Raw genomic sequence first — 114,199 nt, 5'->3', positions numbered from 1 at the left:
GTTACCACCCTTACTACCGCTGCAATTCACCGGAATACACCCCTTCAACTCCTCGATACAAGTACTCCTCACCGTCTTATTCACCGGAGTACACCCCCTCGACTCGTTATTCATTGATTTCATCGCCTAATTACTCACCCGAATACAAACCCAAGTACACCCCGTTGTCGAGATTATCGACGACAACTTAAATGCCGGAAAACCCAGCAAATCAATCGCAACAATTCATCCTCTTGAGAATGTTTGGACTTTTTGGTTCGATAATCTTACTGCTAACTCGAAACAAGCTGCTTGGGGGTAGCTCTATTCGACCCATTTCCACTTTCTCTACTGTTGAAGAATTCTGGAGTTTCTAATTTCATCTTTGTTTGAATTTATTGAATTTGGTTTGTTTGAATCTTTTTGTGATGTGGGTGATTGAATTTCCAGTGTTACTTGTTCGATTTCAATCTGTAAAATTGATATTATATAGTATGTTAATTAAATCAAAGTGCTTCATCTAAACAAACGAAGGAATGTCAATGTTGCTAATATAATACTTGTTGCTTAAATGTGCAGGAAGGTGAGCAAATGTTTGGGAATCTCACCAGGTTGTCTTATGTTTTCATGTACACTACAGATGGAGGATGGACGAATAGTGCCTTTAGTGCAATATATTGCTTCTCTTGCACTTACAGAAGCTATTAAAGATCTTTGTTTTGACAATGACCTGCCTCAGTTGGGTGTTAAAATTAAGTGGCCTAATGACCTTTACGTAAATGGCTTAAAGGTTGGTGGGGTACTCTGCAGTCTGCACATCCACTTATAAATCGAAGAAATTCAATATCAGTGTGGGTAAATGCCGGCAAACCTTTTTTTTTTTCCCTCTTTCAATGGTTATTATAACTTCCTATTGCCATCCTGTTGTAGTTTGATGCAAATGATCTGTTGTATTACTTGTATAACTTACTTCAAGATCATTGTTTTCTCTTTCAGGGATTGGCTTAAATGTAGATAATAAACAACCAATGACTTGTTTGAATGCAAGGTTGCAACAAATAGCCTTTATGTCCGACCAATTTTTAAGTCAAGGTAAACCAAGTTTTCTCTTTTCAATCTATTTGTAGTTAGCTTTTAGCTCTATTTAGTTTCCTGCCCACTGTCTGTTTAATGTTTAGACTTTACCCCTGCTTGTCTGAAGGAGTATATGTGAATTGCTTCAAATTGGATAAAAGACTTATTACATAGAAATACTTCTTGATTTCAATCTATTAAATTGATGAAATGTGGCTTGAATTTGATTTCATTTCGTCCATATTAGGTTTATTTAATCAATTCGTATATGACTGAGTGATCAAATCCATGAAATTCTTTGTATTTGGTTTAAAATTACTGTTGATATGGAACTGGAAGATCTTTTGAAAATATATGACCAAGAGAAGATCCACTATTTGTCATCATGTATTGGTCAGGTTTGATCAAATTACCATGAACTCAGCATTTTTCTTTGCTTAAGCTTAGATTATTGGTTTTAATTCTTGAAGCTATGAAAAATTATAATGAACGATTTTTGTTAAGATCTTATTATGTTACTATTCTTAAGCAAGAAGAATTTATTGTGGTTTTAAGAGCTTGATATTGAAATAATTGTGTTATGAGTTTCTTGAAACAATAAAAATATGGGTTTGAAAAATAAACTATACTTAAAATAGAAACGTGTTATAAAGTGTACATATCGGGTTATGTCAAGGAGCTGATAATATTTGAGGGATGAAAAGAGGGTTGAAATGAACAAACATCATGCAACATATAATATTGGGTTAATCAGTTCAATTTTTTTAGTTATATTGATTATAATATTGTACTCCCTCCGTCCCTAAATGATAGTCCCTTATGACATATTTTTAGTCTCAAATTGATAGTCCCATTTGCTTTTTTCAAGTACCATTAATATCAATTTTTTTATGAAAATTCCCTCCAATTACAACAATATTGTGCAAATTTAACTTTCCCATGTAAATTTTGTTTTTCAATATACTTTTATTACTTTCTCTCTCTACTATTTTACATACTAAATTTATCTTTTCAATGTAATTTTACTACTTTTATTTAAGTTTCTTAATTCCCGTGATTTTTGCCCATAAGAGACTATCATTTGGGGACAGAGGGAGTATTTGATTATACAAAGGTCACTTATTTTGAGCGGGATTTATTTTCATGTAAAAATCCAATTATGATTGTTTTTTCAGATGGTTTTTGTTTTGTTCGTGAAAAGAATAACCAGGGAAGATGGGAAGTAAATGGAAACCGAGGTGAAAAGGTTCAGAGATGAAGTGAAAAGGCTAACAGCCAGAGAAAGAGCAGCATTAAGCGATTTTCTTGTTCTTCAGGCCTTCAGTTTTCGGTATCCTTGAATACTTTGAGAGGTATCTTACTTTGTTTATTTATGTTTAGTCCATTAATAATGTTTTTTTTTGGTATTTATTTTGGTGACTTTGAATTTTGAGATTTGGGTATTGTTAATTTATGCACTTAGACTGAAATTTTTTCCCTGAACCGATGCATTTAATATTTAATGTAAATTCAGCTCAATTTCCATTCAAGGGGTTTCCATTTCATGGAGAGGCGAGGAACGATGGACTACGATTACTAAAAATGTTAAAACCATTAAATAGTACGAGTATTTTTAGTTTATTTATGCACTTAGACTGAAATTTACTCCATGAACCGGTGCATTTAATATTTAATGTGAATTTAGCTCAATTTCCATGCCATACAAGGGGTTTTCATTTCATTGTGTGTGGGATAGGACTATGAGTACAAAAAAAATGTTAAAACCATTTAAGAGTGTGACAGAGATAGAGAGCGGGCGAGAGAGGGGAGGAGAGAAGAATAAGGATCAAGAGAAACTAGAAAGGGAGAGAATGAGAAAGGAATAAGGAAGAGAGCAAAAAAAAAAAAAGGTGACTATGTGATGGCTAAGATGTTAAAGAAAGATCGAGGTCCTCAAGGATACTAGGGAGAGAAAACTCGTGACAATTACAACTTTTTTAGAAGACTGTTATACAACATAATATCTTTTTAATGACATGACAAAAATATAAATTATAAAAGTGAATATCTTAATAACCATATAAGATAAATAAGGGGAGCGATGAGGAAGGATGAGAGAGCGATTAAGACGAACTTTAATAACCATGACATATAAGATAAATGAGAGGAGGGGTGAAAAAAAGGTGCGAGAAAGGGTGAGGGAGCAATTAGGACGAACTGAATTATCAAGACCACAATAGAAGAGTGAAAAAAGAGAGAAGAATAGGAAGCAAGAGGAGGTAAGGGAGTAGCTGATGATGAGGGAACAAAAGGACTAGAGGGAGATATGGCTCAATATGTGACAGTAACAATGTGAGAGAAAGAAGACAAAGAGATAAGGAGCACTTGAGGAGGTCAATTATATAACCAGGAAGCAATAAACAAAAGTATTAAAAGACTTAAATTTGCAACACCATAAAGACTTGAGTGATAGAAAGAGTACGAGGAAAGAGAAGTAAAGATGGTAGGGAGAGCAAGTGATATGGACTGTATAAGTGTTCTCTGTGTGTGTTAGATGAAAGTGGTAGTAACATATAACTTTCTCAAAATCAAGTGATATGGGCGTAGGACTATGATTACAAAAAAAATGTTAAAACCATTTAAGAGTGTGACAGAGATAAAGAGCGGGCGAGAGAGAGGGGGGGGGGGGGGGGAGAAGAATAAGGATCAAGAGAAACAAGAAAGGGAGAGAGTGAGAAAGGAATAAGGAAGAGAGCAAAAAAAAAAAAGGTGACTATGTGATGGCTGAGATGTTAAAGAAAGATCGAGGTCGTCGCAGAGAATTAAATGTCGTAACAATTACAGCTTTTTTAGGAGACTGTTATACAATATAATATCTTTTTAATGACATGACAAAAATATAAATTATAAAAGTGAATATCTTAATAACAATATAAGATAAATAAGAGGAGCGATGAGGAAGGATAAGGGAGCAATTAGGACGAACTTTAATAACCACGACATATAAGATAAATGAGAAGAGGGATGAAAAAAAGGTGCGAGAAAGGGTGAGGGAGCAATTAGGACGAACTCAATTATCAAGACCACAATAGAAGAGAGAAGTTTAGGAAGCAAGAGGAGGTAAGGGAGGAGCTAATGATGAGGGAACAAAAGGAGTAGAGGGAGATAGGGCCTAATATGTGACAATGACAATGTGAGAGAAAGAAGACAAAGAGATAAGGTGCACTTCAGGAGGTCAGTTATATAACTAGGAAGCAATAAACAAAAGTATTAAAAGACTTAAAATTTGCTACACCATAAAGACTTGAGTGATAGAAAGAGTAGGGGGAAATAGAAGTATAGTTGGTAGGGAGAGCAAGTGATATGGAGTGTATAAGTGTTCTCTGTGTGTTAGATGAAAGTGGTAGTAACATATAACTTTCTCAAATCAGTTTTATGGATTCGACACTAATCATACTCACACAGTAAGTAGCAAAGGTCTAAAAATTACCCGTCATCAAATATATATGAAGGTCATCAAATTACCCAATTTTATTCTTTGCTCTCATCTTAGTGGAAGATTATGATGCTATGCTGTTCACTAATGATGAGCCTAACCCTATACAGACTACAGAACTCTCATTAAGCATAATGTTTATGTAAGCAGTTGTTGTGAATTATCAATTTGTCATCAAACATAACGCCTCACGCGACCCAATTTTAGTTTAGATACTCCTGGTTGTAAATATGTGCTCTATAAAAAAAAATAAAAATAAATAATGGTAGTCAAATTGTTTTGTGAATAATGTCCATTCTAATTTTTTTGTCAATACCGGTTATACTTTTTTTTCTCAAATCCTAGCTTTAGCAAGTACTTAATCTTGCTATTGACACGATTTATAAACAATGTGGTTTTGTTCCGAATGATTGGTCCTGTTAATAACTTGTGTATCCTGTTGAATTCAACGTTTTTTTCTCTTCAAGCGCGTATTTTTACTACCAAAGTTCCCACCTATAATTTGTCTCGCAATTGTTGCTTATTATAACAAGATGAAATTGAGAAAGAAAGGAAGCAAAGCAGGTAATCCCTTTGCTTTTCCTATAAGAAAAGTTTTTGATGGCCTCATTATTGTCATGAGTTATGATTGTTAGAACTAGAATTCTAAAAAAGGAATGATTTAGCGTAGGCACTGTGTTTTGGGGCAATTTTTGGTGATTTACTCACCTTGTTTAATTTTGGCCCAGGTCATATTCGTTTTTCATAAGTAGATTATTATGATTGGTCATCAATGATATACTTACTCATTTTTAGCTCAAGTAGGGTCAATTTTTGTTCGAGCCATGTCATTTTGGATATTGTTTGAGATTGGTTCAAATAATTCGATAGGGGTCATTGTTTGGAGCTATTAAAAATTGATCTTTGACAACCAATTCATTGTGTTGTATTTGTTTGTGGTTGCAGTATCATGAGGAGCAGAATTTACAGGCAGAGTAGGGCATAGGAAGAAGATAAGCTATGAACAATGAGGAGTCGTTATAGCTGCACCCTTTAGATTAGACTCAATTTAAAGAGGAACCAGAGTCCGGTAATAGTATTTAGTAGTAACTAGCCTTTTGACCCGTTCGATGCACGGGTTGTTACTTAGGTTGTTTTTCTTGAAAAGTGTTAGTGTTGTTGTGGAATTTTGTTATATATATATATATATTGTAGGGCATGAAATGACACATTAGTTTAAGTTATATTTAAGTTTAGGAGATGAAAAGACTATTTTATTGTTAATGTAATGAACACAAATTAGTTTAACTTTAATTTATCATATTGAATATGAAACACTTAATTTTCTTACTTAAATTTGTAAGTTTTAGAAGCATAAAGATTAAAAGACTCAAACATTATTTATACATTTTGTTTTTATATTAAAATGAAAATTTAAAAAGAAAGGATTAAGAGAGGTGACATGTGGCTTAGAATAGATTTTGTGGTTTGTGTTTTCAAATACTAAGTATAGATTATGTAATCTGATCCTCATAGATCAATAAATAAGTAATTATAAAGCAATTACAGCATTGTAAATATATTAATAGCTAATAGACAAAGTTGTACTAGAGATTGTGCTGCACTTAATTTTCCTATTGTTGGGAGTCGAATATCTATTCTTTTAGTTTGCTTTTGGAGCCAACTCAATGTACCATGATTAACCAAGGCACATGAACTTACTAACATGTGCATATGCCTTATGTAAGCCTTCTAATAATCCCCACTCTAACTTCTATACCTACATATTATATACTATAACTAAACTGATCAATAGGCAAATTAACTTACATTAATAAATACACTACGACTAATTACACACTAATTACCTAAACAAAATCACGTTGGGGGACCGCGCGCGTAGCGTGCCGGCCAACAACTAGTGTGTGAAAAAAGAAGACATTTCGTCCCCTGATGTACACAAATATAATAATAATAATAATTAGACATTTCGACCATTCAGTGAATTAAAAATCAGTGGATTAAGTCGTTGCATTAGCGTGTTGCATTAGCGTAAATAATGCAACGATTTAGTGTACCTAATGCAACAATCCTTTATCTTCTTCAAGGGCTATTGCATTAGCCTAACAACTTGTCTTATCAATTTGTAGCGCGTGCCCAAATTTACATGACCTATTGTCTAATTTTCAAAACTGGAAGAGTATAGCCCTGTTCTTTTGTACTTATTTTTTAGGATTTCTGTCCAATTCAATTCATATTGTTTCAATAATAATACGGAGCAATAAAAGACTTGTCTGTAATCAGAGGAATTATAACATTACCAGATTAAGAAACTTGAACATTAAGGTAATTACTAATTGCATTGTTATGATCTATTACATCCCAATTTTCCCTAACAACACGTAACTTACACAAGTACTTTACAATAGCTTGCATACTTGGTAGGCGCTGAAAATTTTCAAGACATCGCATTGTGAGGCGAGTTAATTTCAAACCATCAGCACTATCGTACTTAGGATCATTCATCAATTCTCTATGCACTAATGGTTCCTCAGATTTACATAAGGAGGAAGTAATACGTCTCTCAGTGTACTCCAACATCGCCCATCGATCTAACGTCTCACATTCTGATGTATGGCGTTTACCATTGGGGCATCGATGATCTCTTTTGGATATTAACGCGAAAAGAGTTAGTCCATAATTTTCAACTGTCCAACAACAAAATGATAGGGTCATTATTTAAGCAAAATTACAAAAATATGACTAATGTTGAACATTGTAAAGCATAAAAAAAAGGGAAATTATCAATAGTACACCCGTAGTTTTGACTTTTATCAATGATACACTCGTGTTTTTAATAATTATCAGAGATGCACCTGTGGTTTCGACTTTGTCTCACTCATACACCTCTTCCGTTAATTCCGTTAAAAAAGTGTTAATTTTTTTTTTTTTAAGGGAAAAGCTTTTATAACAATTTAAGATTAATAAAAAATTATTATAAAAACTTTAAAAAAAAAAAAAAAAAACCTAGCCACCCTCTCCCCACCCTACTGCCACCCGTCCCCCACCCCTGCTCCCCGTCGCCACCAGTCCCTCCTCCCCCACCCAGCCGGCGGCCAGCGCCCAGAGCCGACGACCCCACCCACACCCCCCTTTCCCCCACCAAGGCAACCCACCACCCTCTTTTTCCCCCTTTTTGTTTCCCGAACCCCATCCCAAAACCACCCCTAAACGCCGTCCTCCCCTCGAAACCGCCCCCCTCCTCTTCACCTCCCCCCGGAAACCGCCCCTCCCCCGGAAACCCCCGCTTAATCGACCCCTTAAGGACTCTAACGCCCTAACCCTCCCTTAATTCGCCGGCGGTTTTAGGGTTTCAATAAGGTGGTGGTTTAGGGTTAGGACCCATAGGGGGTCAATTAAGGGAGGGGGAAAGGTGAGGGGAGGTTTCCGGGGGAGGGGGGAGAGGAAGGGGGCGTTTTCGACGGGAGAACGGTGGTTAGGGGTGGTTTTGGGATTGGGGTCGGGAAACGAAAAGGGGGAAATGGAGGGTGGTAGGCTGCCTTAATGGGGGAAAGGGGGGCGTAGGTGGGGTGGCCGGCGCCGGGCGACCCTCTAGGCGTCGGCCGCTGGCTGGGGGGGAGGGGGACCGATGGTGACGGGGAGGAGGGGGTGGCAATGGGGTGGGGAGGGAGGCTGGGTTATTTTTTTTTTTTAAAGATTTTAGAATAATTTAGATTTAAAAAAAAAAATTAAAATTTTTAACGGTTTTTTAACTTTTCAAACGGAATAGGTGTATTAGTGAGAAAAGTCCAAACAACAGGTGTACCGTTGATAAATAATAAAAACACATGTGTATCATTGATAAAAGTCAATACCACGGGTGTACCATTGATAATATCCCTAAAAAAAAAACAGGTTATACAAGCATACCATCATAGTCAATCATGGTACGATCAAATGATTTTCCAATACTGTAGTCATACATGTCTTCTTTTGCAAAACGACCGGATTTCCGATTGAAATCGAATAATACGGGCATATAATTCTGCAAAGTTAAATTTATAAAGACAATCTATCATATAAAGCATATAAGAAATATTCCACATTATTTTGTGATTTAAATATTTTCATTGTGACTATTTAACAAAAGAATCAAAACAATTAATTAAATGTAATCAATTCCACAAAGACAAAATCCATATTTTATTCTCTTAAAATCAGTTCTAACAATGTTCTAGAATTTGAAATACATAGGCACAATAATTATTAGCATGCCTGACTCAAATCCAAATTGAAGCAAACCTAAACAACCTGATCCAATGACCAGTTAAAAGAATCATGTCATCAGGGCAAGCAAGTGGCTTAAGAAGTCTATCACAGATAGATAGAAATTTCAAGAGGTTTGCTTGCTCGTCTTTTTCCTAAGAAGATGACTTGATATGTGCTCCAAACAAGCATGATACAAAAATTAGTAAATCATGAAGAACATATATATACAGTATATAAGAAATAAAAAAACAAGAACGAAAAATGAGATAGGCAAAGGAAAGCAAACCTCGTCTATAATTACAGAAGAAGGACTAATTCTTGGGGTTACAGAAGGGAAATCTCCATGTTTCTTATGCATATATTCCATAATGCACGCCAGGATCAACGCCACCTCGATTCTATGCAACCATGTGAAGCTATCTAGTAGTCCAAAAACCCATTATCAGTCTAGGATTGGGAGTATTGTTGTATTTATTACTACATAATACATTAAGGAATTAAAAGACGCATATTATCTAGGTAAAACAAAATACTCTTTACTAAGCTAATAGAATTTGCTCATATGTTTGGCAGCAGGGAAAACTATAAAGTTCAAGAAATGGACTAAACTTGTATAGTTGTATATATTCAGCTTTTGTCTATTTCCAAATAATATGGTAAATTTAAAGCTCAATGGCATTGACAATTACCTTTAGGAATGAGGTTTTCCAAGTGATCCAGGGGATTAAAATCATAGATCATTCCAAGTCGCTCATTGCTATCTTCTACACAATAACCAAGCAGGCTCATGAAGTTTGGATGACATGTAAAATTTGGATGCTTTAATAACTTCAATTCTTCCTGAAATACAAATTCAAATTAGAAAACTCTTGAGGATGGTCTGATAGAATACGGGAAAAGGAAAAAAAAAATGGACAATATGGTCTACAATTTACATACACGAAAACAAAGCATCGCGTACTCCTTGTGTTCATTGTATGGATTCTCTGCTGGTATAACCCATTTCTTCACAACAACATTCTTAGCTGGTGAATCAGATTCATACAGTTTTCCACGATACACCTTAAAATCCTCAGTTCTTGCTAATAAGTTCTCATTACTGAAGTAATTGGTGCAGAGCTTTAAATCATCAAAGCACATCTTCTGAGGGAGCATCCTTCGTTGCAGTTGCGTTGAAGAACAATCCTTTTCTTCTACATATCAAAAAAGTAGCACAATATAAGTAAGCATAGTGTAAAATCTATACATGTGTAGTGAGGTGGAATGTGCTCTGTTACAGATTCAGGGGATATAAGAAAAATAATACAAGTGATGGGATAACAATAATAACCTGAGGAGAAGCTGGTACGATGAGAACAATGGGGGTATGCAGAAATTTTTAGTTCACAAGTCCTCGAAACCATTGGAATTTTCATCAAATCATCTCTGAACCTTAGATCGTGCCTTGAATTAGCTGGGAGTAGCTCAACCAGGAAAGTACTCAGTGTCTCTCCATGCCTTAGTAAATAACTTATGAGTTCAAATTCTGCTCGATTAGACTCGCAATCCAACACTTCAACCTGACGAAGGCTTGACAACAAACAGGCAGGCACATTGCTAGGTTGAACCCATGTTGAATCCTTACTGAATTTAGAATCTTTGCCCTTGAAATCCTGAATTTAGTAGTACAATTAGACATGATAAACAAAGAATTTTTGTGAAAAAGAAGCTTAAACACATATAACATGGAACAGAAACTACCATCAATCATATTAGATGATTAGCTAAAGCACAACTGCAAGCGAACTAAAGATAAAAAACGAGTAAGGTTAAAATACTCGCGACCACAACTGATGCTGAGTGCCTGCAACAGAAAACCAACAATCATATTAGATGATTAGCTAAAGCCTCTTTTTTTTAAAAAAAAAAAAAAAAAGTTGCTTTAAAACTCACATTCATTGTATGAGCTTTCAAATTCAAGGAATTGACATGGGAGATCCACGCAAGAGCTTGCAAACCCATTTAATATAAGGATGTAGCCGTTGTATTTTTCTAATGAAGGGAGGTCCGATGTCAAGTTTTACATTGACAAGGTGATTACTTTTTATGATATAGTGTTGGAATGTTTCATCCACAATGACAAGCTCCTCCAAGAATGGTGCATTTATGTAAAATTTGTTCAATGCATTTATTGATCTGAATTTCATACACAGTTTCTGTAAGAATATTTCCCTTCCTTTCCATTGCTTAGCATTGTTCAATATACGTAGTATACAAAGTACCTAGGGAATGATTGTGCAATCATAGTAAATACAGCACATTTACATAGGCTAATACACCCCCGCAGTCGTAGCGGGAGGTAATCGAACGCTAAGGCTGGAACGGAAGTCTTCGAAGAGTAGCTGCGGCAGCCCCTTTGTGAAGATATCTGCTATTTGGTAGCGTGAGGGTACGTGGAGGACTCGGACTTGGCCGCGGCTGACTTTTTCCCTAACGAAATGGATGTCCATTTCTATGTGTTTGGTTCTTTGATGTTGGACAGGATTTTCAGAGAGATACACCGCACTGACGTTGTCGCAGTACACTATCGTAGCCTTCTTGATAGGACAGCGAAGCTCAAGTAACAGGTTCCTTAGCCAGCATGATTCGGCCACCACATTGGCCACGCCGGGGTACTCTGCTTCGGCAGAAGAGCGGGAAAGGGTGGGCTGTCGCTTTGCCGACCAAGAGATGAGATTATCACCGAGGAACACACAATAGCCGGAGGTCGAACGCCGTGTGTCGGGGCAGCCACCCCAGTCGGCGTCGGTGTATGAAATTAGGCTCGAAATTGAAGAGGGATAAAGATGGAGGCCGAGCTTTTGTGTTCCTTGTAGATATCGTATAATCCGACGGAGAGCGTGCATATGTTCTTGACGGGGATCATGCATAAACAAGCAAATTTGTTGTACGGCATAGGAGATGTCGGGCCTCGTGAATGTGAGGTATTGGAGAGCTCCGGCAAGGCTGCGGTAGAGGGTCGGGTCGGGGACAGGGGGACCCGAATTGACACTTAATTTGGCCTTGGAATCGACCGGAGTGGTGGAAGGCTTGCATGATGACATGTTAGCTCTGGCAATTATATCTTCTGCATATGATTTTTGAGACAAGAAAAGCCCATTTGGGTGGTGTGTCACCGAAATACCAAGAAATGAATTTAGGAGCCCGAGATCTTTCATAGCAAATTCGGCTTTGAGCTTGTTCATGATTGATATCCGAAGTGCCTTCGATGATGCGGTGAGGATGATGTCATCGACGTATAGCAAAATATAAGCCACCTCCTTCCCATGACAGTATATAAAAAGTGAGTGGTCACATTTGCTATGGAGAAAACCAATAGTGGAGACAAACTTGGCAAACCGATCTCCCACGTCTTATTTTTAATTAGAGCATCGAATTCGTCAACCATGGCTACCTTCCAATTCGGGTCGGTTAGGGCGGAGATAGGGTTGCGGGGAAGAGGTGATGGGGAAGAGGCAGTGTGTAGATTAAAGAATTTCTTAGGTTTGAAAATACCATGTGAGCTCCGTGTTTGCATTTGAGGGGAAATGCGTGGGCTGCAGATTTGAGAAGGGTGGGCTGCTGTGTCGCTAATGGGCCGTGAAGAGGGGTCGGCCTGCAAGGAGGTAGTTGGAGGAGAAGTGGGCTGGGCCACTGGAGTTGGAGGAGAAGAGTGATGAGTGGGTGATGTGAGAGGGGAGTTGAGCTGGTCGTGACTGGGGTGAGGGGCCCAGTTTGAATGGGTGAGGGAGGAAGGAGGCGGGTTTGGGCTGTTTGGGAGTGAGGGGGGTTTGGGCCTGATTGGTTGGATCAGATTGGGCTGGGGAGGATATGTTGCGCCAATGCTGCAGGAGGGAGGGAGATATGCCGTGATCCAAAAAATCATAGGGGTGAGCAGTAGGTGTGTGAATTTTGGCAAAAGGGAATTGTGATTCATCGAATATCACATGTCGGGAAATGAAAATTTTGTGATTTGACATGTCATAGCATTTGTACCCTCGATGATTTGGTGGATAGCCTAAGAAGACACAAGGGGTGGAGCGGGCTTGGAGTTTGTTGATTGTGGTGGATGGGAAAAGGGGGTAACAAAGGCAACCAAAAATTCTAAGAGAGTATGAGGGGTCTTTGTGGTATAAGATTTTTTGTCGGGGATTGGAATGCTTTGGTTTTGGAGGGAATGATGTTGTGGATGTATGTGGCCATTTGTAGAGCGTGGTGCCAAAATGAGGGAGGCATGGAAGAGTGGGCTAAGAGTGTACGAACCATGTTGTTGATAGTGCGGATTTTTCTTTCCGCCTTACCGTTTTGAGATGAGGTGTGGGGGCATGAAAAACGAAATAACATTCCATTTTGTTCAAAAAAGTTACGAAATGGTTCATTATCGTATTCTTTCCCATTATCACATTGAAAGCATTTTATTTCTCTCTCAAATTGAGTTTTAGCATAGGCACGAAATTGAAGAAAATATGAGTGAACTTGGGATTTTTTGCATATAGGAAAAGTCCACAAAAAATTACTAAAATCATCCAAGAACAAAACATAATAAAGATGGCCCGCGGTACTCACTTTAGGTGATGTCCAAAGGTCACTATGGACAATGTCAAAAGGCATACATGTACTAGAGTAAGAATAAAAAAATGGCAATCTAACAAGTTTGCCTAGGGGACATGATGAGCAAATAGAGGAGTTCACAATGTTTTTACAATCAACAAAATTGTTCTTTTTAAGAGAACTTAAAACATTGCTTCCGGGGTGACCGAGGCGTGCGTGCCAAAGGGAGGAGGAAAGGGCAGCAAGAGCGGATGGTGCGGAGGCTTGTTTTGTGGCGGTGGAGATGGGGTAGAGGTCACCGGAGCTATCACATCGCATAAGAGTTGTTCCCGTCGAGAGGTCCTTCACGGAAAAACCAAACGGGTCAAACTCAATGGAAACCCAATTATCACAAGTGAATTTTCTAACCGAAATCAGATTTTTAATTGACTTAGGAGCATGGAGAACATCATTTAGGGAGAAGGGAGGGATAGATGTGAAACCGACGCCATGAATTGGAATGGTATGCCCGTTACCAACAATAATGTTACGTTGATTGCTCAAATTAAAATAAGACGAGAGAGTACCTGAGTTGGCGGTCATGCGGTGATGATGGATTTTGATGAATGGTGAAGATGATAATTGAAGCAGCCAAATTCGAAGAAGAGAGTCTGGTTGTGTTTTTGTGGGAATTGATTTTGGTTTATTTTCTTTTTATTTTTATTTCTTTCTTTTCTTTTTCCCTTTTTTCTTATTTCTTTCTTTTATTTTTATATATTAGTTTTCTTATTTTACTTTTCCTTTTTAATTTAATTTATTTTCTTTTCTTTTCTTTTTCTATTTTTCCTAGCTTAGTATTTATACCCCTTTTTTGGGGTAATTGGAGGAGAATTCAATTACTATCTATTCCACTCTCTAATTAGTTTTAGGAGAGCTTCTCTCTCTAGGTTTAGGTTAGAATTAGGATAGTTTAGAGAGAGAAAGTGAGGGTTTCACCATTGTTGAGTTTGGATATTGAAGAAGAAGATTGACTATCTTGTTTGTAGATTTCCACATTCAATCAATGAGAATCTCTAACTCTCTCTCCTCTATTTTTATTTGCTTTATTTTGATTATTATTTTAGTTGTTGGTATTGCTTGTTAATCATGTTTATCCTTGATTGTTTGTTAATTAATCTTGATATTAGCATGATTAGTGAGTAATTTCCCCATTAAGGGGATGGTTGTGGTGTAGTTGGATCTTGAGCATGTTCTAGGGTTTAGAATCGATTTTTTTGTGATTAAAGTCTTTATATGCTTGATATTCTTTAATCTTCTTGCAAGTGCACATTGTTGGTTGATTAAAGGTGAATCTTTGCTAACAAGAAACGGAAGTTGACTTAGTTAAGGTTCATTACTACCGATTGTTATTTAATAGTACCTCCTAGTATATGGTTCTAATGTGGAAACATAGAGGCTATGTTAGGAGAAGCCAATTGACCCCGGAAGGCGGCTAGATTGGATCCTTTATTTCGATATTCGAGCATGTTTAGTTCATAATTAATTCAATTTCTATGCCTTTGTTTATGTTCAAGTGAATGCTATACCTAAACCATTTCCCTTAGTGTTTTATTTCTTGTTTTAGCATATTTAGACATTAGTTTATTTATCTCCTATTCCGGACTAGCTTAATTGTCGATAACATTTGGTGGTGTTTATCCGTTCTCTGTGGTTCGACCCCTATGCTTGCTTTATACTCGTATTTGGTTTGTTTAGGTTGTATAAATTGTATTTGATCTAGGGATAGACAATTGACGACGCGTTTATTCCCTTGTCAAATTGGCGCCGTTGCCGGGGAACGGCTTCCATTACCGTTGTGTTATCCTATTGAGACTAGTCCATTGTGTATAATTTTCTTTTGGTTTGTTTTTCTTCTTGTTTTTGTTTTTGTTTGTGTATATTCTTGAGCTTTCTTGTTTGGTTGCTTGTTGTTTGTCTTCATTGAGTCATGGATCAATTTGTCCAAAATGAGATGTCTTGTTCCTCTTTGCCTCAATTTGAATATGAACCCTTTTGGGTCTACTTTAATAGGTTTGAAGACTTCTCTAATTTCCATGGTTGTTCCTTATGGGAGGCCTGTGAAGTTATTTATTGGGGTTTGAATGAGTATACTAGAGGGGTGATTGAAAACATGTGTAATGGTCAATTTCGAGCCAAATCTTTAGATGAGGCTTGGGATTTCTATTTGTGGTTTGCTAAGGATAGTTATGAGCAAGAGAATAATGCTAATTCTTATGATTTTTCTAGCTCTTGCATGCACTCTAATGATGATTCCAATGCTCCCCATGATGCAAATCCCCCCACCCACCCCCCCTTGTATGCTAATTGTGATGAGATGTATCCCAATGTTGATAATGTTCATGCTTTTTCTCAATGTTCTTCAAATGTGTGCATGGATGTCAATGATGCTCCCCATACCCCTAATCCTCACTTGCATGATCTTCCCTTTACCTCTTCTTATTCCAACATGATTCCAAATGTGTTTTCCCATGTACCTAATGAACATTTTCGTGAGGGTGATTCAATGGGACATAGAGAGGAAGGAGAGTTGATGGAGAAGCTCAACGAGATGATGGAGAAGGTTAATGAGATGAGGGAAAAGAAAAAAGAATATAACAAGGAGATGAAAGCTAGGCTAGAGGCACTTGAGAGCCAAATTTCCCACCTAGCTCAATCCCAAACAAATGCCCTTCCTTCTTCTCCCCCCTCCCATATGGTTGAACCTAATTGGGCTTTTGAGTGCATGGTTGAGGATGATTATGATGATGATGTTGAAAGCGAAAGAGGGTGTATGGAAGATAATTCATTTGATGAAATTTTGAAAACCACCCCCTTTATCCAACTTGAACCTCAACACTCTTTGCAAACCATTGAAGATCCCATTTCGGTGGACCTAAAAACTAATTTGAGGTTGTTAAGAGAAAAGATGGGTTGTGGTGATGATGAGATACTCATGTTTGATCATGTTAAGTTGGGGAATGTTGAGAATGAAAACCATTCTCTTGTTGAGAGTGAAGAATCTCAATTGGTGGTTGAGGACATTTTCAAACTCTTTGAGGGTAGTGAAGATGTGTTAGAAGGGAATTCTTTGGAGGAAAAGGCTTGTGTTTCAATGCAAGGTGGTGTGATTGAAGTTGTGAGTGAGGTACCCATTCCAATTCTTTCAATCCCCACCCCCTTTTTAAGAAAGCTTACCAACATTCCCTCTTGCCCTATCTCACTTCCATATATTCTCAAAGTTCCTGTTATAGACTGGATTCTACTGATTTAATTAAGCACAATTAATATTAAGTTAATGCTGAAAGCATGAACATTTGATTGATTAATGGTTGGATTGCATAAGGATAGCCATAACTTGAGGTTATGAGTCTCTCAGTAGCTTGAGGCTACAAATCTCCTAGCAACTTAAGGTTGCAACTCTCCAATTTTTCCTCACTAATTTCTGCCTACCTTTCCACTAACACTACCCTACTACTTATACTAAGTTGGTAAGATGACCTTAAGGCTTCACATGTGAAACTTAGCTAATTTAGACAAACATAAATTAACATCATAGGACTAAGGTAGCTTCTTTTCCTTCTCTTCTTCTTTATTGATTTTGTCTTCTACCTAATTGGAGTCTTGAGGCCTTGAAATGCTCCCTGTTGCTGCTGCCCTTTTCTGTTGCTCTTGTTGCTTGTTGACTGTCCTCCTATCATAGACCCGCATAGGTTGTGGTTGACCCGTATTACCAAATTACCCCCTCTAAAGCCGGTCTATTACAGTTCCACCGATTGAGAGGCCCCTAATCTCTTTAGTTCCCCATTACCCTTCTTTTGAACTCAATGATGGAATTTCACCTTCCAAAAAGCAACAAAATGAGTTTGTTCCTTCCTTTTCTTTTCCTAGTTCTAGTTTTGATTTTTTTAATTCTTATTTTATTGATTTTTCTTTTGATTATTTTACTTTTTCTTTTCCCCCTTCTCTCAAGCATAAAGTCTCCTTATACTTTATGTTTGCTTGTCATATGAGCATCGCGCATGCTCTATTTCTTGATATGTTTGTCGGTGCATATGACAAGCTTTTGCGTTCTTTGTCGGGTTATTTACTAGATTGGTCATGCTTGGACGTTAAGCAAGCCTTTGCGGGAAGTAACCCGTGTTTTATTGCTTTCATTTTCTTTTCTTTTTAGATTAGATTTTCTCTCATGGACGTGTTTGTGTTCCTTACTAGGTACACAACTTGATATACTCCTGCGCATTGGTGATGATCAAGAATCAAGGAAATGTGCCTCAACTTACCTATCATGTGGAATTCAAGCCTTATTTGTAGAGATTGTGGCTCATATGAGGTTATTTCGGGTTTTTTGTGTGATTTTGCATTTATCCCATATCCGGTAATATCCTTCTTTTCCCTCTCTCTCTTACTTATTGTGACTTGAAGATCATGTGTTGGTAATGTTGGATTAATTTTTCCTTGTTTTCCCCTCCTTGGTTTCATTGTTTATGATTTGAGAGTATTCTATCATGTTTGGTGGGATATTGATTCATATATGACATGCACGTGAGTATATGCAATTCCATGTTTTTCATGCTTTTGGAAAATCCAAAAAGATTTTTGTTTACTTCAAAGGCAAGTTTAGCAAAATTGTGTTTTGTTTGTTCTTAATTGGACATTATATCTTTTGGATTTGTTTACTCTTGAATGCATTTCTTCCTAAGTGGTTAATGTGTGCACGATTTGAGAGTGTCATTGGTTGACTCTAGGATATTACATGCTAACGTAGCCGGGTTAAGAACTTTTAGGAATCCATGAAGCCCTAGTTCACGGGTATGTGGTAAGATGGTGTTGCTCTCTATAGTGGATTTGGCACCCTTAGTTGGTATTTGCTTAGTTTTAATCCCATGTGAGGTAACATTGTTCTAGCCTTCATCACTTTGTTGTGTGGCGCATTTGGATCCTTAGCTATGCATGTCTTGATCCTTGTTTTGACTTATAGCTCCCAAGATCGTGACCGAAGCACTCTAGGGGAGGAAAAGGGCACTTCTTTCTCATTTTTCTTTATCTTCTTTTTGTTTTGTTACAAATTTGATTTTATATTTTGCATAAACCAACTTGCTAACCAATTTGAGCTTATGTTTCCCGCTTTTGTTTAAACCATGTTACAAACCTAATGGCCTATGTTTACCAACCCTTTTAGTTAGTGAAGCATTGGCATGTGAGGTTTGAGTTTTGAGTTATTGATCATAAACAAGAAGCACTTTGTGATTTGGTTAGAGTTGAGCTTGTGATGAATGATGCAATTCATGAAAATCAAATGAAGTTTCAAGAAAAAGCCGTCCAAAATTAAAAAAAGGCAAGGACAATGAATAAAGTTTAAAAAAAATTGGAAAAGAAGCAAAACAACAAAAATATTTTTGATGGTTTCGTTTTCTTCCCTAGTTTAAGCATTGAGGACAATGCTTTGTTCAAGCTTGGGGGGGTTCGTTCCTTTATTTTGTATATATTGTGTGTTGATGTTGAATAAGCTTGGGGGAATGGCATTAGCGGTATTTTTGCTTGATATTTAGTGAATTCTTGAGTTATTTTTGATTGTCGGCTGCACTTTTTGCTTCACTTAGGAAATATCACCAAATTTTAAATTTTTACCCCGCCTTAACCCTTAGCCTCACGTTACAACCAATAAAAAGACCCTTAAACTCTAGTGGGTTAGGGCAAAAGAACGGTGGAGGGAGATAGATTTCAAACCTATGGAAAGAGTATGCATAGTTGAGACGTCGGGATTACCTTCTCAAAGTTTTTCATTTCTTTATCTTTTTCCGGTTCCTTCGTGGAATCTTGAGAAGCTAGCTTAAGGGTTGATTTGAAGCTAGTGGAGAGAACGTGGCCCGATTGGTTGGGGCTAGGGTGTATTGAGTCCTAAGTAGTTCTCTATGCTTAGCATGTGTTATGTTTCAATCAACCATTGACATCTTGGAACGTGCATACATTTGTCCATTTAGAAAGGTTTGCATTCATTAGTACTTGTCCTTATCTCTTGTCCATATATGAACTTGTGTTTTGCTCTTTCTTTTCATGTTTCTTTTTCCTTTTCTTTTTGTTGCCTTGCCTTGGTTTTTCTCAAGAGTTGTGGGGTAAGCTCTTAGGAAACCCTCACGAGACCTCACTCATCCTCATAGGCGGCTTTGGGGTTTTAAGGGCTTGTTGTAGCTAAAAACAACCGTGATTCCTACGACAGTGAGTTAGTGTACATTCTTTCTCCTTGTTTCTATTTTGTTTCTTTTGCTTTCAATAATTCCATCTTGTTCTCTTTTGTCTTAGCTTTGCTCGAGGACGAGCAAAGGTTTAGCTTGGGGGAATTTGATAAGTGACATTTATGTCACTCCTAGGGGTAGTGTTTAGGTTATTTTCGTGTTTATTTTCCCTTATTTTTCCTTTTATTCTCTTGTTTTCTCTTTAATAAAGTTTCTAGTTTATTTTTGTAATTTTGGAGTGTTTTGGTTTAGTTTCTTTATTTTATTAGTTTTAGTCTATTTTCGTATTTTATTTTATTTTATTTGCTTGCGTAGTTTTAATTATTTTTAGTTTAGTTTTATGTCTCTTATTTTCTATTTTATTTTATTTATTTCTATTTTATTTATTTTATTTTATTTGTCTTGGTTTTGTTTTATTTCGTCCTTTATTTATTTTTATTGTATTTTATTCTTTTTCTTTGTCCCAATCATTTCTCGGTTTTGTGTGTAGGAGTTTGGGTTTCAATTTGAGTCAAACGCCAAGCCCCATTTCATGAGCATGCTGCCAGCTCCCTGCCGCAAGAACCAACCTGCTGCCCCTTATCCTTCACCACACTCTTTCTCTCTATTCCCCTTATCCTCCACCACAACAGCACCTCACTCCCCTGCTCCCTCACGCACACAGCAGCCCACCGTTCCCACAAACCAACAACAACCATACCTCCAGCCTGCAACCCAGCAAACACCACACACACCAGCACCTAGGGGTGAGCATGGATCGGATATCCGATCCGAAGTTGGATTTCGGATCGGATATCCGTATCCGAAAATGCAAATATTTGATATCCGTATCCGATCCGAAATCTTCAGATATCCGAAGATCTGGATATCCGAAAATTTCGGATCAGATAGTTCGGATATAGGATATCCGAACCTTTTAATGATTTGGTTTTTTTTACACGAATAATTATGTTAAAATAATAATTTATCGTCAAAATTAATTTGTTTTTAAAGTCAATTCATGACTGCAAAGTGCAAATTCAAACTCATAATTACAAGCTACAATTCTTCATATAATTTGAGTTTAATAATTCTACAAATTTTAAAATATAACAATCCACAAATTTCAAAATCTAAAATCAAAGATTAACAGTAACACATACCAATAGAAAGCAGAAAAAAAAAAGAAAAAAAAAACCCAAATAACAAAAAACCAAAATTAATTCACTGTCAAAATGGAATAAAAATTAAAAAAAAAACTCTTGTAATTATGTACATTATACAAGACAAATAAAAAAAACCAAATTAAATGAAAAAAATGTAGATCTTGAGTGAGGACGACTAAGACGACGAGAGTTGAGACTTGTGAAAGGCAAGCTTCTGGTTGTGACTTGTGAGGACGACGAAGACGCGAAGGTTTGTAGATCTAAGAGGTTGAAATTGAGAGGCTAGGGGTCTGAATTGTTGAGGGATTTTGAGGAAATGTTTAAGGATTTTGAGGAATTGTTGAGGGATTTTGAGGAAATGTATAGTGAAGCAGCCATGTACTCATGAAGAGGAAGGAGGAGATCTGAATTTTGGGAGAGTAAGGAGGAGAGAGAAAGAGAGGACAGAGAGAGAGAGGAAGGAGGAAACGGCTGAATGAGAGAGGAGAGAGAAATAATTAGATTATTAGGGTTTGGTACTTGGGCCTTTGGGGAAATGGGGAGTTTCTAAAAAGTAAAAACTGATGGATATTAGGAGGTGTTGATTTTTTTCGGATATTCGGATATCCGAAATCGAAATTTTCGATATCCGATATCCGATCCGATATCCGAAATATTCAGATCGGATATCTGATCCGAAAATCTTTTCGGATCGGTTATCCTAAATTTTCGGATCGGAATTTCGGATTATCAGATAGTTTTGCTCAACCCTACCAGCACCAACCACCGCCAAAACCGCCAGCTCCTCCAATCACAGCCACCACAACCCCCTGTTCTCACGCACACCACAAACCAAAACCCCCTGCTCCAATTCACTCACCTGCTGCCACCCTCACCAACACCCCGTAACAGCCACCATCACAATCCCCTGCTCCTTCACTAGGGATGTCAGTGGGGCGGGTCAAGTAGGAGACCCGCCCCATCCCCGCCCCAGTGGGGCGGGGATGGGTCTTGGTTTGGTGGGTGGTGGGGCGGGGATGGGGATGAAAACGATACCCGCCATGGGTGATGGGGCGGGGGTGGATTTTAAGTTGTACCCGCCCCACCCGCCCCACTTCGTACCCGCCCCATCCCCACCTCATACCCACATATACTTTTATATTATTTTATAAAAATAATTACGTGAAATAAATATTAATTATAATATTTTGTACTACACTTATGTTATAAACAAAAATGTGTGTAATATTAAGAATATTTTTTTTTAATATTATAATCCGTATTAATTATGTAGGATTGTGTATTTGAGACACGGAAATTTGGTGGGTCTTGGGTGGGGATTAGGCGGGTATTTGGTGGGGATTAGGCGGGGATGGATATCCAAGTGGGGGGTGGGGCGGGGATGGTTTTGGAGTTGTACCCGCCGGGGCGGGGATGGGGATGAATATTAGACCCGCCGCGGGGATGGGGATGGGGATGGGGATGAAAATGATAGGTGGGGATGGGGATGGGAAGGCCAACATCCGCCCCGCCCCGCCCCATTGACATCCCTATCCTTCACCACCACAATCAACCACAGCAGCCACCAATCACCCCCGTAACAATCACCAACTCACCTGCGAACAGCCGCACCACCATTCTCACGCACCTAAACCAGCAATCAACCGCACCTGCACCACAACCAGCAACAATTAAGCAACCAATCCACCCAAAAATCAGAGCAAATCACAAATAGATCGGGTTCGAGCAAACCGTTTGAGGGTTCGGTCGAAGTACGAGTCAGAGACTTTCAAAGTTCTGTAAATTGAAGAGGTGTGGTCGAACACACCCATGGTTCGACCGAACCAATTCACGAGCCTCGCACATGATATTTAATGAGGATCGAACGATTGAAGCTTGGTGATGGTCGTTGATTTTTGATTTGCGATGATGATGTGCGGTGATGATGGATTTTGATGAATGGTGAAGATGATAATTGAAGCAGCCAAATTCGAAGAAGAGAGTATGGTTGTGTTTTTGTGGGAATTGATTTTGGTTTATTTTCTTTTTATTTTTATTTCTTTCTTTTCTTTTTCCCTTTTTTCTTATTTCTTTCTTTTATTTTTATATATTAGTTTTCTTATTTTACTTTTCCTTTTTAATTTAATTTATTTTCTTTTCTTTTCTTTTTCTATTTTTCCTAGCTTAGTATTTATACCCATTTTTTGGGGTAATTGGAGGAGAATTCAATTACTATCTATTCCACTCTCTAATTAGTTTTAGGAGAGCTTCTCTCTCTAGGTTTAGGTTAGAATTAGGATAGTTTAGAGAGAGAAAGTGAGGGTTTCACCATTGTTGAGTTTGGATATTGAAGAAGAAGATTGACTATCTTGTTTGTAGATTTCCACATTCAATCAATGAGAATCTCTAACTCTCTCTCCTCTATTTTTATTTGCTTTATTTTGATTATTATTTTAGTTGTTGGTATTGCTTGTTAATCATGTTTATCCTTGATTGTTTGTTAATTAATCTTGATATTAGCATGATTAGTGAGTAATTTCCCCATTAAGGGGATGGTTGTGGTGTAGTTGGATCTTGAGCATGTTCTAGGGTTTAGAATCGATTTATTTGTGATTAAAGTCTTTATATGCTTGATATTCTTTAATCTTCTTGAAAGTGCACATTGTTGGTTGATTAAAGGTGAATCTTTGCTAACAAGAAACGGAAGTTGACTTAGTTAAGGTTCATTACTATCAATTGTTATTTAATAGTACCTCCTAGTATATGGTTCTAATGTGGAAACATAGAGGCTACATTAGGAGAAGCCAATTGACCCCGGAAGGCGGCTAGATTGGATCCTTTATTTCGATATTCGAGCATGTTTAGTTCATAATTAATTCAATTTCTATGCCTTTGTTTATGTTCAAGTGAATGCTATACCTAAACCATTTCCCTTAGTGTTTTATTTCTTGTTTTAGCATATTTAGACTTTAGTTTATTTATCTCCTATTTCGGACTAGCTTAATTGTCGATAACATTTGGTGGTGTTTATCCGTTCTCTATGGTTCGACCCCTATGCTTGCCTTATACTCGTATTAGGTTTGTTTAGGTTGTATAAATTGTATTTGATCTAGGGATAGACAATTGACGACGCGTTTATTCCCTTGTCAACCACCATTGTCATAGCTCGGCGAGAACGAGGATTGAGGCCCCGGAATCGATAAATTCATAATCAAATTTGAAATGGGGGCAGCTTGATTATGATCATAAGGGTAATACGGAGGTTAGCAACAGTTTACTAATTCAAACGAGATGAAAAGCCAAAAATTGAATGAGAAATTATCAAATTCATCAATAAATCACTGAAAATCAATCTACCAAAGCACAAATATATATATATATATATATATATATATATATATATATATATATATATATATATATATATATATATATATATATATATATATATATATATAGGGGAGGGATCCGGTAAGAACCCCTCCTTATGTAAGAACCCTAGTTATATAAGAACCAATCTCATCCGTAGGATTAGATTAGGATGAGCGGTCAAGATTAAAACAAAAAAAAAACTCCCCTAAAACCCTCCCCCAAACGTTCATACTTTTCTCTCTCCTCAAACTTTCAATCCTCTTTACTTTCTCTCTCCTCAAATCTCAAAATCTAGCCCAAATTGCTGCAAAACAACCTAAATTGCTCAAATCAGGTACTTTTTCTTTGATTTTGTTCTAATTTTATGAATTTCACATGATATTCAAGTCGATTTTGTGCTTTCAATCGCATGATGTTTGCAAATTGGCGATTTTGATTTTTGCGATTTGATTTTCATGAATTTTGCATGAGTTAAAGCCGATTTTGTATGTTTTTCTTTTCAATTTTTTTGAGTTCAATTTTTGAAAATTTATGGCTCGAATTTTGTTCGATTTTTGAGTTCGATTTTTGCTCGATTTTAGTTCGAATTTTGCTTGATTTTAGTTCGATTTTGCTAATATTTTGATTTTTGTTCGATTTTGTTCGATTTAATTAGTTCAATTTATGTTCGAATTATTTTGTTCGATTTTTGTTGTTTGTTTTCTGTCAATTTCGAAAAGGCTTGTATAATGTTCGATTTCTGTTTTTCTTTTTTTTTGTTCGATTTTATATTTTTTTTGTTCGATTAACAGAGTACTGTATACCACTGGTATACATGGAATGCGGCTATTAATTTTTATTGTGTAGTGATTAGTATAAATCAGTGGCGAATGGGAAAGATTTAATCAAGAATTTCTGGGTTTGTTGAAGTTTGAAATCGAGACAATTTGTCGTTCCTTTTCAAGAAATTACTTGATGTATTTTGAGGAATTGGAAGTATTTTTTGTGTGCATTTGTTGTTGTGCTAATGCTTATACTGTGCGTTATTGATGATTGTGATTTGTGAAGCTGTTTGAGCGTGCTTCATTGTTTGTTCTGTGTTAACGCGCAGTTTTACTGTGACTTTACTATTTGAATGTGGATGAATGTGTTGTGCTTGAAAGCTCAAAGCCAATAGTTTCTGGCTGTGGTATGTTTGATTTGCATTTGGGCCTATGTTGATTAATGAATCTTTCACTCTGTGTTTCTTTGCCTGTTTGAATAAATTGGCCTGGTTGATTATCGATGTGTTTTGTTTTTCCACTTTGGTTGGCTGTGCACTTTTGCCAATATTCTTGCTAATGCAATTGTCTGGTAGAAATTGTGATTTGTGGAATTGTGAATATTTTTAGTACTCCACATCATTTTTACTTCATTCTTATGTTTACACTGGCATATTATTGTTTTCATTGTGCAGTTTTGTTGTTTTGTGTGTGCCTGCCTTGATTTGATATCATATGGAACATTGATATAATTTTAAGTTATTTTTATTATGTTCTAAAGTTTTCCCATATTTTTTAAAGTATTTCTATTATGTTCTAAAGTTTTCAATTATGTTCTAAAGTTTTCTATTATGTTCTATTATATTTTTCCCTTATGATCTAAAGTTTTCCCCTATGTTCTAAAGTGTTTCTATTATGTTCTATTATTTTTTTTCTTTATGTTCAAAAGTTTTCCCATATGTCCTAAAGTATTTCTATTATGTTCTAAAGTTTTCTATTATGTTATATTATATTTTTTCCTTATGTTCTAAAGTTTTCCCTTATGTTTTAAAGTATTTCTATTATGTTCTAACATTTTCTATCCATATGTTCTAAAGTATTTCTATTATGTTCTAAAGTTTTCCCTTATGTTCTAAAGTTTTCTCATATGTTCTAAAATTTTCCATTATGTTCTAAAGTATTTTTATTATGTTCGAAAGTTTTCCCTTATGTTCTAAAGTATTTCTATTATGTTCTATGATTTTCTATTATGTTTGAAATTATTTATATTACATGTCAATCTTTTAAAGTATTTTAAATTATATATATATGTTATAATTTACATATCAATGTTCTAAAATAATTGTAATTAAGTTCTAAATTCCATGTCAATGTTCTAAAATAATTGTAATTGAGTTCTAAATTCCATGTCAATGTTCTAATTATATTATTAATTTTTTAGTTGGAAGCATTTGGTGAATTTTATGAAGAAGTTGATAAGAAGAGTGCAATTATTTCCACTTATGAAACAAGAAATGTTGAGATGAGATGGAAAAGCAACCAGAATAAACATGATTGTGGAGTATTTCTGTTGAAGCACATGGAATCCTATGAAGGCCAATGTCAAAAACAATGGAATTCAGGATTAGAGAAGGATAATGTAAGTACAAAACATATATGATTAGGTTCTAATTACGTGTCAATGTTTTAAAGTAATTCTTATTATGTTCTAAATTACATGTATATGTTCTAAAGTCATTTTTTTTTTGTGCAGTTTGAGCAAATGAAAAGGTTACGAGTGGAGTATTGTGGGAAGATTATAACATCAGAAGTAAATGAAGAACGGAAAAGAGTGTTGAAGATGGCTAGAGAGTGGTCAAAGATCAACAAATTTTGATATTTGATTGTGTAAATCTCAAGTATATATAATAGTAATTTTTTGTACAAATATATGATTATGGACATAACTGTTTTGAACATGTGTATATTTTGAAACATTAATATCATTTGGAACATTAACCTAATTTCAAGTTATTTTGATTGTGTTCTAATGTATATAAAGTAATTCTTAATATGTTCTAAGTTGCATGTGTATGTTATAAAGTAATTCTTATTATGTTCTAATTTATTATTATAATGTTTTAAAGTATTTAAGTTGTTACTTGCAAAATTTGCGCAAAATAAATGGTTCACATTAGTTGAAAAATATTATGTTATCTCATACTCATCCAACCCCATTCTCATATTATAATATTGCCAAAAATTATGTTAATAAAAGAATAAGAGTTATAATATAATCATGTTATATTATAATTGTAAACATAAGAATATAGAGAATAATTGGACAAAAAATAATATGCATTATGTTCTCAAAATAATAAAAAAAATGTATAAAAGAAAAATTTACACAAAATTTTTTCCATGTGCTATTTCCTAAAAATAAAAAGTCTCATGCGGTTGTACGAATAGCATAATCAACCTGAAAAAAAAATTAATAATTAGAACATAAACACATTATAAATTTCCTAGAAGTAAACCCAGCGGCATTTGCATATGCTTTATAAAAACTAAGACCCTCTTCGGGATCTTTGAATATCATCCCCAAACGAGGTTTTAACTCTTCGGGAACACTTGGAATCCATTCCTTAGTGGTACCACCAGGGCTAAACGATCCAACAACCTCAGGAGTACGATAAATAACACCAACTGCATTAGAACATAAAGAGAAAGAGAAACATACATAGAAAACTTTAGAACATAATGAAAAAAGTTTAGAACATTAAGAATAAACTTTAAAACATAGTAAATTACTTTATAACATACATAATAAAATTTAGAATAAAGTGAAAAAATTTAGAAAATAAAGAATTACTTTAGAACATAACTAGAATTTTTTTTGAATATTAAACAAATTTTGAACATAATCAACAAATTTACAAAATTACTTTAAAATATACAACTAAGTAAAGTTTAGAACATGTAAGTAAATTGAAATTAAAGTATTAAAACAATGAAAATTACCTGAATGAGTAACAACGGAAGAAGGAGAATTATCTTGAACATCATCTAAATCCATGAATATGCCAAAACCTAATTATCATAAATACAAATTGTAGTAAAAAACCAATCTAAAATTACTTATAGAAGAAAAAGGTAATTAAAGTTTATGTTCAAAAGTTTTCTATTATGTTCTATTATATTTTTCCCCTTATGTTCTAAAGTTTTCCCTTATGTTCTAAAGTATTTATATTATGTTCTAAAGTTTTCCCATACGTTCTAAAGTTTTCTACTATGTTCTAAAGTTTTCCCTTATTATGTTTTAAAGTTTTCTATTATGTTTTAAAGTTTTCTATTATGTTATAATGTTTCTATTATGTTCTAAAGTTTTTCCCTTATGTTCTAAAGTATTTTATTATGTTCTAAAGTTTTCTATTATGTTCTATTATATTTTCCCCTTATGTTCTAAAATATTCCCTTATGTTCTAAAGTTTTCTATTATGTTCTATTATATTTTCCCCTTATGTTCTAAAGTTTTCCCTTATGTTCTAAAGTTTTCCCATATGTTCTAAAGTTTTCTACTATGTTCTAAAGTTTTCCCTTATTATGTTCTAAAGTTTTCCCTTATGTTCTAAAGTATTTATATTATGTTCTAAAGTTTTCCCATATGTTCTAAAGTTTTCTACTATGTTCTAAAGTTTTCCCTTATTATGTTTTAAAGTTTTCTATTATGTTATAATGTTTCTATTATGTTCTAAAGTTTTCCCATATGTTCTAAAGTATTTTATTATGTTCTAAAGTTTTCCCATATGTTCTAAAGTTTTCTATTATGTTTTATTATATTTTTTACTTATGTTCTAAAGTTTTCCCTTATGTTCAAAAGTATTTCTATTATGTTCTAACATTTTCTATCTATATGTTCTAAAGTTTTTCCCTTATGTTCTAAAGTTTTCCCTTATGTTCTAAAGTTTTCTATTATAGTAAAAAAAAACAATTTGAAATTAAAATCCATAATAGAAAAACTCAAGCAAGAAAAAAAAATTTGGAAAAAAAAATTGAAAATGAAAACTAGAAACTTAAAAAAAAAAAAAAAAAAAAGCGAAAAAAATTAGGGAAAAAACGAGGAAAAAAAACGAAATAAAAATAAAAAATTGAAATCGAAAAAAAAACTGGAAAAAAAAACGAAAAAATAAAATAAAAAACTTGAAAATAAAAATCGAAAAAAAAAATGGAAAATGGACAATAAAAAAAAAAAAAAAAAAAAAAAAAAACTGGAAAATATAAATAACAAAATGGAAAATCGAAAAAAAAAATTGAAAAATAAAAACAGAGGAAAAAAAAAACGAATTAAAATTAAAAAATTGAAATCGAAAATAAAAAAAACTTGAAAATAAAAATCGAAAAAAAAAATGGAAAATGGACAAAAAAAAAAAAAAACTGGAAAATATAAAAAACAAAATGGAAAATCGAAAAAAAATGGAAAATCCACAAAAAAAACAAAAAAAAAAAAAAAAAAAAAAAACTGGAAAATAGAAAAAAAAAATCGTAAAAAAAAAATTGAAAATAAGAAATCGAAAAAAAAAAAGGAAAATCGACAAAAAAAAAAAAAAAAACTGGAAAAAAAAACTGAAAAATAGAATAAAAAAATGGAAAATCGAAAAAAAAAATTGAAAATAAGAAATCGAAAAAAAAATGGAAAATCGACAAAAAAAAAACTGGAAAATAAAAAAAAAAACTGGAAAATCGTAAAAAAGAATCGAAAAAACAACTTGAAAATAAAAAATCGAAAAAAAAACTGGAAATTAAAAAAATATATTATTAAAAATCGAAAAAAATAAAAAACCAAAAAAATAAACTTTAAATCGCCAAAAAAAAAAAAATTCAACAAAATCGAACCAAATATAAAAACAATTGAACTTAAAATGGCAAAAAAAAAACGCAAAATAAAATAAAATAAATAAACTTACCAAGTTCCTTGAGGTAGAGGAGAGAGAACAGAGAAAATGTTGAGGAGAGAGAAAATGCTAAGGAGAGAGATTTAGGGTTTTCTTTTATTTAAAGATTGAAAAAGAGTTATTAAAATTACAAAAATGCCATTACTAAAGAGGGATTTTAGATGGTTAGATCAAAATCATTGAAGGGTTGAGATGGATTCTTATATAAGATTGGATTCTTATATAGAGGAGGGTTCTTATATGAGCCTTCCTCTCCCTCTCTCTCTCTCTCTCTCTCTCTCTCTCTCTCTATATATATATATATATATATATATTTTGAACTAAATGTGCATTTATTTTGAACTAAATGTGCATAAATTTTCTACTAAATGTGCATATTTGATTTTGGACCTGATACTTTTTTTGCAAATTCTGGAAAAACGAGAACTTATGCACATTATGTGCAAAAAATATGCACATTCAATTTCGGTCAATTTTTTTTTTTTTTTTTGCACATTTTATTCAAAAAGTATGCACATTTAGTATAAATTTTATGCACATAAAATCCTTCTCATCATAAGAAACTTCTCATTTGACCCTAAATCTCTCTATATATATATGAACTTAGCTCCACCCTCCTTGAAACCCTTCACAACAACGGCAATTTCATATAGTTTCAGCAGCAATTCCAGGGGAAAAAAAACTAAAACAAAACAAACCACATCAAAACATGTGCAAGTCCAATTTAATCAGAGGGCATAAGCATATAAGAGAATAACACCGAACTAACTTGCATTTTTCAACTACAAATTCCACTAAATTGCATCTATTTATAGGATCATACACTTTCATCAAAGATAAGCAAATTTAATCAACACAAAGTCAAACCAACCAAAATTCCCTGATCCAACCAATTTAAATTGAATGAACATCATTATCAAAACCTAGAAAACCAAAGTAAATCAACTGCAAGAAGATTGGTATCTCCTACAAACCTGTCATTCATTCCCCATAGGCTCTAATTAACATTTAAGTCACTCTAATTAGTCTCATATGCCTTTGCAATGTGTGCAATAAAAAGTACACCCCAGCAGAATTGCAGTAAAAAGTATTTCCCATGGTTGCTAATCATACACAGCAGAGCAAACACAAGTCACTAATGATGTCCAGTGGATACTGGAGAGTTGGAGACTAAAAGAATTGCAGAATCATGTATTATTATCATAAAGTTAGAATCTCACATTGAATATTTGATGGCAGCAATCACATCTACAGCTGGCAGAAAATCATTCACTGCAGCTCTCTTATTCTCGTTCTTCTTATCTATAATTTCTGTGAAGGCAACCTTATATGGAAGTAGAAGAGAAATAAAAGGTCCTAAAATGAGACCAATAACCTATAAAGGTCTAAAATGCCAAGCAAAGGATACATACAGTCTTCAAAAAACCAGCAGATTTCAGCAAGGCGGTGAGGAGGGAGTTCATTGAGCTCCGTGTAGTGATGGAAATCAGGATCATCGGCACACATTGCTATAATCTTTCCATCTTTCACACCCTGAAACACATAATATGATAATATATTAAGCTTATTAAATATCAGAAACCTAATTCCTGACATTCCAGTTTATGGCGGGACCAAATAATTGTAGGATGCTGCAGATTACTAAAGCAAGAAAGGTGAAGGAGGGGAAAAGAGGATCACCTGATCAATCATAGGCATGAGTCCAATAGACCGAGCTCAAAGGAGGGGAAAAGAGAATCACCTGCATCAGCAAAAGCATGTCCATAGGATCACTGTCCTCGCAAAGGGTACACGGGATAAAACCATAATTATTTGGGTAAACAACTGATGAGTAATGAACACAATCAACCTACAAGTAATGATCCACAGCTTGTACTTGTTCAATGCATAGAAAAGATTAGGCCATGCAGCCATAGCCATGGGAAATGAGAAAGCAAGAGAAAATGAGTGATAGCGAGCAAATTCGGGAAAGCAAGGCCAGGAGGAAGTGACAAGAAAAATGAGGATGATATAAAAACAACAGCAACAATCAACTCAATTAACAGCAATTAGAGTTGTGCTCAAACCTAATTAACGCCAATCCGCCATTAATCTACTACACTATCTCAGCACCATCCCAATTTGCATAAGCATGATTTAAATACAATACCTAAAACTAACTCATTAACATCAATTTAAAATTCTCAAAGAGTATTAATATTAACAACAATTTATATCCAAAAAAAAGAAGTATCCACTTACTTTTTCTATCATCCATCTCAAATGATGCCATCTTTGCCGATTCCAAAGGTCAAATCTGCGATATCCGGAAAGAATTATACACGAAATCAAAAGGAAAACAGCAAAATCAAAAGCAGAAGATAATAATTACGACCCATCACAATTTACTAAGCCAGGATTCTTGCAGTAACAAGCAACAATATACTAATCAAATACCAATTACAGATATACCCTACTTTATCACTACTCATAGCCAGAACGCACTTGCTTGGCAGACTAAAACAGCAAAGTAACTATCACTGTATCAAGCCACATTCCCTGCAAAAGGTACAAAACAAGAAATTATTAAAGATTTATCAAAAGTATATTAAAAGGGTTAAAATGGGATACTCCAAATTCTCACAGACAAAGTTATCAGAATCGGGATTCTACTTTGAATCGGTGAGTGGGGTAGAATTGAATCGGTAAAATCGAATCGTAGAATCGTACGATTCTACCAAAATGTAAAATTGGGCTTCAAAATGTAACAAATGACTACATAATTTTATAGCAATGAGAATGATAATAATATATGTTGTTTATAACATAATATTTACATACAAACACAAAATAGTTTTTCAAGTAATTTCGCACGCGCATAACTCAAACAATACACTATAAACCATAAAGTCGGATTATTGGTACACATTCTTAACCATGAGAGTACACGACAGTTGTTAAATTATGAAAAAAATAACGTTGTTGACTCGTAAAGTTGTTTTCCCTAGACCCATGCATAATAATAAAAAAAAAAAATCCAATAATGATAGAAAACTAAGTGTCAAGTTAGTTCATTTAACGAGATAACTAAAGAATGACAACTACAACAAACTCATGTTATAAAACTGTTTTTTATATGCCCAAAGTTGAGTGCATGAGACTCATGAATACATTCTTATGCCCACAAAATTTAAATGGTTGGATAGAATCTTAAAAGTTATTTAAATTGATGTTTCATAAGCTTTATTATGATTTAGATTGAATAATATGTAAGTCATTGACTAAAGTTAGGTTTAACTACGACACCCCTACACTCTTTAGTCTATAACTTAAAATATATAAATGATATAGATACGAAACTAATTCTATAGAAAGTAGACTTCAAGAGCTTTTCAATGATATATTATAAGCCTAATTCCGACTTCGGAATCAAAGGTTATGGGTTTCGAAAAATCAGGTTTTTTACAGGAGTAGAATCGGTATAGAATCGTAGAATCGGTACCGATTCTAACCGATTTTACCGATTCTATGAGCGATTTTACAGCATAACGATTCTACCAGCGATCTACATTAACCAGCATAACGATTTTACAGCACCATTAAAAAACTCAATCAAATTACTGTAAAGATCCTATCAATTAAATACCCTACACCCTGTAATCGAATCGTGTGCATCTACATTTATGTCCTAAGACCACTCAGTAGTATTAAATAAAACCCTAAATAAAGTTCAAAAACACATAGCATTATGAGAATACAGGTCAAATTAAGGCAAAAAAAATAATAATAATAAAAATAAATAAATAAATAAACAGCAAAAAATTTATATGAAAATTAGAAGATCAACCCACAAATTGTAACCAAAACCACATTTTTCATGATTCAAAGAAATAAAGCTTAACAGAAAAGAATGAATGAAAAATAAACCCAAAATTAAAGAAACCTACAATGCTCAAACCATGTGATTTAAAAGAAAAACAGGGAAAAAGAGAGAGAGAGAGAGAGAGAGAGAGAGAGAGAGAGAGAGAGAGAGAAGAGTTGAGAATGTACCAAATGAGAGCTTGGTGAGTTAATTAGATATAGTTCAGAGTGAATGTTATATAGGAAGAGAAAGGGGTAAAAGGAGGGAGCGGTTGGTTATATTGGAAAACTTCCAGTGCGATCTATATGATTTAAGGGGTAAAAAGGTCCTTTACTTAGTCCTAAAGCTACTATATATATATAAATAAAAAGGACCGTTAATTTGCTCACCTGACAAAACTGCAATAGAACCTAACTGCTAACAAGATAAGTGTAAGCTCCTGTGACATATACGAGAGTTCTGCAAATCATCCAAAGTGAAAAAAGTTCACTCAAAAATCAGATAAAATAGTTTCAGCTACATACAAATGAGTGCAGCTTAAACAAAGTATACAAAATTATAAAGACACCTAAGCTTGTTACTGTAGTTTCAAAAAAGGTTACAATTCATCTTTGTCTTCCACAAAGATGCATAAACCTAAGCTTGTTAAATGTAGTGCATTCACACAACAAATTCTAGACATTATACTTAATTCTCCTTTCATGTGTATACTCCTATGATCCTATCACCTTTTGATATATTCAGTTCCATATGTAATTATTCTATCTAAAACATTTGTTTTCCGAGAGAGTTATCAAAATAAATTTAGTCACTGTTTCCCTAACATATTTTGTCTATTATTTACTTAATATTCTTTATATATATGATGATTTTCAACAAATCTAATGACTGCCTGACTGGTAGGGAACAAATTATAAAGTAAGCTACAATAAAGATCCAAATTACAGGACTTTAAAGATATGTGTCTAAATTTTTGGGCACGGAAGAAACTAGTTACAGTCATCAATACATATCAACAAAACTCTCAATAGGATTACAGCTATAACAGAAAACTTACTATCTAAATCGCGCACAATATTTACTGCATTAAGCTGCATCTTGTCCAGCTGCAACCCTTGCAGAATCAACTTCTGAATCATGCTGCCATGGCTTTCTAACATGTTCCTACACATAGATTGTAATAGACTAGGACTGATTGTAATATTGTTATACTAAATTGATTCAATTAATGGAAGGGGGACAGATTTTCATATGATTAATCATAGGTTACAAGGGATAGTTTAGTAGCTTGAGGCTACAAGTCTTTAAGCCACTTTAGGTAGCCACTCTCTTGTGTTTGCCTTAGAAATTTCTGGATGTCCTCCCAATTACACATAACTATCTACTTATACTAAGATTACTAATGGTCAAGGTGACCTTCATTCTAAACATGTGACTACTTAACATAAATAGGAAAACCAAAGAAAACATGATAGAAGTGAGTTGCATTTCTTTCCTTGGTCTTCTCTTAATTAAACTTGTCCTCTTGCTCGTTGGAGTATTGATACCTTGGGAACCACTCTTGCTGCTGGTTGACTTCTTAGAGCCCTATTGCTTGTTCTTCCTCCTAGCGTAGACCTTCAAGGGTGGTGGCTGACCCGGGTCCATCACATTACTCCCCCCCAAAAGTTTCACCTTGTCCTCAAGGTGGAAATTAGGGAAACAATCACGAATTGCCTCATACTCTTCCCACGTGGCCTCGAATTCCGGCAGACCTGCCCATTAAATCAAAACCTCTAAGGTTGCCCTTTGGCCAAAACGGCGCTTCCGAATATCGAGCAGGACCTCTGGAGTGACTACTAACTCCAAGTCTGGAGAAAGTTGAGGTGGAATCGGTGTACTAACCGCACCCAGACCTATAACCTTCTTTAATTGTGACACATGAAAGACCGGGTGGATTCTACGAGGTCGAGCTGGTAAGCTACCTTCCCCGCCTTTTGTAAAATACGAAACGGACTATAGAACCACGCTGCTAGCTTCTCAAACGGACGGCGAGCCAAAGATTGTTGACGGTAAGGCTGTAGTTTTAAGAATACCTCATTACCGACATCAAATTTTTCGTCCCTTCGCTTTTTATCCGTATACCCCTTCATGATACCAAATTCAGTCTCAATTCGTCGAGCATAAAGTCCCGCTCTTGCAACTGTTCTTCCACAGAGCCCACCGTAGTTTGCCCATGTCCTACCCGCCATAAACGAGGCGGGTCCCTGTCGTATGGGGTGAAACGTTGTAAGAATATTCTGCCCACGGAAGCCACCTTGCCCAAGTCTTGGGTTGAGAATATGCGAAGCAGCGCAAGTACACTTCGAGGCCCTTGTTCACTATTTCCGACTGCCCGTCGGTTTGGGGGTGATAGGCGGTGTTGCGCCAGAGCTGTGTTCCTTGCAATCTGAATAGCTCCTTCCAAAACCCACTCATGAATACTCGATCGCGATCTGAAACAATGGTTGCCGGAAACCCATGTAATCGTACCACCTCCCTGACGTCCGCTACTTTAAGGGCATTGAAAGGGTGTTTTAAACCCAGGAAATGGCCGTACTTAGAGAACCGGTCGACTACCACCAAAATCGAGTCTACCCTGTTGATAATGGCAACCCCTCGATGAAATCCATCGAAATATCCTCCCACACCGCCACCGGAATCGGCAAGGGCTGGAGTAATCCGGCCGGACTCCGCTGTGAGGCTTTGTTCCAATCACCCACCATCTTCCGCATCCCCGGCCATAACCACTCTGCAGCCACCCTAAGGAATGTTTTGACCTCCCCTTCGTGCCCACCCATGGGAGAATCGTGATATTCACGAAGTAACAAGGGAATGATGGTGGCTTTCTTGGGCAGCACTAATCTGCCTTTATAAATAACTTGTCATCCACTAAGGAAAACCCACTCGGCCCTTTTTTGTTTGACTTCACTTGCTCTTTAATTTCGGCAATCCATTTGTCACGCTTGAGCTCTTGTTCCAGATTAGCCCAATTGATTTGTTGTGAGTACAACATAGCTCCCAACTGTTTATCAGTAGCATTCTTTCGGGAAAGAGCATTTGCCACTCTATTCGAAGCCCGGGACGATATTGAACCTCGAAATTAAATCCCACTATTTTGCGCATTCACCGTTGATATTCGTTTCCAACTGCTCGTTGTTGTGTAATATAACGCAAACTTTGTTGATCGGTTCGTACTACAAACCTTCTTCCTAACAAATAATGCCTTCACTTCTCGATGGCAAGACAAATAGCCATTAGCTCCTTCTCGTATATTGATTTAGCCCGAGCCCGCACTCCCAACAATTTGCTATAAAAAGCAATGGGCCGATTTTCTTGCATTAACACGGCCCCAAGCCCATAACTTGAAGCGTCGGTTTCAAGGATGAATGTTTTGTGAAAGTCGGGCATGGCTAGGATTGAGCCGGTGGTCATTGCTATCTTGAGCCGTTGGAAGGCTTGATCCGCTGCCTCGGACCACCCAAAAGCATCTTTTTTAAGTTGTGATGTGAGTGGACCGGCTACTTCAGCATAGTGTGCCACAAACTTTCTATAGTAACCGGTTAGGCCTAAAAACCCCCTCAATTCTTTCAAATTGGTTGGCTGGCCCAATCAAGAATAGCCCTTACTTTCTCCATATCCATAGCCGCGCCATGTTGAGAGATTACATGGCCTAAGTAGACTACTTCTTATTTCCCAAACTCGCATTTCTTCAAATTGGCATATAGCTCATGCTTCTTCAATTCCTCTAGCACTTGTCGTACATGCTCTCGGTGCTCCACCTCATCTTTGCTATAGGCGAGGATATCATCAAAGAACACAAGAACGAATTTCCGTAAGAATGGCCGGAAAATATCGTTCATAAGTGATTGAAAAGTTGTCGGGGCGTTAGCCCAAACAGCATCACTAAAAACTCATAGTGACCTTCATGAATACGGAAGGTCGTCTTGTGAGTGTCTTCGGACCTCACTCGAATTTGATGATATCCGGATTTGAGGTCTAACTTAGAAAAGAAAGTCGCTCCATGTAGTTCATCCAATAATTCGTCGATAACCGGAATGGGGTACTTATCCGGCACCGTCTCCTTATTGAGAGCGCGATAATCTACACAAAATCGCCAAGAACCATCTTTCTTCTTGACTAACAATACCGGACTTGAAAAAGGACTCGTAGAGAATTTAATTATACCGTCCTCTCACATTTCCCAAACCATCCTCTCGATCTCATCCTTTTGCGCTTGCGGATACCAGTATGGTCTCACGCTAATAGGGTCACTGCCATCCTTCAAAGTTATGGCATTGTTCATGCCCACGTTGAGGAGGTAGCCCATTTGGCTTATTAAAGACTTGCCTATAACTCTCCAATACCCTTTTTAAGAATTCTGGCAGCCCATCCTTTAAGTTTGGCTCAATTGGGCCTGCTGGCCCATTCCCCCCTTGCTCCATGTCTACTTGGCTAATTTCAACCAGTAGCCCACCTTTTTGCTTGCAAAGAGTCTTAACCATGGCCTTAAGTGAGATTTTTGTAGTTTCCAACGTGGGATCACCGGTGAGGGTCACAGGAGCTCCGGCCACCGTAAAACACATTTCATGGGTCTTCCAATTAGTTATCACTGCTCCCAATTTCTCCAACCATTGAACCCCAAGTATAATATCGGCATTGCCTAACCGAAGCGGAAGGAAGTCCTCCACCACGGTTACACCACCTTCGAGCTTTACTCTTACTCCTTGACAAATCCCTCGACCCTTCACCATATCCCCATTACCCAAAGACACGCCAAATTCATCACCCTCCGTTAGTGGTAAACCCACACTATCCACCAAGGCCGTGGACACAAAGCTATGTGTCGCCCCCGGATCGATCATCACCACCACCTTCTTTCCTTTAACTACTCCCCTTAGCTTCATTGTTTTGGGGTTGGAAATTCCCACAACCGAACACAAAGACACTTCTACCGGGTTTCTGTCTCCTCCTCCATTCCTTCGAACTCATTTCCAAACTCATACTCATCTACTTCTCGCCCTCTTGCCTGGCGATAAGCACGCTCAACTCTTTCCTTTTACAACGGTGCCCAACTCCCCACCGTTCGTCACAACGGAAACAAAGCCCCTTCGACCGCCGTTTTTGTATTTCAGCCTCCGTAAGTCTCCTCGTCGATGGCCCACTTCTACCTCCATACATGTTACTTCCTGAACTGCCAACCATGTTAACGGAACTACGGAAGGTTGGGATTCTGAATTTCTGGGCCAACTGTTGGTTGGGCCTGTTGGCTGGTGGGTTTGGTAGCCCATAAGTTTGGACCAGCCCCACCCCTTTTCCCTTGTTATAGCCTACTGTAGGAGCCAGGCTTTGGGCCAGCCCAAAACGAGCCCCCCCAAATCCGCCCCTTTTTCAACATTCACTCGGTTCTTCTCCTCAATGAGGCCTGCGAGTTCCATAGCTCTTTCTAGAGTGTCTGTATATAGGGTACGCAGCTCAGTTTTAATCTCCCCTTTCAACCCATTCACAAATTGGGCAAACAAGAGATCTTCCGAAATTCCGTCCAACTGCAAATTCTATGAACTTCCGACGATATTCCTCCACGGTACCCTCTTGTTTCACGGCCAACCACTGCTCATACAACGTAACCGCGTGTGATGGCCGGAATTCATGGAGGATCCGACTTTTGAGATCCGGCCACCGCAAGATTGGTCGTCGGCGCTGCTCCCACCGAAACCACTTCAAAGCTGGGCCATCCATAGCCACCACGGCTGCTTCTTTCTTCTCTCCCTCCGTTAACTAATATAACTCGAAGAACATTTCTGTCCTAAGAATCCGGTTGTCACGGTCTTTACCCTCGAAGATCGGAAATTCTAGCTTCCGGTGTTTCCAGTGGCCCCGTCCGCGGTCGCCGTCACGACCTTCTCCGCAACGCCATTTGCCCATCTCTCTGTTTTGCCAGCCACCGGGGTCTGGAGGTCGCCGCCAGGCATGCCGTACTGCACTTCACCCTCCCCAAACGACGGGTGGTTCCTGATTCTCGCCGTGATTGTAACTAGTTTCCACCTCTAAGTTGACCACCGGCGGTGGTAGGATTGGTGGATTAGGAGGCCGAGTACTCCCTAACGCCTTCAACTCATCGCTCAATTTGTCGATTTTACTCCTATCGATGGCTGCCTGAGCATCCTGATCCTTTCGAAATCGATCGAGTCTTCCCTCCAACGGCACTCTGTTCTTCCTGTCTCTTCTGCTCGACTTCAAAGAACGTCGTGAAGTGGTCGGTGATAGCCTTTTAAGTGTCTACCATGGCCACTTTCACGGCCTCCGCGACTGCTGCCAATGGAGCGGTCTTGGTCAGTCAATTTCTCCTCCATTGACTTCAACCGAGACTCAACCTCTCCTATCTTCTCATCCATGGCGTCGGCACATTGGTCAGCTATGGTCCCCCCTCGAATGCTCTGATACCAAGTTGTAATAGACTAGGACTGACTGTAATATTGTTATACTAAATTGATTCAATTAATGGAAGGATAGATTTTTATATGATTAATCAAAGGTTACAAGGGATAGTTTAGTAGCTTGAGGCTACAAGTCTCTAAGCCACTTCAGGTAGCCACTCTCTTGTGTTTGCCTTAGAAATTTCTGGATGTCCTCCCAATTACACATAACTATCTACTTATACTAAGAATACTAATGGTCAAGGTGACCTTCATTCTAAACATGTGACTACTTAACATAAATAGGAAAACCAAAGAAAACTTGATAGAAGTGAGTTGCATTTCTTTCCTTGTTCTTCTCTTAATTAAACTTGTCCTCTTGCTCATTGGAGTATTGATACCTTGGGAACCACACTTGCTGTTGGTTGACTTCTTAGAGCCCTATTGCTTGTTCTTCCTCCTAGCGTAGACCTTCAAGGGTGGTGGCTGACCCAGGCCCATCACATAGATAATATGATACATGACATAGTATCATCGACAAATAAACTGGTTGGCTAAATAGTGATTCTCATAATTAAAATCTGCAAGGCAGAATCATGACTGGCAGAGCATGCAATATGCAACAGCATCTAGAGGTTTATATTTATAATTTATAATACAATCCAAAAAACTTGACAGCATATGTAACCAAATAGTGACCTCACTACATAAATCATTGTTGAAGCTAGACTACTGCACTTCTCATTACAAAGATAAAATCAAGGAATACACCGGTAAATGCTCAAATCAATCAATTTCATATTACATTACATTGCACTAAGTAAAAACATAATACTATAATGCTAATTTTGTGTTGAATTTAGTCAAACATCTTATCAAAGTCAAATCCCTCCTTGCTTCGTCCAGATTTGACACCAAATTTATCCAAATCAATTAACCACAATTGGATCATCATTTTAGCAAATATTGCTTCCTAATATGATCATTAATATCAAGTTTCAGCATCAAGCTAACTCATGAAAAATCTTCATCAATTCACTGTGAAATCATTAAACTTGTAATACTACCCTTAATGTCCAACATGTTATTAGACAATCCTCTAATTTTTTTTTCATCAAAATCCTTTTACTTAGACCTTAATCCCATTTTCTCTTCTACATAATCATAGCAATATTGAGGTATTTTTTGAGTTCTTCAATGACTCATAATGAAATCCTAGAGAAGCTAGCAAAAGAGAATTAAATAGAAAAAAACACCTTACAAATTTGGTCTAAAATAGCATTATCTGTTGCTTAATCCTTGGCTGTTTTTCCAACTCCCATCTCATCCTAGAAATCACATCAAGAATCATAAATTAGCACCGACAATGCTCAAACAATCCCCAAAAACTAACACCCAAAACTCCCCATTCCTGATTTACAAAAAATAAAAAAAAATTTAAAAAACCAAACCCTAATTGGCTAATTCCCAAACTCAACACAAAATCCAACCTAGAAATCATATGTAAAACCATAATTTTGGACTCATTGGTTGGGTAATGAAAACATAAGAATGAATCCAAAGCTGCCAAACCCCTTGATAAGCCATTACTACCTCCGTTTCGCAATGGATGTACTATTTTGACCTTTTTACTTTCCAACACACCACTTTGACCATTAATTCATGTACAAATTAATTAATTAAAAATATTATATTATATTATGAAAATATAAATTGAGCATTCCAAAACTATTTAATAGCACAAGACATGAAAACAGATCATCTATTGTGAAATAGAGGTAGAATTAAGCAAGTTAAGTGCTTAATCTAGACCAGCTATTTAAGTGGTTTTGAAAAATTCAAACTAAGTGCTCTGAAAGCTGTTGTTAGAATCTACATGTGTTGTTAGAAGCTGTTGGAATCACAGGAATGTATTTATTAGGTTTGGGCTCAAACTAATTTCCAAGAAACCCACTCACCAGATATTCAAGAAGCTGTCTATCATTCTTTGTCCTCTCTTCTGCAACATCCCAGCATCCTTTTTCAGCTAAAGTCTTCAATAAGCTACAATTCAATAATATTATTTTCATTCATGATTCAAATTAAATTGAAAAGAAAGGAAAAAAAAGAAAAAGAAAAAAAAGAGGTGTTAGCTTATGAGAAACATTTATGCAGGAAAATTCACCTTTCTTTATATTTATGGTAAACATCTGGAAATTCCTCTTTTAAATTGTTCCTCTTTATAATCCCATATGCAGGTTTTAGCATATTCATCTTAACGTATTCCTGAACAAGAATACATAACATCGACTTACCCACATATGATGCCCACTTCTCTGCTGCTCTAAAGTCTTTGTTCTCCAATATTTTAATTAGGAGAGATTCTCCCGAGTGACGAATATCAAAATTGTTCCAACAAAGAGACAGCAGTCATATACGACTGAGATTCTATGTGTTGATGAATATAATTCTCCATGAAAGCTTCAGCTTTGTCATAAGTACAGTTCTTTGCATCTGAATTGTGTATAGCTTTTTCAATATTCAACAACTTCAAATCAACAGCTTCAATTAGCTTTAGAAGTATTCTCTCATCATGTATGACAACGCCTTGGACAACATCAAGAAGTAACTGTGCAGCAAGATCTTGTGCTTCTAGCAAGTCAGCGGGATTGGTATTGGATTTCAGGAATTTACAAAGAGCAGATACAACCAAGTGACTGAAGCCATCAGCATATGATTCGAATACGGGAAGCACATATAGGCAACGGACAATAAAAACAGCTGGTCCAGGGTGAGGGGCGTTTATGAGAGCTAAATTGACTTGTTGTTGCAGAGCACGGAATATTTTGGTTGCTTTAGACTTCCCTATAACACCAAAATATAAAAGTATGTAAGTCACCTCTTCCTCTGTTTGCCTTCTTTGGCAATGGAAAAGGAGGCTAAAAAATAAAATAAAGTAGGACATGACTGCTCTACTTGCAATGCCTAGTTGCTTAACCTCATTAACATCAATTTTTAGTAGTGTAATAAGAGAGGTACTGTATTAGGACATCTCTAATGAATGTACTTCTCTTATGAATTACGAAACATCCGAAACATCTCTTATTACGAAACATCTCTTATTACAGTACATCAAATTATTTATGAATATACGAAACATCTTGAACAAATTATTTATGAATGTATATAAAATGGTAGGTTAATAAGAGATGGCTTGGAGACTCTCACATCATCAAAGAAAAGAACAAAAACTAACACCCAATATCCCAATTTCAACAACATTGAAAACCCCATTTCCCAAATTCAACAAAAATCAAAACCCAAAAAAATTCAAACTCGGATCGTCAAGATCCAACATAATTCATCAAAAAACGCTAAATCAAGCTAAAAACATTAAAATTCAAAAATAAAATTCCCGTTTTCTTAATCCCAAGAAATCAAACTAACACAAGAAATCAAACTAAACAAAATCACACAAGAAAACGAAATCACAACCATAATTTGATCACCGACATCACAAAAAGATTAAAACAAACCAATTAATAAATTCACAATCAAATTAATAAAATTAAAAAAATAAAATAAAATAAAAAGAGAAACCTCCAGATTCTTCAACAGTAGAGAAAGTGTAAATGGGTCGAATAGAGCTACCCGAAGCAGCTTATTTCGATTTGGCAGTAAAATTATCGAACCAAAAAGTCCAAGCATTCTCAAGAGGATGAGTTGCTGCGATTGATTTGCTGGGTTTTCCAGTGTTTGAGTAGTCATCGATAATCTGGCCTTCCTCCAAATCATCATCGTCTTCTCTCTTGTCTTCAATCTCAGTTGCCGCCACTGATTTCTCAAGCTATTCACCTATTAAAACATAAAGTTAAATAAATAAGAGAAAGGAAATGGAAAAAATGCTAACCTAGAATTATTAGTTCAAATTAATTGAACACCATACATATGGAAAAAAATATACACAAAATCTGATATTTATCAGAACCCTAACAAAAGTAAAAGCATGAAAAATAAATAAATAAAAAAAAATAATAAAAAAAAAAAAAGGAATCACTTTAGGATATGGGTGGCAATTCGGGTCAGTGGGTCGGGTTCGGGTCAGATTTCGGGTCAATTTCGGGTTATGCTTAGAAACAATAAAAAATGTAGCTTGATTACGCAAACAGAGGAACAAAGATTACGCTGCAAATGTAGTTGATTTACCAGTAGCCTTGTCTCCGGGAACAACGATTTCGATTCCATTTTTGTTGCCAGTTGATTTTGTTATCTACTCAAAATCTGTAGCAAAACCTAGAAAAATTACAATATAAAATGCGTAAATTTGCTTACAAATGAAGGAGGAAAGCGAAAAAGGTGAGAAACCTAAGGGAAGAAGAGAGTGCAGGAATGGAGATGTGGAGATGTGGGCCGAAGGATCAAGACAGAAGAGAGAGGAAGAGGAGGAAAACCCTAAACCAGCAACAAGGACAAATGAGCTGACGAACTGCGAACAAGTGGCAACAATAAGACCTATGTTACATTGACACGGGTACGGGTATCCGATACTGGTACGGATCCGAATGTTCAATACGTCATTTTCAAAATTTTAGAACACGGGGACACCATCTTAACTTGGGACACGGATACGGGTACGGGCATATGGAAATAATTTTTTTTAAGAAAATGGATGATTAGTAGTGTGGGAAGCCAGATCATCTTTTACTGCGTGAAGTGTAGTTTAAACTTGTACTATATGTAAGCAGTAATTAAATAATTGTAAGTGGGAAAAGGTTGTTTAAAAAAAAATAATAATAAAATAAGTGGGAAAAGGGTTGGGTCACGTGGGATAGATTGTGTAGAGGGGTTAAAGAAGTGGTGGGGTCAGGTCAAATTCAAGGTTAAAAGTATCCAGCTATATCCAACCTACCCTTTTTATATAAAATACTACCTCCGTTAATGGTTATTTGCAACATTTGCCATTTTTGGTTGCTATCTATTATGTGCAACAATTTTTTTTCTTTCCATTTTTAGTAACTTTTTGCCATCAAAATGACCATATTACCCTTACTTCAACAACTTAGACATCTAATTAAATTAGTAACATGATTTAACTCTTTACCTAATGAATCTGATTATTGTAATCAATTTCACCAAAAATCATACATCTTCATCAAAACCATTCATCTCCCTAACTCTTCTTCAATTGAAAAATCTCCAGAATTCAAACCCTATTTCTACAATTTTGTTCATCTTCCCCCTTCTCTCTCCTCTTGCGATTTGGATTCGTCTGGCCGGGGTTCGAGTTCGTGGGTCTGGTCGTGGGTCCGAGTCCGTGGGTCTGGTCGTGGGTCTGAGTCCGTGGGTCTGGTCGTGGGTTAACATTCGTGGGTTTGGGTTCGAGTTCGTGGGTCTGGTCGTTGATCCGAGTTCGTGGGTTTGGGTATAGGTGGTGGTCGTGGGTTTATGGGGGTTGCGTGAGTTTCGTGGGGATGAGTTTCAGATCTGGTTTGTGGGGGTGGCCTGAGTTTCGTGGGGGTGGTTCGTGTGGGGTGGCCTGAGTTTCGTGTTGGTTAATTTGTTGGGTTCGTGGTGGTTTAGGGTGGGTTGTGGTGGTTTGCTGGGTTTGTGGGTGGTTTGTTAGGTTCGTGGTGGGGTGTCGGGGGTTTTGGCTGGGTTCGTGGTTTTGGGGGTGGTTTTGGGTTCTAAGTATCGGTGGGTTGGGTGGTTCTAGTGGTTGTCGGTGGTGTTGGTGGTGGTTCTGGTTTAGGTGGTTATGGGTTTTTATTTAATTTTTTTTTTAAAAGTAGAATTAATACTTAATCAAGTGCCCTTACTTTTCAATAATGAAGCTTTAAAAGTTTTGCCTAGGAGTCCGCGCATAGCCCCTTTGTTGCATATAACTGTTAACGGAGGTAGTAATAAACTTTTTATTTGGCCAAAAGACTGAAAGATCTGCTCAACTTTTATGGAGAAGTCAAGACAGCGCAACCCTTGCCGGAAAAGTATACAAGGAGCTTAAATTATGTGTTTTTTCTTCTATCTTAACCATGAAAATCCTTGTCAAGACAACATTGCCGTACCTGAGAGCCAAGTGGAGCATCCGGAACAGATTTCAAAAATGGATCCATGTCATGACGGCAATTTTTCCGTGTCCGAGTAACACATAATAAGATAGATCACCAAGCTAGGGCAGAACCAGGTAGCACATTGTTACTAAGCTACAGTAACGCAAAATGAACAGTAAAGTGACTTCTTATATTTTAGGGGTTAGGGATTAGAAAGCTTCTAAAACATATTATGATCTGCTTACTAAATTACATTTTATAAATCATTCCCCGCTTTCTTTATCCCTCTCTCTCGATCTCTTTCTCCCTTTCTCTTCATCTCTCTCGGTCTTTCTCTTTCTCTCTCTTTATTTCTCCTGATCTCACAATCTCGGTTTCTCTTTCTCTCTCTAAGAAACTCGAAGACAACAAATATTAAACATCCCTCTTCACAACCAAATTGTTGTAAATATAAGAATCATGTCGTTATTAAGCAATTGTTAATATGTAACAATAAAGTCATTTAAATATTATGAATGTACAAGTATTTTTAGAATAGTACAGGGTATATGAAACTCTAAAGGGGAATTTGGTTTGTAGATTTTGAGGTATGGCATTGGAATGAGTGAAACACATACATAATATTTGTTATGAAAAATCTAATTTTTAAACCTATACCTCAAACCCACAAGGTATGAGGTTTAGAACCCAAGGGGAGAGGCAATTATGGCTCATACCACACCTTTAGGTATTAATAAAAATAAAAAATAAATAAATAAATAAAAATATTCTTGAATAATAAGCAACCACAATGTATTAAGAATCAAGTTTCAACCCCATACCACCCTAATTTCTTTCCTAATTCCAAACTCATACCACCCTAATTTCATTCTTAATTCCAAACTCATACCACCCTAATTTCATTCTTAATTCCAAACGCATACTACTTTGTGAACCAAACACCCCCTAAATGAATAACAGTTTAGAAATTGGGGTACACTTCTTATCATACCTATACAATTATTTATTTTTTAGGAAATATCATGCCTATATATGTGTTAGAAGACTTAGAGATTGTTCATATATTTTTGAAGCATCATAAGAAAAAATCGTCGCTTTTAAGTCTTCTGACAAATGTACATATAATAATATATAATGTTACCTAAACCGATCCTTAATTAACTTAGCAAGTCTTGTTATAATCGAGATGGGGCAATAGCTAATTATTTCAAAATTCGACCTACTCGTATAGCTAATGATTACAAAATTGACACTCTTATTTACACTCATTTTAAATACGGAATAGATTTTAATCCCATTGGAAATTCTGAATGTGCTTAATGACTAACAATTCTACATTACAATCCCTATTGGATATTCCTTGAAATCCTTCATTATGCAGCTATTTCATCCGACTGGAACCGCAATTCCAGGAAATCACAAGCCACACCAAAATATGTTGAAGTCCTATATAATCAGAAGGTTTACGTATATAAGAGAATGACATCAAACTAAATTGCACTTTCACACGGGTGGAGTGAAGACTCAAGACTTCAAAATTAAGCAAATACCAATATATCAGTTGTGAACCTTATGCTTTTAGCTGGATTGTATCCCTACTTTCTTATGATTTTGTCACACTCATATTTTTTAAATATAAGAATGGTGAATATGCAATACCTGAATTATTCAGAGCTTTCTTGTGAAAACCAGCATGATACCATGATTACCCAAAAAAATGTGAAGTATAATATAAGTCCCAATTGATCTTCAAAGCGGGCTTTTAAAAAATCAAGACAGAGAGTGAATAAAGATGCTCAACTATGGTATAGTAGCTATAAACCAATTACCAGGTACTAAATTGTATAACATGTGCTCCTTTATATACTCATGCTAAACTGAAACTCTGATATTTATCTGCATAGAAATTAAACACCTATAAGATACATGTTATATCATTATGGTCTCACATACTTAGGCACTTGCAACAAGCTGGTTTTGTAATAATGTGAAAATCGAATGGTAATCCATTTCATCACCTCGTTTAAGAAAATTTTAAAAGATGCACATTTTTGGGCAGCTTCCGAGAGCATTTTGACATTCAATTATCCTCTCGTTCCTTTTCCCTTTTTACAGGTTGATAATTTCATTTCAAATGAAACAAATTCTACAAATCAATGAAGGTATTGCTTTTCTATATTTTTGCCCAAAAGCAGGGTAATTCAATATATAGTTTTAAAAATTTTGGTTATTTGTAATTAAATTATCATTGATATTGACTAAAACTAAGAAATCTCATGCCAATAGTAATAGAAACAATTTCTTAAATATTTTGTGCATGTCTTGTCTCTTCTTACAAGAGGAAGATTATTTTTTATGACAAGCACTATATAATTGATGACAGATAAATTTTAGACCTTCACTATCACTCGTGTGAGTATGATTAGTGTCAAATCTATAAAACTAATTTTGAGAAAGCTATATGTTATTACCACTTTCATTTAACACACATAGAACATAAATACACTCCATATCACTTGCTCCCCCCTACCACCTTTCCTTCTCTTTCCCCTACTCTTTCTCTCACTCAATCTTTTATGGTTTTGCAAATTTTAAGTCTTATAATACTTTTGTTTATTGTTACCCAATTTTATAATTGATCTCAGGTGCTCCTTATCTTTCTCTTCTTTCTCTCACATCGTCACCGTCACATATTCCCTATCTCCCTCTAGTCCGTTTGTTCCCTCATCATCAGCTCCTCCCTTACCTCCTCTTGCTTCATATTCTTCTTTCCTTTTCACTCATCTATTATGGTCTTCATAATCAGTTTGTCCTAATTGCTCCCTCACTCTTCTTCGCACCTTTTTTCTATCTCATTTATCTTATATGGTCATGAGTATTAAGATATTCTCTTTTATAATTTATATTTTTGTCATGTCATTAAAAAGATATTATGTTCTATAACGGTCTCCTAAAAGAGCTTTAATTGTCATGCCTCTTCTTTGCCTTGTATGAGTTGTATCCTTGAGGACCTCGATCATTCTTTATCATCTTAGCCATCACATAGTCATTTTTTTTTTGGCTCTCTTTCTTATTCCCCTCTCATTCCTTCATTCTCTCCTTCTGTTAATCCTTATTCTTCTCTCTCTCTCACACACACACAAACTCTTTAATGGTTTTAACATTTTTAGTAATTGCAGTCCTACGTCCTCCCCCCCCCCCCTTCTCAATGAAATGGAAACCCCTTGTATGGCATGGAAATTGAGCTGAATTCGCGTTAAATATTAAATGCCCCGATTCAGGGGCAAATTTTCAGTCTAAGTGCATAAATAAACAATACCCAAATCCCATAATTCAAATTCACCAAAATAAATACCAAAAAAATAAACATGAATAATGGATTAAACATAAATTTACAAAAGTAAGATACCTGCCAAAGAATTCAAGGATACCGAAAACTGAATGCCTTGGAGGATCAAGAAACTCACTTAATGCTGCTCTTTCTATGGCTGTTAGCCTTCTCACTTTAGCTCCGAACCTTTTCAACTCAGCATCCATTCACTTTCCATCTTCCCTGGTTATTCTCTTCACGAACAAAGCAAAAATCATCAGAAAAAAACAGTCAAAATTGGATTTTTACATAAAAATAAATTTCAGCAAAACAAGCAATAACCCAAATCGTAATCAGAACAAAAAAAACTAGATGCTGTGATTTAAGAGAGAGAGAGAGGGATACCATCATGGCTAACAGGAGGGTGAGTAATGTTGAACAGTTTTTACAGGATTCGATAGTCTTACGGAAAGCTTATTCAATCCCAGTGATGGCATCCTTAAGCGTTGATTCTGATTGCATATCATACATCTATTAATTGAACAAGATAATTACAATTTTAAAGAGGAAATATACGAAGTGCATAGATGAGTAATTACCAGCAGTATTTCCGATTCGATCAAATAGTAGCCAACCTGAAAATATACGGTATAAAGTATTTTCACTCATTTGTGTTAATCTAAGCCACGTTCAATGGTAGAAGATAATAGAATTTGTAGTATCACACCATCAAATGCTCGTATTCTCAAGTCTTGATAGTCACTTAGATGAGAAATCTATAATATCAATTGACCACAAAAGAGAGAACATACAATCATAATCTATTTTCAGTGCAATACACCTAAGGTTCCAATGTAGCTAAAGTACAAAAAACATACATTCTCACTCAAATCAAGAGATCAATCAGTAAATGCTTCGGCAAAAACAAAATGAGGATAGCTTCCAAAAAATCCATAATATCAATTGTTAATGAAGTATTATTAAGACATAAAAAACACCAAAAAAAATAAGACCAAAAATACACCAAATTACCTTTCTCCATGGACCTTGTTTCGATGTTGATTGGGATGAAAAGTCAGCCTCCATATACCAAAACCTGTAAGTATATCAATCAAAAAAGATATAGAACTTCAGCATCACTACAAAGAGGAGAGAGCACCTTGTCAATCAATCAATCAATCAATCAATCAATCAAAGCCTTAATCCCAAAAGTGGGGTCGGCTAACATGAACCAAATTTGATTATTCCGTGTAGTCATCAACATAAATCTTTCTCCTCCATCCCTTACGATCCAAAACTTCATCCTCACGTAAATCCATGCACTTCATATCCTTCCTCACTCCTTCCAACCAAGTCATCTTTGGTCTCCCTCTTCCTCGTTTAATCCCTCCATGGTCCCACTCTTCCACTCTTCGCACCGGTGCACCCTCGGGTCTCCGTCTTACATGTCCAAACCAACGCAGACGATTTTCCCTTAATTTATCTACAATGCCCGCCACACCTACTTTCTTGCGAATAACCTCATTTCTGATTCTATCTCTTAAAGTGTTTCCACACATCCACCTTAACATGCGCATTTCCGTAACCTCCATCTTTTTAATATGCTCTTTCTTAGAAGCCCAACATTCTGTACCATAGAGCAACACTGGTCTTATGGCAGTCCTGTAGAATTTTCCCTTCAACTTTAAGGGAATGTTGCGGTCGCATAGCACTCCCGTGGCCGCTCTCCATTTAAGCCACCCTGACTTAATCCTGTGGGTCACGTCTTGATCAATGTCACCATTCTTCTGGATGATCGACCCTAGGTACTTAAAACATTCACTCATGGTCAAATCCTTTCCATCCAAACTCACCACTTCATTGCTTGTCCCCCTCTGAGTGCCAAAACGACATACCAAATATTCAGTCTTACTCCGACTTAGCTTAAACCCTCTAGATTCCAACCTTTGCCTCCATTGCTCCAACTTGACATTAACCCCATCCTTAGTCTCATCCACCAAAACGATATCATCTGCGAACAGCATACACCATGGAACCTCATCTTGAATTGGTCTAGTTAATTCGTCTAGAACCGTTGCAAAAAGAAAAGGGCTTAATGCAGACCCTTGATGCAATCCGATTGTAATAGGGAAATCTTTTGTCAACCCTCCGCATGTCCTCACATTTGTTGACACATCCCGATACATATCCTTAACTAGGTCTACATACCTTCGTGGGATACCTTTCTTCAACATTGCCCACCAAAGTATCTCTCTTGGCACCTTGTCATATGCCTTCTCTAAATCAATAAAGACCATATGAAGATCTTTCTTCTTTACCCTATAAAACTCCATCATTTGTCTTATCAAATGGATTGCCTCCATAGTAGATCTCCCAGGCATAAAACCAAATTGGTTATCTGAAATGCTTGTGCATGCCCTCAACCTTTGTTCAATCACCCTTTCCCACAACTTCATAGTATGGCTCATAAGCTTAATTCCTCGATAGTTAGAACAATCTTGAGCGTCTCCTTTGTTTTTATAAACCGGGACCAAGGTGCTCTTCCTCCAATCTTGTGGGATCCTTGTAGCCGTCCATATCTTGTTGAAAAGGTTTGTTAACCAATCAATACCAATCTTACCCAAACACCTCCACACCTCTATCGGTACCCCATCAGGGCCAACCGCCTTCTTAGGTTTCATCTTCCTCAGTGCAATCTCCACCTCTACTCTCCTAATCCTTCGCACATACTCCATGTTGATTTCTTCATCACTCATAGAGGTATCTCCTATCACAACTCCATTACTTCCATTAAATAATTCATCGAAGTACCCCTTCCACCTGTCCTTGATGCCCTCCTCTTGCACTAGGACCATTTGGTTCTTATCTTTGACACACTTCACCATGCCAATATCCTTCCTTGCCTCTTGTCTTCTCTTTGCCATCTTATAAATGATCCTTTCTCCCTCCTTGGAATCAAGCTTTTCATAAACCTCCTGATATGCCTTTTCTTTTGCTTGGCGAACAGCTGCCTTTGCCTTACTCTTAGCCTCCTTATACGCTGCAAAGGTTTCATCACTCCTACATTTTCCTTAAATGTAGGAGTGATAATTATGTATGTTTATATGGCCATGAACAAATTTATCAAGATTACAGGTGTCATAGTTGCATACTATAGCTATAAAAAGGGTTAAAATTTACCACATCAAGGGGCCTTCAGTATGGCACATCAGTAGAGGCAGCACTTTTGGTTGACATGTCAGGTACTCAGGTTGGCATTTTTTAAAGCAGAGATGTGTCAAATAAACATTCAAATAATGAGGGAAAGTCACCCATATTTCAAGACTGTTGAATCCTGATCAAAATTGATAGCAGCCTTGATTCCCCGGCAAAAGAAGTACTGCATCTTCCTTTCTGCCCACCCCCTTAAAAAAACAACTTATAAGCAAGACATAATGCATATAAATGAATCGGCCTATCCATTAAGTAAAGCACACAAGCAATTAAACTCAACAAAATATTCACATTTTACCTGATGTATTCAATGTCAGCATATATATGAGAGTAAAATTAAACATCCAGACATATTAGACATTTGTCCTAAACATGAAGCATGTGCTCTCTATAGTATCTAATTTATTACATTTTCAGTCTCATATTACAGGTTAGTAGGCTATCACAATTCCTATCTACAACAAATTAAGGGTGGAGAAACTGCAGCAGCCTTCCACAATGCTGATTTAAAACCTGAATGGCTGGCATGTAAAGGAAATTTCCTTCGGGAAATGAACATGTAACGGAACAGCGCAAGGCTATGATTATTTTCAAAGAGAAAGGAACTAGATAATAGAGAGATTGATTAAACATTTAAGATACAACCTTCAGAAATACATAGTTAGCAGAACTTGTAGCAGAACTTGTCTGCAAAACCCTACAAGCGGGAAGATCAATCCTACTATGACTTAAGGAAAACAGCACTATAGCTGCAAATTAGGCATAAAAGCCTGCTGAACTTAAGCATGGGAAACCCAAAATTTAAATAAATAAAAAAATTTTAAAAAAATAAAAATAAATAAATAAATAAAAAAAGAAAGAAAGAAAGCATACATTAATTTAAGAAAGCAATATAACCAAAGCCCTGCCTAAAGTGAGTAAAGCATATTAAATGAGCCTAGGTATAGATAGCTATGCCAGAATGTGTTATGGACTGGGTCAGCAAGGTCAACGGCTAGAAAACACCAAGTCAGCCACCTCTTTTGGTTTACTCCAGGCGCGCAAAACAGGGGCAGCAAGGGTCAATTGTTGGAAGAAACAATGAGCAACAAGACAAAGCTAATTAAGGGAGGTTTAGGAAAGAAAGCAGCTTCCTTTAATCATGAATGTTGTGGGTTTCCATTTTAGTTAATTAAGGTCACATGTATTATCTAAGTCTTGAGTATATGTATTGCAAGGTAGTAGTAGAGAACGGTATCCAGAAATTGAGTGTAAACACTAGAGAGAGACTAGTAGCCTAAAGTTACTCAGAGATACATAACCTCAAGTTATGCCTATCCTTTGTAGTTCAATCATCCTTTAATCAAATACTCAAGCTTTCGACCTTTATTTGCAAGCCATTATAATTATTACATTGAGCAGAAACTAATCTATAACAAACTTGGTATCAGAGCGGTGGTCCTGCGACTGCCGGTGACCGGAAAACACCACTCCGTACTCCGATTAAAAAAAAATATGGAGGCTGACCTCTCACAGAGAATGGATACCATGGAAGGAACGTTGGCGGATCCGAAAACTCAGATGGCGACCCTAGTGGAAAAATTGCAAACCCCCGATGACAACATCTCACGAGCTGCAGCAGTGAAGGTAGCCATGGAGGAGGAGCGGAAAAAGACCGAGGAAGTACTGAATGCCACCGTCGAGAAGATGGAGGACCGCCTTGACCGTTTTCGAGTCACGGTGGACACCCAGGCCGCGATTGACCGCGCAAAAATCGACAAATTACAGGAGGAGTTGGAGAAAACTAAACAAAACCAGGCGCAACCAGTTCCACAACCCATTTCGGTGGTGGAGGAGAATAGTCCACGATTGGACATGGGGCACAATCAGACTCCGAGTGGGGAGAAGCCGTATGAGGAACACGAGTGGCACCCACATAATTCCGGCGATTGGAGATGGAGATGGAGAGGTGGCGGAGACGGCGGTGGAGGCGGCGGTCATGGCTAGGGGTGAGCAGAAAATCCGGGTACCCGGTTTTGGAACCGGAACCAGTTTGGACCCGGCGGGTCTAGACCCGAAACTAGTTCCACTGGGTCCGGGTCCAGTTCCAAAAATCAAGACCCGGTTCCTACCGGTTCCGGGACCGGGTCCCGAATATTTGGACCCGGTTCCAACTGGATACCCGATTTCACCTTTTTTTTTTTTTTTTTTATATAACCCATATCCCATGTACATATGTAATATTAGTAGGCCCAAAAACCCATTTACATATAAACTCTTCTACCCTTTCTAAACTAACCCTAAAAAAATCATCAGCCTCCCTCATTCATTCCAACGCCTCTTTCAACTCTCAATTTCTCCTTTTTCATCTCTCCTTTTCTTTCCATCTTCACTTCTCTAATAATTTTAAGATATTTGTGTATTGTTTTCTTTCCATTTGATGTTGTAACTCAAGAATTTCTTAGTTTTTCCAATTAAAACATTTTTTCTCGTTATTGGTGCCAATTCAAAGGGAAAGGAGCTTTTATTTTGGAGTATCAATTTATAAAATAAATTGTCTACTTGTATGTGTGTGTGTGTGTGTGTGTGTGTGTGTGTTTTTGGGTACCGGAAATGTGTAATTATTTTCTAAATTTTGATATGTCGATGTATTTTTTTTTTAAATCGTGTTGATGTGTATTTGAATCTGTTATACAGTATTTAGATACTTTGGTTTTTAAGTTATTATATTGAAAAATTATCCTAATAAAATTAAGAAATATCATGTTAGATTTTTTTTAACCGGGTACCCGGTTTTGGAACCGGTTCCTACCGGGTTCGGGACCGGTTCCAATACCAGTTCCAATTTTCTAGACCCGGTTACAACCGGGTCCGGTTCCAGGTCCTTTGTTTTTGACCGGGTACCCGGTTGTGCTCACCCCTAGTCATGGCCACTGGAAACACCGGAAACTCGAAATGCCCCTCTTTGACAGAGCTAATCCGGACAATTGGACGGCTAGGGCTGAGATGTATTTCGAGTTTTACAAGGTGACGGAGAAGGAGAAGATGGAAGCCGCAGTGGTGGCGATGGATGGAAATGCACAGAAGTGGTTTCAGTGGGAGCAAAAGCGGCGACCCTTCTACGGCTGGCCGGATTTCAAACAGAGAACCTTAAACGAATTCCGGCCGTCGCACATCGGCACACTCCATGAGCAGTGGTTGGCTGTGTCGCATGAGGAAGGCACGGTGGCGGAATATCGCCGCAGGTTTCATCGAGTTGGCAGCCCGTTGGAGGATGTTCCGGAAAGCCTCATGCTAGGTCAGTTCATCAATGGGTTAGGTCGTGAGGTGAAAATAGAGCTAAGGTTGTTGAATCCCCTTAATTTGGAGAAAGCCATGGAAATGGCAGGAAGAGAGGAGAAAAATAGGGCTCAATTGGGTAAAAAGACCGTTAATGGGGGGAGGAGTGGATTTAGTGTTGGGCTTTCTAACTCCAATTCGAATTCAGCCAGCACACTTCTTCATTAGACAAGGGTAGTTTGATTCATACTTATGGGGTTCCAAGTGGAAGTGGGCCGACCCGTACCTGGCCCAAAGCACCCGAGTCTCAGGGTCAGTCAATGTGGCCCGGGTCAACCAGCCGGCGGGTCAGAGTTCCACCGGAGGGACTAGACGGTTGACGGAGTCGAACTAGCCGAGAGAAGAGCGAAGGGGATGTGCTTTCGGTGCGACGAACGATGGGGTGTGGGACACCGATGTAAGAGGAAGGAGCTTAGTGTGTTGATGGTGGCAAAAGGTGAGACGGAGTTGGAAATTGAGGGGCCGGAGTCGGAAAGTGAGACTCCATCGGAAGGAATCGAAGGGATGTCCTTGTGCTCGGTGATAGGAATTCATAACCCGAAGACAATGAAGTTGAGAGGGGTAGTTAAGGGTCAAGAGGTAGTAGTGATGATTGCCGGGGGCAACCCATAATTTTCTAGCCATTTCGGAGGTGGAGAAAGCGGGAATTTCGGTGACTCGTGGTGGGGAGTTCGTGGTATCCTTAGGCAATGGGGATACAATTCGTGGAAGTGGCGTATGCAAAGGAGTCAAGTTGGAGTTGAAGGGTGAAGTAATCATCACCGAAGATTTTTTCCCTCTTGCGTTAGGTAGTGCCGAGGTGATTTTAGGAGTGCAATGGCTTGAGAAGCTTGGTGCGGTGGTCACGAATTGGCGGACCCACATCATGAAGTTTGAGAAGACCCAAATATCACTTAAGGCCATGGTAAGGGTTCTAAAGAAAGAGAAGCAGGGCCTTTGGGTTGAGCTTAACCAAGCTAATACACACGAAATGGGCCCAGGAGAAACCAGCGTCCCACCTCCCTATTTGTTGGGTATCCTGGACCAATTCAACAAGGTCTTTAATATGCCAAATGGGCTTCCACCAGAAAAAGGCCATGAACATACCATCATTCTCAAAGATGGGGCCAACCCAATTAGTGTTAGGCCCTATAGATACCCCCAAATTCAGAAAGATGAGGTTGAAAGGCTAATTCAAGAGATGCTTGAGTCTGGGATAATAAAGCCCTCGTCAAGCCCGTTTTCGAGCCCGGTTTTACTTGTGAAGAAGAAGGACGGTTCTTGGCAGTTTTGCATCGATTATCGAGCCCTCAACAAAGAAACTGTCCCGGATAAATATCCGATACCGGTCATTGATGAACTATTGGATGAGTTTCATGGGGCTACGGTTTTTTCCAAGCTTGACTTGAAATCCGGATATCACCAAATTAGGGTTAAACCGAGTGACACTCACAAGACGGCGTTCCAAACCCACGAAAGGCACTACAAATTCCTCGTGATGCCCTTTGGTCTCACAAACGCGCCGGCTACATTTCAATCGCTAATGAATGACGTCTTCCGGCCTTACTTAAGGAAGTTCGTTCTCGTGTTTTTTGACGATATCTTAATTTATAGCAAGGCTATAGATGAGCATGTGAGTCACGTGAGATTAGTCCTACAAAAATTGGAAGAGCACTAATTATATGCTAATTTTAAAAAATGTGAATTTGGAAAAGGAGAAATAGCATATTTGGGTCATGTAATCTCCAAGCAGGGGGTTTCCATGGACGGAGATAAGGTGCGAGTGTGCGACCCATCGTGGAGTGGAAAATTCCGAGTAATCTCATGCTCCGAGGATTCTTGGGGTTAACTGGTTATTACCGGGAGTTCATCAAGCACTATGCGCAAATTGTCGGTCCTCTTACTGCCAATTGAAAAAAGACAATTATGGGTGGTCGGAGGAAGCAACAGTGGCGTTCCAAAACCTGAAAAGAGCCATGACCACGGCACCGGTCTTGGCTGTGCCCGATTTCAATGAGGGCTTTGTTGTAGAGACAGACGCCTCAGGTTTCCGGTTGGGCGTCGTGATGATGCAAAGAGATCGGTCGATTGCATTTTACAGTAAATTGTTAGGGGTTCGAGCTCCGGGAAAGTCGATTTATGAAAAGGAGTTGATGGCAATCTCCTTGGCCATGGCTAAGTGGCGCCACTATCTTTTTGGGGCGGCCGTTCGTCATATGCACCGATCAACAAAGCCTTAAGTTTTTGATTGAGCAACGTGAGGTTAGTGAGGAGTATCAAAGGTGGTTGAGGAAACTAGTGGGATTTGATTTTGTGATTCAATACAAGCCGGGGGCCGCAAATAGAGTGGCGGATGCACTTTCTCGCAAGGACGAGGCTATGGTGGTTCGAGCAGTTAAGGGAACAAGGAAGTCGAAGACAGAGAAGATGGAATGTGGGGCTTTAGTCCATTCATGTTATGTAGACTGGGCCGAGCTTGAAGGAGAATTGGAGAAGGGATAAAGGACTGGGCCAGATTGTTTTGGGCCAAAAAGAAGGAAGAGAAGGGCCTAGGGGATTTCATCTTGAAGGAAATCGACTCTTTTATAAGGGTCGTGTTGTTTTGCCTAACAATTCAAAATTTGTTCCTTTGTTGTTAAAGGAATATCACAGCTCTCCCATAGGTGGACATGATGGTGAACTCAAGACTTATCTCCGCCTAGTCGCGGATTGGTTTTGGGCGGGAATGAGGAAAGATGTTGGGAAGTTCGTTCGTAAATGCGATGTATGCCAACGGAACAAGACTATCACCACGAGCCCCTTGGGGTTGCTACAACCTCTACCTATCCCCGAAGCCGTGTGGGAGGATATTTCAATGGATTTCGTGGAGGGCCTTCCGTTGTCTCGAGGGTTCGATTCGGTGCTGGTAGTTGTGGATAGATTGTCAAAGTACGCTCACTTTATTGGCCTTAAGCACCCATTCAACGCTCTCAAGGTGGCGGATACATTTGTCAAGGAGGTTGTGAGGCTTCATGGGTTTCCTGCATCGATTGTGTCGGATCGCGATCGGGTTTTCATGAGTATCTTTTGGGGGGAGTTGTTCCGGTTGCAAGGAACACATCTCCGGCGTAGCACGGCATACCACCCTCAATCCGATGGTCAAACGAAGATCGTGCGTTGTTTCATATCGGAACAACCCAGGAGTTAGCAACCTATTTTGTTTTACTAAGTTAGTCTCTGCCTGATCCGATTCAACTGAAAAACCTGTGAAAATTGAGTGTAATAGGAACATTTTTCTACACTAGCCATAGGTGCTTTGAAGTTGCAAAAAAATTCATGGGATATTGTGATAGCGATAATAGATTATTATAATACATATGAATATTATTCAAAATTTTGTAAAATTATATATGCAATCTTTTAGTCCATTCTTCTTTTCATTTGAATCTATTCCATAAGAATTTCTTCCCTCCTTTATTTCATTGTAATGGTCTGATGGTATCCAATTATTGATGACAAACTAGAGACTAGTTAGAGAAATTGATGGAATACAAGAAAGAATTGAACTATGATTGAATCTTGTGGTAGTGGTACAACTTTGATGATTTTATTATTTTCAGTCTCTAAATAAGTTTTTTACAACAAAAATGCAATGATCAGGACTTTTACTCACAAGAAATAAGACAACAAGCAATAAAGATGCAAACTTTAAAGGAAACAGAGTATCTCCAGGAAGAAGGGAAGGGTTTTCATTCAAGCAAAACAGAATAAGGAAGAATAAAGAATTTCATATAAAACGAAATAGATCTGTGATTATTATACAAATGTTCATAGACAAAATAGTATAAAAGAAAGGAAAATATAAACAATAAAATAATAGAAAGTAGGGCTCGCAGGCAAAAACCCTAAAGGGAAAAATGCCTTACCCAAGAATAGGTGGTTCAATTATAAATTGAACGCTGTTTGCATGTCTAAAGACACACACCCACCCTTGGGGAGCTACCTACTAATAAAAAAATTTCTCCTACAGTCAGTCTATCACTAGAATTAAAAAAAAAAAAAAAAAAAAAAAAAAAAAAAAAAAAAAAAAACCTAATCTAACATTCGGACAAACTAGTCAGAATTTCTCCTACAGCAGGTCTATCTAGAGGTTTTTTGCTAATACATTTTAGTAATAAATCTCCTAATTTATTAGCGGTCCTTATATTAGATTTGTTGTTTGGATAGAATTTTCTATTGATCACTTCTGATCCAGTTTTAGCTTTTAAATTTGGCACATGTTCGGAGTTCAACAATTCAATCATGGTAAGTCCATATGTATACACGTCAAAGTGTATGGTTGCTCCTGTCTCTAAAGATATAAAAATATTTATGGTTAGCTCTCCTATATATCTCTAATGGTTGATTAGTAAGTGATGCACTACTTCCTCTGTTTTTTTAAGTACCCCATAACCTTGGGCATAGTTTTAGGCAAAAAAAAAATATATATATATATATATATATATATATATATATATATATATATATATATATATATATATATTAATATGAAAGGGTATGGTCAGGAAAAAAATTTGGAAAGGTAAGAGAGAGAAATATGAAAATACTATAATGATACTGTAAAAAAAAAAAAAAAAAAGAGAGAAAGAAATAATTTATAATGTATGTAGGGTTTCCACTTTTGGTAATAGGGCGCTTAAAGAAAACGATTGTTTTGGAAAGTAGGGCACTTAAAAAACAGAGGGAATACTTGCGTAATAATTTACAGTAACCTTACGATGAAAAAAATAATAGGACAAATCGACGACGAAGTGCCTTCAGGTAGAGGCGGTTACGGATCTGTATTTAAGATAAGAGATAAAGGAATGTATATTGCTGTAAAAAGAGTCAAGAAGAATAATAAAGATGCTCGAAGTCATTTTGAGGTATGTAAAGAAAAAGGTTATTTACTCATGTTTATTACGTAAACGTAAGTACGTAACTATTACTAAGTATTACATACTTATATTTATGTCTTTCCAGACAGAAAAGACGACTCTATCAGCAATGGGTCCTCACAAAAATGTTGTCCAGTTACTAGGGAGTTACGAAGATGCTGACGATGAGTACTCTTACCTGTTTCTTGAATACTTCCCCCGGACACTAAAGAACATCAGTAATAATTCCTCTTTCTTTCATTCTTTTGGTAACACTTTCCTAAGTGTTCGTTTGTCTTCGTTTTACGAATTTAGTTTTTCTGAAAACTAAAAACAGGAAACTACATAAAGTTGTTTGTACTCTTGAAAACCGATGATCCTTATAAATTTTATTGCATTTTATAAATCAGGTAAAAGTTTTCAGCTACAAGACTTCATCGGAGTAGGTATTGGTTATATATATATATATATATATATATATATATATATATATATATATATATATATATATATATATATATATATATATATATATATATATATATATATAGCTAGAATAAAAAATACTAAAAACAGGAAACTAATTTGAATATTAAAAATATTACGTTAATCTAATTTGAATTTAGCATTTTGAATGTGCATCAACCCTTTGGCCAGGCCAATACCTACTCCGATGAAGTCTTGTAGCTGAAAACTTTTACCTGATTTATAAAATGCAATAAAATTTATAAGGATCATCGGTTTTCAAGAGTACAAACAACTTTATGTAGTTTCCTATTTTTAGTTTTCAGAAAAACTAAATTCGTAAAACGAAGACAAACGAACACTTAGGAAAGTGTTACCAAAAGAATGAAAGAAAGAGGAATTATTACTGATGTTCTTTAGTGTCCGGGGGAAGTATTCAAGAAACAGGTAAGAGTACTCATCGTCAGCATCTTCGTAACTCCCTAGTAACTGGACAACATTTTTGTGAGGACCCATTGCTGATAGAGTCGTCTTTTCTGTCCAGAAAGACATAAATACAAGTATGTAATACTTAGTAATAGTTACGTACTTACGTTTACGTAATAAACATGAGTAAATAACCTTTTTCTTTACATACCTCAAAATGACTTCGAGCATCTTTATTATTCTTCTTGACTCTTTTTACAGCAATATACATTCTTTTATCTCTTATCTTAAATACAGATACGTAACCGCCTCTACCTGAAGGCACTTCGTCGTCGATTGGTCCTATTATTTTTTTCATCGTTGAAGTACCCAGCTTTGTCGCCTTGTCGCCATCTGTTATACAATTTTAGTCATAAGGTTACTGTCATTACAGACAACATACAAGATTGAATGTTTATGTTTGAAACTTAAATGATAATGATACAGTCTGCCCATTTATTCACAAACCATAACTAAACATTCCCCCGAGTGATTACAATTATACAAGTTGGTATTGAGTTCAGATATTGTTTAGAGGCTCTTGAAAGCAAATGGAGGAATGAAGACTTGCAAAAAAAGAAAAATGAGCAAATAAGCAAATGATCAAGTGCCAAGGTGTTCCCAACCACTTGACTAAATTCTACCTTAAACATAGATGCATAGTATCTGATTACTATTTCCCACCAGCTGTAAAAGATAAACTCAATATCATTAGGGAGGCGGGGTTCAAATTCCTATGATTTGCTTTCTTGTGCAGGCATAGGCAAATTTGGTTCAGGTGTTCCAAGGGACTTCAGTATCTTGCTGGGTAATAATGCAGCAATACTTAGAAGATGCTAGGGGGAACTAAGTAAATATTCTAAATAGCACTGTAGATCATACGACCAACACCTTACACATTAATACAAGTTAAATCCAATAAAACTAGATGCACAATAGGTTGAAATAATACCAAGCCGTATATTAGAGAAAAGGAATGAACTGGCTGAGCAATAGCCAGCAATAAGCACTGAATGGTGTGGAGATAGACATTAAAGAGTAGTTAAATGTAGGGACAGCAGTGAACTGCCACGCAAACAAGTTTGCTTGAAATTTTATCATATTGTTAAGACTAATATCTATCTCATTAACCCTAGTATAGACAACCAAATGATCTAGTTTCCTAAAAGCTAGACAGCTATATAAATGACGAAGTTCAATAACCACTAAATTAGAGAAGCAGAAATGTGGTTCAATCACTAGATTTCCCTATTCGATAAGGGTTATCTTACCCAGGTAAATTATTCTACCTACTTAACTACACTTGGTCAAGCCCTTGATTAGTTGATCATCATCACACAAGCAACACATGAAGGTACAAAAGTAAGTATGTAACAAACCTGTCTAAAAATTTATCAAATCTCCTATCAAATTAACTACAAAAACTGAAAGGGAAAATTACTGACTATAACAAAACTTTCCATTTAAATCACCTCATAAAAATTTGCCTCCTACATTCCTAATTGAAACATTCGAAACAATAGAAATTTAATTCAATTGATAAAAAGCAACTTAAATTCATTAAATCAGAACTTCAAATCAATTCATAAAAACACAACTTCAAATCAATTCATAAAAACAGAGCTTCAATTCCATGCATAACCTAAAATCATCGAAAGAGCAAATTGCAATTCATAAATACAGCAATATTATACTTCAATTCAATAAACGCTCTAATTTTCGAACCCTAATAGACTGGAAATGGGATTATTCATACCTGAAGCTGCTTCGATGGAGGAGAGAGAGGGAGCGAGAGCTTCAGACTATCAGTGAGGAGAGAGAAAGGACAGAGGAACAAGGGGAATATTAGCGTACGATTAATTTAATCGAGTAGGGAAACTTGAGGGAACCTTAATCGAGTATGCACAATGGCGACTCCGAGTCTGGGTGAATAAATTATTTGCAAAAACAAAATCCTAAATTGAGTATGCGATTGAGGATGAAAATCAACTTCAAATGGTATTATGCCATTCATGGTGAAATTGAAATTCGTACCTCAGAAGCTTGTTTGATGGAGGAGAGTTTCAGTGGAGGAGGGAGAGTTCCAGACTTTCACTGGAGGAGAGAGAGGAAAGAGGGAATATTAGCGTACAATTACTTTGTAATAATCTATGTGATACAATTGATTTGACTAATTTTTCTTTGATCAAATTTATTAATTTAATGATGTGTCGGGACGTAAAAATTCTTAAATAAACCAGATCCACGATAGCACGTGTGAAAAGATTGAGTCCATCTTCTTGTTACTATTTTATTTTCCTGTCGTTCTCTCTTTTCAACCAATTTCTCTTTCCTCAAATAATCAAAGTTGTGCAATGAACTTCTCAAACATTAAAGCTCAGCAAAATTAGCTTTCTCTCTACACTCTCAAGATTGCTTAGTTAATTTCTTAGCTTCTTCAATGGCATTAATGGGTTAATTTCTTCTTCAATGGCACCACACCCTTCGAATGCAAATTGTGAGGTTGAAGACATTTATGGTAATTCTGGTAAATTTCTGATTTTTGATTTTGTTTTTGAACTTCTTAAGTTGATTAAATTTATTTCTTTGTTATTGTTTTTGAATTACAATCTGTTCGCATTTTTTACGCTTATTTTGGATTTCTATTGCTTGAGTTTTGTCTCGTATTAACAAATTAGGGTTTTAATTTCTTCATCAATCCATATCTAATTATAATTAAAAACAGAATTTCGTTGTTTTACTATATAAATTAGCTATTTGATTTAGGTTATTGGGGTTTTGACCTCGTTTATCATTAGGTGGTGTTGTGGTGGCCGAGTTGGGCGAGTGAGGCAAAGTTGTGGTGGTTTGTGAGGTCTGGTTGGTGTGGCGATGTTGTGGAGTGGGACGAGTGGGCTGCTGCTCAGCTAGTTGTGTGCTATTGTGCGGGTATTGTGGTAGTCGTCGCTGGTGGAATTGTTGGTGGTAGCAGTTGGGGGCTGGCGACGAGATTAGGAATCTTGTTACTGTTGTTGTGTGGTGGATAGGTTGAATGGTGGCAGGTGAATTAGTGAGTGTGGTGTTATTTAATTAGGGGAGTGGTACTTTATGATAAATAATATTGCAATCTTGCTTGTTTGTTGTTGATGTTGTGTTACTTAACATCAATGAAGTGCAAAGTAAAATTATGAAGGATTTTGAGTTGAGTACACATGTTTTACTTGAACTCATAACCCAAACTTTCTTTTTTCTCTAATATAGTAAAAAAGGATCACTATAGAGCAACTATAATTCCAAAAAAAGTTACTATGCATCCCTACCCTCCCTACCTTTAAAAAAGTGGAAAAAATCTCTTATGAATAGTGTGAAGACAATAATATCCTCAAAATGTTTGTTTACATATATGTCCTCAATTGATATCAGATTAATTACCCTTTTATTATTTTCTCTATTGTTACTCTTAGTCTTAAACGCTCCTCCTGCATTAATTAAAAAAAATTAAAAAAAAAAAAAAAAATCGATCCTCCTTCCTCCTCTGCCTCTCTCCTCTATTGAAGTGACTTATGAGTTCTCTATTGAAGTACTTAGCGAGCTTTCTCTCCTCCATTGAAATAGTTTATGTGGTGAGGCAAATTTGTTTATTCATTATTTTAATTTAAATTAGTGAATATCAAGTTCACAATCTAGGTTTGCAAAGTTTATTGTCTACGTTTTTTTTCCCATCTATTTTAGTAGCAAATAACACTGATATGCATGCATTTGAATCAATTGTAGCCTGTATACGACATTGACGTTTAAATTTACTGGAAATCGCAATTTAAATTCCATAATTTCTGCTCTTTTCACTTTCTCTTGCCTTAGGTTTGATTGAATATTACAACCCTCGATTAATTATTAAATTGAGGCGAATTAATTGTAGAAAGGAGTTTGATTATGAGACACCATTGTTGTCTAATATGGATACATGAGATATAGCCAAGAAAAGGCTCCCCAAGAATAAAGAACGTAATTGCCAGCCAATTCAAGCAGTCAGTAACAGATGCTAATAAAGCAACAATCTTACGTACATATCATTTGCATTGGAAAGAAATGTTTCTTTGGAAGGGATGAAAACATATAGAAGAATTCAGTCCCACGATAAAACCTCCTCTCTTATCATGTAATGTTTCAATTCTATTACCTTTAAAATTTATATATGTTTTGTTCTTTATTTATTTATTTATTTTACTCAATTTTGATGTTTTTGTATAGAATTTATGTTTTGTTCTTTACTTTTTTTTGTCTTAGTTTGATGTTTTTGACTCAATTTTGATCAACGGATTGAACTGAAGAGCAATAGAAAGGAAGTATGATTGTCAAAATTCTCGGACGATCAACATGTTCAAACCTCCTAAAACCTCATGCTAACACTGAAATGGAAATTATTATACTTGTTCGAAGTAAAATTGGTGTAATTATGTGTGATTTTTTTTTTTTTTTTTTTTTTTGTGAATATGGACTGGTACGGTTTTGACTTTCCCTTTCTCTATTTATTATGTTCATCTCTTGTCCATGATAATACTCTTTGGTCAAGAAGTGAATGTCAATGACTGGTGGGAGTGTGGGATGCCTCAATGGCAAAGGTGGGATATGAAGCTCATGGAACTTTGGCTCTGATCTCCCTTATCAATAATTTGCTATGTATTGTCTGCCTCTCTGGTATAATTTTGTTTAGTTTTTATAAGTCTTTAATTTTTAGTTTTGTAAAACATTATTTCTGAAAAAATATGTTGTGACAATAAGGTTAAGAGTCAATTATAAAAATAACTCATATATATTTTTATCAAATACTAATGACAATATGATATTGTTCCTATGGATTGGCTGTCTTATACATATATACTAGATGAAGTCCGTGCGATACACGATTTTTTGAATTTTTTAAAAAAATATATTTTTTTTAATGTATGTGCTAAAATTTGTTATATATTTAGATAAAATTCATAATATCAAAAGATAATATTTTACATTTAATTAATTAAACTTAAAAATCGCATTCGACAATTTTGCTTACATGACATTTGAATTATTTAATTTTAAAAGAAATTAATAATCTCTATTTTATTGGCTACAATTAAAATTTATAATCCTACGTGGTGCGTCAAGAAAATTAAATCCTATATGGCTCTCTAAAAATCCGGAAAAAAACTCCCCTATATATATATTAGATTCGTGGATGTATCCGTAGGGATAATAGTTGGTACTTATGGTAATGTTGTTTCTTCATGAAATAAATACCACAATTGAACAATACTTTTTACTTATGGGAGAAGAGTTTACCATGGAATATTCTAAAGCTCCTCTCAATAAAACTATAGAAGATGGTACAACAGAGGCCAAGCTACAAAAGGGTGATCAACAAGTTTTTTAGATGGTTGGAGGTGGCAAATCTCATTGACGAAAACCAGGCGCTAAATAAAGTTGAAGGAGCATTATTATTTAGTTGTTAAAAAATGGGTAAAGACTAAGGAGGGAGTCATATATTTATGTTGTACACAAGATCATTTCAGCTCGTATATTCAAGCTCATATATATGTCAAGCACATCAATCTCATATATGAGTAGAACACAAGATTTTCTACTTTCATTCTAACTAATGTTCTTTTGCGAGACTTTTATTGGCTAATACACACTATAATTCTTCTAACATTTAGTATGCATAATCATATACGTACTGACTTACACTTAGAATTATTCCAGTAGAGCTCCAATTAATAAGGATTTTCAACATTATAAAACAAATTATCACGAGCCTTAATAGTGTTAGAACTAGCCATAACACCCACACAAATGGGCTAGCCGTTTCGCGCGCATCACACGCGTCAAATCCCCTAGTATGAATAAGGTTGTTTAGTTTATTTAAGGGTCACGATGCATATAAGATGACCATTTGTTATGCAAATAATAGGATCAATTTTATATAATCCCTTTGTTTTAAGAACTTGAACTTCTATTAGGTTTAAGTTTGAACATGTCAACTAGAGTTATCTAGCCAATATTTTCAATTTAAATAATGTGGTCTATCATGTACCCCAGACAATTTGGCATTAAGTAATGTTATGCATGACTAAGATACTTTGTTTGTTTTAAGGGGATCACAGACTCCTGGTCATATTCTTCTTATTTATGTTTTTGTCAACAAGATGTTCTTTTATTTCAATATTTGGTTTAAGCAAAATGAGGGACAAGTAGAAGGATTGTCCACATATATATAGGATATTAGCTCAATGGGCAGAGCATTGTATAATAATGTACATGGTGTGGGTTCAAGTCCTACATAGCCTACAATAATGCTTGCGTGTTGCCATCATTGATGAGTTGTGTTTTGGTAATTGTAGTAGCTTGTTAGCATGAGTAAAAATATGGTAAATAAAAGGTTACTATATTTAAATAGGGGTCACTATATGTTTGAAATGGGTATTTACATTAAAGTAGTAGTCATTATGTGTAATAATATGGTAATTACAAAAAAGATACCTATATCTAATAAGGGGTCAGTATATGTAAAAAGGTAATTATATGTGCACAAGGGTCACAAAATGTGATATGTAAAAATATGGTAAACAAAAGATGACTATATTTAAATAGGGGTCACTATATGTGTAAAAATGGGTGATTATATTAAAGCAAGAGTCAATATGTAATAATACGGTAATCACAAAAAAGATATCTATGTCTAAAAAGGGGTCACTATATGTTAAAAAAAAAAAAAAAAAAGGGTAACTATATGTATATAGGGGTCGAAATATGTAGGAAAGCAGTAACTATGAAAAAGCTAACTATTTTCTAAAAAAGGTCGCTATATGTTTATTTGTTAGCCTACGTAGGATTTGAACCTACATCTTATGTGCAAATAAAAATACACAGTGCTCGACCAATTGAGCTAATAGGCTTGAATATATAGGTTTAAAGAGTTTTCAATTAATATATTTCTCCCATCATAAATGGCTTTGAAAACAATGCATATATACTCATGTTCCCTGCTTGTCATCAAACATACTTTTTTTTTTGACCCAGTCATCAAACATACATAAAAGCATATATATCTTACCATTTTCAATTCGAGCACATGTAATATGTCTCCTTTTCATTTTTACATGGTTACACTTGAACCAGATATTATAATATAGAGTTAATGTGCTAATCATCTCATAATCATCATCAAATTCATCACTCTAGCTATAATGTCTACTTTTGTTTTAACTAGTCGTTGGTGCACGCGCTACGCGCGTGCCCCCCTGACGGCAAGATAAGTAATATTCGCGAATTTGTATGGTCCGTGTAGTATTCGTTATTATGTTCCGGCTTTGTAATACAAACAACTAGTGAAAATTGATATAGAGTATATTTTAAAAATTGTCTATTAGAAGTGTAATGATTGAAATGTGTGTAAAATATTAGTTCAAGTGCAATGTGTTTTATTTTTAAAAATGGCTTATTGTGTTGTAAAAATAGTGCAGTGTATACATAATGTAAAGTAAGAAACATAGTGCGATCCATACGTGGTGTATTTTAAAAAAACAATTGGTATAAAAACAAACAATCTAGAAAAAAAATTAAATCGTAGTCAACACACGTGTTTCATAGATGTGATCGTGTTTCGTAGTTTGAGATTATGAATTTCCCAGCAACCTACACTACGCGCGTGCCCCCTCGACAGTAAGATATGTAAGATTCGTGGATGTGATCGTGTTTCGTAGTTTGAGGTGTTATTAACATGTTGATTAGGGGAGCATAATTTAATGAATTGTAAAAAGAGCTTGTTGAATCATTAATGTTATTATTGTGTGTGATTATCTTGAATATCCAATATCCAATTTTTTCGAATCAAATATCCAAATTTTTTGGATCGGATCAACAAGTATTCGAATTTTCAAATAGTCTTGCTTAGCCCTAATTTAAGGACTAATCGGTGCAATATATGTAATGTTAATTGTGTGTTTTTATCTCTAAGATTATATAAATTCACATAAGTTTGGTTTATGCTAATTAGTTACATTTGAACGATTGTAGTGTTTTTAGCAATCGAGCATCTTATTCTATAAATAGGATGTTCTTGTGTTGTTTTAGGAAAGAGCGCTAAGGGCTTTAAACAATAGATAAATTGAATTCTAATTTGGTTTGTTGATTAAATATGTATTTTTAAGAGTGCTATTGTGTATGGGTAAATATGGAACACATGATAAAGCGTTTTCTTTCTCATGATTTATATAACTACTTAATGGATTTTAAGTGTACTAATTAATAATCTCTCTCTCTCTCTCTCTCTCTCTCTCTCTCTCCATACACACTCTCTCCCTTTTTCTTCCGCTCCTTCTCTCTCACATACACACTCTCTCTCAATCTCTCTTTTTCCCGAAACTTTTTCTCTCCCTTCCTCCCTTCCCCTATCATCCTCTCCCTCTCCCTTTTTCTTCCGCTCACTCTCTCTCCCCCCTCTCCCTCTCCCCTTTTGTCCCTCCATCCTCAATCTCTCTTTTTAAAGCTAGCTATTACTACGATTGTACAAACAAAATAAAACAAAACAAACAACACTTACTGATGAACCTAGCATGATTTTCCCAAAATGATTTTAATTTTTTTTTGGCTCCTTATAGCTCCTTTGGTACTTTTTTTTCTTCTCAAAATTAAAGTTGAATATATTCGAAAATATTTGCAAGATATTTCACTCCTATTATTGACTCTAAGATCATCCTTACTCAAAATATATACTAAAACAACTTCTTTGTTTAGTTTTTATTTATTACCAACCCATTTTGAATATCATGGTGATAGACTTTAGGCAAATAATAGTGAAAATTTAACACTTGCTCCATCCTCTCCTTTTGTCTTTCTTCATTTTTACACTCTTAATCTTGCAACTTACAATGATCATTAACTTATTGCTTTTTAACACTTGCTCTCATCATCACCGCTTCTCACTTTCTCTCCTCTCCCTTTTTATCTTTCTCTAAATTTTTACAATTGACTTTTATGGTTTTAAAATGTTAGAATTTTTTTTAAAAAATGCTCATTATTTTCCTTGATAACGTTATAGAAATAGTCTTCTAAAATGTTCAGCTCTTTCGATCTCCTTTGTAGAAGCCTCTCCACCTTTTTTTTCATTCTCATACTCCTAATTTCTATCCTTTCCTTACTTCGTAGCCTTTTTCACTATTAAACATTAAATATGGTCTTTTGAAGGGCTTCACACCTCTTCCTTCCTCTATTGTCGCGAGATCTCTCTCTATCTCTTTCTCTCTCCAATGGCAACCCCCTCTCTGTATCTCTATAATTCTCCGTACGTCCTCTATCATAAAGTAGTGAATTACATATTTGCCCTTCCCTCTATTTCGTGACCTAACTATTCTTGATTTTCCTCATCACTATTCATTTTGTTTGTTATTTTCCCTCATTATTTTCCATTTTCAAGCATCTCCTCCTTCTCAAGCAAATTATTTTTTCAATCCTCATTTAGTTGGTTGATTAAATGTGTTTTTCTAAGAGTATTAATGTGTGCTTGTGAACATGGAATGCATGATTATGTGTTTTCTTTCTTCTACAACTACTCATTTGTCTTCTACAATTAATTTTACAAATTTAAAAAGCCTTTTAAAATTTGATCCCCTTCCTTCTCCTTATTTCTATTCTTACTTATTCATTATAATTTTGCATAATTCATAGATATTTGATTGCTTATTTCCTAGAAAATTTAGTTTTTTATAAAACAAACTATTCTCTATCTCCCTCAATCTCAAAACCTTTGATTGGAGCCAACATCTTCATCAATATTAACTTTTTGTCTCATCTCCAAAGTGGATTAAAACCATACTATATTTCAGGTATTAACATTCAACCAATTATTTAGCAGTGATAACATAATTTTATCTGATATACACTTTGAAAGTGCACAGTCAAAACCAAATAGCAAAAGGGGGAAAACCGCCACAAAGATTACATGTTCATTTAAGAACTTGCCCCTCAATATATTCTTGCAATTGCACATCATTGTTTTTCTCAGACTGAAAACAGAAAGAGATATTATTGTTAGCAAGACCTGAATTGCTAATTTCACACCTCAATCCTGTTTCACACACTATTTTACAAGCTTGAATTTATATACAAAGCTTCATTGGCACAAAATTAAAATGGAAGCATAAACATCTAACAATAGAGAAATGGCTTGCTAGTTCACCAATTTCTCATTTATAAGTTTCTCCAAGGACAAGGCAAGTTCCATAGTTGCATCACAAAAATCAATGCACCCCTTTTATCCTCCTATATTGAAGCGTACTATGAGTTCTCCCTCTTTTTAAGTGCTTCGTAGTTCATCCTTATTTTAGTATATATATATATATATATATATATATATATATATATATATATATATATATATATATATATATATATATATATATATATATATGTATGTATGTATGTATATATATATGTTTTTTTTAAATTTTCAAAGATGATTATGGTAAATCCCAACCTACTTGAATATATACCTTCCTCGCATGGCTTCACTAATATGAGAGGACTTATCTTTCTCAATCTTATTAAATCTTATCAAATCTCTCTTTCTTTCTCTCTCTCTATCTCTTCATTCCTTCCCTTTATTCTTGTTTTTTTAGATATGTAGCTATTTATGACATTCTTATCAAATACACGCGCACCCCCCAACGCTATGATATGTAAATTTGCTCGTGTTAATATGTGTGTTATCCTGAAGATTTTTAAAATGTATGCAAGTTTGGTTTATGTTAATTGGATATGTTTTAATGATTGTGAAGTTTAGGTTTGTATGCATGTGAATGGTAAAAACAGCGTACTGGTTAAGGAAGTTGTCTAGGGCTTTCCATTTTCTCAAATAAATTCTTCTTATTTTGAAAAATTGTATATTTTATTAACTATGACTATTTACGGCTAACATCATGTACATAACATGTTTCGTAATTTTACTCATTAGAAATAAGTTCGATTCTTGGTCACTTTTGATGCCCAAGCCACTTCAGAATTGATATTATAGTGTAAGATGAACTGGAAATGTAGGGTGAAAATCACCTGTTACAACCCCCCTCTCTCTCTCTCTCTCTCTCTCTCTCTTACTATGTTTTTTCCTTAGTCCATCTCACTTTCTCTCTGTATCTTACTCTCTTTTGCTCCCATTCCTTCTCTCTATATCTCCTACTCTCTTTTTGTCCCAGTCCTTCTTTCTCTTCCAAATATTGTATGTATTTGTTACCTCGTCCCCAAAACCACTTTATCTTCTTCAAGGATATCAACTCTCTCCACTACAATGACTTGACTAATTTTTTTCAAGTCCATAATAGGTAAGTTTTAAAAAGTTAAACTCTATTCAAAAAGTATTGTTTATGTATTCCTTTATTACAATCATTACATAGTAAAGATAGTCATTAAAAAGTTCTTCATCTCGTTCCCTTTAATTTCCTCGAAGCCTCTCACCTCCCCCTCCCCTTCTTTTCCCTTCCTTTCTTTTTCTTCCTTCTTTGCTATCCAAATAGAGCGTAAATCTCAAATTTTTGAATGCACAAAGCTACAAGATATAACATTTATCCATTGCTGACAGATTTTGAACCAAAAAATTACACATAGGAAATAAACCCAAGATTTATAATGAGCTTAAAAGCAAAACCATCTGATCAAAACATCCGCATTTCAAAGTTATGGACACAAATTCATAGGTCGTACCTTTCAAAATGTAAACCCCAAATTTATTTTTCACTCCGTAATAACTTGTCATTTTGGTGCAAAATAATCTGTTTTCTTTATTCATAACTTTATTTTATTTTGAATATATATGTATTGGGTACAATTGTACATGTATGATGTAAAGTAAATTAAAATTACATTTATTGAGTAATAATTTAGAAGCTGTATCGAAATAACCTACAAAGCCAACAACCAATTATTTTTTATTAAAGTGTTGGAATAGAACCAACAAAACCAAACATGTAGCATCTTTTAATTTCTTAAGAGCATTAGGCCGGAAAACTTGGTTTGGTGATTCTTCTGAGCCACAATCACCACAAACTTTGGGTTCCACTTCTCATCAAAGACGCATGCCAAAAGTTTGGAATATATTTGGTTACGAAAGTTGAAAATTATCGAAGGATGATAGTCATGGGCAACCCTAAATGGTTTTGGAAAAAAAAAACAAAAAAACAGAGAGCTTAACTAATAATCAAGCAACAACGCATACCAAAATATGATAATATGTTCAACTGACATATAAATCAAACAGAGCCTATAATGACCCATTTTAGAATTGCTTAAGCTTAAGACAACATTTACACGAGTAACATCTTCGGCAAACATATCTCATGATGCTTTCACCTTAGACACAAAATTGTCAATCATTTCGACCTTAAAAGACTAAGTCCTTAGATGCCCTATATTGTGAAATCAACGACCATTCCCTGGAGTTAACCTAAAAAGCATAAGAACAAACAACATCAACTAATGGTAATAGAAAATTTTCCTTTTCAATTTTTCGGAAATGACGAGGAAGGGGGAGTGTAGAAATTTACAGCAGCAATTGATGGCACATCAGAATGCCCTGGTGATCCATGAGATACATCCACCCCAAATTATTGTGGGCACTTTTGAAATTAGTGGTATAGAAAGAGTATGCTCAACAACGAACATGGAGTTCAACCTACCAAGCTGTATGAAAAATAGACAAATATGAGAAGCCACACATTTAAAAGAAAATAAGACCATCAATAAGCACCAATCTACCTCTAATTTCTAACAATTCTGTGAAACCCAAGCCTAAATTAGTACTACTAAACAATTTAAAAATCAAGTTGGGGTTGTGTTTACTTTCACACAGGTGGAGTGAACAAATACAAATACATCCAGTGTGAACCTCAGGCTAATTCCTGCTTTATTATGATTTTTTTTTTAATGATTTATTATGATTATGCCACTCTCATATTTTTGAAATATAAGAATGTCGTATATGCAATACCTGAATTTTCCATAGCCTTCTTGTGGAAACCAGCATGATTATCCAAAACATGTGAAGTACAATATAAGTTCCAATTAATCTTGAAAGTGAGCTTTAAAAAATACCGAACGGAGACTGAATAAAGATGCTCAAGTATGATATACTCCGTAGTAACTCTATCTTTACACAGAACAATCAAGTTAATATACCAAATACCAGGGACCAAATTGTGTAACATGTGGTCCTTTATACATGCTTAACTAAAATTTCAGAGATTTATCTACATGGAAATTAAACACCTATAAGATACATATTATCAGAACATACTTGGGCACTTACAATGAGTTTGTTTTGCAAGGATGTGAAGGTCAAATGATAATCCATTTCAGAATTCGATAAAGGTGTTACCTACAAGATATGAACATGTAAGTAGAGTGTTAAAACATTTAATTATGGTTTAGTGGAAGTCTAAGATCATAAAAGTGGAGAAAATAAAAAATCGTTCAAAACCAAAACTCACTTCTCAAACCTACTTCACTATAATCAATTTCTATCTCAAAAGGCACGAAATCTTCACCATATGCCTCATTTATTTAGAAAAAATTCAACAAACACAGAAAAATTCAATTACAAACTTAAACTAAACCAAAAAAAACCTCAAATTTTTTAATACCCACAAAAATTCCCATCTACCTCATTTCACAATCAACCAAATAAATCAAATGTTGGGTAATTAACCATCAAATGAACAACCACTAGTAGAATAAATGTGATGAGAAGCGGTTATAGGCAAGCGGTTTACAAAATCCGCTTCCCATTAGATTAATAAAAAAAAAAAAAAAAGAGGGAAGTGTAATGGCCAGCGGTTTTGGCGCGAACCGCTTCCCTTTTAACTAATGGCCAGCGGTTTGGCCTTGAACCGCTTACCATTAGTTAAATTGGCAAGCGGTTCAAGGCCAAACCGCTGGCCATTTAAAAAAAAAAAGCGGGATATACCCTTTTCTTCTCCTCCCTCTGAAATTTCAGCAGCGCACTTCACTTCTTCTTCACTTCTTCGTTCTCACTTCACTCCTCCTCTCTGTCTCCCGCCCTTACTCCTCCTCTCTGTCTCCCTCGTCCTCACCTCTCTTCTCACTTCTTCAGATTCCGGCCACCACCACCACCACTCCATTCATATTCAATTTTTTTTATTTGGCTATTAATTGAAGCTGCGTTTGGGGGGTTGTGGGTCGAGGCTGCTGCTGGCTGGTGGTGGGTCGAGGCTGATGGTGGCTGGTGGTGGGTCGAGCCCAAGCTAAGCACGCATTCTTCAATCTTTGTCTTTCTCACTCTTAAATTAGGGTGAGTTCTTGCTAAATTTTAGTTTCATATGTATTAATTAGTATTAATTGTTTGGTATTCCAAAATTTCAAGTTAGGGTTTCAAGTAGTTAATCCAAGTTTCATATGTAGCTTTGAATGAAATTGTTTGAATTTGAGTAGCTTTGAATGAAATTTATGAATAGAATATATATTAGTTAACATTTTAGTTTGTTAAGTATGGTTAGTAAATTGCAATGTATGAATATATATATATAAGTAAACTTAGTTTGATTTTGTATGTATGTTAATTTAATTATTAGCCCTATTTAAATTAATGAACTTGTTTGTTGTTGAATGTCAAATAAATGCAAATAATAATTGAATGCTTGCATCATCATTTGCCTAGATACCCGTTCGAGTCTTTCTCAATAGGAGAAAGTCTTGAATAGTCCTCAGTTGGGACTGTTCTTGGACGTTTAATCTCACTTAGGTAGTGAATGTATGTCTCTTTTTCGATTTTAAGGAATATCCGGGCTTCTCATTTTCTCACCATGTTCTCTGGGTACATATGTAGGTAAGTTATTACCTACATCGTGTACTTGGAGAACTGGGGGGAAATGCTGCCGGATTTTCCTTAAAATTGAAAAGTTGACATACATTCACTAGTGAGATTATACGTTCAAGGATGGGTTAGGTTGGAGTGATAAGGACCTGTTGGGAGCATTCATTTTTACGATTTATGGATAATATATATGCTATGTACTTTGATTACATAATATATGTTACATTTATCATTGTTTGAAATGTGTTGGTATGTTTAAAGGCAATTTAAATCGTCAATGGATCGCGGTTGGATGTATGGTAGACGTGATACATTGGAATTTTTTAATGGGGTTCAAGAGTTTTGCAAGAGTGCTTCACAGTATCATCTTAGAACGGGTGTCAATTACCTTTATTGTCCTTGTGTCAATTGTAATAATGTCATAAGGGTCAATAGTGTGGATACCATCATGGCTCATGTACAATGTCATGGGTTTAGGCCTCAATATCATGTTTGGGTTTGGCATGGTGAGAAGGGATCGTATAGGGAGAATGTTGTTGGAAATGAGACGCATGTTGAAAGTGTCGAGATTCATGTTGAAGAAGAAAATGGGAGTGATGATGGTGGTGAAGGGGATGACACCGAGGATGGTGGTGGTGATGATGATCACTTGGATGAGATGATGCGTGATGTTGAAGGTGAATTTGGTGACCGACCTGATGTATTTGAGTCATTATCAGAGGCTGCCAACAAGCCTTTGTATCCCGGGTCCAAAAAATACACAAAACTCTGAGCCGTGCTTACACTATTTAACATTAAGTCTAAGCATAACTGGAGTGACACTAGTTTCACTTCTTTGTTGACTGCGTTATGTGATATTTTGCCAGATGGGAATGAACTTCCTAATTCCTATTATTATGCAAAGAAACTAATGTGTCCATTTGGTTTGGAGTATAAAAAGATACATGCATGTCCTAATGACCGTGTTCTGTATCGAAATGAATATGAAGAGTTGGAGGAGTGTCCACGTTGCGGTAAGTCGCGTTACAAGCGATCAAGCTGCAATGCTGGTAGTAAAGGACCTCTTGCCAAGGTGTTGTGGTATCTTCCTATTATTCCAAGGTTAAAGCGTCTATTTTCAAGGAAGAAAGAAAAATGGTTTGTTGAAGCATCCTGCTGACTCTCCACAATGGAAGAACATCGATATGAAGTTTAGGGCATTTGGTGGTGAAGTCAGAAATTTAAGGCTTGGGTTGTGCACAGACGATATGAATCCATTTGGCACTCTTAGTACTAAACACAGCACATGGCCGGTACTTTTAGTGATTTACAACTTGCCTCCGTGGTTGTGTATGAAACGGAAATATATAATGCTTTCACTTTTGATAACGGGGCCAAGGCAACCTGGAAACGACATTGATGTTTACCTTGAGTCCCTTATTGATGATTTGAGAAAGTTGTGGGACGAAGGTGTTACCGTTTATGATGCCCATAAGAACGAGATGTTTCTTTTGCGTGCTGCCCTTATGTGGACCATCAATGATTTCCCTGCATATGGCAATCTGTCCGGGTACAAGAACAAAGGGCATAAAGCATGTCCCATTTGTATTGATGACACACCGAACGTGTACCTTGACCACTATGGCAAAGATGTGTACGTGAGGACCCGAAGATTTCTTAGCCGCGATCATTCGTATTGTAAGCAGAAAAAGGCCTTCGATGGGAAAGTTGAGGAGGGGGTTGCGCCTAGGCCATTGAGTGGAAAGGAGGTTTATGAGAGAGTGAAGGGTATTCCATGTGTTTTTGGTAAAACAACGAAACCAATTGACCCAGACGCTCTCTTTAAAAAGGAATCAATCTTTTGGAAGCTTGAGTACTGGAAAGAACATGATGTTAGACATTGTCTCGATGTGATGCATATAGAGAGGAATGTTTGTGATGCAATTCTGGGGACAATTATGAACATTCCTGGAAAAACGAAAGATGGCAAGAATGCGCGGTTAGATTTGCAAGAGTGGGGTGTTCGTCCGGAGTTATGGGTTCAAGCTAAGGTAGGGATGACAAAGGTTAAGGAAAAGGGAAACGAAGATGGTGGTCAAAACCGTAAGGGGAAGCGCAAGGACAAGGCCACGGGTATCGCAAAGAAGAAAGGTGATGGAAAAGGAAAAAACCAAAAGGTGTATTTACCTCCAGCTTGCTACACATTATCAAAGGAAGAAAAATGGAGGTTTTGTGCTTGTTTGTATGACATTAAGCTTCCTTCTGGGTTCTCATCAAACATGAAAAAGTTTGTTTCCTTAAATGGAGAATTGAAGTTGACAAGTATGAAATCCCATGATTGTCACGTGATGATGCAAGTTTTCCTACCGATTGCACTTCGTGGAATTTTACCAAAGCACGTGAGAGAAGTTATAACAAGCCTCTGTGGGTTTTTCAATACTATCTGCAGCAAAGTTCTTGATCCCTTTACACTTGATGCTCTCCAGGCGACTGTTGTGGTAACTATGTGCAAATTTGAGATGTTTTTCCCACCTTCACTTTTTGACATAATGGTGCATTTGATTCTGCATTTGGTTCGTGAGATTAAGTTGTGCGGTCCAGTATTTATGAGGTGGTGCTACCCTTTTGAACGACACATGGGTACACTGCAAGATAAAGTAAGAAATCCAGCCCATCTGGAAGGCAGTATGATACAAGGAATTGTGTCCGAGGAAATTGGGAATTTCGTGGCAGAGTATGTTGCCGTTGCCGAACCTATTGGGCTTCCTACATCCCGACATGAAGGGAGACTTGATGGTCATGGCACAATCGGGTCAAAAAGGATTTGGGTTGCTCGAGATCAAATCATGCAAGCTCACTTATTTGTGCTTCATCATATTGCGGAGGTTCACCCATATTTAGAAGAGCACATGGATAGTTTGCGTGTTGAATATCCATCAAAAGGGGAAAAAGCACTAATGCAGTTGCATAATAAGATGTTTGTGAAGTGGTTCCATGATCGTGTGATGCGTCAATTGGATGAGACTGTGTCTGATACAATAAAGTGGCTAGCTTATGGTCCAAAGGAAGATGTTCATTCATTTGAGGGATATGATATAAATGGGTACACATTTTGGACTGAAAGTCGGGATCAGAAATCCTCATCGACTCAAAATAGTGGTGTCACTCTTGTGGCTTCATCAAAGAGAGTTTGCAAGTGCGAAGGATACATCACTAGTTGACGCACTTTTATCATACTATGGACGAATTCAGGAAATATGGGAACTAGATTACCGTGACTTCAAGGTTGGTCTATTCAAGTGTAAATGGGTCGATAATAATAGGCGCAACGTGAGAAATGATGACTTCACTCTTGTAGATCTTGGCCACTTGCGGGATAGTCTTGAACCATTCATCCTTGCATCTCAAGCTAAGCAAGTGTTCTATGTAACTGACCCGTCCGATCCAAGATGGTCCATCGTCCTATCTGGCAAAAGGATAATTTTAGGGGTTGGAGAGGTTGAGGACGAGGAAGAATATGATGCATTTGATGATTCTCCCCCTTTCACTGCTCCTACACTTGATGTAGCAACTGATGTAGATGATGATGCTACTTATATTCGATCTGACCACAATGAGGGAATACACGAATGAGGTACTTTTATTAATGCATGTTTTATTTACTAAATATCTTATGCTCCAACAACTTTGTTTATTTCGGGAAGTGTTTTATTTTATTGTATTTTCAATGTATAAGCATGTAATATGAACTAAATATATGAATTGTTTAGAGGATTATATATATGTGAATTTGTTATGAAACCAAAGAAGTTGGGTAAGTGTTTGTCTTTCATCGTGCCTCAGAATTGATTGCCATTACTGATGACTAACAACATGCTTTGCTTGTTTACTGTAGGTGTGCGCATATCATGGATCCTGATGAGAACCTTCATTCTGATGAGGATATGGATGATGATGATGGTGACGAGCTGTATGATGTTAATAAGGAGACGGATATGGGGGAACCGGAAGACCAAGCTTATGACCATTTCCAACATAAGCTTGATGAATTTGAGCGTATAGCTGAAACTGCCCCACCTATTGATGATAATGTGGTTACCGAATTTGTAGGTGATTCACATTGTGAAACTCAAATGCAAAGGCAAGTGAAAAAAACCGGTGGTGGAGGAGGGGTAAAGCCACTGGTGAACAGAAGGAGTAGGGGTGCAACTAAAGCTTTCAAGAAACCTGGCGTTCCTATGGTGCTTGAGTTTGATGAGTTAGGTCAACCTACTGGCCAATGGCGCGACAAATTTTCTAGTCAAGTTGGCATTGTAACTCGTAAAATACCAACCACACTTGAGTTTGTCGAGATACCTCACGGGTTGCTTCAAACATTTTGGGACGATACTATGGTAAGTATTTATTTCAATCAAACTTTTATTTTAAATTCATATATAAATGTCAAAAAAAAAAAAATGCAAAAACAACCCCCGGCCTTACCCGAGGGCTGCAGCCGGCAGCTGCCTGGGTGCTGCAGCTGCCCGGGGCTGCTGCCTGGGTGCTGCAGCTTCCCGGGGCTGCTGCCTGGGTGCTGCAGCTGCCCGGGGCAGCAGCCTGGGTGCTGCAGCTGGCCTGGCTGCAGCCTGGGTGCTGCAGCTGGCCTGAGCAGCAGCCTGGGCCTCGGCTGCTGCCTTGCCCGATTCTCGGGGTTTTTTTTTCCATTTTTTTTTCATTTTTTTTTCTCTTGCCTAACGTGGATGTTTGCGCCAATTACAGAGTATGTTCCATATTTCTGATGAGCCGGCCAAGAGAAAAGTCTTTGAAGCTTTTGTACAGGAGAGATTAAAAAACTTCAAGAGTTACTTGAGGACGAGATGGATCCATAAGAGAAGAAAGAGAAGACCAAAGAAAAATGTGCCTGCAGATGGAGAAGAAGAGAAACCTGATAAGAAACCGTGGGATTTATATCCACAAATAACGGTGGATGATTGGGAGAAGTTTGTGGAAAAATCTTCCACTAGGGCCGCACTTGTATGTTTTTATTTATCAATAGAGTCGGCTACTCATATTTAGTTTCTTATAATGACTGATGCTAACATATATTTCTGAATGTGTAGGAAAAAAGCGAACAAGCTAGAATCAATGCCGGAAAGAAATTGTATAACCATCATATGGGTTGTAAGACCTTTGCGGAGTCAAGACCAAAGTGGGTCAAAGCGGGTCTATACCCCAAATCCATAATGTCATCAACTGATAAACCACTTTCTTCCACGGTCACAACTTTGGTTAATTGTGCAATCGACTGGTGGTGTGCTATGCATGGGATGGACAAGGAAACCGACAAGTATGTCATGCAACCGGATAAGAAAGTAGTAGCAGATGCACTTGTAAGCAAATTTTTCTACTTATTAATTATATTTCCTTGTCAAGTACATTGTACTAAGATCTGATAAATTTTTGTGTTGTTAAATTAAGCTTGAGCATACTTCGGAAGTGATTGAAGGCAAGCGACTCCAAGCATCGAACATGATCCTTTCACCTTAGCTTTGGGAAAACCATACCACCCCGGGTGAGTAATAGGTTTTGGCGGGAAACAACTAGGGTGGGAGAAGGTGATGGGTTTAGAATACACCAAATCAGCAAAAAGCAAATTAAGTGTTAATTCGCCACATCGGATTGATGAGAAGGAAAAGGAATCAATTAAGGCGGAGATACGCGCGGAGCTGCAAGAAGAGATGCAAAGTCAATTCAATGCCATTCTGAAGCACATGAACTTGCCGCCTTTGCCATTTCCCACGAGTACCCCATTAGACTCATGTAGTCACCCAGGAGGCCCCGAGGACGATCCAGTAGTTGAGAGAGAGGTAATTTTAGTAAAAGGACGAAATACGTCTGTAGACACCTAAAAATGTCTCCCCAAAACCAAACCCGTTGATGAACACCTTTCACCGCCATTATTGGTCGAGTTGAGTATTTAATCTTTGGAGTGCTTAAATCCATGTTCTATCCAATATATTTCATGAACCAATCCAATTTCTAGCTCATTTCCCTAAACCATAACCTATTTTCCACTTTTCGTGTCCACATCGCAAAACTGAGAGAAACTGATTTTATGGATATAAAATTTTGATCCAATTATTATTTTTTTGAATAGGCCTTTAAATAAGCTTTCCAACCATATATCATAAGCCCAATTCCGAGCTATAACGAAAAAGATATGAGCAAAACATTAAACTCGGCCCAAAACCGACACCCTTCTACTAAAACAGCCATATCTTAAAATCTACAAATTATTTTAACCTGATTCAAACTGGGTTGAAAATTAGACTTGATAAGCTTTCCAATGATATATTATATGCTTTATTCCAAGTAACGGATCAAAAGTTATGATGATTTTAAAAACGGGTAAAAAACTGGAATTACCGCGCAGCAGCTAAAATGCCGCGACGCGGTAAGATCTGACGTGGCACGGGAGAAATTCCCGTGACACGGTAATTTGGAGGGCATTTTCATGTTTTTTAGAGCCCCGTGACTTGGCATAAGTACCGTGACTTGGCATAAGTACCGTGACACGGTGGACTTTGCCGCGTCACGGCATTTTCTGCCGTGTCACGGTGGGTTGCTGCCGTGTCACGGTGCTTAAAACTTTCCCGCGTCACGGGGAACTGTGCCGCGACACGGGAATTACTGCCGTGTCACGGTAGGAATTCCCGTGTCACGGTGCCAGTGCTGTGACACGGGACAACTCCGTGTTTTTTCCGCGTAATCCCTTCACGCGTTTTAACTCCCGTAGGTCAAATATTTCCCGCGTCACGCTAATTTCCCCCGTGACACGGTAGAGTCTGACCGTGTCACGGTACAGTCTGACCGTGTCGCGGTAGCCTTTTTTAGGGTTTTTATCTTTTTAGGGTTCCGTGTGTTCCCTCTGCTCATTTTCCCTATAAATACCCCCCTCCTTTCTGCAGTTCGGGGCAGCAATAATCATTCTCTCTCACCTTGCATCAAAAATCATCCTCTTCTCCCTCTTTAACCTAATTTCTAGCCTCCTTATTCTTCCATAATAATTCCCCTAAGCACTCCAAGGAGTCTATACTTAATCCGAGGTTCCGTCCTTAAACCAAGGCGTGAAAGGTACAAATAACTGAGGGTTTGGACCAAATCAATTCTACTTTTTATTTAATTTAATTTTCATTTGCTTTATTATTTTTATTGAAGTTACTAACAGTTTATTCATGATGTAGCAATTTAAAGGAACGTGCGAACTGTGAGTAATTATTAATTAATTTAATTACTCTTATTTTATTTTCTTATTGCTAGTATCATGATTAGGTTATTTTATATTTGATTTGACTAACTCTATTATTGTTGAATTGCTTCCAATATTAATGTTTATTTTATTATATTTATTGGTCACAATATTGCATGTTAAAGGGAATATGTAATTGAAAATCACGACTAATAAGATAATTTGGACAACCGGTTTAGGTTCCTTTTTAATCTTGTTATTTAATCAAGTGATCACAAATATTTTAGAATTATGTGTGCATTAATTTTGAACCAATTTAGTTAAATAATAGTTTGGAGCAAATTGAATTATTGTTTGTATGCCTTTGAGATCACAGGAATGCTTTTCACTATAAGAATCGAGTAGAGGCCAATACGGGCGAATGTGACTCCATCACTCACTTCGTACCATCATCCCCGATCCTCCTTTCGTGGTTCCGAACCATATGGAGTTAGTAATCTCATGGATTATGAATGGGGTGTAACCTTCACGGGTCAATCGTTGTTGCCTATCGTTGACCCTTATCGTGGTTGCCTTTTTATGATCCGTGAACGGTTTACAAGTTCCTTAAAAACTTGTTGGCGGCTCCCTACTTTATTTGTCCCTAATCGTATGTGTCAATTCCCACTTCCTATGAGTGCCAAGCATATTCACCACATGCTTTTAACGTAGGCGCACTTCGAGCGACGCCTACAACGTCATATGAAGTTCGTCTAATGAGGTCGTTTGCATGTTTAATTATTTTACTTTTGCAGGATCCAAATCCTGGGGATGCAGAGTCACTGAAGAGAGCAAATCTGATGCCCGAACCTTTCCCAGATGTTAAGGTGAACTTCACTACGTAATCAGCTTTTCTTATGTTAGGCTTTCGTTTATTATTTCTTAACTTATGTCCTAACTCCTAACCAAATATGTAGGAAGAGACGCCTTGTGAGCTTCTTCACCCCGGGGAAACAACTGGTGGACAGTTGCAGTTGGTGGGGTATGGTAGTGCACAACCTTTTGACAAGGTGCATTTTAAGTCTAATACTAGCACCCATTACATATCGGTCGGGATCAATTCTATAGTTGCTGGGTTTGAGGACTTACCACTACCGGTGCCTAGAGAGGAATATGATTTTTTTTAAGCTGCGTGACGCGACCGGGAGCTTTGTGCAATGGCCACGTGATCGGTTGAGGTTGGTAGGAGGGGTAAGTAAACAATACTTGTATGTAACTACTTGTATGTAACTAGATTAACATGTGCTTTGTGCAATGACCATGTTTTTTTATGCTACTAGATTACTATGGACATTCATTCCGCTAAAAGGAAGAAAGTGGAGAAGCAAAAATCCAAGGAAGAAGGTCCTCCGAAGATGGAACAAGGACAAGTGTCGAAGAAGAGTTCGAGAGCTTCATGTACTCCACTAGTAGAAGCCAAAGTCCTTAGGTCGCTTTCAAAAGCGTGTACTTTTCTTCACAGCCGTGTTAGTGAGTTGCCTACGGGTACACATATTCAAGTGAACTTGCCTAAGGCATTGTTCCACTATGATGAGGATTCGATCGCATACATTTCTAGAGAGGATGTGACGGAATTTCTAACCGGTTCCATGCTTAACATTTCCATCATTCAAACATTCATGAGGTAAATTAAAGAGACTATTTCTAAACATATTGTATTTTTGATATTTTCGTACCAAAACAATGCAACTAGTAATTACTTGCACACATTACTTTCTTGAAGGTCACTACAGGAGCTCCTTGCTAGTAAACCCGATGGTGAAGCAGCAGTTGGGTGGTTATGCCCCGAGCAGACCTCCGTAACCAAATGCTTGCATAACCCTCGTGATGTGATAGATTACCTTGAGCGGGGTATTAGAGAATCAATGCGTGCGGGAAACAAGTTCTTATTAGCCCCTTGTTTTGAGGAGTAAGTTTAAATATGTCACTCTTAATTTGTTTGTTAAGTATAGATGTTCACGCATAACAATTGATGGATTGATATTTGCTTTAATATACATGTAGTCTACATTGGAGCCTTATGGTGATTTGTGTTTCCAATAACACAATCTACTACTTTGACTCGGCTCGTATATGGCCACCAAGGAAGTTGCTAGTGAATAACCTATTGAATAGGTACATACCGCTTTATATATTTTGTTTTGTATCATCACCTAAGTGATTGAGTGGCTATGTTCCTAAATCGTTTGTTTTTAATTTTTTTGAAGTGTTATGAAGAAGTTGAATTGTCGTTCCGTTGCGGGTCCCACGTGGAAATATGCGAAGGTAAAGCCTTGATATATTGATTTATTTAATAAAATTGCCTTGAGTTTTATCATAGCATGACTATATTAACTTTGTGTCATTTTAGTGTGCGCAACAAGAAAACGGCGTTGACTGTGCCCTATACGTGATGAGGTTTATGCATGACATAGTCAATAGGTGCACTGAAGCCCAGCACACATTGAGGAGGTACTTGTTTTTACTTTTTTGCGATTAAATTTCGGGTAAAAGTCGTCCTAAAACTAAGTATAATGATAATTTGCTATGATTCCAAACATTAGACACCTAAGACAAGTTGTAATTGACATGTTATGATAAAGAAATAGCTCATTAGATAAGAAATGTAGAAATCGGGCAACGTAGTAGTGAAATAGGCGATTTTGGGTAAAAGCCGTCCTAAAACTTAGTAGAATGCTAATTTCCTATGATTTCAAACATTAGACACGTAAGACTAGTTATAATTGACATGTTATGATAAAGAAATTGCTCATTAGATAAGAAATGTAGAAATCGGGCAAAGTAGTAGTGAAATAGGCGATTTTGGGTAAAAGCCGTCCTAAAACTTAGTAGAATGCTAATTTCCTATGATTTCAAACATTAGACACCTAAGACTAGTTATAATTGACATGTTATGATAAAGAAATTGCTCATTAGATAAGAAATGAAGAAACCGGGCAAAGTAGTAGTGAAATAGGCGATTTCGGGTAAAAGCCGTCCTAAAACTTAGTATAATGGTAATTTGCAATGATTTCAAACATTAGACACGTAATACTAGTTATAATTGACATGTTGTGATAATGAAATTGCTCATTAGGTAAGAAATGTAGAAATTGGGAAAGTGAGCACCCGAGGCAACTACAGCACTTGCCTCGGGTTATGCCAGGCAGCTGCAAGCAGCCAGCCACCAAACTGCAACAGCTGCCAGGCACCAGGCATCTTCCAAGGCAGCTGCAGCATCTGCCAAGGCAGCTCCTGCAGCCACCAGCCAAGGCAGCTGCAGCAGCCACCAGGAAGCTGCCAAGGCAGCTGCAGCAGCCACCAGGCATCTGCCCAGGCAGCTGCCTCCTCCTGCAACAGCCCAGGCAGCATCCGTTCAAGAAACCGAGTCGTTCATGCAATTTTGTGTAATTTTTACGTACTTGCATTGTTAGTGTATTAGACACCTAAGACTAGTTATAATTGACATGTTATGATAAAGAAATTGCTCATTAGATAAGAAATGTAGAAATCGGGTAAGTTAGAAGTCAAATAGGCGATTTTTGGTAAAAGCCATCCTAAAACTTAGAAGAATGCTAATTTGCTATGATTTCAAACATTAGACACCTAAGACTAGTTGTAATTGACATGTTATGATAGATAAATAGCTCATTAGATAAGAAATATAGAAAACGGGCAAAGTAGTAGTGAAATAGGCGATTTTTGTTAAAAGTCGTCCTAAAAATTAGAAGAATGCTAATTTGCTATGATTTCAAACATTAGACACCTAAGACTAGTTATAATTGACATGTTATGATAAAGAAATTGCTCATTAGATAAGAAATGTAGAAATCGGGCAAGTTAGAAGTCAAATAGGCGATTTTTGGTAAAAGCCGTCCTAAAACTTAGAAGAATGCTAATTTGCTATGATTTCAAACATTAGACACCTAAGACTAGTTGTAATTGACATGTTATGATAGATAAATAGCTCATTAGATAAGAAATGTAGAAAACGGGCAAATTGGTAAAAGCCGTCCTAAAACTTAGTTCGTTGAATGCTAAATCGGGCAAGTTAGAATGATGTTTGAAATATTTAACATATATATATTATTATTTTTTAATTATTAGTTTGAATTTTATGTAATATATGAATGATGTTTAATGTTTGGTATTTTTTTCTTTTCAAAGGTTTGTAAGATTCAAAGGGAAGGCCCTTTGACAAAGGAAGAAGTTGATGAAATTCGCGACATGTGGGCTTGTTTTGTGACATTTGATGGCATCTAGGTAGAATATATAATATATATATGTGTGTTAGTTAGATAATGAATTTGATTGAGTTTATATTTTTAGTATGTAGTAAATCCATATGTACATTATATTACTTATTTTGTAATTAGTACTATACATTATTTATGAGTTTTATATATGTTATTATTATTATGAATTTTATTGTTATTGAATTATTATTATTCCAAAATTTGTAATATTTTTAATTAATTATTAATATTAATTAATAATATTAATTAATAATAATATTAATAATAATAATAATTTTTAAAAAACTGGATTAATGTGCATATCAAAATAGGTCACTAATATTATTATTATTATTAATTATATATATTATTAAAAAAAAAAAATACAAATGGGAAGCGGTGTTGGCGCCAAACCGCTTGCCATTCCCCCCAAATGGGAAGCGGTTGTGAACCGCTGGCCATTTACATGGCAATTGGGAAGCCCCCCAAACCCATGCGGTTCAAAACCGCTTCCCATTTGGGGTTTTGAATCGCTTCCCATCATATTTTTTCTACTAGTGAACAACAATGTTTAGAAGATATATTTTTTTGTTAAACCTTAATTTCTACGATTTACTCATCAATATAGGCAATAGCAATGGACAAGTATATTTTATAATCTTGGGGTTGTAATAATTATGCAGATTGTAGCAAGGGTGTGCCATTTTGCACACAAAGAAATCACAGTGCAAGTAGCCGATTAAATTCCTAACACTCATATTCACTACCTAGTCACGAAAGCTCCATATGAACTCCCAACATGAAATCTAAGTCCAAAACACCACTTAGCAGTTGCATAGTCCAGATTTCCAATAGACTTCAATGATAATGATCAAATTTCAGCTTAAGTTCATACATAAGATCCTTAACCATTTTTCCATTAATCCTACATTAACTCAAAACAATTCGTGAAAAGCCCATATCAAACAACAAAGTACACAATTCAGAAACCTAGTGAAATCCCAGATGTGTGAGGCCGAAATTTGTTAACCACAAAGCAATTTTTCAACATCTATTTAACAACCCCAGCATGAACACCAACTGCTTGTTAAAATGCCAGTATGCCACAATGAAAACCCAAACAAGATGGAAGGAAATTCAACATTCAGATATCAAGGGAACGGAGGAGAGAGATAATGATCTAGAATCTCCTTTCTAATACCACCACAAGCTATAATCATCTGAAACAACTTACCTCCTCCAAGTCGAACATCTTGGCAGAAGCTGTTCAGCACGGGAATCATCAAGTGATGGCAGATCTCTTTAAAATAGTTCTTTACCCTTTACCTGCAAAATTGATAGTTTGAGTACTTAATCATTGTGTGTTCGTATATCAATTTCACTCCATCAATACCAAAATTTAATAAAAGCAAAATGAGAACTCGAAGGCTCTGCTAACCAGAAACAAAACACACGAACACAAACAAAGTCACATACTGAAAGCTCCAAAAGGATAAGTAGGCATACAGAAAAAAAAGAGGAAATAATAACGGTGCTTATTACACCTGAATTAGCAAAGTGATAACTGAACATAAATCTTAGGCTGATACAAAACACCAATGTCCACCACTATGAATTAAGGGGGAAATTTAACAGCAAATATTCCAAACCAATTGGTTGAATATTAGAACAAAATTAGAGATGGATGGGATCACTTACCACCCAATTCTTAAGTACCAATTGATGATCCCTTTACCATCAGAAACTCCTTTAAACATGTTTAGTGCCCTGTATAATCCACAGAAATAAACCTCCGCAATTGCTCCAGCAGCCCTGACAGTAGCAACAACCACCATAATTTCACTTGAATCAACTTATACACCGACTCCAATTGAAATCAAAATGTTATAAACCTAGTGCCACCGTCGCACCTAATCTTTGATGCCAAAAAATTCCCACCCAAATAAATTTTACAGTATCTAAGGAACCCTAGAAGAAATGGTTCAGTAAAATATAAAAAATATACTTTTATACTCCTCCCATTTTCTCTAGATCCCTTCATATAAATTAACTACTTACAAAGTTATAAAGGTCAAAAGTTGAGCTTAGTCCAAAATTGAGCAAATGAGAATATACTCACAAATAAACATTAATATAGACAGACATGGAGCACCATATATATATATATACGATTAAAAATGAATAATTGTATACTTACTCTATCAGCTTCGGCCACAGTCGCTAGAAACTCTCTTTCTAGGATTAGGTGAGCCTCTTTCATCGCATTCCAGAGACAAATGAGCTGAGCCTTGGGGCATAACATAGAAGAGGAAGCTGGAGAACGTCGACACTGTTTTTATGTTAAGCAAGTCGTTCTCCGGCTGTACCTCACACTCCCTTTTCAAATGAGGAACAACATACACATAAGACAATACCAGAAGGTGCAAAATATATTCCTCCATATCTTCTGGGTTATAGCTGCAGAATGACAGCAGAAACACAGCAGTCAGCATGCAAAAAATAATGTGCATATTACTGATCAAAGTTGACAAGCTGAATTAAGAATTGTCTAATTTCATTCAAAAAAAAAAAAAAAATCAAATAGTCAAATGGGTTCAGAAAGATCTTACCAATATATTAGCATGGGCATAAATTCGGCCACCATCATCTATATGAATGACAACATCAGCTCAATAATCTTCATTAAAAAGGCGGTCATACAAATTTGTTATTGTAGTGCTCACAGAGCCTTGGTCTTCATAAGATGACATGCCCTTGGACTTAAGCAAAACCCTCTTAGGTTGTGCACCGGGCAATGGAGGTGCTAGTGGAGGATTCACACTCTGAATTGTCGATCACATCTCCATTATACACATTTTATTGATTTCAACTCCTGCTAATAATGAAAAAATACTCAATTTTAGTAAATCATCAATTTCTTAATCAAAATTTAGAACTCTTCATCTTCTACTCAAAGCTTAAATAGATTATATAAGGGTCTTATCAAATACATTGCCTAAAATCAATCTCTAAATTTAGTCCATCATAATTTTCCTTTTTTTTTTTTGTCTTAATCTTTTCTAAATCCAACCCAACAAATACATGAATTTAACAATTTTTTAAGGAAATACATACACAAGTATATAATAACAATTAAATAAGATCCCTTTTGGGTTTTATGAGATTATGATCAATTATACAAATGCAATCATAATTGAACTAACAATTACTATCATATAAGATCATACTGCAGATAATAAATTTAAGAGAATAGAAAGAACAAAATTATGAGTTGTATCAGATCATTTCACAGACATGGATACCCAAATGAATGACAAAGCTCAAGTAAAGTAGAAATTTTTACACCCATGAATATTATAACCAAAATGAGAAGAAAACTCAAAACTTATAGTTCAATGACAAAAAAGAATGCCTGAATTAAGAAGTTGCTATTTAGAAGTATTGTTTATAAAAATTGAAGCCTAATATTTTAGAAATGAGCAATTTTTCTATCTTTCTATTCAACCACAACAAATTGAAAGGGAAAGAAAATACATTACAAGTTTATGAGTTTCGTCTATATTTTAAGTGGTTGCAGTCCTGAGATAGCGGCAGTCGGATGCCGGAAACTTCGCCATCACCAGTACCCCTGCCGCCGTTCATCGCAATATGTCTCCTCTTTTTCTTGTTCGACAAAAAAAGAAAACCTGAATCAAAAGGGCGAAAATTCTTAGAATTTCATCAACACTCCTTCATTCATGGATTACTCAGATTATTTCTGATTAAAATTTCCTCAATTCAATTACAAAATTAAATTAAAGAGATGATATCTAGAAAAATTCAATTACAAAATTAATTAAACCACAAAAACCTCAAATTTTCAAAAACCCACAAAAATTCACATTACCCCATTTCACAATCAACAAAAATAAATCAAATGTTGGGTAATTAACCATCAAATGAACAACAACAATAATCAATTTTTTTTTGTTACCAAAAAGCTGTGACAGAGGGGAAATCGGTGGTGGTAGGCATATCACGAAAACGTCAAAGCTGAATATCTCCCCATTCTTCTGATAGTTAAGTCGCCGCCCTTGTAAATTATTACTGCTTTAATGGAGGAAATTAAAACACAATCTCAGACTGAACGGGAACCTCGGAGATGGCGGGCCGAAACTGGAGGAATCGAATTCACAAGAGAGGAGTGGTAATTGATCAACTAATTCAAAGAAAAAAACTAACCTCAGAAACTGCTCCAATGGTAATTTTGAGCTAATCGCCATTGTTGTTGAAGGAAACATATTTTCTCTCTCTAGCTTTCTCTCTCCTTGTTTCCATAAAAAGTCTGAGCTTCTTTCTGAGATTAGAAGAAAGAGAGCTAAGGGAAGTCGGTGATAAATCACTCAAGCTGTCAAGCATGAAGCATCAACCAATTAGAATAAATGGGTAATTTCGGCAATCCATTGATTTCGGGGGTGTAAGTGTAATAACCCTAAAAAATACTGTTACTAACTTCCCACTTTTATTAAGGGTTATAGATATTCAAGCAAGGTTTAACCCTCTTACTAAAAATGAAAATTTAATCTTGGTTTCCTAGAAGAAAGAAGGGAAGGAACCACATATGCCTCTAAGAAAACAAGTTTCCATACACCTCTGTTTTTTGCTTCATGATATAATAAACCCCAACAAAAATCATAAATATGCCGATATCCAGTAAGATCGATTATTGACCCTTAAATTGGGTGCAAAAAGAAGAAAAATAGATCCCATTAAAAACACAGGGTCTGACAATGGTTAGCACATTTCACTACCTTCATGCCCCATTTGACAATTTCAATTCAAATTCACAGCTTAGATAGGTGTATTCTTAGACTTAATTAAATCAAATTATATTGCAAGAAACTTATATTTTTCACCTTAAAGAAATAAAGATTTGGCATTGGCAGTATAATCAAAGAAATTAGTAGATACGTAACTCTACCTCTAGAAATTGATTCTAGGTTATCTAATACTCAAATCCTATTACACAACTAATGTCAAAATAGCCATAGTGACCTTTATTAACTTATAGTCGCCTTTAATAAGTATATTATGTTATTTGTAACTACTCAAATCCTTTTAATCAAGATTAAAATCAATGTAACCAAAATCAATTCACCATCTATGTAATCTGTACTTTACCCCAACTAGACTCTTTACTTATGAATCAAAGCAAATAAGCTTCATAAATTCAATAATTTAATTGATTAGAAATTTTTATGTGCACTAGTATTAGATCTGAATAGTTATCTATGATTTTATGTTGATTTCCCCTAATTTTGAAACTTAATTGCATGCTTCAGATCTATTCTCCACATAAACACCCATTGTTCATGAAAACAAAAAATCGAAATTTTGGCAGAATTGAAACAAAATAGAGACTGATACCTTCATTGTTATTTGTGCTTGATTCTAATTCATAAATTGATTTGTTGCGACCAATTGCAGCAAAATTTCATTCTTTGATTAATAAATTTTGTTTCGTGATTTCGTCGATGAGTTCATCGCAGAGGAGAGAGACTGTAGTTGGGGCTTTTAAACATTAATGAAAGAATACGGAGTTTTGTTAGAATTGGGCTGGAAGTTTGCTTGGGCTACTTTGTTCAGACAAGAGCACGTGAGATTATAAGGTCCAAAATAAATATATTATGGACCGGTCCACCCAAGATTTTTTAGTCGAGATAAGGTGCGGCAAATTATAATATGCACCATGGTGCATCTAGTTCTATGTGAACCACCAATAAAAATATATTGGCCTTGTTTGGCGGTTGGCTGTTGGCTGGTTCACTTGGCTTGTTTGACCAGCTGGTATGTTTGACTGTTTATAATGGCTTTTGAAATTGGCTGTTAAAGCTGACTGTTTATAAAAGTGTTTGGTAAATTAATTGTTGGTAGTTGGCTGTTTATTAGATAATTTGTGGGCCAACAAGCCAAAAGCCAACAAAAAAGCTACTCAAAGCAGCTTTTTCATTTTGGCTTAAAAGCTAGCTTTTTCACTGGCTAAAAAGCCAATTACCAAACACATTTTTTGGCTGTTTGACCTTATAAAAAAGCCAAAAGCCAAAAGCTAACCAAAAAGTCATTTACCAAACATGGCCATTGTCTCTTCTCTTTCCTCCTATACTTTCCTAATTTCTTATTTCTTTCTCTTTTATTTTCTCTCTCCTCTATTTTTCTCTCTATTTTATTTTTCTCTCTCTAGAATTCATTCATCATCCTTTTAATTAAATTCCTTCATTACCATAGTTGATCATCATAGAGTGAATTCCTTCGTTATTATAGATTAAATTCAATATTTTCTTCAACCTTCGATTTTAAGCTTTGTTAATGGATGGAGTTTTTACAATGAAGTAGTGAAGCTAAAATGGCGCCGTCGTCGAGGAGAAGGTGGTTAAGACGACGGAGATGATTATTTTCCGATGAGATTTCATTATCTAAATCACCATGGCTAGGTTTGAGTTTCGGAATATGTAACTTTCATATTCTTTTGATTTTTTTTAGTAATAATTAAGTATTTTGTTATAAACAGTTCTGTATTTGATTATATTTTAGTATTTTGAACAATTTAAGTTAAAAATATGAACGTATTATATTTTTAGTCGTTCTTTCGGGGACGGAGAGAGTAGTAAATTTCTTAAAACTCAAATAATGTGTTCCAATGCAAATTATAACATACACCCTTGTGGCCTTGTGCATGTAGTTTTGTGTGAACTAGTAATTAAACGGTGCGTTTAATTGGGTAATTTCACAAAACTTCAATGTTCTTCTTTTACTTTTGTATTTCGCATGTCTTCCTCGTCTTTCCTTAATTAAATCTGTCCAATTTTCTGACTCCGTCTTCTCTTCTTCTTAAACTTTCCTCCACTTTCTTACTCCTCTATTTTTCTCTCTCCTCTATTTTTCTCTTTCTGAATTGATTGAGTTCATTCATCACTTTGTAACTCAATAAGTTGACCACTCAGCTTGTATGAATTCGTTAATCGCCATTAAATTACTGAGCACCATGGATGACATTCTTATACATACCTAACGATCCAAGACCGGCAATGTATGCCAGATTTTTTTTATTACAATTGATATTAATTTCTAATTAATTACGTCATATTTTCTTAATGCATTTTAATGATTTTGAAATTGAAATTGATTTGATTGAGGTTTTGATGATTTGGCAATCTAAACTACGTAATCTTTCAATTATTAGTTGTAATTTGGTTTACTTTCTTATAATTCAACTAGCCTTTTGGCCCGTTCAATGCACGGGTTGTTACTTGGTTTTTATATCTTGGTTTTCTACTTTCTTATAATTCAACTAGCCTTTTGATGATTTGGCCCGTTCAATGCACGGGTTGTTATTATTGAGGTTTTATATCTTTTCTTATGTGCGTTTGATAATATACTAATCTTTCATGTTCTTTGATGATGCTTCTACTCCGAGGCTTTTGTTCCTCAAGGGGAACTTCTCTTCTCTGGTGAAGCTTTTGTTCCCCGAGGGGAACTTTCTCTTCTCAAGTCTTCAATTCTGAAGCACCAGTTCCTCCTAAGGAACTCTTCTTTTTGGATAGCGCAGCTTTGCTTCCGGACTTCTTGTTCCTCATGGTATTTTCACAAGACTCTTAGTTCTCCTGGTCTTTGCAAATGACCACACACTTAAACAATCAAGTACTTATTAGTTTGTAAGTAAGGGAGGTTGTGTCATCATTAAAATCATTAAGTCCAACAGTTTTTTTTTTTTTTTAAATAATATTTAATTAGACCAATTACATTACGACACATGTCCTGGGGAACCGGTTTTAAAGGTTACAAGTTTTTTGTCTTGTTTAAAATTAACACCCGTTAAAAGTTATATTATTCTAGAATAATCCAAAGGTTGTATTACTTTATTTTTTTTTTTTTTTTAAAAAACGGTCAAAGGTTGTACTCCGTATTATTTTCCACAATTTTTCCTATTATTTATGGTTAAAATAACAAATAATTAAGTTTTAGTAGTAACCATGTGTGGCATGGGTCCTAAACATAAGTATTCTTAACCCGTAGTTGAAACTGACCAAAACCCAAAACTATTCGACTCAAAATGAATATAATTCCACCGACCATTTTAACATTTCTAATCTAAATTAAAAAGATCACCTTGCCTAAATTACAATCAAATCATCAAACAAGGAAAGAAATCAGATTATTAATTGTGGAAAGAATTCACAAGCAAATTAAAGAAAAAGAATCAACTCATGCGTGTGAAAAGAAATCAAGTCTTTGCATAGTTGCATACAATCAGTTTTATGTTTGCTAAATGTAACATAAACTTGGTTGCAACTTGCACGCAAATCACTTTTGTTGCACATATGTTAATACTTTCCCAGAATTTCATGTTGTGAAATGTGCATGCATAACGTTTGTTGCTGTTGAAGTCTTGATATATTTGGTTTAGAGTTACAATGCAACAAGTTATATACTTACAAGGACCACATAATTCATAAAATATCATAAATTTAATTGTTTAAAATTTTAATTGTTAATTTTTAAGTAAATAACTTTTTTGCCTATAAAATAACTTCTTTGCTCTTCATTATATGTATTATACAACAAAATATTTGTTTAAATTTTCAGAAATTCATAAAATTCCAATGAGGAAAAATTCTTGTCATTTGATAATAATCCAATTGAAAATCATAATTCTTGCATTGTTTTTCTCTCTAAGTGTTGAATGTCGTCTTATAAGTAAAGTGTTTGATGACTTGTCTCTAGATTCATCAAATTATTCCGACGTTTTTTATAATGGTGGGGAAAAATGGGCAATTTTAATAGCTGGCTCTAGTGGTTATGAAAATTATAGGCATCAGGTACATTTATTTTTATTACTGAGTGAGCACAGGTTTATAGCTTAATTTATAATCTCATATCATCTAACACGTACTGTAAAACCACCGACCATGAATGATTTTTTTTTTTTAACTATAATTTGTTAATTAATTTTCTTTTCATATGTTATCATGCATTAGGAGATTTATATTGTTACATGATGTTATAATTAAATTTCTTCTCCTTTTGTAAGATTTATTTTTTTTCTTATCAATAATTAATGGAAATTTGGTTTTGTAAATTTCAACTATGACTAATTCGCTCTTATTAATCCCAACTTTGTGATGTTTTTATATAGTTTGACCTTTGGAGTATTTGCTTTCTTTGATCCCATATGACCGGTTACTTAGCTTGATGAACGAATATTTTTATTTATTTTTACTTTGTTTTTTCTCCTTTTTGACCACTAATTATACAACCCCTTTGATCGACCATAAATAGGATCGGATTTAATTTCAATGGTGAGAGAGGAGATCGAGGGAAGGGTAATTTTAGTGGCCTGGTAGAGAAGGGAATGTGTTTTCAGTGGTGGGGGCCGGAGGGGAGGAGCTGGGAAGGAGGTGGAGGTGGTTGGTGATGGAAGAGAAGGTTGTCAAAGGTGGTAAGGAGAGGAGGGGGTGGTTGGCGTTGGAAAGGGAGGTAGTTGGCGGCTTTGGTAGGGGAACAATAAATAAGAAATTTATCAATAGGGTGCTGACTTCATGTGGTAGAGGAATTGGTTATAATATGCCGTTAACCTATTGGGAAAAAAATAATAATAAAAAAAGCGAAGACCCTTAAAAGTTTGAATTACTAGAAAATTTCTCAAAGTTGTAATAACAAAAATAAACCGGCCAAAGTTGAGAATTATAAAACCGGTTTTTCCATAATTTTTTTTATAACATATATACAAGTACACTTTTTATTAATAAATTGTGATATACATAATTTGCAGGCAGATGTTTGTCACGCATACCAACTTATGAAGAAGGGCGGTCTCAAAGATGAAAATATTATCGTCTTCATGTATGATGATATTGCATTTAACGTAGATAATCCTCACCAAGGTGTTATTATAAACAGACCAGTTGGCAGAAATGTTTATACAAATGTTCCTAAGGTTTGATTCTCTTTTATTTAAAGCAAAACTTACTAGTATTGAGTTTGTGACTAAAATGACATTCCTCATTATTTTTATAATTCCCCTTGTATATGACCAGTAATAAGGGGCGAATGGAGAGTTTTCTATGTAACCAAATTAAATAATTTTATTTCAAGACGTGCACTATTTTATCTAAAAAGATGGTATTTTATAATTCACCCTAGTATCGTGGTGTGGTACGGTCCTAATAAAAGTTGAATTAAAATATATATATTATGCTCAATTTTAATTACCACAAGTGTAGTTTGTTTTTTATGTTTTCCAAGGTATATATATTGATTATATTCGATCACACACAAATAATTGTTTAAAGATGTTATATTGATTTAAATTCAGCAAGATTTTTTGGATTATGTTTAGTTCCAAATATCACTGAAAATCTGTGGTCAAAATTGCTGAATGTTATAAAGTTTGGTATTAAAGATAGATTTGCGACATTATTTGGGAAACATAGGAATGTATTGTTTAGATATGAAAAGCTAATACGGTTTAAGATCATTCTCAACAAATATTGTAATATACTTATATACTCTATATGTGTTATGTGTGTACCATATAGCTAGTGGCACCAAGCAAAGCTTGGTGAACTTAATTGATGGGAAACTCACTATGTGACTTTGAGGTCATAAGTTCGGATCCTGCCAACTTCAAAATGTTTGGGAGTAGGGGATTTTTGTACCTCTCTTCTCTACTCTTAAGCGTTAACCAACCGTTTCAATAGGGTCTTCATATATTAATTATTACAACGGTTGCATGTGAAAAATTCCAATTGGCACGCTCAAAAAACAGTATTGGTTTACACAGGATTATACAGGAAAAAATTTGACTACTAAAAATCTATTCGCGGCTATACTTGGTGATAAAAAAGCCATCAAAGGAGGTAGTGGAAAGGTTTTGGACAGCGGTCCAAATGATCACATTTTCATTTACTACTCTGACCATGGTTCTGCAGGGATGCTTGGTAAATTACTAAATTCATTTTTTTTTTTTTGGTATCTTGGTTTTAAGTGGATTATTAATTCCTCAAAAATTAAATGGACCCAAATCTTGTCAGAAATTATATACTCGTATTACATATGTATATGAAATTGTGTTAAAAAAAAAAACTTTATTTGTCTGAATTGTCAAAAAATATTTATTATCTTAAAAAAAAAAAAAAAAAAAAAAAAAGTCTAGATAAGTGTATCTAAATAGGGCATAATAAATATAAACTCCACTATTTTAATTATTTATTTAATATATGGTTATTAATATATTATAAGCATATTATATTTTTGCATAATGTAAATCACATGTTGTATAGAATGCAAATTTATGAAGTGATTTTTTTCCCCTTTATGTGAAACACTAGGAATGCCTCAAAATGAGCCTGCAATTTACGCCAAGGATTTCATAGAAGTTTTGAAAAAGAAGCATGCTTCAAATACCTACAAATCCATGGTAAGATCAATTTAGCTAATGCTAATTAACATTTATTTCTTGCCAAATTTAATTGTTATATCAATAATTCACATTAATTATTGTATGTTATTGTTACATTAGGCACTCAATTAATTTTTGCCTTTATAGGTTATTTATATTGAAGCTTGTGAATCTGGAAGTATTTTTGATGGAGTTTTGCCAAATAACCTAAGCATATTTGCAACAACTGCGTCAAACCCCAACGAGAGTAGTTACGCAACCTATTGTGGTGGAGACCCTGGCATCCCATCGGAATACAATAATACATGTTTGGGTGACTTGTATAGTATCTCTTGGATGGAAGATAGGTAAATAAATTTTTTTGTTTAATTATACATATGAAGATAGAATTAACTAGAGTTTGTCTTGTTCATGCATGATTTGTGGTATATTATACGTACGTGCAATAGTTCAATCTTTATGCAAACTAAAACTTTGGTTTCTCTTTGCTATATTAAACAGTGAAAGAAAAGATCCAAGAAATGAGACTTTGAGACAACAATTCGCCGTGGTAAGATTAAGGCTTCATTCGATCTTTTACCTCCCGGATTGAGCATTTTAGTTTTTATATGGTGCAAATTAACAAGATCCAAGACAATCAATTTTGTAATCATGTAGGTGAAGAACAGGACAAGTGAAATGTCTCATGTAATAGAATATGGTGACGTTCACTTGAGTTCAAATTATCTTTCTCTTTACATTGCTTTGGAATCAAGGAAGCCAAACCAAACTTACTCCATGACCAACCAATCCGAGCCAATTACTCCATTGTACGTGGTTGAGCAACGCGAAGCTGATCTTATTTACTTCAAAGAAATGGTATCAATCTCTAATTAATCGGATCAAACAATATTAATTTTCTAGGATAACATTGTAATTCTCACAACATTACCTATTTCTTAATAGGTCCGAAGAGCTCCCGAAGGCTCTAAACAAAAAATTGAGGCTCAAAAGCGTTTAGATGAAGTGACTTCACACAGGAAACATGTGGATCAAACTGTGCAAGCAATTGCAAACCAATTATTTGGTGAATCGCGCGGTCCTTCATATCTTACAAAGAATAGGCCAGCAGGAACACCTCTTGTTGATGATTGGGATTGCTTCAAAGCAATGGTACGTACTTTATAACCTTTTTATTCTCATTACAATCACGGTAAATAAGATTTATCAATATAATGGCTAGATTCTAATTTGAATGGTTAATTATGATATGTAGGTAAGTACTTATGAAGAGCATTGTGGATCCTTACAATCCTATGGAAAGAAGTACGCTCGAGCATTTGCAAACTTTTGTAACGCAGGGATTTACATAGATCGGATGGCACAAGTATCGGCTCAAGTTTGTGCCAAGTGAAGTAGCTCTCGATAGTTGATTAATAAGATTTGAAAGCTATATAGTATAACTTTATAAGAGAAGAAACTAATATCAATTTCTTAGCAAATTAAAATATATGTTATACTATAACTTTGGAAGAAATTAATCTTGATTACAACGTGTTCTCAATTGCTCCGTATCAATTTGATTGACACCCATGACCCAGCAATAGCTTACTTTTGCAGTTTTACACCAGCTTCAATTTTGTCATAAGATCAGTAGTATAATTGTATTGTACAACTGGTTATCATATAACTATTTACTCTTTTACACAAAATGAACTATCTTCTCTACTCATTTGCACTAAAAAAGCATTTTTTGCTCAATTTCTTGAGATAACACACTCAAATCAAAAGTAAGAACTTATAACTTTGTTATGGTCTATTACATCCCAATTATTTTTAAAAACCTGTAACTTACACAGGTATTTGACGATTGCATGCATGCTTGGCCGGTGTTGAGGAAAACCAAGACAGCGCATTGCAAGGCGTGTTAATTTCAAACCATCAGCAACATCATAGGTTGGATCATCGATCAAATCTTTATGCACTAATGATACCTCCGATTTACACAAGGAGGAAGTAATATCTATATCATCTTTCTGCGCTGCTATCCATCGGTCTATCGTAACACATTCAGATGTGTGGCGTTTACCTATAGGGCATCGGTGGGCTCTTTTCGATATTAGCCCCAAAAGAGTTTGTCCATATTTTTTAACTGTAAGTTAACAAATTGTTAGTCAATAACGCTAAACATGAAAAAGAAAATTACTCCCTCCATATTGTTCACAATATGAAAATATGGGGGAGTAAAACAATTAATCAGCATGCATACCGTCATAGTCATTCCTTGATTCTAGGTATTCTTTTCCAATACGATAGTCATAATTGTCCTCTTCTCTAAATTCATATCCTCTTCGATTAAAGTTGTACAATAATGGCATATAATCCTGAAGTTTTTCAAATTTAAATAAAAATCAAAATAGAGATACATTAGTATATTATCAAACGCACATAAGAAAAGATACCAGTCACTGGAAATAACAAATAAAACATCCTTTTAAGATGAAGACTTTGACATTGTTTTTAACAAATATCATGTATTATGAGATAGCAGCTCCTAAAATTCATGTATTATGAGATAGCACTTTTTAAGACACTCTTAAACATAGGCAACTTAAAGTGACTTCAAGGTCAACAATCAGGCTTTGACAAACCCCCCTCTTACTTTTTCATCCTCTCTTGTGCCTGAGTCACAAGCTCCCTTTTTCTACTCAACTTATTAACAACAATGCAAAGCCAATAAGCCATCATCAAAGACAAGCACAACATTATGATTTTCTCAAACAAAAACACACACACACTGCACACATGCGCACGTCCAACCAAACAAACAACCTTGCCTAAAAGAGGGTGAAAATGTATTTCAACAAGCATGGACAGACAAATTACCAATTCTAAATTACGAATGGGTTTAGAAAAAAAAAATGCAAACCTGATCCAGAATAACATAAGCAGGACTAAATCTAGGAGTAACAGAAGGGAGATCTACATGCTTCTTATGCATATGTTCCAAAATGCATGCCAGAACCAGCGCCACCTTCATTCTTTGCAACCACTTGAAGCTATCTATCAATCCAAGGAGCAAGTGTCAGCCAAAGTATAGAATATAATGTCACAGGGAGTATTTATTTGAATGACATTAATAATTTCGGCCATCTAAAATTGACAAATGACTTTTTAATATTAGTTAGTTAAATTTCAAACTATCACACTTAAAACTTTTAAATATATTGGTTGTAAGGTTGCTCTAAAATGGTTAAACATTACCCAAACGCAAATAACAATTATAAAGTTGCTCTCTCACAGAAGTAAATCATAGTATATATGTAAATGCATCTATATTTCCCTTATTAATCTTATCCCATGTTCTATTTACATTAAAATCATAGCATGCTTAAAGTTACCTTAATAAAGTTTGAAAGTTACCTCAAATTGGGTAATAATTACCCTTAAAATGTTCAATGTACATAAAATTGTAAAGCAGGCGCAAAAAAGTTTATCTATTACACTTATAAAGTTATGAACACTGAGAGCAAAACATTCCAAAGAAAGACTAGATTGATATTGTAGATATGCAAAATGATACAAACGACCAACAGTGGTGGCATTTTAAGTCAATTACTTACAAATCTACTTATAATTGCATGTGTCCTACACTCCTACTCCCTCCGTCTCATATTAATTTCTTACTTTGACTAGCTTTGTCTCACAATAAGATTCTAAGTGAGAAGATCAATATGAAACAGAGAATGTATTGTTTAAGGATAAAAAAAGAAGTATCGATACCCAACTCGCTCTAAGAACGAAATCAATGTCATCTATTTCAGACAAAGCAACATAAATTCTACTTGATGCCTACACTTACCTTTAGGTATGAGGTTCTCTAAGTAATCAAGGGCTTTGCAATCATACACAACACCAAGTCTTTCATTGTTATCTTCTGCGCAATAACCAAGTATGTTCATAAAGTAAGGATGACAATAGAAGTTTGCATGCTGTAGTAACTTTAGTTCTTCCTGTATGACAAGAAATTCAAATGATGATCACAAATATGAGGGGAAACAGATTCAGAACTATTCCTTAATACTTGCAACAATTTGATATGATAACATTTTCTATTTTCGTAGTATTGTTTTACAAAAAATTGGTGTCACACATTGTATATGAATAATGCAAAAGTGAAAAGTAAGTGTTGCAAATATTAAGAAAAGGAGAAAATAAATTAAAAGCTACACCAAAGCTACATACATTAAAACTACGAAGAGTCTCCTCCTTGTATTTTTTGTAAGGACTCTTTGCTGGTATTACCCATTTTTTCACAACAACGTCCTTAACTGGTGAATCATATGCACCAGATTGATAAATTTTTCCATGGTAGATTTTGAATTTCTTGGTTCTTGCTATTAAATTTTCATCACTGAAGTAATTTGTGCAAAGTCTTAAATCTTCAAAGCTTAACTTTTGAGGGTTCATCCTTTGCTGCAGCTCTTGATATTTATATTCTCCAAAATCTAAGAAGCACAAACAGCTAAAGCATTAACCAACGTCTCTCTAAGTTTCGTCTAAGGGAAAAAATCGCATTGAAGTATTCGTAACAACATACATGAAACCAAACATTGCTTGATTTGCTTTAAAGTATAAATTTTGATTGAGTACAGTAATTATGGCAAAAATTAGTAACTTCTTCATTAGAACAAAAATGTTATAAGAAATTTGACAAACAGAACGAAAAGTACGAAATTTAACCTGGGGAAAAGCCATTATGTTGAGAAAAATGAGGGTATGAGGAGATTTTTAATTTGCAAGTGGTTGAAATCCTTGGAATCGCCATCAGTTTTTCTCTGAACCTTAGGTCCTCCCTTGAATTAGTTGGGAGGAGCTCAACTAGGAAAGTACTCAGAACCTCGCCATGCTTAAGCAAATAGCTAATGAGATCGAATTCAACTTGATGAGACTCACAATCCCGCACTTCAATTAGATGAAGGCATGATAGCAAACAGGCAGGCACATTGGTTGGCTGAATCCAGGTTAAATCACTCCTGAATTCAGAATCCTTACCTTTGAAGTCCTGAATAATTAAAAAATCAGAGATAAGATACAGTACAAGTTTCGAAAGCAGAGGCTTAAAAATGAAACAGTAACAAGTAAGAACCTTGCTTAATACTAGAACTTCAAGATTTGGTGAACATTCTAACAGTTTTGGGAGAACATCCCATGAAGAGTAGTTGAGAAAGCATAATTGCAAACGACGTAAAGAAAGAAATTGAGGCAGGGTGAAGGTATCCTTGTGATCACAACTAATGCTAAGAGCCTGCAATGAAAGACAAACGATCATAATAGATATAATCAATCCTTAAGCAAATACTCTTGAAAAACATAACATAATAACTATCAGATAAACTTACATCCATGGTATGAGCCTTCAAATTAAGGAACTTAACATTTGAGATTCTACACAAAAGCTTGCATAACCGGCTAATATAAACATGTAGTCGCTGCAGTTTTCCGAGGAAGGGAAGTCCAATGTCAAGTTTTGCATTGACAATGCATTTACTTTTAACGACATATTTCTGGAACGATTCATCCACAATCTCAAGCTCCTCCAACATTGGTGCATTGATGAAGAATTTGTTTGACGAATCTATGGATCTAAATTTCATTCGCAGTCTTTTCAAACAAGGCCCATACATGTTATACAAGACCTTACTATTTTCTAAGTTACCTCCAAAACATGCTATTTCAAGCTTTGGAGATGCTCGGAAAAGGTAGATAAAGAACCACCATTCATTTTTCAAAACCTCCATCCAGAAATGCAAGATTTTGAGGTTGGGTAGATACATGCTATTCGCGTTATTAAACTTGGAGTCAGCCAATGGTTTGGAACAAAAAAAATGTAATTTAAGAACTTGCAATGTTTTACTGTTGAAAGTCTCAAGAGGCAACCTAACCTCTTTTTTCCACATACAAAGATCAAAACCAAAGTAGATTTCAATCTTTTTAGGTTTGTGTTTGTTGACAATCTCATGTATCCATGATGAAACCGAATTCGACTTCTCTGGACATGTATACAACATAAGCAAAAAAGATTCAATTGGGGACACCTTGCTAAGTTTGACAACTTTGCCAATGAAGTCATGAAAATACAAAACACGATGATGATCAGGGTCATAACGCGAAAACTTTTCAGGATCGTGATAATAATCACGGAATGAATGCCGATCATCAAACACTAAAGAGTTGGTAGCAAAACACCATAAAAATTTCCATCTTCTGGACAAAACACTGGTTAACACAGCATATTTAGTAGGAAGAAGCGATAATATGTGAATAATCAAATCATCTGACAATTTATCAAATAAGTCCATATTTGATGAACACTATGAAAATCAAGGCAGCTCTGATCGAGATTAATATTTATAATTGATAATTATACAAAATAATAATAATAATACAGGAATATGAATTTGATTAGGAAACAAATTCCTGTCACATGAATATGAATTTGATAATTATACAATATGAATTTGATAAATTAGAATATAATTAAACAAGGATGAGTGAAGATGAGAGAGAGAGAGAGTGCGCTTAGCTCCGACTACCGTCGCCGTACACGGAGGAAGAGCAGTGGGTGAGAAGACGCCATCAAACTCCAGCCACCCGTGGTTGCTCCGATGAGCAGTGGGCGTTGTGGTAGGCGTTAGTTGTTGCTATTGGGGATGTGGAGAAGGGTTGCTATGCCTGTATTGCTATAATTAGTACTCCGTACTCTTATTTATTTTCTTAGTGACAGCATTTGATGCATCAACTATGGAAGTGGGGGGCTTCAAAATGGGCTCATAGAGTCATAGCCTTGTAAATAGTCTCAAGGCCGGCTAATAAGGGTGGTTCTCGGTTGGGAAATTTTTTTATTGTTGAAGTGATTTGATTGTTTGAATATAATAATACCCCCTTTGATTTTTTAAAAGGCAAATTTGTTAGAAAAAACTTTTTACAAGCCTCATTTTGCAAAAAGAAACCTTTTAAACGATTTTTTGTTAAAAAAAAAACCACAACGATCAAAATATTTGTCTAAAGAAACCTAACCTCACTTTTCAGGCATTGACTACACAATTTCGGCGTTGACCTCCCCTTTCTCACTGCTTGCACCCACAATTTTTTTATTTGCACTCCACCTTCTTATTTTCCCTTTTATTTTCCCTCCAACTCCACTCTATTCTCTCTGTCTTCTATGTTTGTCATTAAAGCTCTGCAAATCAATCACGTCAGTTTGGCTTTCTCTCTCCCTCTCACCTGGTGCATGCAATTAATTAAGGTTAGGTAAGATTAAATTCAGCATAATGTTACTTGAAATAACAAAAAAAAATTGGGGTTTTTTTCAGAAACTCTGAACTTACGAACTTCTTCTTTTCCATGGCTAAAGGAGGACGAAAAGGGACGTTTGGACGCAAATCAAAGTTCCCTAATTACATTGTGAAGCACAAACCAAGGTATGTTCTTCCATTAAGCACTGGAAATGCATAAATGTAGTAAAATTGTTAGGGTTTAGCAGAATAATTGCATGAAAAATTAACTTGATTCACCTAATTGTTTGAGAATTTGTGTTGAATAGTTTATACTAAACCCATAAACATTGAATGATTGTTCAATTTGTTGACTTGATTGCTTGAAACTCGTCCTTGATATGTTGTCTTTGTGCAATTTTTTGTTGGTTTATTTGATGGTCAGGTTTAATGGTAGAGTGAATGTTGTTTCGGGTCTTTTTTGGATTTCCTGGGATACTGGTCACGCTCTGCTGGCAATGCGTTGGTCCCACCTGCAAAACCACGAATATTCCGATCAACGGAATATTCGCCTCCGACGATCAAGTCAGTGATCAGAACGGAAAAGGCTAGAGAGAGAAAGTAGAGAGAAGTTGGAGCTTATTTAATGCTCTGTGTTTTCAATTTTCTGAAAAATCCCCCTCCCATCATATATGATTGGGGTATTTATAGGGGTGGGACTCGTGCCCCTCTCTAAGGTTTATACCCTAGATTTGCGTGACGTGATTGGCTGCGCAATCAGCGAATGCCACGTGCCCCTCTGGAGGCGCCGTTTTGCGGCTTTCAGCGTCATCTCTCGGGATTTGGGCCTGACGTTGTTAGGGCTTTTTGGCGTGCTGATTATTAGAAGGATCATATTGCCTAAACACATGGCATCTTCCTGTGGTGACACGTGTCACCCCATAACTGGGCCACGTGTCACTATGGGATTGGCCTGAGACTTTAAGAACTCTGGATTGCGTGGCATCTTCCCGTGGTGACACGTGTCACCCCATAACTGGGCCACGTGTCACTATGGGATTAGTCCACGTATATGAGGTATTTTTACCCTCAACAAATGTGTTTGAACCTTGGTTTAAATTTATGGATTCGATTAGCATTAGGATGTATTACAGTGGGCATTTTGTGACTAAGAAAAACAAGACAACTTATGAAAAGAAGCCAAATGTAGATCCATCAAAGTGGGGGATTGCATTGCATGTGAATGTTGAGGAGGTGTGCTATTTTGAGTTTGTGTATTGCATTAAAAATGACTTGGGATTTGCTGAGGTGGGGGATATTTGTTTTAGGAAGAAGGGTTGTTCATTACACACTGGCAGGGCAAAAATTGAGGGTGATAAGGACATAGCTGAGTTTCTTGAGGCACCTGAAAAGGATGGATTTTATCACCTTTATGTTGTGCATGAAGAGCAAGTGGTGGATGTGAGAAGGAATCTTTAGTTTTTACACAGACAGTGAGAGCAAAGAGAGTGAGATGGAAAGCAATGAGGTTGCTTGGTGACTCATTAAATAAAGTCAAGGGTGTCCACAAACACACATGGTGCACGTTAACCAAACTGAAAACCCTAGATCTGATTCTACTTCTCAAAGTGTTCCCCCAACTCAAACTGTTGCTCATTGTACAAGAACAAAGCTGCCCATTAGATCAACCACAAAAAATCATCCCACCATTGACTTTAGTAACACCTCCTACTTCAAACACCACAAACACAGTACCTTCAGCTGTCCACAAACTCCCTAATAACCCACAGTATCAAACACAACCTAGCATAGAAGGAAACCCAAAAATTAGGCAAGAAATTAGCTTAGGATCCAATGAAGAACAAAATTGGTTGCAGATTATTCCATTTCTTAGGGATGATGAGGGAGATCCTGATGGGGAAGATGAGGGAGACAAGGAGGATGAGGCAGATTTAAGTGAGCATGACATAGAAGACAAGGAGGATGATGATTTGTTCAGTGAATTTGCAGATCATGACATAGAGGAGAGGGTTACTAGGAGTTTAGGGGGATTGTCCAAGGCTGCACCAGAAGTAGATGTTGATCGAGGATGAAAATGATCATGGCCTGCATATTGGGAATGAGGAAGACATTGTAGATTCTGATGATGAAATAGTGAGTGTTGTTGGTTCTGATGATGAGGAAACTATTTATCCTGAATTTAACTCTGCTACTGATTTCAAAGGTAAGGTTATGTTAACAAAAGGGCTCAAGTTCCCTAGCAACAAGGAGTTTAGGAGGTCTTTGCAGTACCATGCAATTGAGCGTGGGTATGACTTTTATTTCCTGCACAACAACAGAGTAAAATTCAGTGCTTATTGTGCACACAGATGTGCTTGCTCTTAGAAAAGAGCAAGGATATTGGAATGCAAATTAAGCTGCAAAAGGAAGTGCAGGTTTAAGATTCATTGTAGGAAGTTAAAGAGGGAGGATACATGGCAGATTAAAAGTCTCAGGTTGAAGCGCATTTGTGGACATCAGGTAAAGAACTCCAAGATAACTTCTCAATACTTAGTAGAGAGGTATCTAGAAGATTAGAGGGATGATCCTACTTGGAAGCTAGATGCATTTATCAAAAGAGCAAGAAAAGAGTGCAAAGTTGAAAAAGGATATTATTTAGTTTGGTATGCTAGGGAGCGAGCATTCAAAATGATCTTTGGTGATGCAAGTTTGGAGTATGAGAAGGTTTGGGATTATGCAGCAGCTATCTTGAAGTAAAATCCAGGGAGTACAACTGTTGTGACGGTAGATGGAGTTGATATTGGTCAACCTGTTTTTCAAAGATTGTATGTCTGCCTTCAAGCTTGCAAACAGGGGTTCATAGCAGGATGTAGAGCAATCCTAGGAGTTGAAGGTGCTCATCTCAGGGGAGCTTATCCAGGTATACTGCTCACATCTGTTGGGAAAGATGGTAATAACATCTTCCCAGTAGCATGGGCAGTAGTAGAGGTTGAAAATGCTAACACATGGAGATGGTTTTTAGAGTTGCTTAGGAATGACATAGCTTCAGTTGCTGACTCTGTAACTTGGGTACATGAAGCAGATGAACTCACTTATATGAGTGATAGGCAGAAGGTATGGTGAAGCCTATTTCAGTTTATATGTTTTGGATAAAATGTCATTTTTTTTTAACAATATATGTTAATGCCTTTGTGTTTTTAATCACTACTCAGGGATTGCTGGATGCATTTGCTGCTGTGATGCCAGGTGCAGACACTAGATACTGCTGCAGGCATATCTGGAGCAATTTCAAGAACAAATTTCATGGTACTATGTACAAGGAACACTTCTAGAAAGCAGCAAGGTCAACCATAGAGGTAGTGACTTGAAAACCCTTAACAATAGCTGCTTCTTCTTTACATGTATTCATTGTGTAACTGGGTATGTGCGAATTCCCCCTTCCACAACATCACTTCAACAAACATATGCAAGCAATCCAAAAATTGAGTGCATATGCATACAATTATTTGAAAGCAATTTTAGCAGCTCATTGGTCAAGGCATCAGTTCAGACATCCTCAAAGTCAGGAATGCTCCTTAACAATTGTTGTGAAAGCTTCAAAAATGTGTTAAGGGAAGCAAGATCAAAGCCAATCCTTCAATTGATGGAGTGGGTGAGGAGATATGTGATGAGCAGATTTTATCCAAAGAAGGAAGGTCTAAAATCATTCAAAGGTGTCATCATGCCTACTGTGCTAAAGTTTGTGCAAAGAGGAATGCAGTAAGTGTCTCACATGAGAGTCAATCAAGCAGATCTCATGGAGTTTGAGGTTGATGACACAGAGGACACCTTTTGTATTGAAATTGGAGTCCAAGAGCTTCTCCTGTAACAGATGGACACTCATGGGCATTCCATGTTGGCATGCTCTTGCCTGCATTCAAATAAGAAGACTGGATATTGAGACCTTTATCCACCCAGCTTATCATGTTGAGACATACACCAAAGCATATGATCCCTCATTCAAAGCAATGTCTGGTCATCAACAGTGGGAAGTGACTCCTTATCCCAGACCTTCACCACCACCAGCTAGAAAACTCCTAGTGAGGCTTCCTTTTAAGAAAAGAAAGAAGGACGCTGGAGAAAATGAAGAGAGAAAGAATGTCAAAAGGGCAAAGCAAAAGAACAAATGTTCTAACTGTGGTAGGTTGGGACATTACAAGAACAAATGTCCATCTCCAGTGATAATCAAGGAAAAGAAGAAGCCTAGAAGGCCCAAAAAGAATGCTGCAACAGGGGAAGCAACCTCATCACCACAGCTGAGTTAACCAACCCAAGCTTCTTAACAATCCATCAGATTTTCTGCACCACAATAGGCCACCAATGATGCTGATTGAATTAGGACATTACACATGCCATGTTTTTTTTTTTTTTTTTTAACAATTTAAGCCCACTTTTGATGTTAAGTTATGTTTGTGATTATCAGTATGTCTGTGACCAATCTTGGTTCTTCAAACTTTTTTTTTTTTTTTTGAACAAACTCATGATGTGAAGATCTTGTTATGATCATAGCAAGATGGCTTATGGTATGTATCATTTGAAGATTAGCATCACGTTAATACTGCTATACATGGTTGCTTTTTTTGTGTATGTCTAAATTTTATTCAAATATCAAAATGAACTTAGTAAGGAACAACAAACATAAGTAATTGATACCAAAAGAGATTGCTTTTTTATTTCATAAAAAGGGGTATAAAATACACCACTTACTTAGCATTGAACTTAACCCCCCCCCCCCCAAAGTGTACAAACCAAAATCACTCACAATTTCAGTGAGCTTAAACCCCCTTAAAGTCTACAAACCAAAATGACTTAAATATCTACTTGCCAAAATAACCCCACTAAATTAGCAATCTAAGCAAATAATTTCATCAACAACACACTGAAAATCACGAAAACAACACAAACACCAATCTGCTCAAACCCCCTGGTGCTTGAAGGTTTTTGTGTTTAGAAGAACACAACATCCTAGCTTTCACAACTGTCAGCTCTGTTGCCCTCATGTGTCTCTCAACCACAAGGAAATTAATCACATCACGCTGCCAATCTGTTTGATCCTCATCTAGCCATTTGAATGTGTTGCAACTGTAGGAGTTTATAGGTACTACGCAGCGGAAAATCATGAATCATATTCATAAAAGTACCTTATCCCAAGATCACATGCATAACACACAAGACACATAATCATACCTTTGAAGCGTGAATTTCACGTAGCAATTGGATTGACAAATCAGGGAGAGAATAGAGCCCCAAGCGTTTGGCCGGGTTAAGTCGTATCCCCTAATCAAAAGTAAATACCTAAGTCCTCTAACTAAAGTAGATAGGGAAGTAGGGTCGAACTCCACAGGGAAACAAGTCTTTTTACTCCTAATTAATTATTATAATCTAAATTATCTAAGTAACCAATATTTTTGGGAATAAGTTCTATACTACGAAGAATAAGTTTAGGGAGAAAAACAATAATAAGAAGGCCTAGGGTCACAGGTTCACCAATAATTAATATTCTGGGATAAAACATAATAATTAATAATTAACATTGCACAAATAACATGATTAACAGGCTCTCGCAATTTATTAATCAACATAGATCTAACAGGCTCTCGCAGTTTACTAGATCTAAGTTCCTATTAAAAATAGCCTTTAATATTAAATTAACATCTGCTCGATTCATCAATTCAATATTGCTAAACATTCACAATCAAATTACATATGCTCGATTCATAATCTAATTGCAAATAATTAAAACAATTCAATAAGAAATTATCATGCAATACCAATAATCAATAATAACAAATTATCCCTTCATATTAATTATGGATCCCCATAAACCCTAGAATTAAACTACTCACACATAATAGAAACTAAACTAATCAAGGCAATAAAGCAAGACATGATTAAAGGAATAAAATAAACAACTAAGATTAAGAGATGAGAAATCTTTACCAAACAAATCTGGAATTAAGAGTAGATTAAGAACAAAGGTTTTAGAGAAAGAAATCTCATAAAACAATTAAGAGAGTAAAAGGAAGAGAGAGAGAGAGACTAAAATCGTATTACGGAGGAGTATTTATACTCCGTACAAGTCCTAAACTAAAACAAACTAAAACGACGCTAATCGTCTCCTAACAATAACACGCGCCCGATCGGGCGAGGCACCGCCCGATCGGGCGCGCCTTTTTGCTCGTTATTACCAATCTCGCGCCCGGCCGGGCACGTCACCGGGCGCCGACCTTAGCTTCTCCCGCCCGGCCGGGCGCGCCTCCGGGCACCATCCTTTTTAGCCGGGAGAATCTCTTGGGCCACTATTTGGACTACGATTGAGCTCCAATTCTTCGGGCCAATCTGGGTTTCCTCTTCCGGTCTTGAATACTCGGTCCAAATGCCCCGGTATTACCTATACCGAGCCCTTAATCACCAGTTCGATGTCTCTAACCGGCCCTGGGCTATAAAATCTGGTCGTGCTTCTCCAGTGCTCGTAATTGCTCCAAAATATCTCGGGAAAATACTCCGAAAGTGTAATTCCCTGCAAAAGTCAACCAAATTTACGAAAACACTAGAAAATACCAATTAGTAATAAAAGTGGCTCTAAAGAGCCAAAAACACTACTCATTATGACCAAGGGACGGGGGTAAAATACTATATAAAATAGACACATCAGCGTTGCTCCTCTACTTAGTCCACGAGCTTCGAACGAGCCGTCCACCAATATTAGATTGGTCGAGTGATTGAGGAAAACCGCGATCACCACCTTTAATGGACTAAACCGACCACCACTACCACCACTAACCACCAAACTGGCGCCGAGGAGAAGAGAGAGAGTCGTGAGAGAGAGGAGTATGAGAGGGGTTGGTCTCCTGATCACTGAATAACTTACTAGCAAACCCTAGGCATTTAGTCTATTTATTATCACATTATAACTAGACTAGGGTTAGGAAGCCCAAAACCCCTCAACCTTACTCCTCATGGCCGACCATACTAGAGGATGAGGCCCATCATGGGCCTTGTCCTCTCGTGCCCGATCTAGACCCTTTGTGTGACCTCATAGGATCCATTCAATTGGGCTTTGAGCTATTTTACTAGCCCAAAGATCGTTAGTACCTCTAGCTATGATAAAACGTCGACCCAAATGCCCGAACTTGATTATCTCCATAATTTGATCCATTTATATATCTAGTAATTGCACACGACAAAGCCATAAATCCTTCAGCAACCTCGTTCACCAGTTTTGTGGTTGTACCTTTTGCAAGCCTCGAACCTTCTCCCTGGATTGTCATGACTCATGAGTCAATAGGTCCACTTTGCACAAGGGAAGCCACATTCGCAATTCACCATTATACCTGCAAATTAAACAACAATTTGCATCACAAAAATTAGGGGAAACTAGGGAGGAAAGAAGGACAATTGAATCCGAGAAATTGTGGAAGAACCCTAAATTACCTTTTAATTGTTCAGATTTGGGGAAATTTTT

General features: G+C 36.1%; 2 protein-coding genes and 6 long non-coding RNA genes across 24 annotated transcripts in view; 3 read left to right on the top strand and 5 right to left on the bottom strand.

Annotated features, from left to right (window-relative positions):
* The window catches only part of LOC145556379 (uncharacterized), a 1,281-nt gene extending 210 nt beyond the window's left edge, over positions 1-1,071 (top strand). Inside the window, exons 1-3 of one of the 2 annotated variants that reach the window (XR_014091852.1) lie at positions 1-297; positions 559-834; positions 976-1,071. The exon at positions 1-297 is cut by the window's left edge and continues 71 nt beyond it. This is a non-coding gene — a long non-coding RNA (uncharacterized LOC145556379). The remainder of the gene's footprint in view (positions 298-558; positions 835-975) is intronic. The other variant, XR_014091851.1, reaches the window with a different exon arrangement.
* A 5,761-nt stretch (positions 1,072-6,832) lies between these two features.
* Positions 6,833-9,812, bottom strand: LOC145556378 (uncharacterized). Its single transcript, XR_014091850.1, has 4 exons — positions 9,716-9,812; positions 9,466-9,616; positions 8,438-9,196; positions 6,833-7,215 (listed from the first exon to the last, which is right to left on the bottom strand). It is a non-coding gene; the product is annotated as an uncharacterized LOC145556378 (long non-coding RNA).
* Positions 9,813-22,353: 12,541 nt separating this feature from the next.
* On the bottom strand, positions 22,354-52,819 carry LOC145642084 (uncharacterized). Of its 12 annotated transcripts, XR_014115624.1 has the most exons (19): positions 52,555-52,786; positions 50,407-50,470; positions 49,974-50,009; positions 49,780-49,886; positions 49,474-49,628; positions 47,894-47,960; positions 44,224-44,310; positions 43,618-43,872; positions 42,203-42,882; positions 41,997-42,081; positions 34,662-34,768; positions 33,994-34,063; positions 32,215-32,301; positions 32,005-32,059; positions 31,444-31,504; positions 31,172-31,296; positions 30,984-31,065; positions 27,833-27,901; positions 27,152-27,517 (listed from the first exon to the last, which is right to left on the bottom strand). It is a non-coding gene; the product is annotated as an uncharacterized LOC145642084 (long non-coding RNA). The 12 variants fall into 12 exon arrangements; XR_014115632.1 differs by lacking the exons at positions 27,152-27,517; positions 27,833-27,901 and adding an exon at positions 22,354-22,390 and having other exon boundaries at positions 32,220-32,301; positions 41,295-42,081; positions 52,555-52,787; XR_014115633.1 differs by lacking the exons at positions 27,152-27,517; positions 27,833-27,901 and adding an exon at positions 30,237-30,866 and having other exon boundaries at positions 32,220-32,301; positions 41,295-42,081; positions 52,555-52,787.
* Positions 52,820-60,644: 7,825 nt separating this feature from the next.
* On the top strand, positions 60,645-61,232 carry LOC145556377 (uncharacterized). Its single transcript, XR_014091849.1, has 3 exons — positions 60,645-60,788; positions 60,886-61,048; positions 61,190-61,232. It is a non-coding gene; the product is annotated as an uncharacterized LOC145556377 (long non-coding RNA).
* A 12,668-nt stretch (positions 61,233-73,900) lies between these two features.
* LOC145556376 (uncharacterized) lies at positions 73,901-91,683 on the bottom strand. 4 transcript variants are annotated; one of them, XR_014091846.1, is made up of 9 exons: positions 91,542-91,683; positions 90,612-90,874; positions 90,200-90,459; positions 89,701-89,814; positions 89,237-89,328; positions 75,019-75,087; positions 74,701-74,719; positions 74,258-74,393; positions 73,901-74,157 (listed from the first exon to the last, which is right to left on the bottom strand). It is a non-coding gene; the product is annotated as an uncharacterized LOC145556376 (long non-coding RNA). The 4 variants fall into 4 exon arrangements; XR_014091848.1 differs by having other exon boundaries at positions 74,701-74,716; XR_014091845.1 differs by lacking the exon at positions 74,701-74,719 and having other exon boundaries at positions 90,612-90,877.
* Positions 91,684-91,874: 191 nt separating this feature from the next.
* Positions 91,875-93,593, bottom strand: LOC145556375 (uncharacterized). 2 transcript variants are annotated; one of them, XR_014091843.1, is made up of 3 exons: positions 93,409-93,593; positions 92,224-92,389; positions 91,875-92,091 (listed from the first exon to the last, which is right to left on the bottom strand). It is a non-coding gene; the product is annotated as an uncharacterized LOC145556375 (long non-coding RNA). The 2 variants fall into 2 exon arrangements; XR_014091842.1 differs by having other exon boundaries at positions 91,875-92,088.
* Positions 93,594-96,641: 3,048 nt separating this feature from the next.
* LOC145555389 (vacuolar-processing enzyme gamma-isozyme-like) lies at positions 96,642-100,832 on the top strand. Its single transcript, XM_081617134.1, has 9 exons — positions 96,642-96,857; positions 97,811-97,975; positions 98,822-98,978; positions 99,369-99,457; positions 99,587-99,786; positions 99,941-99,989; positions 100,097-100,297; positions 100,385-100,591; positions 100,695-100,832. The coding sequence occupies exons 1-9, from the start codon at positions 96,642-96,644 to the stop codon at positions 100,830-100,832; spliced, it is 1,422 nt and encodes a 473-aa protein (XP_081473260.1).
* A 360-nt stretch (positions 100,833-101,192) lies between these two features.
* Positions 101,193-106,216, bottom strand: LOC145556374 (putative F-box/FBD/LRR-repeat protein At5g22670). Its single transcript, XM_081618025.1, has 8 exons — positions 104,821-106,216; positions 104,568-104,726; positions 104,162-104,483; positions 103,664-103,926; positions 103,281-103,431; positions 102,348-102,481; positions 101,688-101,802; positions 101,193-101,570 (listed from the first exon to the last, which is right to left on the bottom strand). The coding sequence occupies exons 1-8, from the start codon at positions 105,778-105,780 to the stop codon at positions 101,203-101,205; spliced, it is 2,472 nt and encodes an 823-aa protein (XP_081474151.1). The 5' UTR covers positions 105,781-106,216; the 3' UTR covers positions 101,193-101,202.
* Positions 106,217-114,199: the final 7,983 nt, after the last annotated feature.

Source organism: Chenopodium album, chromosome 8 (assembly GCF_948465745.1).
Source record: "Chenopodium album chromosome 8, dcCheAlbu1.1, whole genome shotgun sequence".
NCBI lineage: Eukaryota > Viridiplantae > Streptophyta > Magnoliopsida > Caryophyllales > Amaranthaceae > Chenopodium > Chenopodium album.
This window is presented reverse-complemented; position numbering and strand designations above follow the sequence as displayed.

What these genes read in the sequence shown, in the direction of transcription:
- LOC145555389 (XM_081617134.1), top strand. Translation starts at nt 96,642, where the DNA reads ATGAGGAAAAATTCTTGTCATTTGATAATAATCCAATTGAAAATCATA. An exon ending in TGAGACAACAATTCGCCGTG is followed by an intron (nt 99,990 to 100,096) that starts GTAAGATTAAGG and finishes GTAATCATGTAG; the next exon opens with GTGAAGAACAGGACAAGTGA. An exon ending in GGGATTGCTTCAAAGCAATG is followed by an intron (nt 100,592 to 100,694) that starts GTACGTACTTTA and finishes TATGATATGTAG; the next exon opens with GTAAGTACTTATGAAGAGCA.
- LOC145556374 (XM_081618025.1), bottom strand. Translation starts at nt 105,780, where the DNA reads ATGGACTTATTTGATAAATTGTCAGATGATTTGATTATTCACATATTA. An exon ending in ACATAATGGCTTTTCCCCAG is followed by an intron (nt 103,927 to 104,161) that starts GTTAAATTTCGT and finishes TGTGCTTCTTAG; the next exon opens with ATTTTGGAGAATATAAATAT. An exon ending in AGAGAACCTCATACCTAAAG is followed by an intron (nt 102,482 to 103,280) that starts GTAAGTGTAGGC and finishes TTGGATTGATAG; the next exon opens with ATAGCTTCAAGTGGTTGCAA.